The sequence below is a fragment of the Pagrus pagrus genome, assembly GCF_965226575.1.
Source record: "Pagrus pagrus genome assembly, chromosome: 19".
NCBI lineage: Eukaryota > Metazoa > Chordata > Actinopteri > Spariformes > Sparidae > Pagrus > Pagrus pagrus.
The window spans coordinates 27270891-27415069 of NC_140203.1; the positions used below are offsets into that span (position 1 = coordinate 27270891).

The 144179-nt window shown below is 40.7% G+C and overlaps 4 protein-coding genes across 16 annotated transcripts in view; 2 read left to right on the top strand and 2 right to left on the bottom strand.

Annotated features, from left to right (window-relative positions):
* Positions 1 to 51110: 51110 nt before the first annotated feature.
* On the bottom strand, positions 51111 to 90436 carry mbd2 (methyl-CpG binding domain protein 2). 4 transcript variants are annotated; one of them, XM_084383353.1, is made up of 7 exons: positions 90152 to 90431; positions 83968 to 84127; positions 78891 to 79031; positions 76454 to 76544; positions 76200 to 76377; positions 70404 to 70531; positions 51111 to 51825 (listed from the first exon to the last, which is right to left on the bottom strand). In XM_084383353.1, exons 1-6 carry the CDS (start codon positions 90262 to 90264, stop codon positions 70414 to 70416), a joined length of 801 nt encoding a protein of 266 aa, XP_084239479.1. In that variant the 5' UTR covers positions 90265 to 90431; the 3' UTR covers positions 51111 to 51825; positions 70404 to 70413. The 4 variants fall into 4 exon arrangements, with proteins under 4 accessions (XP_084239479.1, XP_084239482.1, XP_084239481.1 ...); XM_084383356.1 differs by lacking the exon at positions 90152 to 90431 and adding an exon at positions 80490 to 80586 and having other exon boundaries at positions 83968 to 84073; XM_084383355.1 differs by lacking the exon at positions 51111 to 51825 and adding an exon at positions 67679 to 68401 and having other exon boundaries at positions 90152 to 90436.
* An 83-nt stretch (positions 90437 to 90519) lies between these two features.
* Positions 90520 to 112006, top strand: cUnh18orf54 (chromosome Un C18orf54 homolog). Of its 6 annotated transcripts, none has more exons than XM_084383345.1 (15): positions 90520 to 90610; positions 98515 to 98650; positions 98998 to 99154; positions 99314 to 99481; positions 99709 to 99856; positions 99955 to 100018; positions 103361 to 103574; positions 103870 to 103958; positions 105593 to 105698; positions 105780 to 105902; positions 109059 to 109152; positions 109237 to 109291; positions 109649 to 109825; positions 110108 to 110163; positions 110289 to 112006. In XM_084383345.1, the coding sequence occupies exons 2-15, from the start codon at positions 98516 to 98518 to the stop codon at positions 110458 to 110460; spliced, it is 1758 nt and encodes a 585-aa protein (XP_084239471.1). In that variant the 5' UTR covers positions 90520 to 90610; position 98515; the 3' UTR covers positions 110461 to 112006. The 6 variants fall into 6 exon arrangements, with proteins under 6 accessions (XP_084239471.1, XP_084239472.1, XP_084239473.1 ...); XM_084383346.1 differs by having other exon boundaries at positions 90541 to 90629; XM_084383347.1 differs by lacking the exon at positions 90520 to 90610 and adding an exon at positions 90713 to 90817.
* A 28-nt stretch (positions 112007 to 112034) lies between these two features.
* LOC311275112 (sperm-associated antigen 16 protein-like) lies at positions 112035 to 117552 on the bottom strand. Of its 2 annotated transcripts, XM_084383351.1 has the most exons (3): positions 116531 to 117552; positions 115930 to 116034; positions 112035 to 112805 (listed from the first exon to the last, which is right to left on the bottom strand). In XM_084383351.1, the coding sequence occupies exons 1-3, from the start codon at positions 117500 to 117502 to the stop codon at positions 112158 to 112160; spliced, it is 1725 nt and encodes a 574-aa protein (XP_084239477.1). In that variant the 5' UTR covers positions 117503 to 117552; the 3' UTR covers positions 112035 to 112157. The 2 variants fall into 2 exon arrangements, with proteins under 2 accessions (XP_084239477.1, XP_084239478.1); XM_084383352.1 differs by lacking the exon at positions 115930 to 116034.
* Positions 117553 to 136513: 18961 nt separating this feature from the next.
* Positions 136514 to 144179, top strand: part of wdr91 (WD repeat domain 91) — a 26810-nt gene continuing 19144 nt past the window's right edge. For 2 of the 4 annotated variants that reach the window (XM_084383308.1, XM_084383311.1), the window contains exons 1-6: positions 136514 to 136604; positions 138569 to 138699; positions 138816 to 138995; positions 139081 to 139287; positions 140494 to 140577; positions 143385 to 143494. In XM_084383308.1, the coding sequence (XP_084239434.1) occupies positions 138577 to 138699; positions 138816 to 138995; positions 139081 to 139287; positions 140494 to 140577; positions 143385 to 143494 (704 nt within the window). In that variant the 5' untranslated portion in view covers positions 136514 to 136604; positions 138569 to 138576. Of the gene's footprint in view, positions 136605 to 136702; positions 136800 to 138568; positions 138700 to 138815; positions 138996 to 139080; positions 139288 to 140476; positions 140578 to 143384; positions 143495 to 144179 lie in introns of all 4 variants that reach the window. The other 2 variants (XM_084383309.1, XM_084383310.1) reach the window with 2 other exon arrangements.

Consider the following 144179-nt stretch of genomic DNA (forward strand, 5'->3'; position numbering starts at 1 on the left):
TTTCCTTATACAGCAGAATGAAAGCATATTCTTTATATCTTACCCTTGCTCCGGTTCGTAGTGCTGTCCGGGCTGAAGAGAAACTCACGCTGCGCCGTCTGGCCCCGTCGGGGTCTTTGTGTTTGCCGTCGGTCTCACAGCTCCACACAGGCTTACTCATCAGGTTCACTTGTCGCTAGCTTGTTAGCAAGTCCATGCAAAAGCACTGCTAGCCGCTTGGTCAGAAGCTAACTTAAACTCCTCTCTGTTGTCTTGTGCTGAGTAGTCCACTCAAACGGACAGAACCCATCACCAATAACGTTTTTATAAGAGTCCTGGTTGAACACTTTCACTCAAAGTGGCGTAGATATTAACTAAAAAGTTTGTGTTTCCACTTTACAGTAGACAACCTGCATCTTTCGTCTTCCTCCACTCAACACTCTCACGCATCTCCACCCCCTGTCCTTTGAACTCAAAGGTGATTGGTCCAGGAATCAGAAAGGTCCCGAAAGTAACAAAGTCATAAAAGGTCCAAGGATAACAAAACCACAAAACATTTGTGCAACTCTCTTTCCTATTCTTACAGGCATTTAACAAATATTATTACACAACCAATAATTAACATTTTAAATGCTGCATTCAGTAAACCTTGAATATTATCCAATATTCATTGTTCTCATTGAGCAATATTATAACTTCACTGCTGGTCATTGAATTTTAACATTTTAACCTTAAATGCTATTTATTAACCTGTGAACTTATTTATTCAATTATATTCTTATTATCTTGAATACATTTCAACAGGGTTACACTTGTATCATACTCTGCTCCAGTCATATCCATCAATAGACTAGAAGTAACTGATAGATACCAAATTGTTTTGTCTATCTTTACATAACATTGGCCATTGCTAATGACATACGCAGTAATTAATCTACAATACTTTCATAAAATAAATCAATTCAAGCTAAAATTTAAGAGTCTATAATTAGGCTATACTGAGCCTGATCTATTTATACCAGAGATTTTCTAACGAAGTTAACACCTTTTAGAAAAATGTCACCTGGGGTAAAACTCCCCCTGCTACCCTGATTTGCATTTGTATAGCTCACAGCATTTTCATTTACATGTTAAAGCCTCCCCTAGAATTAGGGGGAGGGGGGTCATGGGGGGACAACTGCCAAGCAAGGCCCGTGTCAATTTCTGACAATTCACGGCAGTTTTCGGTGTTGCCTGTAAATTGCCGTGTGCAGCCGTAAACCTGAACTTCCACGTCAATGTACAATGCTGCATACTGACGAAAATCCCACTTTTCATGCAGTGTTGCCACCATCTCTATGTCCGAACCCTGGATGTCCACTGGTGTGATATGTGGTGTCTTCCTCTGGAAGTTGATCACCATCTTCTTTGTTTTACTGGTGTTTATATGCAGGTGGTTGCATTCACACCAGTTAACAAAGTCATTGATGACCCTCCTATATTCCTGTTCGTTCCCCTCAGACACACATCCAACAATGGCTGTATCATCGGAGAGCTTTTGGAGGTGACAGTTCACAGTGTTGTGACTGAAGTCCGATGTGTAGAGGGTGAAAAGGAAGGGAGAGAGCACCGTACCCTGAGGGGCTCCCGTACTGCATAGAACCACGTCTGAGACACAGTCCTTGAGCCTCACATACTGTGGTCTGTTGGTGAGAAAGTCTATGGTCCATGCAGCCAGGTGTTGGTCAACTCCCGCCCCTTCCAGTTCCCCCCTAAGAAGTGCCGGCTGTATTATATTGAAAGTACTGGAGAAGTCCAAAAACATGACCCTCACAGTGTGTCCAGTGTCTCCAGGTTTGTAAGTGTTCTGTGCAGTAGGTAGATGACTGCGCCATCCACCCCAATTCCGGGACGGTAAGCAAACTGAAGGGGGACCAGTGTCGTGCTCACCAGGGGACGGATGTGCCTGAGAATAATCCTCTCCATGGTCTTCATCAGGTGAGAAGTTAAGGCGACAGGGCGGAAGTGGCCAGGCTCCTTGGGGTGCACAGACTTTGGAACTGACACCACACAGGAAGTCTTCCACAGGACAGGGACTCTCTCCAGAGTAAGGCTCAGGTTGAAGATGTGCGTGACCACTTCACAGAGCTGGTCTGCCCAGTCCTTTAACACTCTGGAGCTGATGCCATCAGGGCCTGTGGCTTTTCTCGCCTTGATCCTCCTCATTCCCATTCTCACCTGCTCAGTTGTCAAGGAGAGGGGGGAGATGGGGGGAGGGAATGGTGGAAGGCTGGGAGGAGTGGGGGATGGTATGGAGTCATGGGAGAGGGGTGTCGATGAAGAAGACAGGTTAGGGGGGAGAGCGGGGGTTGAACTTGAGAGGTGTGAAGGGGGGTCAGGGTGGGTGGAGGGGGGAGAGGGGCCAGACTCATAACGGCAAAAAAAGTCATTTAGAGTATTAGAAACAACAGTGTGGAGGAGCTCACAGGCTGCAGCAGCATCGGCCGAGGGGGTGATGTAAACAGTTGTTATGATTACATGTGAAAACTCCCTCGGAAGATAGTATGGCCGAATGCTAACAGCTAGCAGCTCAATGTCTCTGGTGCAGCGCTGCTCATTAACACTGATGTGTCCAGGGTTGCACCATCTCTCAATAACAAACACAGCTATGCCCCCTCCTTTCCTCTTACCACACTCCTCTGCTCTTCTGTCCACCCAAATGATCTGGAAGCCCTCCAGGGTTACCAGTGAGTCTGGAGAAAGTCAGTTCAGCCACGTCTCCCGCTTCACTCCAGCTCTGCAGCATCTTTTCCTACTCCGTATCTCCACAGGGATCTCCAGTTCCTCCGCATAAAGAAGTTGCATCTGGCGCAGAGCCAACAGCTGATTGCGAGTGTAAACAATGGAGCTGTGGCTGAATGGCTCTACAGCTAGTAGAGTTTTTAAAAGTCAGATAAATAGCAGTAAGCAGACTGCTAAAGTTATAAACTGACCATCCATGGTTCCTCACTTGCAAGGTGGCTCAGTGAAGCAGAAATAAATACTAAAGAAATAATCTTAAACACACTTAAAACACTAGAAAGAGAAAGTAAAAGACGGAGCTGCTGTAACTGGCTGCCAATCTTGCGGCACCATCTTGAATCGCTAAAAGCTGTTATAGCAATATCTGTAGTAGTATTTGTTGTAGCTGTAATAGTACTATTACATATATTATTATATTATATGTGTGTGTGTGAGTGAGTGAGTGAGTGAGTGTGTGTCTGTCGTGGCTCATGTGGGTGGATTTCCTGATTTTTCAAAATTGAAAATGTCTTATGGGAAATCGCTCCTAAACACCTTGTTGTATAACTGCTATTGCCAAAATGTTAATATGGTAAGAGAAAGGACACTTGAGGCACACCTGGATCAAAAATAGTTTATTTAGAGTGAAAAATTAGGAAATTTCAGTGATGTAGAAAATGGGGACCGTCTGCTTTTGACCAGAAATTTTGGCCCAAAATAACATTGGCCCTCATGGCAGAGTTGGTGGTTTTGTTGTCGGTCGAAAGCCTGTACAGCCAAAGGTGTCAAAATTATATGCCTGTATAGAGCACAAAATGTCCTATTTTTTTAATGTATTTGATGTGGAGAGAAAAGTTATAGAATTCTTCCAGCTCCTCTACACTCTAGCGATGATGTCATCCAGTCTAGCTCGCAATTATAATAATCATACCCATTATAAAATCTGAAACGGACAGATGTACTTTGTACATCAGGCACACTAAATTATCTGCTGCCATACCACCAGACTACTGAGCAGCTTCATTCCCCAGGCTGTGAGACTCCTCAATTCATCATCAACACTCCATTTTCTAGTTTAGTTTTTTAAACCCTTGAGTTTTATCATCAGACACCGATCATTACTGGCCGATATACATTGTATAAAGTTTGATTGATGGTCTGAATAAAAAACGATCAGAAGAGCCAATCGGACACACACGAGAGAGTTACTCTATGCGCTGCTAAAATGCCACAGCCACACACACCACAGGAAAACTTAGACCAAATTCTGTCTCTTTTTACAGTTTAGATATAACTTTTCATTTTGCTTTAAACCTATTTCTTTAAATTGATGTTAAATAAATATTATTTACTTCCTCAACATGTAATGGTGATTTTACTATGCCACTAATAACTAAATGGTAAATCTAGGTGCTGCATCGTAGGCAACTGGACTTGTTTTCGAAACAAGTCCAGTTGCCTACGATACAGCACCGTGCAAATACAGTTTCGTGCAAATCGATGAAATTGTCTGGGAGGAGTTAGCAAAAGTAGGTTTGCGACATTTTGCGAATTTGCAAAAAAATTATGTGCGGAGTTATGAGCCAAAATGCACTTTCCTTGATTATAGCGCCACCTAGTGGTGGAAGTTCACGACGACAATAGATTATCAAATTTTTCACCAAGCCTAATGTGTTTGCCAAATAAAATCACGTTTTCGTCCATGTTCAGGTAGTGAAAAATACGATCATTTTGTCAGAATAAAAAAAAAAAAAAAAAAAGAATAACCGATACAAAAACAATAGGGACCTAGCAGGTTTCCTGCTCGGGCTCTAACAAGGGTGTCATAAAATGAGGTAAAGAAAGGAAAAAATAAATAAATAAAAGGAGTGGGAGTTTTTACAATGGTACACGATAAAATTGAGATTAAGACACTTATATATGAGTCGAACCTCCATGGGAGCACTTAACGTGGGTTACCCAATTATTCCATTTCAACGTGTATAGGTCTACTTTGTTCATAAGTCTGACTGTCAGCTTTTCCAGTGCTGCCAGGTGACCAATCTGACCAAACCAGAGATTGACAGAGGGAACCTCCGAGTTCTTCCATTCACACATGATTAGTTTATGTCCCAGCATGAGCACTGTTTGAATCCACTCTGCATCTGATGAGCTGATATCCTGAATAACGGATTACGACCTTTATCCAATTTTTCCATTTTTCACGTGAGCACAAAATCGGAAATCGAAAAAACAAGTCGTTATCCATTTTTTTCATTTTGGTTTTGGAAAAAAGTACTGAGAATAGGAGTTGTTTTTTCGTTTTTTTATTTTTGGTTTTATTTTGAAAAACGAATGAACGAATGATACACGGATTGTTATGATGCCATGTAAAGCCATTTGAGACAAACTGTTTGTAAAAATGTGCAATAGCTAAGCTCTTAGCAGTAGATCTGCACAAGATATCATAGTCTATGTTTTTTTTTCAATTTCAGTAGATGTGATTGCAACTGATCATCATGCCCTTATTATCTTTATTTCTCAGATTGGATGACCAAAAGGGTATTCGAGTGGGTGGGTCATATAGGAATACTGTAGAGGCAAGGGTGTTTCTTCATTACATTGCACAAATGGAAAGAGAGAAGATACGAGATAGGCTCAAAGCAGCCAGCTACATTGGTATAATGACAGATGGATCGACCGACAGCTCTGTTAAAGAGGAGGAGATGGTGTACGTCAGAACATGTGTGGCAGGCACAGTGGAGACAGCATTCAAAGGCATAACCGCAGTAGAGAAGGCTGATGCAGAGAACATCACCACTGCAATCAAGGGGATAATGGAGTCGGTGTGCTGTGACTGGAAGGACAAGGTGGTTGCCATCTCCACAGATGGTGCAGCAGTGATGGTAGGAGCCAGGAGTGGTGTTGTCTCGCGCCTCGAGGAAAAGACATCCTATATTGTTGGAGTCCACTGTATGGCACACAGACTTGAGCTCAGTTTCAAAGATGCGATCAAGAGCATCAGCCTTTTCCAACAAGTTGAGGAACTGCTGTCAGGGCTGTACACGTTCTATCATGTGAGTCCTCTTAATCGTGCTAACCTGGTCAAGAGTTACAAAGATTTAGGAATGACCCCTCCCATGCCAACAAGGTTTGGAGGCACCAGATGGCTGGCCCACCTCTCCAGAGCAGTTGATCATTTCATACTACCTGTTAGCTTATGTGTTTAAAGCTGATCTCATAGCTATTGTCATTGAAATGTAATTTAAAATGCCATTTTAGCTCAAATTAAATAAAAATATCAAATATTAAGGTTGATATAAAGTTGTTAAATATCAGTGTGAATGGTTTTGTGATTTGCCTTTGCAATCTTGTCTTATTCTAGTTGAGATCTAGTGATGCTGGGGCAATGTCTGTGCAGCAGTGTAAGGCCAAGAAGTTTGCTCAGATGGCAAAAGACTCTGGGATTCTGCGGTTTTGTGGATTCTTATGTGACCTCGTCTCTCATCTGAGTAGCCTGTCACAGTCACTTGTACAACTGACATCACCAGACATCCCAGATTATGACCCTAGTCCTGCAGTTAAAATGTGGCACTCTGACTGCGTCAGAGGACGTAGACCTGATTTCATGGATCGTCATCAGTCTGAGATGGAAATTGTGTCTGATGATGACATTTAACTTGTCAGGGAATGTGTCTCATGTGGTTGTGCCTTCTACATGGGCAGACAGACAGGAAAAAATGTGTTGTTTAGTTTGCATGTTGTTTGGTGATTGTCATTTAAATGGTGCACCCACCAATGGTTTGAGGTAGGCAAGTGCACGTGTGTTGTTTACACATTTATGTATGAGACATTGAATTGAAAAATTAAAGTTATGATTCTTTTAACAGAGCTGAAACCTTAATTTATATAGTTCCCTACTAAAAAAATATCAGTGGGCAATTAACAATTATCTTTATGCTGTTCAGTGTTTCCTACAGGAAATCTGTTAGTTAAGATCGTGATTGTGAACGGTTCAGTGGCCGGTCAAAACATATTAAAATTAAAGTAAAATTTCAGACCCTACCTGCCATTAGGTCAAAAATCTAATGTTATACCCTGGTCAGAGATAAGTATATTGCCAATAGTAGAGGATGCTGCAGAAGAGGTGAGAGAGTTTGAAATAAGAAAGAAGTCTAATCTTGACAGTTTGCCATGAGGGCATGAGTGAAGAGTATAATCTCTAGCGGAGGGATGTAGCAGAAGCCAGACATCAACAAGTCCCGAGTCCTTACAAATGTCCTTTAGGGCTTGCGCTGATTTATTTGCATGAGAGGCAGGAGGGTTCCGGTCCAAGATATGATCTAAAACTAGGTTGAAATCCCACGAGAGAGAGAGAGAGAGAGAAGAAAAACCAAGAAAAATGAAGAAAAATTAAGGAACAAGTAAATGAAAAGGTTAGTGTTTACTGTCGCTACGTGACTGAACTTGTCAATGTGTTATAGTTAGGCCATGAAGCCCCAGGTTTGATATGAAGCTGAACTGGAGGATGTCTCAGGATCTCTCTCTGTCTGTCTCTCTCTCGTTTCTTTTTGTTTGCAGCGTTTCTTTTATTTGCAGCAATGGCGGGTCTCGGCCACCGTATAAATGTGGTTCTAAATTCAGGCGATAGCAGAGGCTCTTAAGATGAAACCCCCCTACCCGACCCCCACATACTGTCTATTTCAGTATGAAAGTCCTAAAGGCGGCCTGGTGACCCTGGATGTTCTGCTGCCTCTGCGATACCAGCCAAATTAACAACCCGCCCTCCTCTCCTCCTTCACCCCTCCACCTCCTCCTCCATCTTTTATCATTCCTTTCTTCCGTCCTCTTTTTTTTACCCTGTTATTTCTTCCACTCATCAGTCTCTCCTCTTCCCTCTCCTCCTGTAATTCTTCTCTCCTTCGTGTTGTTTTCACGCAGACTTGTCTGTCCATCTAGTCGTTCTCTCCTTTTTATCTTCACTTTTGGTCATCAACTTCCTTGCCTTTCTGCTCTCATCCCGCCGCCTTCAGATGATTCATCTTCAGTTATAAACAGGGAGGGTTCTTGCCTTCTTTAAACACCTTGTTGTTTTCCTATGAGCTTTATATTAGAAAAAGTTTGAAAACCTCTAGACATAAGAAAGAATGAAACTTTTAAAGTTGGAGTGAAATCAAAATGTATTTTTACAGACGTAGGTATATATATCTTCTGTGTTGATGTTTTTTCTTGCAGGTTTATTTGGTCAAAATTGTAATTACCAAAAAGAAAATGTTTGATTGTCAAAGACAATTTGATCTGTGCAATGTCTATGTCAAAGGGATTTTAGTTAACACTATCACTGCAATTCACATGCAGCAGGGAGCCATTCACCACGTTAGATGTGAAAATACTGGGAGAGGATTGACAGAAGTGCTGAGGGAAAACAGCCTGTGGAGGCAGCATATTTTCACATCTAAAGCGGTGAGTTACAGTAAGAGTTTATTCAGACCAAACAAGAGCTGGTGAATGATGGAAAGACAATCCAAGGTGGTTTTGGTGAGTTTTAGTTTGTTTCTTTTGGGTTTGGTTGAAGTGTGTGTGGAGTCTGGTGAATGTGGCAAGAATGTCAGCAGCAGTTTCTAGCAAAAAGGTCCATCTTATCTCTTATCTCATTAGAGACACTTGGAATAACAAGCCTAATCCGTCAGTGGAAAAAACAAGCACGTTAAGTTGATGTACATTGACGGTGCACAATAATGGACTAATTTAAAAAAACTGTTGTTCCCATTAGTCACTAAGACACAAAAATAAGGGAAAATAGGGTCCAGGTTGAAAAATACAGAAGTTACCCAAGAAGAGAGACAGCTGATTCTAGCTAGTTGCCCAGCTGCAGACCTGCCAACCTGTACGCAATTTGCGTAGCACGTACGCAATTTGACATCTAAATACGCTGGTACGACTCGCCCCTCTAAACTACGCAAAAAGCTGCAGACATGTGAGTTCTGTGGCAAATGTGCATGTGCGGTACTCATGTCTGACAACACGATGCAGCAGCGTGGTGAAGCAGTTTCAGCCAATCATTGTAGAAAAGCGGAGAATAACGAGTCTACCGAACCTAAAGCGTAACATCCCCGCCCCCCTCCTCCCTGCCTCCTCCTGCCCTCTGCCTCCCTCTCCGTCTTCCGTTCCCCACTCGCTGCAGTTGGCGCTTAAAAAGGTAAACTCTGTGTGTGTGTGTGTGTGTGTGTGTGTGTGTGTGTGTGTCAGCAGACCTGCCAGCTGTTGGTAAATGTGAACCGTTACGCGTAACATTACTTTCACTGTGGAAACATTCGAGCCGAAGTCTAAGTGAAAAAAAAAAAAAAAAAAAAGATTTGCGAGGTGTTTTTTCTTAGCAAATCTATCGATCATGTTCCCCTAATGACCCCAATGCATCGTCAAAGAAAAAAGAAAGAAGAGGCAGCGGTGCATCTGTGTGTGTGTGTGCGTGTGTGTGTGTATTTTAGCCTTTATATGTATCCATTGCAGATAGAGTAGGCCTGTATATAAGGAGGAATGTGATTATTTATACAATTTAAACATGTAGCCAACAAATCTTTTGTAGACGAGGGAGACGAAGACAGGGAGGGACAGGGCAGCAGACCTGCCAAAAAGAAGAGGGTCCATGTCCATAATATAGTTACCTTGGTTTGTTAACAGCATTTTCATGTTTTGAAAGTGTTTCTGTGTTCCATTGAAAGGCTGTCATGATAAGGACATAGCATTTTTTGGTTTTCTGTTGATGAGTGCAAAATGTCTATATTTTATTTTTCTTCATTTTTTATAACCAATTTCCAGCCAGTGAATGGGGAAATTACTGCGTGCAAAGCAATGGAGTTGCAAAAGTCTGCGAAAAAAAGCTGCACAACACAAGTGGTACTCAAAATATTTTGACAAGGTTGGCAGGTCTGCAGCTGTTGTTATGGATTACATGAGCAAAAAGTAACATCTACTTTGAAGCAGTGCTAATAGTAGCAAGATAGGCTAACTAGTTTCTACTTTCAAAGTAACATCTAAAGTGAATCAATGCCAATAGTGGAGGAATATTACAAAGTTTTTGTGTAGTTTTATGGACATTTTCCTCTGGGTCGCCACCTCTGCTCGTTATATGGATTATTCCTGCTGGAGGGAAGCACCGCGGGTCTCCAGCTGCACTTTGAGGAATAAAAAACTACACCGGACTTCTCATCAGCATGTGGGTGAGTCGATAATGACTGAATTTTGTTTTAGAGTGAACTATTCCTTTAAGTAGCCTATTTTCAACTAACCTACTATCTCATACTACTACTACAGTTAACATGGTCAAAATATGTGAAACCAGAATTGTCTACATTTTTCGTCTCATAGATAATATTGAGTATTTTAATTATGTATTGACCACCAAACTTGAAATGTCCCAGGTTTTTATTTTAGAAATCTGGTCACCTTTTTATGGTAGGCAAGCAAGGTTGGCTAACTTGCTTCTATTTTCTACTTTAGGTTCTCAGTCATCCAGGTCATGGTAAATCTAAGTGCTATGTCGTAGGCAACTGGACTTATTTTAGTGTCTTGAAAATGGATGACTGAAAAACTTCATCAACATGTTTCTTGAAGACGTTTGACCTTTCAGCCAATCCCTGGCTGTAACAATCCACATGAATGCTGGTTGGGTTAACAACTCACAAGTGGCCTTAACTACTCTGTAAGGTCACTCCCACACCGGATTTAAAGTCTGCAACTCCCCTGCAGTTAGTTAGAACTGAAAGCACACCCAGTTGCCTAGGATACAGCACTTAGAATCCCTTCCAAGCAGCAAGATGCATCTTCTCCTCTCAAATGTTAAATATTAATCAGAAATAGATATCTTAAATCACTAATGGTTGATATCCATGGACTTGTTAAATAGGGTGAAAACATTCAACATGGTATCAACCCTGTACAGCTTGATTCAAGATGTTTCCTGTCAGTAGGACTGCACCGAAGCGTACTGTATCTCCTAGCTCCTATTTGTCAACCACACAGTCCTAATGTTTGGAAAATACAATTAGACGAAGAGAGAGGGGCAGCAACAGTTTGATAGTTTGTCTATTAGTACAATGCAGTAAAGGTACAGATGTTTCATAGAGGAGATGAGCTTTTATCGCACTGATCTACCTCACTGTCTGTAACTTTTAAGGGAGTTTCCAGTCTGCAGTTTAGCATACACTTCACTGATGAACCACAGAAGTGAAGGGTAACATTAGTCTTCATGATCAAACAAGTTTTTATATCAGGTTAACACTTCTGTCCATATTTACACTCTTTCTTGCTTGCCCACATGTCTCTCTCCCGCTGCTACAAGTCTGCATCACACATCACACAAATAAGCTTAGTTTTTAGGTGTTGCTGCAGCCCCCTCAGTATCCAAAACGTAGTAGGCCTAGTATTTTTCACCTGGTTGTCATGGATTAAACAACTAAGTGAGAACGAATTATCAAAGATGCACTTTTAGTCCATCTTCAGAACATTGTTGTTTCATTTTGACAGACCCACGTAAATAACATCTGCCATCGCATTATGTGCAGTCAGATTCTTTTAGCACAGCTCTTGTTTTTTCCTAAGGTTTAAGCTTAAGGATTCAGGAAAAGGTTGAGAAAAGTGCAAAAGGAGCTCCCGCAGTTGACTGACGGTGATTATGTGATGTGATTGCGAGCAACAAACTTTAACTCACCGTGTCTTCGTGGCCTTCCGCTATTGTGTTGTTGTAGTAACTGTCTCTGGCAACTTACATAGAAAAAAATCACCAAATTTAATGAGGAAAAGTTACCGCGACGGTCAGCCCTCCCGACCAAGTCTTCAGTGAACTTCCCCCTGGAAAACGGCCTCCCTCTCCATATGATTATATGCAGTTGGAGGATACATTTTTAGGTTTACAGGTGGAAACACATTCAAAAAAACAGAGATCTCAATGTTAAAATGTGTACCATCATGCCTCTTTTGGTTAATGGGCTAATGTGGCAAAACCAAGAGGAAAAGGGAAAAGAGGTGTTAGAGGAAAAGCCCAGTTATAAGTTTGCATAAGACTAATAAGCAGTAGGCGATTTGAGGGGGGATGAGGGGGGATGCCGTCCCCCTTGTTAGCAAAATTACCAAAAAGCATCCCTCTTGTTAACCTGCCATCAATCTTCATCCCCTAGTAGCAGAAAGTGTGTTACAAATTACAAGCAGCTGCGATCGACGGCGCACAGTGGAGTCGAGCCGTGCACGGCTGCTTTGTGTTCCGGCTGCCTGGTTGATTTTTGGACGGAAACCGCAACAAGCTGCACAGAGCAGATCACGCCGGCAGGACGGCATAGAGCATCCAGTCAATTTTCAAAATAAAACACCCTGTGCAGACTCCCAATTGTATAAAAACGAAAAATGACCAGATCAACAAAATCGGGCAGGCAAAAGGCTCCACTTCTGAAACGTTCCCGCTGGGTTCTCTTTATACATTCATGGTATGACGCCGTGCGGAGGACGGAACAAAACCTGTAGCAGACACGACGTCATAAAGCAGCTTCCGGTGGATTCCCAGCTCGTCTCTCATGTAGAGAAGCACGAGAAGTTTGCTATTTATGTTCTAAAACTAAAATGTTACTTTTTGTAAGTGTTTTTAGTGTGTCTGTTCAGAACACAGTGGCTTATGTTATGTTGGTAATTGTCATTTTTGTGCTGGTTTATAGTTTAACCATTAGCAAGGTAGCTGTTACATTTCCTGACACCAGCTGTTTTATCCCCCGTTGAAGCGCACTCTGCTGGACAAACTATGTCATTACACCAGTTATAAATTAGCCCAAGCATGTTTTTCTGCATTATAGTTTTTAAATATAAGGTTTTCATATCGGTGCATATCGGACAATACATACACCGATAACGATATATCTGTGATAGGCTAATATCGGCCGATAAAATCAGGCTACCGATAAATCGGTTGGGCTCTACTATTTTGCACAATGTTCATTGTGTGTCATTCAAGGAATTTAGATGGTAAAACATTCCAAGGGGTCATGTGGGTCATGTAACTTAAAATGACCCTGCTTGTAGTGTATTGTGAGAAACATGAGAAAACCCTGCCTGAATAAACTCAGTCCACTGCATACAATTTAAAGGTGTATTTACTCATTACTTTAATACAGTTATGAAAAGACAATTGTAGTAGCGAGAGAAGGAAGATAACTGGATGAAATGGAATTGTAGAATTAGAAATGTCACAGTTATGGTTAAGGCGTCAACAATGTCCTTTGGGAGGTGTACATAGGTGTGTCGGGGCAGGGTGGTGCTCCCATTGAGCCATCCCCCCTGTTAAAAATTAACAAATTACCTACTGCTAATAAGACTATAACACTGGAGGATTTTTGGAGCATTAGGTGGACCAAAGACAAAGGCAATGCCAGCCTGATGTGTGGTGAACCAAACAAAGGAACACAGGAATGTGCTTTCGATACAGTGCTTTTTAGAAATATTATCTGAACTATGAAGAAAGAGTGTGTGAAAGAGATACTGTATTTTGAGTGTTTTTTGGAAGTTCATTTTTGAATAAAATGGCAAGTTCAGATGAAACCAAAATAACTCTTGTTAAAGACATGAATGAAGCAGTGGTGCAACTGCTCTCATGTCAAATCAAATCAAATCAAATCAAATCAAATTTTATTGGTATAGCCCAAATTCACAAATCACAGTTTGCCTCCGCGGGCTTTACAATCTGTACAGAGACGACACCCTCTGTCCTTCGACCCTCGATTCGAGTGAGGAAAAACTTGCCCCAAAAAAAGCCCTTTTAACAGGGAAAAAAATGCGGAAGAAACCTCAGGGAGAGCCACAGAGGAGGGATCCCTCTCCCAGGACGGACAGACGTGCAATAGATGTCGCATGTACAGAGCAGATCAACGAGATCACAATGTATTCAATTATAAGCGATGGTTGACAGGAGTGAAAGTACATAAAGATGTATTACAGCAATAATAATGAAATGCACATGGAAATGTGATTACTAGTGATAACAGTAGTAGTGATTAATGGTAAGGATAGTATGTAGTAATGCATTACAATAATAGTAGTGGAACGTATGTAACAGATGTGACTAATATTAGCGACAGTAGTGGTGGGTGTCAGGCAGGGTCATGGCAGTAGGCGCATCCACGATCCGGCAGGGTCATAGCAGTAGGCGCATCCACGATCAGGCAGGGCCATAGCAGTAGGCGCATCCACGGTCAGGCAGGGCCATAGCAGTGGGCGCATCCACGATCCACGACCCGGGCGCGGCCAGGATCCATGGGAGCCTGTAGGACTAGAAAGCACAAGGACTCCGGGGAAGAAGTAAGTCAGTGACATGCAGAGATGGGGCATGTATACAGGCATAATGTATACAGATGGAGAGGAGAGGAGAGGGGAGGAGAGAGAAGCTCAGTGTGTCATTGTCCCCCGGACTAGGCCTATAGCAGCATAACTAAGAGCTGGTCTAACTATAAGCTCTATCGAAAAGGAAGGTCTTAAGTCTACTCTTAAAGGTAGAGAGGGTGTCCGCCTCCCGGACCAAAACAGGAAGATGGTTCCACAGAAGAGGAGCTTGATAGCTGAAGGCTCTGGCTCCCATTCTACTTTTGGAGACTTTAGGAACTACAAGTAATCCTGCTTTCTGGGAGCGTAATGCTCTAGTTGGGTGATAGGGTAGTATGAGCTCCTGGAGATATGATGGTGCCTGACCATTAACAGCTTTGTAAGTTAGGAGAAGGATTTTAAACTCTATTCTTGATTTTACAGGGAGCCAGTGCAGAGAGGCCAATACAGGAGTAATATGATCTCTTTTCTTAGTTCCTGTCAGTACACGTGCTGCAGCATTCTGGACCAGCTGGAGACTCTTTAGAGACTTGTTAGGGCAGCCTGATAATAGAGAATTACAATAGTCCAGCCTGGAAGTAACAAATGCATGGACTAGCTTTTCTGCGTCTTTTTGAGACAGGATGGGCCTGATTTTTGCAATGTTACGTAGATGAAAAAATGCAGACCTTGAAATTTGTTTTATGTGGGAGTTGAAGGACATATCTTGATCAAAGATAACTCCCAGATTCCTGACGGTGGTGCTGGAGGCCAAGTTAATGCCATCCAAACTCGCTATATCATTAGATAATGCATCTCTAAGGTGTTTAGGACCAAGTACTATAACTTCGGTTTTATCTGAGTTTAACAGCAGAAAATTGCAGGTCATCCAGGTCTTAATGTCCTTGAGACATGCATGGAGTTTAGTAAGCTGATTAGTTTCATTTGGCTTTATTGATAGGTATAACTGTGTATCATCTGCATAACAATGAAAGTTTATGGAGTGTTTCCGAATTATATTTCCTAGAGGGAGCATATATAAGGTGAATAGTATGGGTCCAAGCACGGAGCCTTGAGGAACACCATGACTAACCTTGGTATACAGGGATGACTCATCATTAACATGTACAAACTGAAATCGATCCGATAAATAGGACTTAAACCAGTTTAATGCGGGTCCTTTAATGCCAATTAAGTGTTCCAGTCTCTGTAGTAGAATGTGATGATCAATGGTGTCAAATGCAGCACTAAGATCTAGTAAGACCAGGACAGAGACAAGTCCTTTGTCAGAAGCGATTAGGAGGTCATTTGTAACTTTCACCAGTGCCGTCTCTGTGCTATGATGTGCTCTAAAACCTGATTGAAAATCCTCATATAAACTATTTTTTTGAAGAAAGTCTAAAGAAGTTTAAAGAAAGTTTCCTGTCGAGCAGGAAAAATGTCCCACATAACACAGAGAATGAACATTGTGACTAATTTAATGGCTGATAAAGACTTCTTGGATGAAGTAAAAGGAAACATGATCAAGTTTAATGACTTTCTGGAATCATTCAGAGAATTGTTAAAGTTGATCAGACAAAGCTTTGCATGCTTCCTACACTGAAATGCTGGATGAGGACGCAAAAAAGGAAGCCAATGAAAAATGGTATTAGCCTTAATGTGAGCAGATAGTAACTTTCCTCGCCAACGTAACGTAGTGGTTTTCTGCCAAAGGAAACCCCAGTTCCTGCAGCTTACCTGAAGTCTCCTCTTCTGTTACTCAGGCAGGAGAATTTCCATCGGAATTTCCTCTTGAGGATAGTGAGAACGCAAATACAAATGGTGGTCAGAGTGATGTTGATATTGATGCGCAATCAATTAAGTCCAGTGTATCTACTTCATCTACGCCATCCTTACACATTGGTGCAGAGGCACAGAGGGCAGCTCTAATACCTATCTATCTAATACCATAGCTTAAAAGCAGCAAGAAATTCATGCCATTGAAGAACAGGAACAACAGTGGCGTTTGAATCCACCAGCAGCATTACACCATGGCAGAGTCTGGGAAGGACTCATAAGATCTGTCCATCAGGTCCTGAACTCCACTCTCCATCAGCAAACCATTGATGATGAAGTCCTACAAACAGTCTGCTATGAAGTAGAGTCAATCATCATCCTCTCTCCACTGTGTCCTCTGATCCACACCACCTAGAGCCAATAACTCTAAATCACATCCTGCTAAAAGCACAACCTATCCTACCCCCTGGAACCTTTCAGAAATCGGACCTTTATGGCAAGCTGTGCCGTATCCTGGAGACTGAAGAGTGACGGGTCCTCTTCCTTTAAAGACATCAATAATACCCCTTTTCCACTGGTCAAAAATCCCACATAAACCCACTAAGATCAGGCTTTTGTGTGCAATGGGAATGTTAAGACTCCCATTGCACCCTGCCTTTACACCCAGGTCAATTGACTCTGCAGTAGACACAGGTTTTTATCACCTCGGTGCAGCTTTGATCTAAACGTAAGACCTGGGAGAACACACTAAATTCTGCTGTGCGAAGTGATGGCGCATTGTCAACATCCGGTGGTGGCACGTAAATAAGGAAGGAATTTGTGATGTGGTCTGCTCAAGGACGTTTTTTTACGGGACACAGTGTTGGAGGTGGAGCCCCGTTCATTCCTATGAAAGCTGCTCAGTGGTGTTTTGAAGCTAAAAACTCGACTTCCTGGTTATGAAAATACCTGGATTGTCAACCGAGCTGGCTGATAAAATAATTTAATCGTGCGGCTCTTCTAGACTTTCCAAATGTTATTGGACCAAATGGCTCAAATTATGACAGTGAAACAAGTCATTTCGAGGGGGTTGTGACGCTCATAAGAATTTATCAACCGTTTACAGATGCTTCTTTCACAATGGGTCTATTGTTGTTTCCGACTCATTCGTGACGTGAAACATGACATCAGTGACGCACAATGTAACACTTCAGATAAAAATCACAGACAGGCTTGCCGGTGGGAAGTGGGAATGGGGTCAGTAGGCGTTTTTTACCCGCTTTTAAAAAACCTGTATAGACCTGCTAATTTTGGTGGAAAAGCGGTATAAGAGATGTAATGTTAATACTTACTTTTTTTCTAAGTGCATTAATTATTGTTTATTTTATGGCTCCTTTTTGAAATAAAATGAAGTAATTGATTCTATAAAAAACCAATTAGGTGCCAGTGTGTAGGAGCCACAATTAAGTTTATTTTGATTTACATAATTAATAAATTTTTGACTACAACTTACCTGGTCAAATGTGTGCACTGTCCTCAAAGTTGGTGAGGGCACTGCAATAAGTTGGTGTGTATGGGGCCTGGCGGGGAGTAATACCATCTTTGACTTCAGCCTTATAGCTTTTTGCCAGTTTTCAAGAACTGTAAATGTACTGCATCTTATTCTTCACGTTTTATTTATTTTTCACACATTTATTTTGCCATAAAGTTTGAGCAACGGTCAACATTCAATCAATCAATCAATCAAAGTTTATTTCTATAGCACATTTCATACAAATCAATGTAACACAATGTGCTTTATACATAAGCGACAACATGATTAAAGGACAAGTGCAGAAAGTCTGCAAGTATACAAAGAACCAGTGCATGCAGCCTATACAAATCTTACAATACACAGAACAGACACATGCATGCACACACACACACAAACTTAGTCATAAACTTTAGAAAAAAGTTAGGTTTTTAACCTGCTTTTAAAAGTGTAGGAGCGTCTCTCAGGTCCTCAGGCAGGGTGTTCCATCTGCTTGGGGCATAGATACAGAAGGCAGCCTCCCCTGCTCTAGAGTTAGTACGAGGGATGGTTAAAAGACCGCTGCCAGTGGACCTGAGAGTTCTTGCTGGTTCATATCTAATCAGCATATCTTTTATATACTGAGGTGTGAGGCAATTTAGAGCTTTGTATACAAGTAGCAGAATCTTAAAATCAATTCTAGGGAGCTAATGTAGAGATCTAAGAACAGGTGTAATGTGTTCAAACTTTTTTGTTCCAGTGAAGAACGCTTGCAGCCGCTGTACAGCTGATTTTGGGGGCCAGTGAATAAGCCATTTTTAGATAATAGAAAGCTGATTTTGTGATGTAATTGATATGGCTCTTAAAGTTTAGATCACCGTCTATGATTACACCCAGATGTCTGGCTTCACTTTTGCTCTCCAGGGACAGAGAACTGAGATGAGCTGCAATTCTCTGTCTCTGAGCCTTTGCACCAAAGATGAGTATTTCCGTTTTATCTTTGTTCAGTTGTAAAAAGTTCTGTGACATCCACAGATTGATATCATCAATACACTGAGTTAGGGAGTGAATGGGATGTAGGTCATCCGGAGATAGAGATAAGTACAGTTGTGAGTCATCTGCATAATTATGGTAATTTATGTTGTGTTTCTTTATAACGTGCGAGTGGGAGCATATACAGATTAAATAATAAAGGTCCAAGAATCGAGCCTTAGGGTACTCCACAAATAACACCCACTTTGTCCGAGACAAAGTCTCCAATGGACACGAAGAACTGCCTGTCCTGTAGATAAGTTCTGAACCAGTTTAGAACTGGGCCGGATAGGCCGACCCATTTTTCTAGTCTCTCTAATAAAATATCATGGTCAACAGTGTCAAAGGCAGCACTGAGATCCAGGAGCACAAGAACAGATAGTTTATTAGAATCTGTGTTTATATGCAGATCATTCACAACTTTGATAAGTGCTGTTTCTGTGGTATGGTGAGGTCGAAAACCAGATTGATAAAAGTCTAGAAGGCTGTTTGATAGTTGTTAAGCTGAAAGTAAACTGCTTTTTCAAGTATTTTGCTGAGGAATGGCAAGTTGGAAATGGGCCTATAGTTAGCAATAACTGTTGCATCAAGATTGCTTTTCTTCAGGAGTGGTTTAATGACAGCTGTTTTAAGTGCTGCAGGAAATATACCTGAATGAAGAGAGCAGTTAATAATTTCTAATACCTCATGTGCTAAGCAGTTAAAAACAGTTTTAAAGAATGTGGTAGGGAGACGGTCCAAGCAGCAGGTGGAGGACCTGAGCTGCCCAACAATATCGTCCAGTTTTTTTAGGTCTAACGAGACAAAGTGAGACATGGCAGCAGTCATATTCCTGGAGAACTGGAGGGTAGGTTCATTTCTGGATGTTGATGTTGATGCACTAATGTTCTGTCTAATAGCTATAATTTTGTCATTGAAAAATGTAGCAAATTTGTCACATTTTTCAGGGGACAGCATCTCTGATGGTGTTGTAGATGGTGGATTAATAAGTCGGTCAACAGTGGAGAAGAGCACTTTACTATTGTGGATATTTTCATTAATGATATTAGAGAAGAAGGATTGTCTGGCCTGTTTAATTTCTTTGTTGTAATGATCGAGTCTATCCTTGTAGATTTCATGGTGAACCTGAAGTTGGGTCTTTCTCCACTTTCGTTCTGCCTGGCGACACTCTCTCTTAAGCTGCCTAACAACCGCTCCATTTCTCCAGGGGGCTTTTTGTTTTTCTATGTTTTTAGTTTTAACAGGTGCAATGTTATCAATGATATTTCGTATTTTTGAGTTGAAGTTATTCACAAGATCCTCGGTTGATGAGGCCATGAACAACGATAACTCATTTATAGTTTTCTTGAAGGTTTCAATGGTATTATTGTTAATGATACGTTTTTTGATTGTTCGGGTACCCTTCTGTTGTACAGGAAAAGCAGACACATCAAATATAATATGCAACAGTGATATGAAATAGCAACATCCATGACACAGGGTACGGTTATATTAAGTCCTTTCGATATGACTAAGTCCAGAGTATGGCCCTTATTGTGGGTGGGCCCTGAGACATGCTGAGTGAAATCAAATGCCTCCAATAAGCTATTGAAGTTTTGAGCATCTGGGTCTGTTTTATTATCAACATGGATATTAAAATCACCTGAAATAATTATACAATCATAGTCGGTGGAGACCTTGGACAGTAGCTCAGAGAATTCATCAAGAAAGCCATATTTAGATTTTGGTGGCCGATAGACCGTGATGATTAAAATTGGGGCATTGCAATTTATAGATATAGCAAGGTGTTCAAAAGACGTGAATTCCCCGAGGGGGATTTCCTTGCAGCTATAGAAATCAGACAAGACAGCAGCTATCCAACCGCCTCTTTTATCAGGTCTGGTGGTTTGGAGGAATTTGAAATTAGGAGGTGCTGTCTCAATGAGTGCAACTGTACCATTTCTGTCCAGCCAGGTCTCAGTCAGTAGAGTGAAATCCAGGTTATGAGTACTTATAAGGTCATTAACTATAAATGACTTATTAGTTAGTGACCTGACGTTTAATAAAGCCATTTTTATTGTTCGAGGTGCATGGCTTTGTGGGGGACTGATAGTTGGAGTCCGAACTGGTAATAAATTATTTTATTTTATTAGGAACATTTCTGGATCTGGGTCTATGGTTTATTAATACAGGAATTTGTATAGCAGAATGACAGTCATTACCATTAGTAGAACAGGTTGGACTCACCAAACATCAGTAGTGAAGAGATGATTTTAACGTAAGTTCCATGTTCACAGCGAGGAGACGTGATCCGTGAAAGTTTGGATGTACTCCATTGTGTCTGAAGAGGTATGGGCGGTTTAAGAAGGTGCCAAAGTTGTCCACAAGCGGTATGTTGAGCAAGCAGCAGTATCCCTTGAGCCATGTCAGAAGTTGACGGACATGGCTGAATTTTATGTTTCCAAAGCTTGGACACGGCAGTGGGCCGAGGACGATGAACTTGCAGTCTGACTGTAGAAGACTGTCCATAAGCTACGTTGATCACTCCCTGGATTTATTTATTTATTTCAAGATAGCTGCGATTCTGATATACTGCACCTGCTCTCTCACTGTGGAAAATCAAGAGGAAAGGGAAAGGAGGGGTTAGAGGAAAAGCCCAGTTTTAAGCTTTTGCCACTTCAGTTTTTAAAGAGTTTATTTAGCTTCAGATGAAGTAGATGCTCAGGTACGCTACCTAAACTTGTAATATAGTACTTGGGTTAATGTATGTTTCATTCCACCTCATCAATCAAAATTCTAAAAGTATTTATTTATTAACTTATTAGTTATTAACTGTTTACTGTGTTTGTTAATGAATATTTCAACTAGATGTATTGTTATGTTATGTAATCCAAATGCAATTCTTCTTCTTCTTCTTATTATTATTATTATTATTATTATGAATAGACATTCATGACATTGTTAGTGTACATTTGATATTACATTAACTGATTTTACCTTATGTGATCGCATGTGATAAATAAACAATATAACATTTTTAGTGCTGCCTGTGGCATCTGATGAGGATATTATATTATACCAGCAAGAATGCATCAGGTCAAACTCAAACAACATCCTGTGTGTTTGTGATCTTGCAAGATCATTTGTCCAAGAATGGCTGGCAAGGACATTCTCCTCAAGAACACAAGCTTGTTCTTTGCATTCTTGGGTTTGAAAAAGGCCCATTTGAAGTGTGACCTATAACATTAATGATGGCTCTGTTCTATTCAGTGTCCTGTTAAGCATATACATTACCAGAGGCCTGGAACTGTCTCACCAAAGTGGAATGAAGCAATCATTGATGTTAGAAATTCCAACTGTGCTTTTCCTGCTTTGACAAGTTAAGTCAAAATGTCTGCTCCTTGACCTGTTTAGCCTATCTTAGAATGTAAATTATGAAATTATAGATTATTATTTATATGGACATTCATAACTACCTCAGTACCAATTTGCACCTTATGTAAATACTGCCTCATATCTTTTTATTTTATTTATAACTGTATATTTCTCTATTTTAATCTTATTATTTATTTATTTATTTTAATTTTAACTAGCTGACTGTTCTGTGTTGTGTTGTATATCTGTTAAGTGTTGTTTTGTGTATAACTGCTCCACGTGCCTTGCCTTGAATTGCCCCCCGGGGACAAATACAGTTTTTTTAATTGAATTGAATTGAATTGAATTAAATGAATGGAAGTGGAGAGAAAGTGCTAGCCTAGCTCTATCATAAGGAAACAAAGAACCCATTTACAATGGTCACTGATTGAATCTTGGGTGGATTGGATAGTTATCCTATTAAATGCATCCAAGAAACATTTTAAATGCATTATCATCTGCTCACAACAATCCAACCAATATATAGACAAGATAATGTTATGACTTAATAATTTGATGGGAACTCCTAAATGTACAACTAAACAAGTGCCCCGATGAGTACTTAAGGATACAATTTAGAAAAAAGAAAACATTGTAGACTCAAGACCGAAAGATATAAATATGGTCCACTTACACATGCTTTCCATCAGTTGTGCCTCTTATAGAGCCCAAAGTGTCTGTCTGTATAACATTGATTAATGTCACATGTACCTGTAAACTATTGTTGCAGTGATTTCAACTAGTGTATTTATAATCTTAAATGTAAGAAAGGTAATCAATAAGCAATTCAGAGTTAACAAAGTGCTTCAGAAAAAGAGCAGGACCATTATCTTGTTTTATCATTAAATGTTGAAATAAGATGAAAACTAAAGCCAAGCAATAGAACATAAAACTGAGCAAAAAAAATAAAGAATTACACTCTCAAAACACTAAGCAAATGTTGCGTCAAGATGAAGATAGCTTTTGTTAGCACTGCATTAAAGATCTTTACCAAATCTTGACTGAGGGTTTCGGTCATAACCTCAACATTTAAGCAACCATTACAGTAGTTGCCACATGCAGATAATGTAGCCAATAGTTAAAAACGACAATTATCAGAATCATCCAATATCCATGTTGTTTCGATTAGGTTGTTTTAGAATTAACAGTTTCTGGGAAAATGGCCAACAACTCCTCTAAATTAAACCACAAAAAGTTGTTTGTAACACCCATCAGAACACATAAGTTTTGTCTGATTCAATGCCCCACCAGCAGGACAAAAACCTGTCTGCTTTCCAAAACTGTTACAAATCACAGTTGGAGAATGAAAGTCTTTTCTGTTTTTACACAGCTACAGAATTGTTAAGGTTTTGTTTAAATTTAGAGACAAAAACAACTTAGGGTTAGGAAAAGATCATTGTTCCAGATAAAATTACTTTATGAAGATTAAGGGACCTTTGTCGTTGTGATTAAAATTATATCTGCTTGCTTCAGGATAGAGAATAATGGTGATCATGATTTCAAGAAACTTTGACTTTTGGTTGATAACAGGAAACCAACAGTGGTCTCTGGTATTAAAGTTTGATGTTTGATGAATTCAAAGGGGCGGCTGTAGCTCAGGAGGTAGAGCGGGTCGTCTAATCGGAAGGTCACTGGTTCGAATCGCTCCCCCAGCATGCATGTTGAAGTGTCCTTGAGAAAGATACTGAACCCTAAATTGCTCCTGATTAGCAGTTGGCACCTTGCATGGCAGCCTCTGCCATCAGTGTGTGAATGGGACATGTAAAGCACTTTGAGCGGTCAGTAGACTGGAAAAGCGCTATAGAAATGCAAGTCCATTTACAATCAACCAATCAGCCTGACTTCCTCCTTCATTGGGAATTTGGGATGAATGCATCTTAATTGCATTCCGGTATGCATGTTTTTTGTTAAAAAAATAGCATCAAATAGCATCTGTAGACTGAAAGCTGGCATCAAGGAGGCAAAGAGGAGACATCAGCAGGCTGGAGATGGACCTCAACACCAGCAGCACTAAAGACATGTGGCAGGAGATTCAAAATGTCACAGGCTACAAAAGCAGGTTTGTGAGGCCACACTGCCCGATGAGCTGAACACATTTTCTGCTTGCTTTAATCTCCTCAACACAGACTCAGCTGTGAAGTCTACTCCGCCTCCAGAGGACCAGTCACTGTCAGTAACCATAGAAGATTTGAGGAAAATCCTGCTGAAACTGGATATAAATAAGGCTGCTGGTCCAGATCATATACCAGGCCGTGTACTAAAAACATGCCGATCAGCTAGCTGATGTTATTACTGACATTTTTAACATCTCACTCTAACAGGAGGCTGTTCCCTCCTGCCTCAAGACAGACATCATCCTTCCTGTACCTAAAACGTCTGCTGTGTCTACTTTAAATGACTGCCACCCTGTGACTCTCACCCCCATCCTGATGAAGTGCTTTTAGAAACTGGTTCTCCAGCACAACAAATATAACATCTCTGCCAGCCTGGACCCTCACCAGTATGCTTTCAGAGCCAACGGAGTCACAGAAGAAGCCATATCTACTACCCTTCACTCAGTCTTCACTCACCTGGAGCTGATCTATCTGTCATTTCACCAGATTACGGAGAAGCGTCATTCCCCTGGCCATGAGACTCCTTGTACTTGTCCCTTGTATGATACACTCAAATCCAAACTGTGAAGTTGTTCAAAGGCTTACAGACCTCAGTGTCATGCTATCACCTGCTGCGTGCCTGTCTAGCCTGGAAGACAGATACCTCTTCTTCATGCAATTCATGAGGGTTTTACATTAAAAGGGTTTTTCCTAACCTGAAAAGAATGTAGGATGGAGGGTGTCCTGTACGTAATACAGTATATAACTAATTTGATGGTGCTCAATTGTCCAGAAGTATTAAATTGGGGCCTGTTTTGTGGCTGCCGGCTGCAGCAATCTCACTCAGTACTGAACCAGTTTTTAAAAAAAAAAAGAGGATCATAACATGGAATTAATTAATTTAACCATGCAATCACTATAGTTGTTTGAATGAATGTGTGCAATCAATCAAAGAATCAAACTGAGCAACCCACTGTAGGCTAATCTGCTGGCCCAGAAAGGTATTGTTGCAATCACAAGGTGTAAATCTGGCATGAAAGAAGATATCTACAGGTGTTGTCCTTCAGGTTGTGATCAGAGGCTATAGCCCGTCAGTGTAAATCCTGTATAGGTTACAGGTATTTCCAACAGACAGTAGCCTACGCAAAAAACAGTTGTGTTAGTCTACTCTTGAATTGTGTGTGTGTGTGTGTGTGTGTGTGTGTGTGTGTGTGTGTGTGTGTGTGTGTGTGTGGGGTGAGCCGAGGGAGGGAGGCTTCAAGATTTTGTGCCCATGGGCCTCTGCATTACTACAGTAATCTATGCCTGCACACCAGCTCCATCATTGTTTACACTGTTTTTCAACATCTTCTCAGGCTCTCTCTCTCCAACTCAGACAGATCCATTCTCATCTCTCCGCTCTTTGTGCAGCTTAATTGATCCGACTGCCTTCGCTCGGGCAGTTGATTAATTGCATTCTCTGACTGTGTTTCAGGTTTGAGATGAAACAGAGCGAGAGGAGCACGAATGAGGGCGTTTTGATGAAGAATAGTCTGAAAAACAGTGCAGGGAGAGAATGGAGAAACTTAGTGTAGTAAATGGAGTTCAGGAACTCCATTATGAGTGTGATTACAGCTCTGTATGATAAAATGTCTCAGAATGGAACCAGCAGTGTCAGGTAGCTCGTGTTCTTTTCTAACTTTGTGTAGAGTGTTGATGCCACTCAACACTCAGGAGAACGAGCAGTGTGACAAAAATACATTATTAAAAATAAGCTCATCAAAGTGGGATTGAAATAAAGTAAAGTAAACACCGATATCACTTTGTCAATCAGCGTTTGAAAACACATACAAACACACACACACACACACACACACACACACACACACACACACACACTTTCTTACTTCCAGGTGCAAACTTTTAAGTCTAATCCTTCACACAGTCTAAAAAAAAAAAAAAAAAGGTTGTCTAATGTCGACTTTTAAACTGACTGTTAAAATATTGAAATATTGGAAAGTCTATTCTGCCCTGGCAGCTTCCCTGGCAGCTATGAAGATAGCTAAGTCTGCTATCGACAATACATGGAAGTAGTTCTCCTACATGAACTTTATTATTGCTCTTGGTTGCCGATGGTCAACGGACAGTGAAAACTGAAATACGTTTTTTTCTTTTTGCTATTGTGTGAACATAGAAAGGGTGAGGTCTGGAATTTTTACATAGGCAAAGTAAGGGTAAGCCAAAAGAAAAAGTACAAGTACAGGTCATTGAAAGGTCTAGTTAAAAAAATAAAAATAAAAAATTACAGTACACATATACGTATATATTATAGATCTATATGGTTGTAACAGTCCCATTTTTTCCAATATTTGTCTCCTTTCTCCTTTTGTAATCGAATAGTGAAAGTAATTTTCTCCATAATGCGTATAGAGTTGATTATATTGATAAGAAGGGTGATGGTAGGAGGGTTCCTCTGGAGCCAACATTTTGTAATCGCCTTTTTACTGGCAGTCAGAAAGATCTTCAAAAGGTATGAGTCACTCTTATTGAGATCCTTAGGGATATGTCCAAGGTACATTGAGGTAAAAGAAAAGTCAAATCTCAGATCCAGATCCTGGATCCTGAGCCTGGATAAATTTTCCGATCCAATCCTCGCTCACTCACAAGAGGTTTGTTTTGCCCTGAGCAGTTCAGCTGCCTCTGCTTGCCCCACCGACAAAGAGTCAAAGAAAGAAAGTCTGTCACTGAAAAGACACGAAGCGGAGATGTGACACAAAGAGGGCTCAAACCCGAATAAACATCGGGTCATCGTTTGAACGGTGGCAAAGGTCCGTGAAGATATGGACCCGATGCTGATACAGTGGAGTTTCTGTTGAGCAGGTAATCTTCGTCTTTATTGTGGATGTTGTGACACAGATAACTTTCATGCTGATGCTGGCTTATGACTGTGAGAGCTGCCGTTAGTTTGTTTCTGTGTTATTAGACGGTGTCGAGACAATTTCTGTCTCTGCAGTATTGTCAACACTTGTTTACTTGTTCGACGGAGACATTAGCCTCTATGCTAGCATTGTAAGCTAACAACAAGCTAACATTGCTAACATGTTTACACCAAATTAGCCTATTTATTTGCTCATGGCAGCTAAATGAAGCAGCAAGTATGATGAATGAAGGGATGAATGAAACCCCAATGCGAAGCGGAGGGGTTTCAGATTTATTTCCGGATTTTTATTTTATTTGTCCGGATTTATTTCTCCATAACAACCTCTCGCCCGGTCACTACTCAACTGTTTTGCTAACCCTCCTCCCGGTCTTGTCCGTTTGTTTTCAACGAAGCCTTTGCTAAATCAATATGATGGATTATCATAAACGCGTTACGATGTGTGTATTTGTGTGTCTTATCTGTCATAAACAAGAGATTTTTATCCCCCCCATCATGTTGATCCATGGCCACAAGGGGGCACCGCCACGGGAACCACCCAACCAGGACAGACAGAGGAGCCCACACCAGGGCTCTGGGGATGGCCGCGGTGCAGTGCCACCCCATCCGTCCAGGCCAGGACAGCCCCCAGGGCAGCACCCCCATAGGCAGATCAAACTAATCCCAGCGTCGAGGGCCCCCTGTGAGAAAAACACTGGAGCTAGAAGATAAAAAGAGAGCAGGATAAAATCAACATTAAAGTTAAAAGTAGTTAAGAATATTAAGAAAGAGACTAAAAGAAAAAAGCTAAGATACCATTCTTAAAACTGTATCCTAAAAGTTCCTAAAAAACAGCCCAAGTTCTGAGTAAAACAGCATAAATGACAAGTTAAGAGGAGTTTAGAAGAAGGATAAAAAGAGATCAATTAAAAGCCAAGTTAAAAAGGTGTGTCTTGAGCCTGCTTTTAAAAACATCAACAGTCTCTGCAGCCCTGAGGCTCTCCGGCAGGCCATTCCACAGACGTGGGCCATAGTAATAAAAGGATGCCTCACCGTGGGTTTTTGTCCGAACACTTGGGATGACTAAAAGGTTGGAGCCGGAGGACCTCAGGGTCCGCGAGGGATGGTAATGTAAAAGCAAATCAGAAAGATAAGAAGGCCCAAGACCGTTAAGACACTTAAAAACTAATACAAGAACCTTAAAATCGATCCTGAAACGCACAGGGAGCCAATGCAGCGATTTTAAAACAGGTGTAATGTGCTCCTGCCTTCTGGTCCCTGTCAGCGCATGTGCGGCTGAATTTTGAAGTACCTGGAGTTTGGAAGTGCTTTTCATTGGAAGACCAGAAAGCAGGGCGTTGCAGTAATCTATACGCCATGAGATAAAAGCATGCATCAGCACTTCTGTGTTTGACCGAGAGAGAAACGGGCAGATTCTGGTTATGTTCTTGAGATGATAAAACCCTATCTTTGTAATCAAAAATGACGCCCAGGTTCTTGACACATTGTGAAGGTTTAAAGTCTTGTAGTTTTGGTAAAAGTTTCTCTCTCTTGGCTTCAGGACCAATAATTAAAACTTTTGTTTTGTCCTGGTTGAGCTGCAGGAAATTCTCTGCTATCCATGATTTTATATCTAAAATGCAGTTCAGAAAAATATCAACTGGGCTTGTGTCTTCAGGAGACACGGCGATATAAAGCTGTTTGTCATCAGCATAACTATGAAAATTTACGCCGTGTCTCCTGATGACGTCGCCAAGCAGAAGCATATATAGATTAAGAAGTATTGGGCCTAAAATTGATCCTTGGGGCACCCCACAGTTTGTTTCATAGGTTTTCAAAAATGTTGGTCATTAAGGTATGAGTTGAACCAGTTTAAAACAGTGCCAGAGAGGCCCACCAGGTTTTTAAGTCTGTTTATCAAGGTGTGGTGATCAACTGTATCGAAGGCAGCACTAAGATCCAGTAGCACCAGGACTGAAAGTTTCTGAGAGTCCATGCTACACCTGATGTCATTAACAATTTTCAACAGGGCTGTCTCGGTGCTGTGGTTCGTCCTAAAACCCGACTGATACTTCTCTAAAATATTGTTACTATTTAAAAATTCATTGAGTTGAATAAAAAACAGTTTTTCTAAAATTTTGCTTAAAAAAGGTAAGTTGGATACAGGTCTGTAGTTGTAAAGAGTGTTGGGATCTAAGTTACTCTTCTTCAGAAAGGGCCTCACCGCTGCTGTTTTAAAGGCAGCAGGGCAGACACCAGTCTGGAGAGAGCAATTCACAATGCTTAACAACTCATCCTCAAAAAATCCATAAAATGTTTCAGAAAGTGATGTGGGAATGGGATCTAAAAGGCAGGTTGTTGGGTTAACTTAGGAGAAAACTCTACCAAGCATCCCTGCATCCACCAGGACAAAACGCTCCAGTGTTTCCTCAGGTAAAAAGAATGGTTCAGAAGTGTCACACACTGTCTTCTGTTTTGATAAAAGATTGGATCTGATAAAATCAATCTTACTTCTGAAGTGGTCTGCGAAGTCCTCACATTGAGAGACTGTTGGGATACCAGAGGACTGTTTAAAATCAGGGTTGGTTAAGAGGTCAATAGTGAAAAAAAGAATTTTGGGGTTGTTTTTGTGGTCTGTGATGAGTTTTGAAAAGTGGGATATTCTTGCCTGTTTGACAGTGTTATTGTAGATTTTGAGTTGTTCACGGAGTATTTCCAGATGGATTGTCAGCTTAGTGCTTCTCCATTTCCTTTCTGCACTCCTGCATTTTCTTTTCAGTTGTTTTATCTTGTCGTTTCTCCACGGGGGTGTGAGTTTATGTTTGATTGTTTTAATTACTAGTGGAGCTACTGAGTCAAGGCTTGACTTCAGTTTACTGTTAAAAATATCCACAATAAAATCACAGGGTGCAGGTACAGTGATGGCGGGGGAGTTGTGTACAATCTCAATAAAATTTGCAGCCACTTCAGAAGCAAGATAGCGTTTCTTCACGGTTCTCACTGGGGCCTCCTCATGGCTAAAACTGGTGATATTAAAAAAGATGCAGTAGTGGTCCGATACAGCCAAGTCAACAGAGGACACATTGGTGGATAGGCCATGTGTTATGACAAGGTCCAAGGTGTGTCCTCTGTTGTGAGTGGGCTGTGAAACATGTTTAAAATCCAAGCAGTAAAGAAGGTTTAAAAAATCATTTGAGATGGAGTCCGACTTGTCATCAATATGTAAGTTAAAATCACCAGTTAAAATGATTCTGTTGTATGTAGGGTGCACAAGTGATAGTAGGTCAGAGAATTCGCTGATAAAACCAGTGGAATGCTTGGGTGGCCTATAAATCGTGAGACATAAAATAGGAGGGCTGCTAAAAACACAGGCGTGGTATTCAAAGGTGGTGTAGCAAAATTTCCTTGGATGTTATTGATTCTGAAATAATTGAGGCAGTACCACCACCCTTTTTGCCCATCCTAGTAGAAAATAAAAAATTAAAATTAGGAGGAGAGGCCTCAGTGAGAAAAACCGGTGTGTCAGTGCCCAGCCAAGTTTCTGTTAAAAATAGACAGTCATCTTGTTGTCTACTATAAGGTCATTAATAATAAAAGTCTTGTTTAAAAGAGAGCGCACATTCAGAAGTGCCATGTTAATGGTCTGTGCTGGCTTGGGGTCCTTGGATGATGGTGTGATGGATGTCTGTGGTTTGATATGAACCAGATTTTTACTGTTCGTACCACCAGTCCGGTTCTGATGGAGTCTATTGGAGATGATGGGGGGAATGGGGAAAGAGTTACATGGCGGATGGCAAACAGAAGATGCGGCGGTGTGGAGGTCTGTGGTGGGAAGTGATGGTGGATGAGAAGAAGTGTGCTGCTGGTGCCTGTAGGGGGGGCTGTTGTGGGAGGGAGTACAGGGGGAGGGAACCGTAGAAGAAGGATGACAGGGACAGGAAGGTGATGAGGGGGTTTGGCAGGTAAGCAGTCACGCACGTGTAGTTGTTTGGACGGCGTGCTGAATATTAGCCGCAAGCATCTGGTTACCTAAGGAGCTCGGGTGGACTCCATCCCTGTTAAAAAGGGTCGGGCGTTTCCAAAACAAATTAAAATTGTCAATAAAACCAAAGTTGTGGATCCTGCATGCGGACTGAAGCCAGGTGCTGAGGGCAAGGACTCTGCTGAAGCGCTCGGATCCATGGATACGCGCCGGGAGGGGCCCGCTAATGAAGACGGCCCTGTTACATGTTTTTAAAAGACTAAAAAGGCTGTTGAAGTCCTTTTCAGTCATTTCGGACTGGTGACGGGCCGTGTCATTTGATCCTACGTGGATCAACACCCGGGTGATGAAGGATGGGAGTGAGCTTAGCAGTCCGGGGAGTTTGTCCAGAATGACTGGGACAGTAGCACCAGGGAGGCAGTGGGTGATGGCGTTTATGAAGCGCATATCTCGGGTGTACGAGTCTCCTATAATTGCAGTGGAGGGTGGAAAAAGTGGTCGCGGTCTACCGTGGCTTGCGAGGGCTGTGGGAGTCCACACACACACACACACACACACACCCTCCATGGTGTGCGTCAGGGGAGACGAGCCCCGCGGATGCGTAGGAGCGGCCGAGCCGGGGGAGAGGGAAGGGGACCCTGAATGCTCCAGGCGGTGTTGACCGCCGGAGTCAGGAGCGCCCTAATCCTCGAGAGGAGGATCATGAGCCCGGCCACCGAGGAGACCCCCGGAGCGCCTCAGCACTGCTTCCATCAGAAGCCTCCGACGCGAGACAGAAGTCGTGGTCCGGGACGACAGCTGTTGATCCGGGGCTCCGGTGGAACAACTCCGCGCACCACCGGGAAGCAGTGGAGACGTCAGTCCGGCTGAGTGGAGAGCCGCAGCCGCCTCGCCGTCAGGTGGTATAGAGGGAGCTGTGGAGCCCATGGGAGACAGGTCAACGGAGCAGGGAGGTGCAGGGACCGCACCGATCGGTGGCACGGAGGGAGCCGCAGCAGCCACTGGAGCCTGGTCCGAGCTCCAGCATTGACCATCACCCGGGTCCTCACTAAGGGTGGAGCCGAACCCGAATACGGTATTCGGAAAGGCACAAATAACGTGTTTTTTTACAAATACTTATTTCAAACAAATACTTTAAAAAATATTTGTATTCGGGAACAAGAAAAACATCATATCAAAAAGCTACGTTTTCTCATGAGACAGGCAGTACATGCCCGGATGAGTGAGTGAGTGACGTTCAGGAGTCGGGGGCGGGGGCATCAAAACACCGCTGTTCCGACCCCCCCCCCGCCCCCGCAGCTGTCCATGGTGCTGCTGAACCAGGTGACGTTGTTTACACTCTGCGTTGTGGCTTGTCTGTGAAACGCGCGCTGCTCAGGGACTGGGCAGATCTGTCCCACTTGCTTTGTCCCTCACTCCGTTGGGAGATCTTCCACAGCGTAAAAGAAATACACTCCGTTTCTCTCCCCCGCTCCGCTCGAGCCCACTTCACAAGCGCGAGGCTGCTGCAGCCGGCGACCCTGCTGACAGCAGACCGGGGGAGAAAAAAAATTCTTTGCTCGGTGCTTTGGTTGGCTTTTAGGCAATGAAGAAAGGAGTTGGTTAAGTTTAGTAAAAAGACCAGGTAGAGGCCAGAAGCATAATGACCCTTAGCTATAGGCTACTATGTCATATTATTCACAAATCAAGTTTAGTTCTTGGAGCTCTGTGCATTAGAAAGAACAGTTCTTTTAAGTATTATTTGTTTTTATTCTGTCTGTTCAACGTCCTCCAACAAGGACGGGTGGTGGTGGGGTTCATAATGTTCACAATGATATTTTATTAGTTGTTGGTTTAACCATGGATGGAGGTATTTTCCTTTCAATGACATTCCTTGTTACATGTTCATTGCTGGATTTATGGAAAAACATCAACCAATATTGCATATCCATAATTATTATAATGGATAATTAAAGAATACTTACACTATAACGAAAATTAGAAGTGTAACTCAAAAAAATATATATTTTTACACCTATTTTGAATTTTACTCGAATACAAATACTATTCCCCCCTCAACAAATACAAATACAGATACAAATATCGGCTGCTCTGCACACCCCTAGTCCTCACCAAGCTGTGACAGAGCCTCGAAGCGATTGGAGAGCCGGAGGGGAGGCGAGCCGGCCCTGAGTAAGGTCCTCTTACGGCCGTGAGCAACCACCTCAGCCCATGATCGCTGGAGGTGGAGAGTGGAGCAGGAGGACGGCTGTCCTCCAACAGGTTAGCAATCCTCTTATGTGCTTTCTCGAGTTGAGTCATTTCCAGGGGGCACGGAGGTAGCCATAGCACGTAGCTTTAGCTGTGCAGCTTAGCTCGCTTAGCTAAGATAGATATCTCGATCGATAGATATCAGATATCTCGATCGATAGATAGATATCCCGATAGATAGATATACCCTTTGTCTGTTAAGTCCATTTTGTGTAGTTGGTCAGGCTAATCTATTTAGACAGTGAGCTAGACAGTCCACTTTAAGGTGCATAGTTGTTATTGAGTGGTTTTCCTACAATATTCTTACCAGAGTACTAGTGAATAGTTGGACTAACTGTATCAAATACAGAAAGGCAAGATATATAGACAGGGCATGTTAATGTTAATAATAAATATAAAACTTAGCTGACTTACCTTTCAATAATAAATATTGTAAACAGCATAAAGTAACGTTGAAAATGGAGCTAAAACCGACCTGTTTTGACCTCCTCTCATCTCGTAGTAAAGGGTTGCACAATTAAGCACAAACGACTGTCAAAAAGACAGCGGTTCTGCTTCACCACACCAAAGTAATTAGTTTACAATAAAGTCACATTGGACAGATTATAAAATGGCAAAACAAATTATCAGGGCTAAAGGTAATACAAAATGGAGGACCCAAGCGCAGACACACAGGAATACACACAGGAGGCAGGATAAGGGGAACGTAAAGTGAGCTTTATTTAAATAAAGCTAAAAGTAACACAAAGGAAAACACAAGGAAACTAGACAAACCAAAAAGGATCACAAGGACCAAAAACAAAGTAGCAACTAAAAGCTTAAACAAAGTTCAACAGGAAAGCAAAGTTCAAATCAAATGAAAGAACAAGGAACCAAAATCCAAACATACCAAATGGGGGAAGACAGGAGGAGACACTGGACACAGAACACGGAGTACAGGAGACGACAGGCAACATCACAGAGGAACGAACTGACAAACACATGAGGGAGAACAAAGACTATATACACAGACACTAACGAGGGGATCAGGAACAGGTGAAGTGATGAGGGAAGAGGAACAGGTGAGGAAATTAGTGGAAAAGTACTGGGAGGGAAAAACACACAGGAGGAACTGAAAAGCAGGATACGACACAAGCGTAAAACAGAAACAAACAGACGTAGAACCATGACACAAATAGTCTTAATGACAGAAAAGATGATAGACAGAAAAATTACCGGGGATCTCACTTACTAAACTCGAATCCACACAAAATGTTTGCGTACATACAAATGATGAAATGAACTATGTAAATATTCTGATTTATAACACCTGGCATGTGCCCAACAGTGTGCAGTTTCCTTATAAATTCCAAATCAATTTGGAAATGTGTGCACAGAAAACAAGGTGTTTGTTGATGAGGCAGAGATTGAAAAGCACATGCTTTTAATTTTTTCACATAGTCTTCCAGCAGTGTGCAGATGCTGAAAGTCTGTGCGTCAATCATGCACCATTATGCAGCAGCATTTATATGTGTACAGCGATCAGACTGACTGCTTCACACCGGCAAAAATGACCACAACAATCAGTGGTAACCCCCACTCTAGGATATCATTTCAAAATGGAAGTTTGATGTGTGAACACAATTTATTTATAGAAGTTTTGTTATGGTGAACTCTGTCTGCATTATGATTAGGTCTCACAGTAAGAATTTGAAGTGTAACGATTATTTCCAGGCTTTGATGATTTATACAATCCATATGTGCTGGTGGTGGAGATGTGCCGGGCAAGCTCAACGGAGAAGGCAGTGTGTGTGCGTGTGTGGCAGCCACTGTGTCTCCAGTGCACTCGGGGCACCTGACATCAGTCATGTTACCGCAGTGATCTTACACACAAAAACTATATGGAAACTAAAATCGTACTTAGTGGTATATCCACAGTATTAGAAGATATTAATAAAGTAAAATCCGTTTTTAATGCTATTTGATGTTATCTTGAATTTGTAAGAACTGATGATGATAATTTCATCAGGTAATTAATGTGGTTTGGGTGAAAAGCAGGCATGGCGTTGTGGGTGGGCCTTGTTAAGTTGCACGTTATCTACTGCGCATGTGTGAAGAGCGCTGTTCTGTTTTGTCCCTGGTGGTGTATACAGAAGGCAGGTTTTGTTTTGTATCACGGGACAATGGAGGCTGCCATTGTGATGTATAGGGAACAAAACATTAAGTAAAAGTGTTTACTTAAGCAACAGTCACTGTGGTTTTTGACTCAACATTGGTAGCAGAGTATGACTGCTGCTGGGAATTACAAAGTTCTGCCACCGTTTAACGAGAAGACTTCTAACGAAAGTTGGAAAAATCAGATCGAAATTTGGAGACTTGTCACCGACCTGGATAAAAAAAAGAAAGCTTTGGCAGTTACCTTATTGCTAGGGGGAAGAGCCAATGACAAAATTGGACTACCGTGTTTTTGAAGGAAGAGAAGGATCGGCAATACGAGGCATACACAGAGTTTGACTGCATCACTAGGGAAAGGTGTTTCTGTGGTGGACTAGATTATCGAAATTTGAACGTCGGTACAACAGGATACGTAAATTCAAAATGGAACTTCCAGATGCAGTGTTGGCCTTCAAGCTACTAGATAGTGCAGGACTTAATGCTGAAGACGAACAGCGCTTACAACTTGCCACAGCGTCTCTTTTGTTGACATGACATCAGTCTTGAATAATTTTTGGAGATAACATTACTTGACCACAACAGGGCGATAGTGCGCTGCAAATTAGTGGTGATACAAGTGATGCTGTCGACTACACAAGATAAACAGACAAGCGTGAATGTAGCTCAAACTTGCAACAATCTCAGACAGTGGTTCAGGGTACAAATCCCCTCGACAATTATGGGAGGAGAACAAGATGTGCAGTGAAGCACATATCACTGGGCAAAGGATTGTCCCATCAAAAAGGACCATGTAAAACTAACAACAGATGACGGACTAAAAAATGATGTTGAAGAATGCAACACAACACTTTGTTTTGGAATCAATCTTGTCTGACATGGAAATCTTCATGGTGGAAGCTTTAGGATCAGCTGCGATTCACACAGTCTGTACAAGTACTGTGTGTAATAACAATAATTACATAAGTGAACTGCCACAGAGTGAGTTACTGAAAAGTGAATGACAAAAAAAGTGCAACACCCTTCAGATTTGGTGATGGTAAAGCTGTTCACTCCACAAGTGATTATTCCAGCCAAGAAAGCACAGACTAGATGCAAAATAGAAACAGAAGTTCTCCCAGCAGATGTACCAGTGATTATAAGCAAGACTTAAGTGAAAAGAGCAAGTGCAGTTTTGGACATTGCACACGACAATGCAACAATGTTTAAGCAACCTGTGAAATCAGGACATTATTGTGTGAACTTGAGAGATGATAGTGACCCAGATAAAAGCAGACAGAAAACATGACAACAAAGGAAGAAAAGACAGTCCTGTTGAAGCTACACAGACAATTTGGACATGCCTCCATTGGAATACAGCAAAAACTACTGGCCTCCTTAGGTAACACTGATGATTAAAACAACACAGTTCTCAAGAATATTGTAAAAAAAACTGTGAAACATGCATCAGGTACAACAAACCAAAACGCAAGCCGGTGGTGGGTTTGCCCATGGCTTCAACTTACAATGAAACTGTAGCTATAGACATGCATGAGCTTGAGCTGGGAGTGTGGTATCTGCATGCTATTGATCACTGTACACGCTTCAGTGCAGAGAGGTTTTTTCACCACGAAGAAACCCAGGGACATAGTAAAGCACTTCATCCACTGCTGGATAAGTATTCATGGTCCTTTGTGCATTTTATTCAGTGACAATGGAAGTGAATTTAACAACAAAGAAATGAGGGACATGGCTGAAAAACTTTGAACACTGAAGTTAAAACCACTGCAGCATACAGCCCATGGAGTAACAGCAGTGGCTCAACCCCCCCCCCCCCTCCCCCCGATTAACCCATGAGACCCCCTGAAAGCCTCAAAAGCAACATTTGAAGGGGGTCTCAAATTTTGACACAAAAGTAAAAAATAAAATATTTTATTGTCACTAATGGTCACTAAAATGTGTTTAAGCTCACCATGTCCAGTATTCAGAATCCAAAACATTTATTCACAGATATGTTGTATTTGTTGCCAAGCAGAGCAGCCGGTCCTGCACACGTATGCAAATTAGCCATGTGCGCCAAACAGAAGAAAGACGGTTGAGAAGTCATACTAAACATGGCTAGCAAACGAAAGCTAAACCAGAGTGTATCAGTCACACACTTTGGGCTAACATCCAAAAAGTCGGCACTCAGAGATGAAGAGGCACCGAAAGACGATGCTGGTGCAGCTAGCACAGTGGGCCCACTCACTACCAGAACAGAGGGTCCTCTCCCACCCAGTGACTCCCCAGAAGAACAACGTGAAGTTGAGGCCGAGTGCTGCGAAGACGCAGCAGGTGCTGAGGTAATGTTTAGTGATGTGCGGATCGATACTGAAATATCGATACCTCTGATACCAGAACTTTATGCTCTAAAATCGATTCTCAAATCAAAATATCGATACTTTTGATACTTCAGTCATTTGAGGTAATGTATATCATTAACAGGAACACAGTGGAAAGTAACTAAACTATTGAGATCTTGTCTAAATGATACGCGGTTGGTGGGAACTACTTTTTCTTCCGCCTGGGTACGTAAGTGCGTAATGCGTTTGCGCAGCCGCAGTCTCAGTCTGTACAAAATGGCAGACCGTAAACATAGCCATGTGTGGAGCTATTTTAGCTCCACAAACAGCACAGACACGGTTTGTGACGTTTGTGGAAAAACGGTCAAGAGTTGTGGCAACACAACAAACCTTGTGAAACACCTCAGGTTAAACCACAACACAGAATACGAGGCATTTATGATGAGGCGGACAGAAGAGGAGAGCACAGTGTCAGTTGCTGCTGCTGCTAGGGCAAGACAGACTTCTCTGGCGGAGTCCTTCGGTGCTGCAGGCAGGCACTATCCAGGTACAGAGGAAGAAAATGTGGAGCTTTAAGCGGCGCTAAGCACTGTTGCTGAAATAACATTTTATCAATAAAATATATCTATTATCATTTACAATCACTCTAATTTGCTTTAATTCATCTCATTCTCTTGTCCGCTATGTCCCTATTGGGGTCGCGGGGTGTTGCCGCTTTTATCCCCCCCTTTCGGGGGGTTGCGGGGCTACTGGGGCCAAATCCAGCTCTCACAGGGCGAAGGCCAGGGTACACCCCTGGACGAGACGCCAGTTCATCCAGGGCCCTCTGATGGCAGAGGCTGCCTCGCAAGGTGCCAACTGCGCATCAGGAGCAATTTAGGGGTTCAGCATCTTGCTCAAGGATGCTTCGGCATGTAGCTCAGTTCCGCCCAGGGGAGCCGGGGTTCGAACCAGTGACCTTCTGGTGGCTGGTCACCTGCTCTACCCACTGATCTACAGCCGCCCCCAATTTGCTTTAACTGTTAAATGAATATTTTAAAGTGTAGGTATTTAACCCATTTAGACTGAAGAGCATTTGCGCATTTCTACCTTTGAAGCCGGGGGCGCTGTTGCGCATTTCAACATCCGGGGTCTGTAGGTTGATCTACTACCTCTGACCTGGAAGATGTCATCTCTGAGCTGAGCGCGCACGTGCGACAGCCGGCTTGTTTACCTGTAGCTGCTACTGCTAGTTTGACCCCGGATGTTGATAACAGACAAGCCCGGACTCAGAGGGGAATAGCACTAGCGTATCATGACAAAATATTGGTGAAATGAACTAGTTTCGTGGCAGATAATGCGTTATATAGAGGCTGTGTTTCGGTATCCCGTCACTCGCATTATATGGATATACCGGCGCTACACTGGATCTAATTTCGTCCGAACGACTTCAAATGACACCAAAGTTATCTGGGTGAGTAAATGATAATATATTTTGCTAGAAATAAGGTCCAGGTTGTAAAAAACGGTAGTTATTCCTTTAAGGAAATCAATACAAGAGTCTATGCAAAGCATTAAAATGTCTGAGGTAAAAAATTCTCTATATGTGTTTATTGAACTGTGTGATGAAATAAGATGTTTGCATGATTATTTAATGATTTTGTTGCCACAGGAGGAAAAAGAAAGGCATGAAACATGGTTCAAGGCTAAAATGATGTTCAATGATGAATTTACTGATGAAGTTGAAATGTGGGTGAAATCAAATGAAAATCAGGTGTCTGAAACTGAAAATAAGGTGTCTGAAACTGAGAATAATGGTGATGAAGGTGTTGAAAATGACGATATAAATCCAAACGACAGTGTTTCTAATGTGGGTAAAAATTCAAACAAAAGTAAAAATTCAAACAAAAGTGTCACAAGCCACAGGTCAAGCACTACTTCCTCTGTAAAAATAAAGGCAACAGCAGCAAAAGCTGCAGTCATGGCTCGAATGGCAGCCATAAAGGAACGACATGCACTGGAGGAACAAGAGCAAAAAATAAAAAGGAAAAAGGAACAGCTCAAATTGGAGACAGAACTTGCTGCATCTGATGCTATGTTGGCAGTTTTGCAAGCTATGGATGGACAAAGGCTCTCTCAAGCACCAACAGATGGGATGAACTCTTATTTTGAAAAGGGAAAAAGGAAACTGGCACAACACACACTCAACACTCAAACCCTCCATGGATATGCCAACAAAACACAATAAAATATTGTCATCTGTGGAAACATCACAAGGTCTGCTGCATGATCAAACAACTGCTTGGGTGACACAAAACAGGAGACAACACTTGAATTGTGGACAAAATGATCAGACTCCACTTGTTGATATTGTGAGTATTATGTGCAAACAAAATGAAATCACAGCCTCTTTGGTGAACCAACAACGCCTGCTTTCTCTGCCACCACGTGAAATACCTGTCAAAGGGAGATCCATTTCAATACAAAGCCTTCATAAAATCATTTGAACAAGGTGTGGAGGACAAAGCAAGTAAGGCTGACTGCTTGTTCTACTTGGAACAGTTCACCAGAGGGCAACCAAAGGAACTAGTAGAAAGTTGTCAACACATGGATCCTGAACGTGGCTTCATTGTGGCTAAAGCTCTGCTTCAGGAAGATTTTGGTAATGAGTACAAGATTGCTAATGCATATATTGAAAAGGCTTGAACCTGGCCAGCAATAAAGTCAGAGGATGTTAAATCTTTGCAAGCCTATGGTTTGTTTCTACGTAGGTGCTGTAATGCGATGGAGGAGCTTCCTCATATGCAGGAAATGGGACATGCCAAGCAATATGAAAACAGTGGTTTATAAATTGCCATATAAATATCGTGAAAGGTGGAGAGCTGTTGCCCATGATATAATAGAAAAATACAATCAAAGGGCGCATTTTGTTTGATTTTTAGAGAAGCAAGTGAGGATCCTTTCGGATCCAATTTTTGGAAACATTGAACCACCTGTACCATAGAATGTTACGGCTTCAAAACCCTGTAACAAATTCAAAATGCAAACAAAGTCATTCAGAGGGAAAGGAAGTAGTTTTGCCACTACAGTAATGCCTGTTAACTCATCTGAAGATAATGCTCACACAAGCAATGCAAAGAGACAGGACATTTTGTATTGTTCTTGCTGTTCACATGCTCACCTCTTGGAGAAATGCCAACAGTTCCAACATAAAAAGTACAGAGAAAAGATCCGGTTCCTAAAGGAAAAAGGAATATGCTTTGGTTGTCTAAAGGTCGGACACATAAGCCGTGACTGTAAGAAACGCTTGGTCTGTGAGGTTTGTGATCAACAACATCCCACTGCACTTCATATCCCAAAGACCAATGCTGATTTGCAACGCACATGGGAGCCACCTGAAGAAAATCCACCAACTTCTTCCCAGGTATGTGGACGCACAGGGGCCGGTAATGACCGTTGCATTCTCTCCATTGTCCCAGTGCAGGTCAAATCTACAAAAGGAAATGAAATCATTCAGACATATGCATTCTTGGATCCTGGGAGCACAGCCACATTTTGCTCTGAACACCTTATGCAGCGATTGAACATCACAGGAAAAAGAACACATTTTCTTTTGAAAACGATGGGACAGGAAAAGGTTGTTCCCACTTTTGCTGTGTCTGGAATGGAGGTTGCAGATCTTGCAGGAAAAAGTTTTTACCCTTTGCCTGAAGTTCTCACACAGAGGGAGATGCCAGTCACTCCAGACAACATTGTCACTACTGCTGATTTGGAAAGGTGGCCTTATTTGTCCAAGGTTCACATCTCTTCCATAAAGGCCAATGTGGACCTACTGATAGGAACCAATGCTCCCAGGTTACTGGAACCATGGGAAGTGGTGAACAGTTGTGGATACGGTCCATACGGTCCCAACAGTGTTGGGCTGTGTTATCAATGGGCCTTTAAATGGAAACTGCAGTAATGATGAAATGAAGCTTTCCTCTGTTGTGGTGAATCGAATTTCAGTGTCTAATTTGGAAATCATGCTGAACAATCAGTATATGCATGATTTTAATGAACGGCCTTCAGAGGACAAAGAGATGTCTAGAGAAGACATAAAGTTTATGGAGATTATGGAATCCTCTGCAACTCTACAGGAAGAGAGATACTGCCTTAAGTTGCCCTTCAAGAGACCAGATGCTCACCTACCAAACAGCTTTAAGGTAGCAAAGCAAAGTATACTTGGACTCAGGAAAAGGTTTGTGAGTAACCCAGAATATCACAGGGAATATTCAAGTTGTCTAAATGATGTCATTGAAAAGGGCTATGCAGAAAAGGTCACAAGGCAGACCAGGAAAAGTGTGGTACTGTACATACCCCACCACGGTGTCTATCATCCCAAAAAAGGTTATCTTCGAGTGGTGTTTGATGGTGGAGCCACATATCAAGGCACGTCATTGAACAGTGAACTATTGCAAGGGCCAAATCTTACCAGTTCACTGCCTGGAGTCCTCACTCATTTCAGGCAATGTTTAATCAGTTGCGCTAGCTATGCGCTAAGGAAAACTGCTGATGATAATAGCTCTGATTTTTCTGCAGAAACTGTTCAAGCTGTTAAACAAAACTTTTATGTGGATGACTGTTTGCTGAGTTTGAGCTCCGAGGAGGCAGCAAAGCAACGAGTCAAAGAGCTCAGTTCTCTCTGTAAGAGAGGTGAATTTGTCTTGGAGAAGTGGGTGAGTAACAGTCGTTCAGTGCTGCAGAGCATTGCTGAAGATCAGAGGGCAAAGGATCTAAAAGAGCTTGATTTGGACAGAGACAAACTTCCCATTGAGAGAGCTTTGGGTCTGCTCTGGTGTGTCGAGTCAGACTCATTTAAGTTCAAGATGGAAGTCAAACAGCAGTCTCTAACCCGACGGGGGACGTTGTCTACAACCAGCTCTGTATATGATCCTCTGGGATTTCTGTCGCCAGTAACTCTGTCTGCTAAGATGCTACAACAGGAGCTCTGCAGAAGAAATTGTGGATGGGATGATGCAATACCACCAGACATCTTGCAGCAATGGGAAGTGTGGTTACAGGAGGTCAAGCTATTGTCATCATTCAAAGCTGAACGCTGTTTAAAGCCAGAAAACTTTGGTGACCCCATATGTAGCCAACTGCATCACTTAACAGGTGCCAGCAAAGATGGCTATGGCACTGTAAGTTACATCAGGCTGAAGAACTCCAGAGGTGAGGATCATGTTACATTCCTTTTGGGCAAAGCCAGAGTCACACCTTTAAAGGCTGTAACAATCCCAAGATTAGAATTGACTGCTGCCGTCCTAGCTGCCAGAGTGGATGCCATGCTTAAGGCCGAGCTTCAAATCCAGCTGCATGAGTCTGTGTTTTGGACGGACAGTACGTCAGTATTGAAATACATCAATAATGAAGATAGGCGGTTCCACACGTTTGTGGCAAATAGGATCTCAGCCATACGAGAAATCTCAAGCCCTGCTCAATGGAGGCACATTGGCACCAAAGACAATCCGGCCGATGCTGCATCGCGGGGGATGAAGGTGTCGGATTTTCTAAAGATTCAAAGCTGGCTGGAGGGACCCAGTTTTCTCTGGAAGTCTGAGGCAGATTGGCCAGTAAGTAATCATGATATCAGGATGGATTCTGATGATCCAGAGGTCAGGAAGGATGCCTATGTGAATGCCACTGTTTATGATGCACTGAATGCCACTGACCATCTCATTAGTTACTTTTCATGTTGGAGAAGACTTAAAGTGGCAGTGACTTGGTTCCTGAGGTTGAAAGGTCATCTGTTGGAGCTCAGTCGTCAACGAAAGGCCTCTGAACCACAGACTGGTCAAGTGGGAGGAAAAAAGGCTACTGTTAAACAGCAGAGCAGTGTCCTGACACCAAAGGATTTGGAGGAGGCTGAACTAGCTGTTATTTGCTACTGTCAGCAGCAAAGGTTTGCAACTGAAATTTCCTCACTGTTGTCTGAGAAGCGTACAGTAAGCAGACAAAGTTCCATTTACAAGCTGGATCCCATTTTGGAAAATGGACTCTTAAGAGTGGGAGGGAGATTAAGCAAAGGAGCGATGCCGTCAGAGGAAAAACATCCCCTCATCCTTTCTAAGGAGCAGCATATCTCCAAGCTTCTTCTCAGGAACATGCACCAACTGCTGGGACACAGTGGGCGAAACCATACACTATCTACACTCAGGAGGAAATACTGGATAACTAATAGGGCTTTGACATTTGCCCAAAAAATCATATTCGAACTTCGTTTGTTTATTAATATTAATATTCGAATATATTCGAATATTTATTGATAATATTTTGATCATTAAATGCCTCCAGTAAGACCTATATTAGTATCAAAAGAAAGTCGTTTTTCTGTTGTTCTATGTTCTGTCCACCAGAGGGCAGTGTATCAATCAATAGACAGAAAAGTGTTGACAGGTGGGCTCTCAAGTTGCTGGTCGTGGAGTGGTCGATAAGTTTAGTCTTACATATTTTACAAATAACTTTGTTCTTTCTCATTATTTTTCCTTGTTTCAGGAAACCAAAGAAGCGCCACACATTACTCCTTACATTTTCCGGCGTGTATAGTTCTCCTTCCGCACTCGCAGCCTTTTGCTCCGCCATTGTTTTTCTGTGAAAGAGTGTAAACAGGCGTCAGGCGCTAACGACGTGATAACGTACAGAAGCCCCAGGTGATCAATGCTCATGAGCTCGCGTTTCACAAAACAGGCTGAAAAAAGCCTCGAATCTGGATTGAAAACTACGTTTTCAGGCAAACACATTTACCAAAAATAATGCTTATTATAGGTTCGAATATTTAGAAGCTGCCCGATATTCGTTCGAATATCTTTTTTTTTTTAATATTCGAATTATATTCGAATACCGAAGTTCGATGTCAAAGCCCTAATAACTAATGCCAATGCGGCTGTGAGTAAGATCATATCCCAGTGCAGTTATTGCAGATGCCTTATCTCATTTGATTTATTTGGTTCTTTGTGTTTACTTGTAAGTTACTTTCTATTTGAAATGTTAGCAAATATGTATTTTTAGCCTAAAAAGTACATCATGAGCCTGTCCCACAGAGCTATTATAAATTAATAATTGAATCAATTAACACAACCTTTTAATAGATTCAAATATGTGTTCTTGGGCACTTAGGCAATTGCAAAATGTAGACCTGTAGACCCAATCATTTTTCCCATGCTACTATAGTCAGATAATTGAAAAAAATTTAAGGGGACAACCGCCCACCCACATTTTAAGTGCATCCTGCGCCCATGGATTAATGTGAAGGTATTTCTCCAAAGTCATATTGCACTGGCAGGTGAAATGTGATATATTTCAACGCATTTATTTTTTTTCGTATAAAATCAATATGTAACTATGTAGTCTGTGTACTGCTCACAAAACCCTTCCAGGACATCATAATGGGAGTGCTTTTGTACATTAATGTAAAACAAAACATTACGCTTACCGCTGTAAAGCTGCTGGTTCGTGTCCTGTCCATGTTAGTCAATTTTATTTCCATTTAAAAACAACTTTTATCATCTGCAAATAAGAGCATTTCGTCATCCAAGAACTTGATTAAAAGAATCCACATGCAGTTTTCTCAGTTCAAATCAAGTACTGAAAATCCTAGTGAAATATGGTCCAAATCTGAATGTTTAATTAACATCTTCAAATAGTCAGTGAGATTCTGTAACTTTTCAAGTTTTAAACCAGTTGTGAACGTGGTGATGATAGGGGTTTTTTAAATGTCTTTTCAAAGGAAAAATGCTCACTGGGTAATAACATGCAGAATAGGAAAAAATGCCTCAGCTGGCAGATACAAATTCATCATTCATATATTTTATGACCTGTTGCACTGAACTGTCACTGGGATAATGGCCCATTCACTGTCAATTACAATCAGGGTAGTTTTAATTTTATCATCTTTCAGTGTACAGCTTAAGTCATATAAAAGAAGTCTTATTTTTATTCTGGACAGCTGGCTGCAACTAAAAACAAAAGAAACTGTCCCATTTGTTTGTGTAAAAAATATTTGAACACAATTTGAATGCATATCGTTAACTCTCATTTCAAAGAAGGGAATACTAGTTAGGCTACCTGAGTCATGGTGCGTCTTTCACAACTCTGTCCCACTGCAGCCCTGCCCCATTCAGGAGGGATTCACCACTAAGTCCTGCCAGTTTGTCATCAAGGGGATTTTGCTGGCTGTGTAGTTTTAGCATCCACTTTTCTGCCCGACAATTTCTTTCTTCTTTTTTTTTTTTTTCAAATACTTTTGGGCCAGGAGAATTCATGGCGTTCGTCACATGTTGCGACTCAACTAAGTTTTTGCATTGGTCACGTCCACACTGTCCACCAAAACATTTTCTGTGTTTCATCCACACGTCACCTTTTGACGTGAATCCACGTGCACACGGGCTCATTTTATAAATGATCATTGTACTGGCTATGAGGTCATCTCGCTGGTCAACAGAAGTCTAGATAATAACCTTTATTAACACCATATTAATACTAATATTTTGAGCAATAATTATAATCTTACAGTGGACTCAGACTTCTGGACTCCACTGTATATACACTATGGCTGTGTCTCAATTCAGGGGCTGCATCCTTCAAAGGGCGCATTTGAAGGCCAATTACGTCACAACGCTGCGCGAAGGCTGTCCAAATTCGAGGGCTCCTTCAAATGCAGCCTTCTTTTCCCTCTTTTTGGAGGACGCACCGCTACTATCCTTCGTGGCCTCCCATATCCCAAGATCCTTTGCGTGCCCTAAACAGAAGAAAGAAAGAAGGAAAATGGCGACATCAAGTGGTGTAGATCGTCACTTTCGCGGGCCTGGGCGACAGAAATCGTGACGTAAGGGTAAGGGGCGGGAACATCTGGTGACGCAACCAGGAAATGCTCCGAAGGCTAGACCGTCCCATTTAACAACAGTGGACACGGCTTTCGAAGGTACCTCCAAAGGACTCGCCTTCAGAGGCTGCAAAGGCCGCGTCCTTCGAAGGATGCAGCCCCTGAATTGAGACACAGCTTGTATATAGAGTTTGGGGAAGGCCCTTATCTTACAGGCCCTTACAGTGCAGCAGTTCCCTTGACCACCCAGGTCTCCTCCTTGGGTATTGAAGTTCTTGGTATTTTTGCAAGACCCTTATTGATGCCCAGATCTTAAGAGCTCCCTTAAAGAGCCTTTAACCAGATACGACTATATGACTATAATTTCCTTGAGTTTCTTTGACTGTAGTGTTCTAGCGTCTGAATGGGAGCAAATCCTTGCTGCCAGGTTCCAAAATCTGTTGGAAAGCCTAAAACGAGTAGAGGCTGTTATAGCAGCAGATTAATCCCCAATGGTGTTGGAACGCAATGTTCATGGCTATAATGTTTAAGTGTAAATCTATAAGCCTTATCATGACCAACTAAAGCACCATTACCAGCCACAGCTTCATGTGTCCTGTTTGGCCTCAGCTGGTGTTTTCTGATGCAGAGCACGATCAGAGCTGCTATTACAGGATGAAAACAGAGATCCCTGGGCGAGAGAGAGAGAGAGAGAGAGGTGGGGGAGGGGGAACTTAAATGTGTAGCTGAAGTGATCAGAAACTGGCATCATACAGCCATTAGCAGATGCAAATGAGGGCAGAGCTGGCAGACTGGTTTGTCTCACTCAGTCTTTAACACACACACACACACACACACACACACCACACACCACACACAGACGCATACAGTCACAAATACAGCGTCCAACATCTGGACTGAGAACTGTTAGTGCCAACTATCTGACAGAACAAACAGCATACTGAGGATTTAGATATTCTCAGAGTCTTACCAGCAGTGGAGCTGAAAACAAAGTTTGTTCTGACAGTGGCGCAAAAGGAAAGATCATGGGCTAATTAAAATCCAAACGGTTCATCCTCTGGGGAGCATTCAGCCAAATGTGACTTTTCAATGTGTCATTTCAAAACCAAGTGCTTTGTCAGAAGAGGAAAAGAGAGAGGGAGAGACAGACAAGACAGAGAAGACAACTTATTACAACAATGACTAGAATACAATTCAGAAACAGAAGAATATTTTTGTAGGATATGTTTAATGTAGAGTTTCAACAATCCAAAAGTTAAAACTGTGCTGTGCTGGGTTCATCTGTGGTTTCACCATGTCAGTGTCTCCATCTCTCTCAGAAAATGCCACACACACTTGTTTCCTGAGCTGGGTCCAGTGCTTGAGAGTATCCCTGTCCCCAAGTGGCAGAGACACTAACACTGGGATGCACCCACCTCAAGAATCATCCTGCTGGTGGAACCAAGCACCACCTTTTTGTGCTTTGGTAAAATTCTTTATCCACCTGAACGTTCTGCGTTAGTGCCTGTCTCTTTAAGGCCAACCTCTCAATAAGCCCACTCTGCTCTGATTGGTCAGGTCTCACAGGCCTGTGCAGGCACCATTTCTAACTAATCAGTTGTACACTACTTTTCAGAATGCATTGTGGGATAGTGTAAGATGTGGGACCAGAGTAGCTTAAGTAGGCTCAGGCAATGTTGTTTCAGCATCAGAAGGTGGTACCATATTACACGTGTAAATCCAAACTATTTACAAAAAACTAAATAAATGTTTAAATTAGCAAAACTTGACATAACTCAACTTATGATAATTCCAACTCGAACTCAAATCATGTGTAAATGGTAATGATGGCAGTGCGACACTGAAGCTTCGATACGTGCTTCAAACCCTGAACTACAATTCCATTGAACCACTGCTTCAAAGTTTGCTTTGGTGTGAAAAAAATCACATGACATATGACGTCCGAAGCAGCAACTGCTTCATTGCCTGAATGAATCACCTCACTGGTTTGCGGTCCAATCAGGTGATTCACTGGCACTGCCTCGTCTCGATTCTTACAGGTGACAGGTTGAGACAGTTTTGAATTTGAGTGCCTCAACACTCACACTAAACAATGCACAATTTTGTGGGTTGTCGTAGTAGGTGCGTTGTTGCTGTTGAGTTGTTGGTATTGCGTTTGTATTGGACCATCATGGAGCCAGCCAGGAAGAGAGGTCGTTCTGACATGTGGGAACACTTCATTCTGATCGCTCCTGATAAGGTAGGTGTGCTGGCTGTTTAATATGTAAAGTAGGAAAAGTAAAGTTACATAATACAACAGTAACTGTCAGTACAGTACTATAGCTATGGTCTATCTCAAGTCTATATTAAGTAGCATTACAGTAAAATTATGTATATGATAAGTGTAGCCATTAGGCTAAAGCTTTATACACGCAAATTGCTTTTTTATTTACAAATGGCTTTCTCTACAGGTCCGGTGCTTGCTGTGTTCAACTGAACTAAAATATCATGGGAATACTTCCATGATTAGGCACTTCACTGCCAAGCATGGAGCTGCTGTTAACCAGGTGAACACAAATCAAGGTAGTCTATATGTATTATATTATTATTAACTAGACACATTAACGCAATATGATATGACTGTATTCCATGACTCATAGGCCTGCTTCATTTAAATGCAATTTCACATAAATCCTTATTTTCTTTTATTCATTTTCTTTTTATTTCTTTATGTCTTTATTTATTCGTCTTAGTGGACCAGAAGCGAGAGCTAGATGAGGCTCTTGTGAATATAGTGGTGAAAGACTCGCAGCCTTTTTCCATCGTGGATGATGTGGCTTCAAGAAGTTTGTGGCATTGCTTGATCCCACATACACTCTTCCATCCAGATGGGCTCTAAAGAACATGGTGGTCCAGAGATACAAGGAGGAGAAGACAAAGGCCAAGGCTGTCGTGCAGAAGGTAGAGGCTTGGTGTCAGTGATGCAAAAGAAGTTTGACACTACGGCACTGTCCCTTTCAACACTGCTGGATCCTAGATTCAAAACCATTGGATTCTATAATCAAGTACAGGCACAGGCATCAGTAAAACGACCGACAGCACAATGCTCACAATTGATAGCATACACACCACCTGACACACCTATAGAAGCCCTCCACATCAGCTCAACCAGCACCAGTAAATGTTGAAAAGCCATCATCTACAGGTAATGTTGTAAATAGTTAATTGATAAAATGCAGGACAAAATAGGTACAAGTAAAAAAGGGATACAAATTGAAACCTTTCAGTACTGATGATTACCATCATGTTTGTCTTTCAGATATTAACTTTTGGGAAACTCTGGACAGAGATGCTTCTGAAGCAAGGAGGGCAAGGAATGCCACAGGGGATGCTACAGTGGAGGTGCAGCGGTACATGACTGATCCACCGCTGGAAAGATCAGAAGACCCACTGGCTAACCATCAAAATGTGTACCCTCATCTGTTTAAACTAGCAGAACAATTTTTATGCACGCCAGAATCATCTGTTCCTTGTGAGCGAGTATTTTCCAAATGTGGAGAAGTTGTGAGCAAAAAAAGAAACCGGCTCAATCCAAAAACTGTTGAAAAAATAATGTACCTCAATAAAAATCTTTGAGTGTTCCCCATCACACATAATCGCCCCCTGCCATAGTTACACAAGCACACCCAACCTATTCCATATTTTCCCAGCACTCTCTCCTCAATAACACACTACACACATTCATCAATCTTTATTTGTAAATAGAACATGATATTCAGTCTTAGTGTGCATCAAAGAATTTTCAAAGCAAAGATACTTTTAATCCACTGCAGCCTTGCACTTCGCCAGAAGAGGTCACTAACTGAAGCTTCGAGTAATCAACCCATTTTCGAAAACAATTGGCTCAAGTGATTCAGTACATCACAAAAGCTTAATTTGCCCATCAATACTACACTTGACATCCTTCCTCCTGAACAGCTCCAGAGAGCTTATATAGACTCTGGGCAGCCAGAGTCCATACAGGCTGTCCCAATTAAATTAACTGGGCACGCTCCCACAATCATGCAAGTCTCCCTCGCTTCCGTAGTGCAAACGCTGTGAGGGAGACTCGCGTGAACACGGGAGCGTGCCTCAGGCAAATATAGTATAGTGACTGTTTAGGCTAGAAAAATGTACTAAATGACGTCGTTTCGAGTAAACTCTGGATGTCGCCACTTCAGGACACTTGGATTGCAGCGGACAAGCAGTATGGAGGAATATTACAAAGTTTTTGTGTAGTTTTATGGACCTTTTCGTCTCGGACACCATTTACACCCGTTATATGGATTTTTGCTGCTGGAGGGTACCCCCCGCGGGTCTCCAGCTGCACTTTGAGGAATAAGAAACTACACCGGACTTCTCATCAGCATGAGGGTGAGTCGATAATGACTGAATTTCGTTCTAGAGTGAACTATTCCTTTAAATAAACTTTACAACAATGGTGGAAATATGGTTAAACAAAACAAAAGCATGGTAAACTGATCGGTTTACAACGGATGTATCTGGGACAAATGGTGGAAGAACTCACCCACTTTATCACAAATAGTTTGAGTCAGCTATATAGTGTAATACATCTATATAGACAGCACTAGAAAATAGCAAATTTATTCCACTATAGTGGGTAGCTGGTGATTTTCGACACAGCCACAGACATGAAACTGATATCAGTCTTATCTCATTCTCAGAAAGACCGCAAATGAGTGTGTTTAGTTTATTAGTGTTGTATTATTTAAAGGTTGAACTGTCAGCTGTGTGTAGAATGTTGATTGACAACAGTCAGAAACCGTCATCTAAGAAAAAAGCACCAACAAACAATTGTGAATATAATCATTTATTGACTCCAGTCCAAGAAATGTAAACGCGGGGTCTCAAGGTATAAAATCTTTCTTAAATAAGCAATTGTTCTATTTCATATTCATATTCATATTATCATTTCATTAAAACCCTTAAAGACTTTTTTAAAAGCGATGACAATCCATCACCACAAACAACCAAAATCATCAAAGGGCTCAAGAGTTAGTAAGAGTTATCAAAAGCTGTCCAGCAGTTTGCAACCTGACTTTGGCTTCGATGAGGGCGTTGCTCTTCAGTTTTATTTTTCATGTTATCCCCTTTAAGTTAAAAAGAAGTGAGACAAGATAAGCGCTTGTTGTAAAGTTTGTACAGATGAAATATCTGAGAAAGGTTTAAAGGCTTTGGTTGTTGCTTTAAGCTGGTAGATAGTTGACGTATTGCTGCTGTTGCTCCCAATGGTCTGTTCCTGTTGCATTTTTTGTCGCTGTTTGTTGTCATACTGTTGTCATTATTGCTGTGGTCACTCATGATGATGCTGCCATTGCTTTGGAAAATAAGTTTAGTTTCCAAATGCTGATAGTTGTGTCCAGTATGTCATCCTGAAAATGGTTTCCTCAACAGGAAGGTTGAAGCAATCACCCACTGAGTCTTCAGTCTCCTGGTGGTCTGTTTTTGGTTTGTTGTCTGGATTAAGATGAAGATGATTATAAACCTGAGGCTGGTGAACACAGGGACTCTGGGGAGAGAGACAAAGATATATTATTGGTGTTGATAGGTTTAGCTGATAGATTTATAGTTTGTTGCAACAGTAAACACAGGACACATTTTTAACATGATATTCACTCCATTGTTCTATCACTCAACTAACTGCCTGAGCAGGTTTCTGTTGTAGTTTGATTAAAAAAAGAGAATACATTTGTTAGCGGTTATCAAATAACAGTGACTTAAGTTAATTGTCATGTTTCATCTTTATTTGAATGGCTAACTCTTGTACTTCCATCATCAGCTTAGGAAAAATGTGTTTAATTCCTTTTTACCACTTGCTACAGGGCAAGAGTTGCTCGATTTACAAGCCCGACATGGTCTTTTACTTTCCCATGGGCAATTGGACAACCCACTTACTAGCTTTTTATGTCATATTCCATGGACCTTTCTCTGATGTCATTAAGATGGATTTGCGGACATGTAAGTTCAGTAACTATGATTTCATCCAAAACACTTTTAGAAGTTCTTATCTGAGCTGGCTTAAAAATAAACTTCATCAGCCATCCAACATGAAATTCTGGTATTTCTTAGACCACTGAAGCATCTGGCCTGGTTTCCATCCTGAGAAGTGGTTCAGAAACTGCTTCTCTGAGACACTGCAAGACAGCCTTCTTTTGAGAGGACTTTTGCTGATCAGTTTCTTGCATTCTGCTGCGCCTATAGTCATAGAATCCGGGGTTACAATACTTAACCAACATTATCTAGTTCTTGGGGAACATCAATCGTGATGCATTGATCTTCTGATGGTTTGGTCACTTTTGCTCTGTCTGATCGTGCTTTGGATGCAAATTGATCCAGTTTCTGTCAAGAGTTTTAAGGTTCCATGCACTGCCTAGGTGTTAGGTGTATTTTTCATTCATTATATCCAGATGGTGAGGGCTTTATGTATAGTCTCTTGGTATAAGTTTTTTTTCTCTGCTATTTAGCGTCACATATTTACTATGGTGTGTATTAATAAGCCCTGAGGTCCATGCTGATGTTTTCTATTAGCAGATAAAGTGTGAATATAATTGTGACCCTGCAGACACCACTTCCTTGATAAATAGCAGCTACTTTGCTCAGACGAGGGCTTGAAAATTGTTTCCATTTTTTATTTTCTGCTTTATCGACTGTGACATGTTGTGGTTTCTTTCTTGTGACAAATGTACTTATTGTAAGTTGCTTTGGACAAAAGCATCTGCTAAATGTCTAAATGACCACTAAACAAAGATCTGCCTCCTACTCGCTCTAATAAACCCAAACTGGTCTTAATAAAACCCACTTCATAAAACACTTTACAGAACAAACTGTCTTCTTTCAGCTCCGACAGAACAATAAAAATCAGCCTCTGGACAAAAAAAAAACTGTCCAATTAATGCGAAAAAGCCTCATGCTGATCATTAGCTTCTCCATTAACCCCTCAACACCTCCTCCTTCCTGCGGCATTAACGAGGGGGGCATGGCTACAATTATAAATGCTCATTCATGGAGGCCTTTCACCTGCACAGAAAACATCTTAATTATACATAAAATAGCAGAGTGAAGCGTTCACACAGCAGGAGAGCAGGACTGATATCAAACATTAGCATGTTCTCCTCCTTCTGCCCCTCCCTGTTCTCCCTTCAGCTGTACACAACTTTCTGACTCCCATAAATCCCATTATGGTGAAAATGTCACAATCAACAGAACAAACAGGCAAGGTTTCCTGCAGCATGCTGAGAAATCCTGTTTTTTTTTTTGTGGTCCACTGAGATGTTACAAACGTGTCTTTCCATTTTCATTGTGCCATTGTTAATCCCTTATTTTCATTTTTGAACAGTTAATTGTGCCATTCCTAATCCATTCTTGTTTCTGAATTCCTCCTTGCAATTTCAGTCCTCAATGTGCCATTTCATTTTCGTTTGCATTTAAATCCTACATCATGGCATTTTAAATCTTCAGTTTATTTACATTTTGAATCCCTCATTCTTTTTCATAAATCTTTAAGTCCTTTTTTTGAGTTTTTGAGTAATTTTGAGTTTCTGTTCTTTTTTTTTTAATCCTACAATGTGCCATTTTAACACCAATTTACAGTTAGAATCCCTCCTATCTATTTTGAATATTGGGTCATTTTAATCCCTCTTTTTTCAATTTCTATTCTTCAATGTGCCATTTTCAACCCCACTTGCACTTCTGTTTAGATACTTCATCACACCATTTTGATTCTTCCTTTTCCCTCATTTTAAATCTGTTTAACTTTATTTACACTTTGAATCCCTCATTCTTTTCATTAAACTGGATGTCCTCATTTTGTAATTTTGATTTTCTCTTTTCATTTGGATCCCTCTTTTTAAACTTTTTAATGCTTCTGTCATTTTGAATCCTTTATTGTGTATTTACAGTGAGAATCCCTTCTATGAATTTTAAAAATTGCATTGGGCCATTTTGAATCCCTTCTTTCTAATTAAGTTCTTTATCTGCAATTTGGCAATCCTCCATTGTAAGACTTAGAATGCCTTCTCCCCATTTGGATTTTGCACCAACCTTTCCATTTTCATATTCAGCCACTAGTTGTACAATAGTGAACTTCTCAGTCTGCCATTTAAACCCCATCCCATTTCCATTTAATGCCTATATTGCAGCATCTTGATCTTTTCCACCATTTTAAACCTGTTTAGATTATTTGCATTTTACTCATTCTTTTCACTTGAATGTAAGTCCTCATTTTGTCATTTTGATTTTCTGTTCTTTCCATTTTTTTGGCCCTTATATGGCTTTATTGATAGCACAGCTCAAGATACAACAGGAAGCAGGGTGAGAGAGAGGGGGAGTGACACACAGCAAAGAACCCCAGGCCAGGACTTGAACCCAGGGCCGCTGCAGCAAGGACAAAGCCTCTGTACATGGGATGCCTGCTCTACCAACTGAGCTAAACGGCACCCCTGTTATATCCAATTTTAATGCCTCTTTTTCATTTTGAATCCTTTCGTGTCATTTTGAATATATTGTGCCATTTAACTTCTCTGTTTAAAATAAGAATCCCTTCCTTTAAATTTCAATACTTTATTGAATAATTTCAAATCCCTTTTACCTTGATCCCTGTCTGATTAAACTGTTTGAATCCCTCCCTCTTGCACTAGTAGAATGCAGGTGTTGCTAAATCCACCAAACAGACTTTATGATAAACTCTTTGTTTCACTTTTTCACAGTTTAATTGTTCCACTGTTTTAGCGTATTAATGTGTCTGTATCTGAATGTCTTCTTCCTTCAGTCTTTAAGTATGTCAGTGTTTCAGTCTGATAATCCTCGGCTCAGTCTTAATAACTCCCTAATAATTAGAAAATCCTGATAATCTGCTGCTTAATCAGGGCAATTCAGCTGACTGACATCTCTCTCTCTCTCTCTCTCTCTCTCTCTCTCTCAGCAGTTATCAGCCTTGTGAATGACTTTGAAGCAGATAATTCTCTGTGTCTCAACATCCACTAATTACCAGCAGCTGAAAAATGCTGCAGGAGTCGGAATCAGCTCCTCTGGAAATTGCACGATACACAGCTAATAAACCTCACACACACACACAAAAGCTGGCATGTTTGTGTGTCTGTACCATCAATGGTCACAGTCTTTTCTCAGTCAGCAGTGTGGATCTTTAGTCTCGATCAGATAAGAATAACATCAGTCTGCATATTTAAAAGAAGTGCACAACATTTACTAAAATCCTTTTCTTCCTTGTCTTACTCAGAGTCAGATCACAACATTGGTATCAGTTTCATCTCTGGACACAGCCTAAATTTAAGACCTAAATAGAAGAGTGCTGGAGAAAAATGGAGGTTATAGGACTGAACACTTGACATTTCTCATTCGTTTTCAGCCACAGAATGTAATGGGGAGCACCATCCAGCAAACCCAGTACTGATAAGTGATGTCTTCACAAAGGGGTATTTCTGACCAAGCTTTTCTTGCTGGTGTTCGTGTTCGTGTTGTTTTGACAAATACATCATTAATTCATACATGAATAAGTTCAAACAAAACCCTTCACTTACTAGGGGTGTCACCATTCTCCAATTCCTAGATTCGATTTGATTTTTCGATTTTATGGTCACGATTTGATTTGATTTGATTCTCTATTTTTTTTTTTTTTTATGTTTTTTATTTTAGCACAGATGGCGTTGCCATTTTTAGACTAGTTTCGACTAGGATCATTGATTTTATGCCATGATAACTCATTTCCTTTTTAATTTCTTATTTCAAAAGATGGTCTACATGGTGTCATGAGTGATGTAATCTCCATTATTCATTTACACTAAGGCCTTATTGTCAAAATGTAATAATTTATTAACATTATAAATTTAACAATAACCAGTCAATTGGAAACTAACTGTAAACAAAAGAAGAGAAGTCACAGAGGGTAGCTGCCATCTAGTGACTCTTTTTTGTAACTGCAGTGTGCACTCTTCACAGCAGATGTCATTCAAGTTCACAAAAAAACATCCAATATGTGGTGACACACACGCACACACACACACACACACACACACACACACACACACTATATATATATATATATATATATATATACATATATATACTGTGTGTGTATATATATATATATATATATATATATATCAGTGAGAGGTTAGAATCACAGCGTTACATACCGTGTATGTGTATATATGTGTATATATATATATATATGTGTATATATATATATATATATATATATATATAGTTACATACAAAAAAGTTTAAAAAAGTGGCACTGCAGCAGATTTTATCTACTCACATACTATATATAATAGCATTAGTGTATATGTTGGCCAGCAGCTGATCGGAAATATCTGCGTGCAAATGTCTGTTATGTTTAGAAGCAGTGTCTTAATTACATACTAGTAGTCCGCCAAAAAGAGGCCATAAAAAGCCTATTTTTTAGACTGTAGAGTCCCACTCACTACATATCTAAACAGTTTCTTTAATCAAATTGAATGGATCCTCATTAAACATGTATGTTTACGTCAGGTGTTTGTGTAAAAATACTAATATCACGGATACATTGAGAACAGTCCTTTGTTCCATAAATATTGACATTGGTACCTGTATGAGTGGACGTCCTACTGTTGAAACTTTCAGTAAAACTGTTACTTCAGTAAAGGCTCTCAACACTTTTACTACTACAAATCAAAACTGATGGAAAGAGATTTTAACAAAACATTGATGTTGTTGGACCGGTTTCCTTCCCTTGTTTTACTTCTGCAGTGCAAAAGCAATGTGTTACTACCACCTTCTGTACCATGTCTCCAAGAAAGAGCAGAAGAAGGGAAAGTGAATAGAAGAAACCAAGTCATCAGTAAGCAGCAACAAGAGTGACGGCAGCAGGAAACAAACTGAGCAATCTGAGGTTTCTGCAAAGATTTGAGACACACACACACACACACACACACACAGACAGACAGACAGACGGACAGACGGACACACACACACACACACACACACACACACACACACACACACACACACACACACACACACACACACACACACACACACAGAGACTGGTTGGTCGCTGCCCCCTCTCTCTGGTCCAGCTTTAAAAACCTATTAGTAATCACTCCTTGACTCTCAGCGGCTCTTTTCGCCCAAACGACTTTCATCCAGTCAATCTGCATAAATCTGCATTAATGGCCTATTTTCCCTCCACAGAAAACAAATGTGCTTTAAAAAGCGTCTCCTTATCTGTCAGCTTTTAGAGGAAACATCAGAGGGCAGAGACACACATACAATCAATCTGACAACAAACACATACAAATGCACAATTGCAGCCTCTCTTAACAACAGATATATCATGGCAGATATACCACTACAGCAACACTTACAAAGGAAATATGAGTGTTAGAATAGCTTCATCATCAGCATTTGTTTAGTGAGTCCAAGATTTTCAACAGTAGTGGGGCTGTTTTTGCTGGATTTACACAATGAGCCTGCAGTATAACCTGTGTGCATCCTTACACTGTTGACCATTTCCCAATTCATGCAAATGAATCTAGTGTCTAATGAATGTAATTTTTTCAACGTTCCATGGGCCCATTGGTTTCTAAGTCAATTTGCAAAGACCTGAGATGTGCTCAACATAGCTAATGCATCATAGTGAAAATGATTTTGCTGACTTCAATGCAGAAGGCAGTTTGAACAACACAGCAGCAAAGACACAATGAACTCAAGGTGTACGCTTTTATGAGATGAACAGGGCTGGAACACCTGCATACTAAATGATAAAGGGTACATCCCATTTCCTTTATTTGTTGTTTCGTGGTTTCTTGATCCTTGCTTGAACCGGAAGTTGTTCCTGTTTAACATCTTGCAGACCGTCTCAAAGCTCTTATTTGTGCTCCGAGGAGCAATTTCTGCGGAGCGATTAACAAGGACACAGGAGAGCAGCGTTCACGGAAGTCTTTTTACCGACTGACATAGTGGACATCAGTTATTGATTGGACGCTGCAGTGGATCAGACTGATCTGATACATTACAATATCACTGGAGTTTGAATGGAATGACAACGGATAACTGATTAAACTGAAGTGTATCACCATCAAGTTCAATATTTTGTTTTCTGATTCAACATCGAGTTCAAATGTGTCTTAATCCTAATTGTAAGTGGACAAAAGGACCACAAACAACTTTCTACATTTATTAAAAACATTTTTCTCTTCAAGGTCTGTTTCAGACACCTGAGGCTGATCATTCCTGAGCGTCGGGTTTGACATGTAACATCATTTAAAGTTTCCGTTAAACATTTGGTTTAAAAATATTTTCCAGTGTTCAAAGGCACTATAATCACATTTTGGGTCATCAAATGATTATTTCACATCCAGAATATCCATACATACAATGAATGAATAATACAGAAGCAAATAATTAATAAATAATACCAGGCTGAAATGGGTTCTGTGCCTCTGAGCAGGACACAGTACACAGTATATATATATACTGTATACTGTTTGTTAAACAGGTAACAGGGAGAGGCATAGTTTGAACTTTAGGGTTGTGGGTTTACAAAACAATCCCGAAGAAATTAAGAGAAGCTTTGTTTGCACAAAAATTAATAATCAGGACATGAGCAGGTGCAAGAATGAAATAGGAAATGAACTTACCAAACCTGACAGCAAAGCAGATGCAGATCACAGATATTAGAGTTTCTGCAGAGATCAGCCTTTGAAAAAAACTGTTTACCATCCCCTTTAAAGATATCTAAACTTAAAAGCACAGGACTGGTTATTGTCTAGAGCACAGACAGCAGGTGAAATAATGAAGAGTCATGAAGATAATTACAAAAGAAATAATATCTTTATTTTAACCCATCCGTAAATCCAAGTTAATCACAGTCTAATTTCCAAGTACAGGCCTACACTATATTCTCTATAACTTTAATCATGTATGTCATTACTGATAACACTATAAACCGCAAACAAAGACACACTTTTGCTTTTAGTGCGGTAGTGTGGTAATCACACATCCATGGACACTGCAGAAAATCCGTAGATTGGGCGGTACAGGTCTTAAAATAAACTTTGTGATTAACATCACATGGGTTGCTGGTGGGTGAAATAATACATCTCATGAGTGAGGAAACATTACGTTACCTGCACTACCAGCAGCAGAAATGATAGCCTATGAGTGCGTCTCTCCATTAAAAAAGCTGTGCGCAGTTGTGCATGAGGCACATCAGTTTAACTTTATTGATTAGTTAAATCTCTCGCCAATTATCTGGTCTGCGTTATTATATAAAAAAAAAACATATATAGATAATGTTTAAATTCCTACATGCATTTTTGGCAAGTGGCTGTGTGCACTACTGTCATCAAAAGTCTCTTCAGTTGTCAACAGAAACGGATGGTTTCGAACGGTTTCAGAGGAAAGGACATCTCATTTCTCTTAAAACATATTTCCTCATTCCTCCAATTGTTTTCCTCGCACCTCTCCACGAATCCACGGTGGAAGGGACTAAGACACAAGGAAAAGTTGCAAGTGAGGGAAACATGGATGCAATTAAGGTGAAATGAGATGTACCCATTCATGAGCAAGTACACCATTATCTGTATCTGTATCTGATTTGATTTGAAAAGATGTTATTTACACTCTACAGCCAAAATCTTCACTGTAGCTGCTAAGCTAAAAGCATTAGCACACCCCATCTAAAGTAGGTGCACGAGCTACACTGTGTGTCAAGGGTGTAAATAATGTCTTTTCAAATCCATTTAGGACCTTAGGGCTTCTGAAGACTACCCTAACCCTTCTGTTTTTTTGTTTTTGTTTTTTTTACATTATTAAAACAAGTCCCCACACTGTCAGAAATAAGTAGGAGTCCATTTTTGTCCCCAAAGGTACAATCTACACTAATGCACCATATTGGATCTCAAGATATACTATATGTACCTTTCTGGGGCCAAAAAGGTACTCAAGCAGTAAAAGGTACATATATGTTCTGTTTTTCTATATGTGAAGGTAAAATATTAGGGAACAGTGTATGTTTCATGTATAACCAGCCATGATTGGGTGTTGAACTTCTCAAAACCACTTGTCTGGCAGCTCAGAGCTCGCCTGTACTTCGGCCTGCAGGTGCCAAGCATCTCCATGGTGCTTCAACTGAGGGGACTCCCTAAAAACTTGGTATTTCGCCCAGATTGGCCTGGTTTTGCAGGATGTAGCAGCACACACTTCAGTGAGCTCCGTGACCATCTTGGCACACATGCTCTTAGTGCACATGACTTTCCAACAATTTGTGTATTTAACTTCATCTATGTACATTGAAGGTGATATTCTGCCTTGTAAGACTATTTGGCTGGTTTTATGAGAAGTTTTCTTCTGGAAACCGTGGGTGAAAAATCTACGGCCCAGACTCTCTGGCCCCACAGGATGAGATATCGTATGTACCCTGTATAAAGGTTAGGAGACCAGGCCCGATAATGTATGGATGAGGGTACAGTGATCTCTGATCTATGAGTTTATATCTCTCATGGTCTTTGCAAACTTAGCAGGTCAAAGCAGCTGTAGATATGCGTACAAAAGGGATCTCTGACAAACCAAGGCTGTTGTTTATGTAAACTCTTAGGATGGCATTCGACCGATCCGCAGCAGCAGACTGACTGTCTCCCACGTTCCTGAGCTGAGAGGATATAACTTGAAACTAGAGAAGGTTCGAGAGGAATTTGACTTGACAATACACTGTGCATACAGTTGTTATGTCGTTCCTCTATGGCCATGTTAAATAAACTACTTCAACATAAGTCATCGGTGTCTCTGAGTTTCCTTCATCTCTCCTGAATGGTCAACCGAGCCGAAATTCAACAACAGAAACCTTTTGGAAAGGTTCATTAGTATCAAAATGCTCAAGTAATGAAATATCAGAAAAAAGAGCTTGTTGAATGGTTGGTGCAAACGAACTTTGTGTGGGGGCCCAGAGTTCATGTCCAGTGTGGGAGTGCAGTTTTGTTGTATAGCTTCTTACCATTAGATGTGAATTAATTGTTTTCAGGTATTTTAAAGAATAATTCCAATTTTCATTTGGAGTTTGGCTACATTTAGGTAATAAAACTACTAGGCACAAAACACTGTTTGCGGCATGACGTAAGGTGAAATACAAAGTTTTTAGGGAGTCCCTTCAAATGAGGAGGACATCAATTTTTTTTTTTTTACTGAAGCAGACCTGGTGGTGACCAAAGTCGGAGCCCAGAGATTCAGAAGTAAGTTTAAATTTGGTTTGTGGTTTACAGTTACTCTACAGTGAATTCAGCAGCCCCTAAACTTAAGTGTTAGCATGTGCTAGCTAATGTTAGCGAGCAATAGCTAATGCACGGTTGTAAATATTTCAAAGGCAAACAGTTAACTAAGGTCAGCTGTATTAAAGTTAGGCTACAGTGAATTCAGCAGCCACAAAATCATTAGCGTCTGCTAGGCTACGTTTGCTCGGGCTAGCTAACGTTAGCGAGCGTTCGCTGGCACATAATGGTAAATATGCACACACACACACATACACTCACTAGCTAGCTAAAATGGCAAAAATAACTACTGTGAAAAGCTACATGAGGGTGCTTGTTAACATCTTTCCCTGCAAACTAATAAAACATTAAATCAAGTTGCTGTTTGCTTTGCATTGAAAGCTCAATGGGTGATAGTGGTTGTAATGTTAATTTAACATTAGGCTTCATGTAGGTTATATGCGGGGTGTGGGTTGCTTAAATTGTTGATCTAGATATGGTGGAGCAAAAACTGAATGTTTATGTTCCATGGCAAAGCAACCCTTGGGCAGTGTTGGGCAAGTTACTTTCAAAATGCAATACATTACATATTACTAGTTACCCTCATTTTAAAGTAATATATCATGTTACAATATTACATAACCCTATTACTTATTACACTACTTTTTAGTTACTTTCAACAAAATGCCCAAATAAATTGCCTAGATCATTTTAATTGAACGAATGGCCTTGGACACAGGGATGAGCAGGCAGACACAACAGACCTATACCTTCTACCTGTAGCATATAATGTCATGACAAGACAAACATCTCTTTTTCTATGCCTTTTTATTTTAGTCCACAGAACAAGGAATGCATGGACATATGTGATTCAAGAATGTAAATGTGTAAGTGTGCTCGGAGGAGACATTTCGTTGTCTCTGTACTTGTACTGTGCACAATGACAATAAAGTTGAATCTAATCTAATCTAATCTAATTAGGCTTCATCATTAGGCCTACAAACTACAGCTCATTTCAATCACACAGAGACTGAACAAAGAACTTATAGGCTCGGCTATATTAAACACACACAGAGCCTATATGTTGGTTATGTGGGTGGGGATGGATGCTTCACTTCGGTCGGTAACGCGGATTGTAACGCGTTACATGACATAACTGTAGTAATACATTACTGAAATATTATTAGTTATATTACTGTGTTAAATGAAATAAATGAATTGTTAAATAAGCTGAGTTAGCTGGGCTGCTACAAACTTTCATATGCTTTTAATGAACTAGCTACCAATTAGTTCAGTATCAATCTGCATCAACACTAATACTGAATAAAGCTCTATTTTTCATGTGTAAAAGTATCCATCCAGCAAAGGGATATGATTGTCAGTGATTAAATGACGGCTTCAACTTTATGGTACCAAAGGTGCATTATGTGGCTCGAGGGAAATCTCCACTTACCAAACTCTACCTGGAGGCAAGAGAAGAGGTTCTCGCTGACGATCTACCAGGTACTGATTAGATTATATTGCTTATACCATAGGCATGTTTCCTAGTCCTTAAAGTCTTAAAATAAATTTTAGAAAAACTTTTATTCTTAAAACTCATTAAATACTTGAATTGAATGAATTTGAAAACTCATTAAATACTTGAATTGTGTTCATTTCAGCAAAATCATCATAGCAATTTAATTCTTAGCGGAAATATTCAAGGTTTGTACCAGATTAGGTACCAACATTTCTGCCCAGTGAACCCAATGAGGGCCTCCAGGTTCCTGCAAATGCCATGGCAAACAGCCTAAACATTAATAACCTAAAAGGCAAGTGCCTGACCAACTATTTGTCTCTGACACAATTTGGCTTGTTTTTGTTTTGAAAATTGTAATTAACAATCCATCATGAACAGCATTTGTAGGACCAGTCAGTGCTAATATCAACAACTTACAAACATCTTGAGGTACGTTCAAGATATTTCTGTTTTTAACAAAGACCTCATGTATTCATGTATGAACCATTATCCTGTGGGGTGGCCTTATCTCTGTGGTAAATTCTTGTAATCGCAGAATCCTGGAGGGTCTGATAAAGGCAATCTAGGCAGACCCACCCAAGACTCCACAATTCTGAAATTGTGGAATTTGCCACGGAAAGGGAAATGGGAAAATACAATCCACTATTAAAAAAGCAGATTTTGTCAAGTTACAACTGGATGTCACAGGGGTACATAAGGAAACAGGTCCCACTGACTGAAAGTTTGAAAGATTGCTTCCCTCAAGATCAGTCCAAATTAGCAAACATCTCCGTGGCTAATTAATGTTTAATCGGAAGGGAATTGCATATTATTCAAACCAAACCCAAGTCCACTGAAATGGATACTTTCGACACTTTGAAATATTTAATGTCACCTAAGCTATGTGGTATGTAAGGTGGTAATGATTATACCCACCACATCATTCTTGATGTGCTGAATACTGGCTGGGTGGTCCCTAACTAACTGGTGAGCTGTCAACCAATGTGAAAAGACTCATTCAGATATCTCATAAGCACAATATCTGTGCACAAAAAAAATTCACATATTTACTGTGAGATCTGAACATCCAAACCAAAAGTATTATTTCCTCATTATGAGCATGCATAATACAAAGATTCAAAAGTAATGAAAAACAATTTGAGCAATATAACGTGTAAAGAAAGGTTATTAAATAAAAGTCAAGGAATGTTGATAATAAATGTGCTTGGTATTAAAGTGTATACGTGTAATGTTTTACACAATATGGTGAGGTTTTCATCTTAATTTGAGGTATATATTTTTTCCTTTTGAATGGTGTAATCCTGACACCCTGTACGCGACTATTCACTGGACTGATCAAGACTGGAAAATGGCCTTCACCAGGAAAGCTACAGACATCATGAAAGTCGTCGGCGTCAAGGTGTGTCGCAGCTGTTAAATGGAAAAAGACATCATCGAGCCATCTGCACATACTGTCTTCAATTTTGCATATCCTTAACACCTAAAGCACACTCTGATGTTCCTTTCAAAGGTACTTTGCCAAAATAGATAGGGATGGTGCCAGTCACTGGGCAAATTAATGTCCTATATTGACTCCACCATGCCTCATCCATACCAGTGCTCCAAATCCTCCAGGAGAGCTTTCCCTTTGACGAGACGGATTCAGCACAAAGAAAATAAACATGCCCATGAAGCCAGTTTTACTATTACATGTGGACTTCGACTGCCAAGCATAGACAATGTCTGACAATTACTTTGATGGAAATAATAACAAGGATTCTGAAGGTCCTCAGGGTTTCCTCCACAATTTTTTTAAACCGTGGGGGAGGTCTGCCCGGGTGGAAGAGGGGGGGTGACGACGACAACATGAATTTTGAAATGTGAAAATATGACTATTTCAGACTGAATGTTTTTCTAAATACATTATTTACTATAGGGTTTCCGGTACATGAATTGAAAATAATAATTGAAAATAGGATCTTGCAGAAAATTACCTGGGCATTACCTAAGCTAACGTTATGTCGTGCTGTTCAAAACGTGTATCTGAAACATAACAGGTTTCCTCTATCAATAGAAAATTAAGTTTTACAGTTAAAATTTAATCTACAACAAAATAATATCTCTCTCTACTGTTTGACCAAAGACTCGACAAGCTTTATTAGGCCTAAAGTAATCTCTCTTTAACAAGTGTCAATGGTACAAAACTAAATAAAAATAAGAATCTGATAATAATAATGATAGAAATAATGCGTATCCTGTATTAACCAATCATTAACACATTTATCCCGACTCAGGATTTTTTCTGTAGCCTAATCTAGGCCTAGGCGATAAACCGAAAATTTACCGATACTGAAATTTACGACGATAACCAACGTCATTTTGCCCATGTCGGTATATTCGGTGTTTTAAAAAAAAAAGAAAAAAAAAGTTGTTTTTGTCTTGTTTGGCTGTGTGTGTAGGTAGGCTACCGGTATGTTCATGTGTAACTGTTGCCAAAATGCAACCTTGGCTTATTTTGTGAATTAACACGAGTCAAACCTTTGTGTAAAAGCATAATTACGACGAAAAAGCCACTTTTACGTAGAGACCCTGGTGCTACGAGCAAAGTTTCATGTTGTGTCGAGTCCTCTTAGTGTTTTAAAAATAGCGATTTTGATGCTACAGAAAAGTTGCCCCATGCACCTCCATTGTAATTGAGTTTGACCTGGAAACGAAACTCGGTGAATCTTAAAAGTGGCTTTTTCAGTTCTGGAGGAAACATTGTTACATGCCTCAGATCCTGCCTGAAACCTGAAATGGTAAACATGCTAGTGTTTCTTAGCAAGAACCTGGAGTAAACACTAGTGTGTAGAGTAGAGTGATCACATGCAACCATGAGTCAGATTCACATCTACAACACTAGTCTGAGTAAACAGACTTTTACTTATCGTTCATTTATCGTCATCGAGGTGAGTTGCTCAATATATCGTGATATTGATTTGAGGCCATATTGCCCAGCCCTAGCCTAATCCATCTATAACATTAGGGTCGTTTTCACGGGTTTGAACAAAACTGTATCAAATATAACCTAGCCTAGGTACAGGGCCGTAGCCAGGATTTTTTAAATACCGAGGTCAACATTCGGCAAACTCCAAGTGCATCTCACTGGTTCCTTCTCCTGCTCTTTCTCTCTCCTCTCCTCTCCTCCTGTCTCTGTCCCTTCAACCTCTTCACCTCTCTCTCCTGTCTCATTCTCTGTCGAATTTTTAAAATGAAAAGTCTAAGTGTACTACTGAGTCATGATTACTATAATTTGACCTAATATTTTAATGCCATGTTTAGTCACATTATTACGCATCCATCCAAACATCCAAATAATATTACTGATGGATAATTCATACTGTGACTGAACATGGCCTTAAAATATTCTGATTCATTGCATGTCCTTTCATTTTTCAGCCTAGGCTACATTTACAGTAGGTTACAGTTTAGCATCTCTATTGGCTATCTGTTGCATCTGTAGGCTCGTTCACTATTTTTCGCACTCTCTTAGCTTATTACAATTCTCACCTTTCTTCCTCTTTGCCTGATCATCCTCTGCCTTTCTTGCTGCAACAAATGATAACTTGGATTGATGCAGCTGTAGCCAAGTCAAATTTTCTTATTATGTTTTGTTTATTTATTTTCCCTAAAATCTTTCTTTTGTGTTGTGAACTCCCCCAAAATTTTGTCCTCCTGTATAAGAAGAAATAGAAAGGTTCCTATGGTGATTTTCAATTGTATGCCCTTTGTTCCCCTGGGGTGTTGTTTTGGCGTTGCACCACCTAGCGTCATAGAGCTGTGTGTGCTCGGAGCTGGTGAGTCACTTTATGAGGCACTCTCTCCATTGTCTTATTTATTATATCTTTTTCCTGTTCAAAACCACAATATGTTGATATATGCTGTAATGTAACATGCTAATAAACTTTTGGTCAAGCCTCCATTGATTAACAACTTGTAAATTGAATCTCAAACTGAGTTTTTCATGCAGAGTTAGTTAACTTAGCCTTATGCTAGCTGAACCGTTTTTTTCCCCTCTGTTTCTTTCTTTTTCCTGCTGATGTCATGAGGTTGTGCTCTGCATGCTATGGCTGTGTAATAACTATTATTTCATATGTTATGTGACGTTTTATTGTGGTTATGTGACTTTTAATTTACATTTTTCCTTGTAGAGTGGTGGAGAGTTGCAGTGTGGCTCGGTGTGTGTGACGCCTGTGTTTATTTTCTTTATTCTGAAGGTATGCTAGTTGTATAATTCAGTTCACTTTTCATATTTTTGCACTATAAAAAATGAGCTAATGTGGGTGAATTAATTTAATTCTTTTAGACTGTGGAAGATATGTGGGAAATATTTAATGCATTTTCATTGCACTTTGAATCCTGGTTTTACAAATGTTGGGTTTTGTTTTACATGGTGCACTGTATCTCCACATTAATTTTAATACAGTATGAGCTATGCTGTACATTTTGTGTAATATACAAGGATATAGAGCTGTGTGTGCTCGGGGCTGAGTGGTGGAGAGTTGCAGTGTGGCTCGGTGTGTGTGACGCCTGTGTTTTTTTTCTTTATTCTGAAGATTAAAACTCCCATAGATGCTCAACCCCAGTGTGCGTCTCACTTCCTAACTACATAACACAACGCAGAAAACCAGCTGCTACACAGCGTCTTACCACTACATTGCATCTTTGCTCCGATTCATTTAATTGCTGTTCTAAAAATAGACCTGCAGTCACGTCGCGACCGTGTTTACTTTCAGTTTTAATGAAACGAAACTTAAGGAAAAAAATACGGAGGACATGACCTGGGTGTCCTCAATGGTGGCTACGGGCCAGCTTAGGTACCTTTCTTTCACCCTTCTCTCTCCCTCCACGTCGGACTGTCGTCTCTACTCTCTTCGTCTTTCGCACGCCGCAGCCAGACAGGCAGGTGGTGACTCCGGTGTTGGTTTTTCAAAATAAGGGTATTTGCAGCGTAGCGTCACATTTCATGAAAAACACCATGTTTTGTGCCAAAATTCACATTTCATACAATAATTTACATTAACATAAACATAAAACAACATAAAAACAAGGTAAAAAAAAAAAAAACAAAAAAAAACCAAAACATTATTCTAAAGGTGTGGCGGCATTTATTTTGCCATTTTTCCATTGCCTACTACAACAGGCTGCCAGCTTAAAATAATCCATCAGATGAGACTCTTCTACTGTCTCTGAGCCTCCTTTGTGGAAAAAACCCTACAGAATCTGCAGCAAAACCTTTTCACAATGAAAGTCATCTCTGGTCTGTTGTGCTGACCTGTTGCCACAGTGACCCTGACCTGGATAAGCTGCTGGGAAACAGGGGAATGATGGATGAATATGTTAACTTCTGAAAGTAAATGTTTTTTAATTTGGTTTTCTTTACAGGCTCAGCAGAGTGAAATATAACCAATAACCAAACAAACTGTAATATAACACACACACACACACACACACACACACACACACACACACCGAATTAACTATTAACACACGCTCTAACAACAAACCCACAGCCCATCAATCACACACACAAACACACACACACAGTCTGCTGCATGGCTGACTTTCAATCAGACGCTGAGAATCCCATCAGCATTCACAACAGGTCTCAATACACACACACACACACACACACACACACACACACACACACACACTCTGACTGTTTCTGATGCAGTAGATTGGTTCTGGTTCTGCTCCTGCATCATTTAAGACATTCAAAGCTGTGATCTGAGACTTTCCTCTTGTTTAAACTGCACATATATTGAGTCATTCATATCAGGTCAGTCGTACTTTAGTAGTTCACAGGCCTGACGTCAGTAGTTTGCTACTATACTAGTTCAGTTGTTCTGCACTTCAGTAGTGTGCTCTTTTACTGCTTCAGTAGTTCTGTACTTTAATACTTCTGCACTTTAGTAGTTTACTAGTTCATCAAGTCAGTAGTTCTGTACTAGGGATGGGAGGATATAAAACAATTATTGCAGATTGCGATTAAAAACACTGAGTATAAGTTGATTGTGGTGAATTTCTATTGAATTGAAATATTCATGGATATCCTCCCATGAGTGACTTGTCTAGATGTCTAGCTTGATAACATACAGTCCTATACTGATTTCCTGATTAATATTGAATTGCCACAAGGGGTAACCCACATCTTTCCAGTCATTCCAAAATCCCAAACCTGTCAGCATGGCTGAAGGTTCAGCTTAAATCAGATCAAATTAAATCAGATGTGTAGAATTGCTATGGATTCCAAACTAAAGAATGACAGGGAGATGAGGGGCCTACTGGATTTTTATCCTTATGCTGGGTTCATGCATTATTTTTTATTTCTTGACAAAATGTAAGATAAATTTAATCCAGTATGTGTTAGCGTCATGTTAAGAGTTTTAAGCATATTTTGATGATTTGAAGGATAATATTGTGAACTGCAACTATTTTGGCCAGGGTAATCGGAACAAGACATTTTCTTGCCCATACTGTACTTTAGTAGTTCATCTTGTCGTAATTGGTCGACACACACCTCAATAACTACAGCTGATGGCCAAGTAGCTTGTACACTCTGTATCTGTCTGTACCTGTGAGAGGAAATAAGTCTCCATAGCACCAGGTAGTGGTAGTCTGTATTTGTCATTCAAAAAGGGAAACTAAAGACTCAGGACTGTGGATATACAAACAGCGTTCTCACACCACTCTAACTAATATAGCCACTTCTAATCAAGAATATGTCTGATACAAAGCTGCAAACGGCACTGGTGAGGAGGCAGAGGAGAAAACTAAGGAGAAACCGGGGCCCTTAAGGTAACAATATCAGTTCCTGAAATTACCTCCTGTCAGAAGACATGAGCTGTAAAGTAACTATGTCCATATAATGCAGCACTGAAGGGCTACACACATAAAAAACAAATGTCCCTCCAAATATCCAGGGACTGAATGTGTCTGTGCATGAAGCTGCTATGTGTAGAGGCTGAGTTTATGTATGGGGTATGTTGTCAGTTGTGTTGTTGGTTATTTTGATGATTATGTCACAATAAAAGAAACAAAACTACAATACTTGTGTATTGTAGTTTTGTAAACGGGCTCATGTGAGCTGTCATCTCTCCAGTCCTACCTGTAGCTCATACGAACATTTGAGAAGGGGTTGTTATGTTTACTCATTATTTCTTACACTCAGAAAATGTGATTATTTAGATGTGATGTGATGTGAAATGTTATTAAACTCGACATAGTGGAAAGTGCAAATCTTGTGGAACACCTGGTCAGTTAAAGAATAAACCACATATTGATAACACAGTTTATCTGCCTCACTTGTCCGTCTTCAGGCCGTCTTCCCCTCCAGCAGCTCTCGAGTGTTTTCGGCGGCCCGCGCCAAACCATCAGCCATCAGAGCCTCCTCCAGACTCCTCCTGGCCTGGTATACTTTCAACTCCTGTTCCCTGCACACAAACACAGAGGTGGGAGAGGATGTATTAGTCCAAAGTCTACAGTTTACTATTTGCCCAAATATTTTAGATATAATGTCATAAATCAATATATTATAGACAGAAACATCATGCGCAAGTAAACTGTTTTTCTATGAAAATTTAAGTCTGCACCTGAAACATTAGATCGTCCTGAATGTAACAAGATTGATCAGAAAACATAAATCCCACAAGCATCACAGACATCAATAAATGTAAATGTCGATGTAATGTAAACGTTACCATTTATCATTCAGGTCATAAGAGGGGGGGGGGGGGTGTAATTCAAATTGCATAAAGGGTTCATCCTCTTGAAAGGAAGGAATTGGAAACAAGAAATTCTGCGGTGATCCACCCTTTAGTTTTTCAGATACATGTAGTTCCAATAAAGGGAAATCCTACTGTTATATCATACAATGATACTTTAGATAAGGGTGTGCTGAGTTCGACTCTTTCCTGTATCAACATGACAATGCCCCATGCACAAAGCCAGCACAATAAAGAAATTATTTTTCCAATGTGGTGTAGAAGAACACCTTTGGGAGTGGCACACCGACCTTGAGCCAGATGTTATCTCCCTCAAGTGTTGGACCTCACTAATGCTCTTGTGGCTTAATGGGAGTTAATCCCTGAAGCCAGGTTTGAACATTTGGTGGAACCAGGTGAGTGGAAACTATTGACTTTGAGTGAGACTTTAAACAAACTGTCACAGTGTAATTCTGGCTTAAATTTTTTGACACTAACTAACATAATCTGTAACAGGAAGGACAGACACAATATCCCCTTCACAGCTCTTATAACAAAAAGTAATTTGAGTACTGTAACACGATACTTTGTAACCGTTACCCCCAATCCTGTTTGTGACACTAAAGAAGTGAGGGTAAGTAGCACAAGTAGAGAAGGGTCACGTAAAATTTAAAACGTTAGCCAACATTACCCAACACAGACCCCCATTTTGTAAGATTTTGTCCCAGGTTCCCCCCGAAAGAACTTTTCTTTCAGATGATTTATTACAGACAGTGTAAGAAACACATGACCAAAATAGTTATACATTATGTCAGAGTGTTACTTATGGATGGAATCTTAGTGCAAACCCTCTCAAGGACCCCCAGGGGGTCCCAGACCCCACTTTGTGAACTTGTGGAATAGAGTAAATGTGGGCTTTTGAATCATTTGCAAGAGAAATCTCTAGTTTCTACTTTCAAAAGTTATACATTTTAGGAATGACATATTCAGCTATCACATAAACCTAGTTGGGTGTCCACATAATTTTGACCATGGATGCATTTTGCTCTGAATGAAACTGTTGGTACTGACATCACTGACCTGTCATCAACCAACAATAAACAGAATAAAGAAATGAGCTGATCTCATTGACTCAAAACAGCATTTCTGCACATTGACTGGCAGAGGAATACAAGGAGAGAAGATGTGGGGGGGTGGGAGATGACAGAGAGGAGAGGAGAGGAATGAGAGCGATTAAGGATGACAAGCACATTCAACTGGAGAGAGAGAGGAGGGAGGAAACAGAGAATTGGAAATTAATGGAGGGGAGAGATAAGAAAAGAAGGTAGAGGAGGAGATGAGGGAGGGAGGTAGGGAGGAGATATAAGAGTTGAGGAAACAGAGAGGAGGACGAGGAGGAGGGGGAAATGAATCAGAGAGAAAGGAAGGAGAAAGACAAGAATGCACCCAGGAAGAATGGAGCAATGAGAGAGGTAAGGGGAAGAGAGGTGGATGTAGGGGAGATGACTGGAGATATTAAAGGAAGGAGAGATGGGTGGAAGAAAGGAAAGGAGGAAAGAAAAAAACAGGGTGTAAGGAAAAATACATTACTGAGGAAAAGAAAGGACAGGGTCAAGGAGGACAGGAAGATATGTTAAAGGAGGGAGATGGAAGGAAGGAAATAATAAGAAAGAAGGGGAAAGGAAGGATGGAGGGAAGGAAGGAATAACAGAATATGGATGGATAGGGGGAGTGAAAAAGAGGTAAAAGGTAAGGAGGGAGAGAAGAAATCATGGAAGAGAAGAAAAGAGAAGGATAGAGGGATAAGAAAAAGAGAGAGAGTAAAAAAGCAGAGAAGCAAGTAGAAGGGGAAGGACAGGAAAGGAAAGGAGGAGGAGGATGTAGTGATGTATTCCAGCCATTTTCTGTTGTAATGGCTTCGGCCAGCTGTTCTCTGCTCAGTTCTCTACTGGACACAAACACACACACACACACACACACACGCACACACGCACACACACACACACACACACACACACAGTCAGTGTGTGTCCCCACAGTGCCCCCTGCTGTTCAGTTGCAGTACCTGTCTATGTGAAACAAATATGGAGTCAAATGTTGTTGGGAGAGTTCTATCTGGTCCTTTGTCTCTAAAAACAACAGTGTCAGGCTATTGGTCCTGTGTTTTTGTTCTCCTCCTTGTCTTTACAATTGATATGTACATACAGTATAGCAAGGCTAAGTCCCTCCCCTTCTGGCTTCCCTCATTAGATTTTTTTTTTTTCAGAAAGAAAAATGATGAGAGACACATTATTTTATTGATCCCATTTGAACTGTGCCAGGAACTACACATATGATGTTTGTCAAGTCTCAGTTTGTTGTAAAGATGGTAAAGGATTATTTAGTTTTGTGTGAGGCAACATCGTCATGTACAATATACATCACTAAACACTAACATGACCAATACCTCGTCAAAGAAAAAGTATGAAAAAACATGGAAAAATCACAACTACGACAGATAGGAGCGGCTGTGGCTCACGCAGTAGAGGCCGTCCAGCAATCGGAAGGTCAGAAGTTCGATTCCTGGCCCCTGCAGTCTACCTGTCAAAGTATCCTTGGGCAAAACACCTCACCCCAAATTGCTCCTGGTGACTCTTCCATTGGTGTGTGAGTGCACATGAATAGGTGGTTATTGCTCCTGATGAGCAGGTGGCGTCTTGAATTGTAGTGTATGAATGCTGACTTGTATTTAAAGCGCTTTGAGTGGTCGCTAAGACTAGAAAAGTGCTATATAGGTACAGTCAATTTAATTATCTTAGCATGTCCTGCTGTCCCAGGTTCCTGACCAACTTCATCTTGATGTTATTGTGGAATCTGTTTTTTCCTTTCATCCTATTCGGTCACACTTAATAAAATCAACGGCTCAATCTAAAAGGTGATTGGATGGTGGATATAAATGTAATCTGTAGCTGTAGACATACATGATGCTACACAAGTCTGTTACAGCAGGTGAGCAAACATCATTGCTTATAAACGACTGAGCTCCATTCATACCCAATCTATATTACCAATTAACTTGTGGAATGGAACAACTACAACTTTCCTAGTCTAAAGTTGTATGAAATCTTTTATAACAAGTTCCTGCCATCAAATTTACAATAAGCATATATTTACAAAAATCAATTAAGTTGATGAGGTAAAACATCTTTGTACATCTCTGTCTTTGTACTGTTTCCAACTCAGTATACAGGTATGTCAAAAAGCATTCGCACATCATCACATTTTGATTCATTTATGTTTTACGCAGCATCCTAACTTTTTTTGGATCAGTATTGTATGCTGATTTTAAACTAAAACGAACGTAATTTTAAGGCGGATACACATACAGTTAACTTTGGGTCTCACCAATTGCCTTACAACTGGTTGACTGACCATTTCTACTCGCAGATGCTAAAATGCGGGCTTGTTGTTTTACGTTTACTGTTGCTGTCTTATTGAGATTTTAAAATAATTTGAGCCAAAAGACTCATGTTTTCAAGCAATGTACAGTATATTTTGTCACAGTTGTGTGAGTATTCAACTAGGTACTGTACCATCCAGTGTTAGGAAGACTCTGTCAACCCATACTTGGACTATTTCACATTAAAGAGACTAGGGAGACAATGCGATTTTGCTGAACTGAGGCCACAAGTGGTAACATATTGTAACAGTAGCACAAAGAGAGAAGAGTCTTAAAGTCAGAAAATCCCCTGAGTATATTGAATTGAATGTAAGTGCAGGTCATTGCTTAGAAATTAAATTTTTCATTTGTCAGAACATTGTGTCACACTTTAACAGGTTAAAAAAATTAGGAATTATGAGCTCCAAAGACATGGGATGAAACATGATTATGAAAGCAACTGTACCAGCAGAGATTTGACCTAATCATACAAATGTCCAAGGCTGACAATAAGAGTGTCAAGTAGGAAACAGGTACTGTCACTGTCACTGCTGAATAATATTTAAATAAATTAATAGATTTCTTGTAATTATTAGCAGCAGTGCTTAAAAAAAGATTACTAACTACATTTAGATTTTGGGCATTTAGCAGACACTTTTGTCCAATGCGACCTACAGTAATTCATACATTCATACACTGATGGTGGTGGCTGCCATGCAAGGTGCTGACCAGCACATCAGGAGCAGTTTGGGGTTCCGTATCTTGCCCAAGGACACTTCGACATGCAGACCAGGGGAACCTAACCAGTGACCTTCCAATAACAAGACGCTAGCTCTACCCCTGAGCCACAGCCCTCCTTAATAATTATTAATTATTATGAACTAATTATTACCTGTAATTTTGACCAAAGGAGCAGCACTCTAGCCAAATTAGTTAGCACTGAGTGTCATCACTGTCATCAAATGAGCACATTTAAAATATGCAGAATATGCCATTAGTAGTTCCAGTTTGCAATGTATCCATGGATGTACGACAGCTATCACTGAATTACTTTTATACTGAAGAAGACCTAAGAACCTGATGATTCTCAAGCAACTTCTGGAGTTATAAGGAGGGGATAAGTGGATTTGGGGAACTTTATTCATGAGTACAGTAAGTGTATCGTGTGTGTTACTCTACCTATCACTCACTCAGTTGAAGTGCCTTTACATTCTGTATTATTTGTCTCATGCACATACATGCACCTTATTCCAGCTGTCAAATTTTTAGTCTGCATACTCTGTTTTGGTTTTTCTTTCTTAATTATTATTGTTATTATTATTATTATTATTATTATTATTATTATTATTATTATTATTATCATCATTATATACATTTTATTTACTATTGACTTTTCACCATTTCTGTAGTGAAGTCTCCAAGCATGAGATTTTCACACAAGACTACTTGTTCAACCGGCGTGACAATAAACATCTTGAATCTTGAAATACAAATTTTGACTCAAATTGCAACAATCAGACACTAGTTTTAAAGTAATTGATTCTATGAGCTGTGAGTGGACAATAATTGACTTCCTGTTGTTTTCAAAACACCAACATACAGCTGTCACGTTTGTAACCTCACGCAGTATTTTGTTTTGCCTCACGTATCTCCCTTCACATCTTCCTGCCACTCTAAAGGCTGAGCTGAAGGCTGGTAATTTCGGCTGTTATATGCTACAGCTCCTCCTGATTATTAGAGCAGTAAATAAACAGCGACAACACAAACACCAAACTATCCCAAAATGCTAATATTAGCATGGTCTTCAGTCCTGATGTTAGAGATAGATTCCTTATATTTTTATGGTAAAATGTTGATTGCAGTCACAGAGTACACACCAGTGCCTACTGAACTTAGTGTTGAAATAGTTACTGTACAAATAATGCAACTGAAATGGTGACTATGGAACAAACCACAGAGTGTGAAGACTGTGTCACTCACCGGATGTGTTCGTCAGTGACGGTGAAGGCCTTGCAGAGCGGCTGGGAAGTGTTCAGCCAGATGGTCGGGTTCTTCTCAGCAGCTACAGATGTCTGTCCTGTTATTGGAGCAGAGCTCATGTGCAGAGCGCTGGCGATGGCCAAGAGCAGAGTCTCATCACTGGAATCTGGACCGACACCTGCAGAGAGAGAGGTCAGAGGTCAGACATCAGGACTGGAGTATTGTGCGTAATCAGGTTCTTGATGGAGACTCACTCTGCAGTCCCTTGGGCAGGTCAATGGTACGCAGAACTTCTTCTGTAACGTCTGATGACCGCAGACCTTTCAACCTTCTCTCCCAAAACAGCTGCAGGGACACAGAAGACAGAGTGTTGAGTATCTGCTTTTGACTGTAGGATCTTAGTTTCGGTTTAGTTTTACTCCTTGTTTTCTGATCTTTTATCCTTGCCTGAGCTGGAGTCTGCTGCTGTGTTATGATGCTGCTAATGCCGAGCAAATACCTTGCTGTTTTACATTAAGAGCTTTCCAACAGCACCCAGTAGAAGCACTGTAGCAAGTGCAGCTTTATTCACCAAGGTTCGCAACCAGGTGATGAACTCATTTGTTGTAAATATTAATTGACATCTAAATCTGGACATTTTATGCCCTTTATTTTTTCAGTGGATCAGTGCTGTAGAGACGAACAGTGGAATTAAGTACAACCACAACACCTTCACTGCTGAAGTCACAGACAGATCCTAACAATAAAGAACTCATATAAAATCTGTGGGAACGTACAACATATTTGCTTCTTGAAATGACCAAGTAAATACAGCCAAAGCAGGCTGTACAGGTTATGCTAAAGCCACTCTAAAGCTGATTTTACTTCTGTGTTGACGACTTACGCTGTGTGTACTGCAGCTACGTATAGAAATGCCCTCAAACATCTGTTTGCATATTGATACTTGTGCCTAATTCTAAACTCATTAGATCTGTCCATGAAAATAACGGCAAAGTGTAATTTCACTGACTGTGTTGCATCAGCAAGGCTCTTCAGCAGTACCAAGCTGTTATTATGCATACCATTACACATGGCTGTGGCTGTTTAAGATTTCTAAGATATCACTGTGTTGGTGTTTTCCCTACGACATAAATAATGTTGCTACGGAACAATTATTGCAACTGACCAAAAAAAGACATGTCCACTTAGAGAGCAGGTCGTGATGGATGATGATGACCCATGTACCGTGTGGAATGTAGTTTTATTCTTGACTCTTTTTTTTTAGACCTGGTTGAATGATTAATTATTACGTTTTTTTCACTTTCAAGTTAAGGCAAAAAGAATGCTTGGTTAGGTTGAGGAAGGATGGCTTGGTTTAAAATGGACCCTTTCACAACGTTAATCATGTGTTAGAAAGGCTAACTTCTCCCAAATGCGTCTTCTTCCGGTCTTTTTCCTGAATTGCTTAAAAAGTGAAAAGTTGTGACATCACAAAAACATGATTGGTCAGTTGCAGTGATGGTCCTGGAGCAATGTAAATTATGATGTTGTAAGAGAAACACCAACACGATGATATCAGATTGTGCAGCGCAATAACTCAGTTATCATATCAAACTTCAAAAGGCTCATTGATTATGAATTTATAGAGCTCATATTGAATAAGTCTTCATAAGTCTTCATGATAAAGTTTATTGAGACAGGTAACTTATTATATATAACAATCCACATCAAATTCATTCAACTTCAATCATTTAAAGTTGATTGATGTGCCTTTGATTGACATTTTTCTGATCACTGCAAAAATAAAAACAAATTCAAGCTAATTTAGAATGTTTTACTACAAGCTGAAAGCTGTTGTAAGCATTGCTGTTGTTTTAGCAAACTTCCTGTCCATTTTGCAGTTAGCAATCCCCTCACCCCTATCTACATCACCACATGAATCAGGAGCGGTAACCGCCAGACATAGCAGCAAACAGGATGCTGCTCTCTGCCGTAAGTATCAGTGGATGGAAAATCTGTATATTATAAAAGAATGTCAACTTAAAGATCCACTTATTAGCTGTGTGGATCTTTAAGTTAGCCTACATTTGATGTCATTTGAATGATTTATGTGTTTTTTCTCATTTGATCAAACCTGATACTTAAAAAAAAACACCTTAACTTTAAAAAAGGTAATATTCTACTATAACACTACACAACACTTTATTATGGCAATTAAGTATATTAAAATGAGAAAAAAAACAATAACCATGTATGATTCTCTTAATTTTTTCCCCTTTGATCGTTGTTTCTTCCTTCTGTACAACACACAAACCCTCTTCCTTTCTCACTCCTCATTTTTCCTTCCAATCATTCTACCCTCATCCCTCCTACTCTGCCTTTTTCTCCTCTGCCTGTCACCACACCATCTTTCATCCCCTCTGCAGCACACCGACACATTGTGTATGTGTGTGTGTGTGTGTGTGTGTGTGTGTGTGTGTGTGTGTGTGTATGTGTGTGTTATTCTGCTTTTTCCATGACGCCTCAGCACCATCTAGTGGCCACAGTCGCCATGACAGCCTGGGTTCTTCCATCTCTCTTAATTAATAGCCTGGCCTTGTCATTTCCATGATGAAACCACTGTGTGTGTGTGTGTGTGTGTGTGTGTGTGTGTGTGTGTGTGTGTGTGTGTGTGTGTGTGTGTGCGCGCGTGCATGTGCATCAGCCTCTCACCTGTTTGGGCTGCTCGGTCCCTCTCTGCGGGTCTGTCTTCACCTTGTTGCTGGGGTGACTTGTAACCTTAGTAACGGGCTGTTTAAAGATGGATGCTGTCTGTCGGATTGGCAGAACTGTGTTCAGGTCCGGTTTACCTCCCTGGATGAGAGGCAGATACAGAGTCAGAGTTTTGGTGAACGGTGAACTGAACATAACTGTTTGTGTACATGCATTACACATAAGTACAACTAGGCATTATAAAATGGAAGAGGGTAATGTTTCATATTGAGTAATTAAAGCAACAAAGCTCAGGTTTATTGTAAATCTTTGTAGATCCAACAGCAGTGATGCCAAGCACAGCCTCTGATTGGTCAACAGACGCAGCCCAAGGCATCATATGACTGCTAGTGGACAGCTAACAATCATGCTAACAATAAAAATAACCGCTTTCAACACGGATCGGTATCAGATTTATCATGTTGTTACAAAGTCTCCAAAAAGACACTGCAGCTCAAGGCTGGATTACAAAGCTGCTGAAAGGGATACAATCTCCCCCGGGGCCTCATTAGCATGACAGTTTGGGTAAAATAACTACGTCTGTAACATGCAGCTTTCTAGAGATATTTAGTATGTCATACACAACATATTTTGATGTTGTATATGACATCGTCGAGGATGTGGTTGGGTGTTAATGCAGTTTTGACATAGTGAATGTAATATTTTCTCTGAAGTCCTTTTAGTAAGTCCTTTTACTGCTAAAAGTGACAGATTACAGTACCATGTTACTCTTTTACCTTCAACACTATTGGTCTGGAGATGGATAGGTAGCAGGTCCAATTAAAAAAAAAATTTGCGTGGAGCAGCTCATTTAAAAGAAAAAAAAACTGAAGAAATGAATGGGAACTAGTTGATTTTTGGGAGCACAAACTTTTTTCTAAATTCTGAACTACGAGCATGAACTAGTTCATTTAATCTGAGCGAACTGAAATTTGAACCAGCTCTTGTGAAGTGTGATCGTGCACAACACTGCCTGCTCTGGTGGAGCTGGTGTGGTGATTAGTGTGGTGAGGGAAACAGCTGGCCTGACTGTCCACCTCTTAAGCTCACTAACTAACCCCTTGTATCTTGTTTGTCTAATACAAGCAAAAACAGAAACAGTTTGTTGGGCAGTTATGTGTTGGAACTATAACACTCACTTGTACTTTTAAACTTTGGACAGAGCCAGGCTACCTATTTCCCCCTGCGTTCAGTCTTTATGCTAAACTAGGCTGATCACACCCTTACTTGCTCTGTATGTAAGGCACAGACATTTAATAGGCATCTTTGACACAAGTCGGTTCGAGTGTGTGTTACGACCCTATGAACATTTCATTGCAGTGGGGAAAACGCTTTTGCAGAACCTGGAAGTTCTGCTGTGTATGGACCGGTACCTTCTCCCTGAGGGCAAAGGGGTGTGTTTGGTTAATTGAGTGATGACTGTGTGAGTGTAGGTAGTCCTGGGAGCTGATTTGTCCAGCCTCCAAACCGGCAGCTTAAAGGCCGGCTCCTTTCGGTTCCTGTGGGCTCTCCACTCCAGCCAGACTGCCAGCATTTCAGTTTTGTGTTCTTAAAACAAACCTTTAAGATGGCTGTACATCTTTTGTTGCTGGTGGTTCTTGGGAGCTGGTAAGAGGGGAGTCTCATTTTCATGTTGCGCCAGGGTTCCCCCTTGGCCCTGATCGTAACAGTGTGACAGTAGGAAAAGCACATATGTGAATAATAAAGGATCGATGTCTGTCTGTTTCAGCTTCAGGGTCCTGGGTGTTCATTCATTCAATTATGAGTAACACCTGTGCTTTTCATACTATGACAAGTCAAAATGTTATGTATCTTCTCATCTCACTCTCAGAAAGAAAACAATGTCAAAAAAAGGACAAAAAATGAATGATTCCATTAAACCAGGACTGAAACCAGTTCTGATTTAAACGTGACAGCGTACATGAAGCTTACTACACTGACTTCAGCAGGATTGTGATGTCACTGTTTTACAGTACCACTTTCAGCTGCAAGGTAGAAATTATATAATGGTGTAGTTTTCTTGACAACTGCAGTGTGGAGTATCAATGATGGTAACACTGGAAATACAAAAACTGCACTGTTATTAAGGTAAGATGGTCCATTTATTCATCATTTTATATGTACAGTGAGGTCCAAAAGTCTGAGGCCACATTAAAAAACCTCTAATATTATCACATAAACTGGAAATAATCAGGGAGTTTATAAGTCAAATTGTTATTCTTAGCAAAGAGGGGCTTTTCTCAGCTTTCTTTCTTAGGAGGCAGTGCATGGACCTCTGCTCCCTGAGAGATAGAAAAGCAGCTTCATCACAGATACAGATTTTACTAAACAAAGAATGGCACTGTCAAATCAAGCTTTGATAACATGAGTCATCAGGTTTTACACAAACTTGTGGAGTCCACGCCAGCTCGAGGGCATGCTGTCATTCAAGCTAAAGGGGTTTAGGATGCATTATATTGCTTATGATTTCAACCCAAAATTAACTTGAGCTTTTTGAGTTTTTTTTGCCAAATGCAAATCCAAAGAAGAATCCAACTTTTCATTTGTTACAAGAATATGTTTTTCTTTCACAAGTTTCATACCTTTGCTTCAGCTTTAAGTTTGCATTGGTGATGAATAAACATCGACAGAACACTCTGTGGCCTAAAATATAAGTCCATATATAATCTTTCAGCAGGAGAGTGTGGAGCTCTCCTATTAATATCAACAGAGATAGGCATAATTTCACATGTGACAAAACTTCATGTTACTCCTAATGTGGTCACTCTGAAACTTTTTGGCTTGTGAGGATTTATTTCCCATAATGAGATGTGAGTTATTTACAAGCTCTGATCACCTCCCTGTTACCCAGAGGATGAACTCTTTAGGCTCAGTGACGCATGACCTTTTTCTTAGCACCAGCCTCAGAACAAACTGTACATTTTTAGAACCAATAATGGTTTAGACTAGGAATAGCTAAATCATCAGCATTTCCTTTATTCTGTCCATTTTCATATTGCGGCTGTAATGAACACTGCATCAGGGTACACTAGCTGGACTTTCCACTTGTTTTCAATGTTACTTTTGGTCTATAACTACGTCTGTTCCTCCATTCACTCTTTATTTTCTTACATTCTTCCTTAATTGTTCCTGATTTTTGTCACTGTGTGTATTGTGTTCATTAAAGTAAAAACAACATGGAGAAGTTTCTTTTTTCTACACGCTGCTGTGTGGGAGGAGTCAATGCTGCTGTTATCTTTGGTAAAAAGACTGCAGCACAGACGCAAAACAACACACACAGACAGGGGTATATGCGCAGTGACATGCCAGCAAACACACCTGACCTCACATGCACATGCACATGCACACACACACAACAATATGATTTGTGTGGGAAAAGCACTGCAGTAAAACTGGTCCGTCTGTTAGCGTAGCTTAAACCACGGCCATGGAAAATCCTGGCTTCTGATAAGGCATCTGTTAAAGGTATAATATGTATGATTTCTGCGCTTAAATATCTAAAAATGACGACCTTTGTCACATATCTTGTTGAGTTGTGTACTTACTTCCAGGAGAGAGTCAGAGAGTGAGGAAGGAAGTCAGTGAATGAGACTAAACACAAACTAGAAACATTACGTCATCCATGAACATTTGACCACATCAGAGTCACATCAGACCAATTTTCATCACCAATGGTGATTGTTTAATGGTGCGTTCACCTTGCTTTACTCATGCAGGTTTGACTGTTGTATCATTTGTTTATTTCTGTTATTACGTTTTTATTCCCAAATCAGCCAGATTATTGTACATTAGCCATAAACTAGCGAACAAGCGAATTAAGGGTGTGTATGTCTTTGTTTTTAATTCAGCCTCTCACTAAACTCAGAACTAACCAGACTCACCTGACCTGCAGTCAGGTTGATAAACAAGAGTGAAGATAAATCTACTTTTTAATCAAAAAAGCTAAAAAGTAATCTCTGAGCTCTCCTCATGTCAGTAAATGGCTCCAGATCAAAGGAGAATTCCATGTGTCTCCAGGTGTTTTTCCTCCAGAAAGTCTGGCTCTTCACCCAACTCTCTCCTTCAGAGCTGGACGGCTCAGAGCAACTGAACAGCAGTTATATGGATTTTTGCTGCAGGAAGGTACCCCCGCGGGTCTCCAGCTGCACTTTCAGGAATAAGAAACTACACCGGACTTCAGCATGAGGGTGAGTCGATAATGACAGAATTTCGTTCTAGAGTGAACTATTCCTTTAAATTCCTGGTAACCAGAGCACAGCTGATGCCTAAAAGCAACTGATGCTTTCAGGCTTCATTAGAATTAGTTAGTACTGGAGGAGGATTCATCCTCACTGAGTTGGGTTTGGTCTTATATCAGTGAGAGGAGAGTGTGTGTGTCAGCTGATCGAGGTTGGATGATCATTCAAATTTAATCGGATGATTTCCAGAGCGTGTTAATGAGTCCCATCTGCTCATAGGGATGTTTGTTCAAGAAGTTGTATGGACAATTTTCAAAACAAATACACTATTTATCAGCGCTGTAGTCAAGACGACTGAATTCATTTCTAAGACAAGACTAAGACAGGTCTGAGTCCAAACACCCACAAAACAAGTCACGGTCAAACGTTGACGACACTGAGACACATTGGGTTCAAAACACCAATGGAACAAATCAGAGACAAAACTGCAGAAACAACTCAAGTCAAAACAACCACAAAACTGACACATTTGTGGGTCAAAATGTTCACAAAACCAAGACAAGTCTGAGTCAAAGCATCAGAAAGAATGAAACATTTCAAGTCAAACTGCCAGGAGGTCAAGATGAGTCGGAGGCCCCTTAAGAATGAGATAACACACATGAGACAAGTCCAAGAAAAAAAAAGAAAAGTGGGCAGGGTTTCATGTACACATCACTCTCTTCCTCTGAATATTTGTCCTGACCTGCTGATCTGTGAACCTTTTGCAGGAAGAGTTTTGTTAATCTGATAATCTTATAACCTATAACACAACCACAACAAAGCTACAGCCCTCCCCCACAGATGTGATCCATCAGTGTTACCTTGGCCAAGCTGAGCGGGTCATGTCGGAGTCTCTGTTTGTTCTTCTGCATTTTCCCGGGCATCATCTTCCCCGTTCGGAAGTCGAAACATCCCAAATCCACTGTGTTTCCAAGGTAACGGGACAACTGAGGCTTACTCCTGAACTTCTTCCCTGAAGGACTGAAGGAAAGAAGCATAGGAGTCAGACAGATAAAGGTAGTGCAATTAAAGATATAAATATCTTAATTTTGGATGTCCAAAACACATCAGAAATTTAAGTTCTCTTAATGGACATTGAGATTAGTCAGATCTACAGTGGAAATATTTAGACTTTGAGACAGAAGTAGATGGGGCGTTTTAGGCCTTTAGGATACACACAATACTTTTATGATAAACACTAAAACAAACAGACCTTTATTAAGAACTCCACAGGGTATCTTTAAAATATGACCCTGATACGGACCCTTAGGATCAGCCCAGGAAACCTCTAAATTTGAACAGAAGACATGATGCCCTTTGCAACACACATTTTATGTTGACCAATTGGTTTGGCTGGAGGTGAAGTAATGGTTAGTTCAACATTTTTGGAAAAACGCTAAGGTAAGGTATGCCTAAGGTATGCCCACCCCTTCGTACCTAAATTAAATATAGGGCTACAGCCAGAAGCCAGTTAGCTTAGGTTAGCACAAAAACTAGAAGCAGAGAGAAACAGCTAGCCTGGATCCAATCCAATGGCAACTAAATTCCTCTACCAGAACATCTCACTAATTAAATTGTTTATTTCTCATTCATTGAATATGTACAAAAATGATTGCAATCAAATTGCAAACAATTATGTACCAGCAATTTTCTGGCTCTCTACACTTGCTAGACAACAATCAGAGACGCAAGTTCAAACCACATCTATACTCTGTATTGAGAACAACCCAGTCAGTCAGTCATGGTATCACATCTGAAACCAGCAGCAACTGTTCAACACTTCCTCATTCACTGCTCCATACTAACACATGCACACGTTTGTAATTCAATACTTGTGAAGAACTACATTAACATAAAGTGATACAGTACATCTTCTTGCCCCTAACCTAACCCAAAGCTTAATTCTAACCATAACCAAAAAAACTAAGCTTCAGCCTTAAATAGCCCTTTGAAGGGGTGAGGAACAGACAAATGTCCTCACTTTATGAATATGTCTTCTATTTCAAATAAAGTGTTTCCACAAAAATTCAGCTGTGTCTGACATGTAGCTCAGCTGCAAAAATGCACGTGAATCAGAACTAAAAATGAAATGTCTGTAATTAAGTTCCTGATAAACAACATGAGTTTGTAAAGATGGCCACAGCTGGGTGTTGCTGCTCTTCCAGTAAGTCAACCTGCTGACTGATGTCCTTACTGGAACTGATGAGTCACATTACACAGCAGACTGAAAGTAAACCCAAGTGCCAGCTCTGAACTGCTGATCTCCTTCATGTTACAGGTTCAGGATGTGACGGGGCTCAGATGTTTCTGACTCTGGGCTGTTAATCTGATTGAGCCGTGCCTCCTCTGCTGATCAACAGGAAGTGAACGCGGCCCTTGAAACCAGTTGACAACTCTGCAGTGTCACAGCCTCACCACAGACCTGCACTAGGAGTGACATCATTTCTTCTATGATCTAATGCAGCACTAGTTAGTGAAGAGTCAGGAAAATGTATGTATTCTAAGTTTCATTAAACAAATGTATTGTGGAGGAAAAGTGCAAAAAAAGTGATGAAGAACTGATGCTGCAACTTACTCATTACTGATTTTGTTATTACTATCATAAAGGAGTATTCCAGTGATTACGTTCTACACTTCCACAGAGTTTTGGGGACTTGTGAGAGATTGAAAAAAAAGGTCCCAATTATAGCACTACAGGCAGAGATCCTACATTTTAGTCTATAGCATGAGTACATTGTTTTCTTTTTAATGTAATAACAAGTGACAAGTATGATTGCTTGTAGTGCACAAAACAATCTTACAATATTCATGTATTTATATATTTTGTTTTAAAAAAACACAATTTTGATATGGGGTGGACAAAATATTGAAACACCAATATATTACAGTTCAACTGCACCACAAACTACATCCTCCAAAATGCAATACAGTTGAATCAACACCTCTTTCAAAACGTCTTAACACAAAACTGAACCATTCTAAGCATTATAAAGGAAGGATTTAATGCAGGACAGTTGGACTAGACTGCGATTGTTTAAGCTAGGTGTACCTAAAAACCTGGCAACTCGGTAAACATAATGAAGTACGTATGTATATTCAAGAAAGAATAAAAAGAAACACACAATTAATAAAACATTTCAGCTATACGTGATCATTTGCATGCATTTACAGGAACCATCAAATGTATTTATATTTATATGATGTACTGATCTTAAATTTGTGTGGCTGCACAGTAAAAAGGCACAATAGTTGCTCATCTGTTGTGTGACAAAGTAGCTGCTCAGCGAGTGTTTCCTGTAGGAGAAAACAGCACTTAGTCGTGGATGTTGACAACTGAAATCTAAAATTAATGAAAGGACAAATTTGTGGATTTGATTGGCCATCCATGTTATCATTCAGTCCATTAGTTAAACAACGGACATTTCCATTAAATCTACAGTACAGCAGGGCACCTCTCTTCAAGGCTATACCCGAGTACCTGAGTGTCATGGTTCAATGGTTTAATGGCTGATGAAACAGTTGTATCTGTGGGTAAAATATGAGTGACATGCAATTTTGTATGGAATACAGCAGTGACATATGTCAGCATAAAGTGTCATGCTGGAGAACAGTAGTATGTGCCAATCAAATAGCAGCGACACATGGGGGACATACATACTAAGTCCCAACACACTAAGACCTGAGTAGTATCTGGAAAGTTGTCCTCGGAAACAGTTTGAAAAAGGGCAGGAACTTTCAAAAAAACTTGGCGGATGATCGGATGAATCATCTTTCTCCATCACCGTCTATCACAGGCTAACTTCAACCAATCAGATCAACAGTAAGAGAGTGTTACCACCAGAAGAACCAGTTGGTAAATTAAACTCGTACTGAAGTGAGTCAAGAAAATAGAGAAAACATGTTTTTGATCATTTTGTGCTGTTCTTTGCTCTTCTTCAGTGAAATAATATACAGTTATGAAATAAGTGATACTTTAGCAGCAGCTACGCTATCCTGTAGAGGAGCCGCCATTGTTGTTTTCATTTGAACAGTAGCTTCTCATACTGGTTGTCACACCTAAAGCTAGCCAGTAGTTCCTGCATCTAACAAGGAAAATCTGGATACAGCTTCGGAAGCAGAGCTCAGTTCATTCCTATGCAAGCTGCTCAGTGGAGCATGAAGCCAAACAAAAAAATGACTTCCTGAATGTAAAATTACCAAAATCTTCCGCATTGTGGAGCCCATAGAGTGTGTGCACTAGAGACTCCCACCAGCTGAGAGGTTCACCTCTGGTTTAGCCCTCCACTGTCTTGATTAGAAATAAAGCTATTTTAATGGTGTAGCTCTTCTATACTTTCCAAATGTTATCGGACTCATTGGCTCAAATTCTGATAGTGAAATGACTAATTTTGCGGGGGTGTCAAAATATAAGCTCAGGGTAAAAAGTATTTTTGGGTCGGTGTGTATCAAGTGACACTGTAACTCCATGGTTTGGCTACTATGTAAAATGGAATTCAAGGCCTGGCACTGTTCCTGGGGGGGCTAATAGGTTGGGGCCTGGCAAGATGGATTTGTGAGATTATGTCATCTCCCAAATAAAGGTGATTCACATGGTAAGAATGGCATGTCATCAATATATGCTGGTGCATAGGTATCTAAGAATGCACAGTCTAGAGGTGCCATATGCCAATAGATCTGCAGCAGCATACCAAGAGACAACTTTGAAAAACCATTCAGAAGACCTGGTATGACTTTCAAACAGGAGTCGTTCAAAATCCAGTGACATACCAAGAGGTACCGTTAAGGTGGGCCTGTGGGTTTTAAGTTGTGTAAGAAGAACCAAAGCAAAAAGTGATATGTAGATCAGCCTTAATAGTGTTTTTACTCTTTATTCTAGTATCTCTTAAAACATTATTTAGAGTATTTGACTGCATCAAAAGCAAGGTACTGGTTTTGTTTACTGTTGCTTGGCAGCATGTGATAGTTTCAAGAAATAAGGTGGCGGTGAGCTGCAACTTTATTTCTTAATTAAATGCTGCAATAAACTCCCCAATAATATTATAACACAACTGTTGCAACAATGTCAAACCTTGAATTGTGGTACTGCAATGGTCTACTCACTAAACATTTGCACTTTCGTCCAGGGCCAAGGGTTAGAGGGCCCTCCCATGACCCAGGGCCTGGGGCAACTGACCTAGTGTCCTCCCCCTGTCACTAGCCCCATTCACACTGCCGTTTGCATGCGGGGATCCTGCGCCAATTCTCCGCATCCGCCTCTGTGTGAAAGTCTCTGAAGGGGTGAAATTTCCCTGCGCCTCTGATGCGCCTTCGGAGGTAGTATCAGAGGTAGTATCAGAGGTAGTATCAGAGGCAGTATCAGAGGCGCAGCTTTGGCGAACTGAACCAGTGTGAACAGATAAGCCGGTGACGCGGAGCGAGGGCGTGTCGATCTGATGGTGTTCACTGTCTGATAACTAAACAGGTCCATCACTCAATAAAATAAAGAGAAATGTCCCACAAAGCAACGTTACAGGACCAAACAACAGTAACGTAGTAACTGGTCCAACAACTGGCAACGTATATGAGGAAAAAAATACAGCAGTTATATGTGGATAAGTGTCTGTCAGCCTGTCGGTCCGACCGACTCTTCGTCACATTTCTGCCCGAAAAACAGCATCTGTCCCCGGCAAAAAACTTTAACTCACCAACTGTTTGTCGCGGTGAGCCCTCAGCCTCCCTCCCCGCGAGTGACAGAGTCATACAGCGTCCTGTTTACTGATGGTGATTATGTTATTATGTAATTTAGAGAAAAACGTAACTTTGTCACTTTCCAGGATGTTTGGTGGGTCAGGATCTAAATCACAACACATTATAACAGCATCCATATGATTATAAACAGTCAGCAGGTACACGTTTAGATTAACAGGAGGACACCGGGGGAAACACATTGAAAAAAAACACACGTCATCATCATGACACGTACCATCACGCCTCTTTTGGAGCCGCGGCGCCGGCTTTCTGTGTGAATTACACTCTGGTTCGTCTTTACGCCGGAGCTGCTTGGCGCTGTGTGAACAACCAACGCCGGAGAATTGGCGAACCGCTGCAGCAATAATGCGGCGACTCTGTGTGAAAAGGGCTAATAATGGCCCTGCACCAATCTATTGCCAGAAAATCTGTCATGTGTACAGTAGCATCGTGTTCTGGGGCCATGACTGGAGTGGTTGGTTTTGTTTTAGAGACGCTGGAGGGCGGAGGATCTCAGACAGCCGCATCTGAATTAAATTAACGGCAATATTCCCGGCTTCAAAGGGTGGTACTGAAGGGACTACTGACCACCAATTAAAGAGCATGAAGGCAGTGCATGTGCCAAACTGATCCCTGCACTCATTTCATTAATAAGTGATGTGAAGTCTCTCTATTGGAGTATTTTTCCAATTTATTTCAATAGTGTGAGTGTAATATTTCAATAATATTAAGATTTATTCTAAATTTGCTGGTAACTCATATTTGTTATGACTGTGTTGGATGTGCCAGCTTTAGATTTAGATGGCTCAGGCACATATGGGCACACTTGGCTGTGCGGCTGACACAATCAGCCACTTTTTGGCCAATAAAGAAATGTAGAGCTCTTCACTCATGACCTCACTACTTACTATCCCAGCTACGGCCCTGAAGTAATGGCAGCGTAAGTAAACAGCTTGTTGACAAGTAGAGAGACTGTGTGTAAACTCCGACAGGAAGATGAATGTAAACGTATGGAATATTATAGGGTTGTTAGTAAACATGATAACGTGGACTTTACAGTGACACCGTGTTGATCTCCACAGGGACACTGTCAGCACCAACACAGGGACATGACATTCTGTACGCTACATTAGAACTCCTGACAGTAACTGACACTCGTGTTCAGACCTGATCATGACAGTCACAGTTAGGAGCTGTTCCCACAGATTGACTGATCGATCACCGGTTTTCTGTGGGACCGGACTGATCGGTGACTGATCGATGAGTGTGACGGAGTACCTGTAGTAGTAGACGTCGCTCTTTCCAGCGCTCAGTCCGGACTTCCTGATCACTTCTTCTTTCTTCCAGCCGGGCGGCAGAGCGGGACAGTCCGTCCTCTTCCTCTCCATCATCACACACTTATCGATCCCGCTATCAGGCTGCGATCGAGTCGATCGATCACTCAGTAAACACCGATGAGGACCGTCCTTACAACAGTGTGGTAGTAAACCCAGCGGAGCAGCAGCCCAGGCGGACTGACGTCACGGACGTTACGTTAACGGCGGTTCTTCCTCCCTCCCTCCCTCCGCCCCGGCTGTTTATGCTGGATATTTCGGGTTAAATAAGAATAAAAAAGTGTCCCGGTTCAGACTGTGAGGTGGGATGACCCGGGTTGAACTACCTATAAGTGTGGATTAAGTTCAGTTTACCTCTGTAGGGGACTAACGGCTCATCTGATCCAACTGAACTGGACCAACGGTAAACTGTGACGTCTGCGGTACATCTCTCTCTCTCTCTCTCTCTCTCTCTCTCTCTCTCTGTCACACACACACACACACACACACACACACACACACACACACACACACGCGCGCGAGAGAGAGAGAGAGAGACAGACAGACAGACAGAGGGAGAGAGAGAGAGCGCGAGAGAGAGATCGTCTACTATGGAGGATTAACCACTCAGGTAGTCTAAAAGAAACCTACCCTTATACGGAATCAAGAGTAGGCCTGTTGGACGCTGCATTATGAAAGCAGGCTATACCAAATATCTTCCAAAAAGGGACTTAAATGAATACCTCACATTTTAGACCAGTCTGATTTAAATCTGGCCAAAATGGGCAAGCACAATATTTAAAACGTAACAAGTAAAAATAAAAAGATAAATTGAATAAAGTAGAAATAGCATATAAATTAACCGAGTACTTCATTTTGCAAAAACAAGATAATTTATTCTTGTTTTCAAATCTATTTCACACTTAGAACTTGCATGTCTTAACTGACTTACTGGAATTTGCCAGTAATGTAGGCTATTTAGTCACAAAAAAATTAGATAAAAAATATTGGAACAATAACATGTCATATTAATTTGCATGAAAATAAGTACATAGGCTAATGTATTTATGGAACATAGTAGCCTAATAAATACAATAATCTTGACTTTTCAGTTCTGCAAACAAGGTAGTTTGGTACCAAATTATGTATGCTACATGTAACGTTTGTTCACATGTATGGTTGCTTTTCATGGTGAGACTGCTCTGATGGGAGGAACCCCTGTGATAGTTGTTTGCATTTCTGGTGCCTGGACTCTGAGGCAGAGTGATCACTCTGCTTTTTTTCCCTCATCTTGCTATGCCAACACTGACGTCACAGCTCTGGGTTAAAGGGGCCTGCGCAGCCAAGAGCACTGATAGCAGACCCTGAACTTTATAATAGACTTATACACAATATTTAAATCTGCTCCCCAATATATTGACATAAATATAAATAAAACTAGAATGGCACTCTCTAGAGTGCATACCTCTGCCCAAAACCCAAAGTCCTCTTTAACTCAGAAGCCTAATCCAATATCAAAATATACCCAACTAAATGTGCTCAATTTGGATTTTTTATTTGGATCCAATCAAATTGTACTCACCAGTAGATACCAGCTGCCTAAATACACTTGATTTTTATAATCAAGATCACTGAGAAATTAATGAAAATAAAAACACCCTCACAATGATAAAGTGAGAATAAGAAGAAAGGTATGGATCTGCACTAAAAGTTAATGGGGTGTATTCTGGGTCAAAACCCATCCTCCATCCACATTATGTGGAAATCTGTTCAATAGTTTTTGTGTAATCCTCTAGACACACCAACCAACCAAAAGACTGGTGTAAACATATCCTCTTTGGCTAAGGTAAAAATGACCACGCTACAACAGGCAACCACGCACTGCCATCTGAAATAATCATCAGCAAATATAATTAAAACCATAACTAAACTTAACAAAGTACTGTTATTACAAGTTCTAGTATTACAGTGTAGCTACTGCAGTTTTGTGTTTGGTTTGTCCAAGTGGTGTTGCTGTACCCCATGTAAATACAATGTAACATGATGCACTGTGGCCCAAAAAGACTTTTTCCCAAAGGCTTTCATTGTGAAAGAAGCAGCAGTAAAACAATGGATAATTTTTTCCTTTTTTTCTTTTTAGCGCCAAAAGCCCCATGAAATGACTAGTTTGACTATCCGAAGTTAAGCTATTTGGTCCAATAAAATTTGGAGAGTCTAGAAGAGCCACAAGTTTAAATTATTTTATCCCCATTCAAGTTAGCTGGGCGCTTAACCGGAAGCTACCCGGCTTGGTCAGCGGAAGTCTATTGCGCCTGCTCTATGGGCCCCACAACACAGAAGATACAGTTAATTTTATAGCCAGAAGTTGAGCCATTTTGGCTTTAAAGCACCTGAGCAGCTTTCATAGGAATGAATGGGGCTCTGCCTCCAACACTGTGTCCAGATTTTAATATAATGTCCTTGGTACAAGCAATGTCCACACATGTAATAAACAGGGGTAGACCCCCCTGGTAGATTTGGTCCCTTCCAATGTTGGCCCCTATGGCTATTGTTCTTATAAGGCCTTAAGTTGCAGAATAGGCCAGAGTATTGTGGGGAACATTGGGTTGGGATATCAACCAGTGACATTCTGATACAGTTGTATTATTATTATTTTATATGGTTATACTTAAAAACAATGAAAGGATGGCAGGGAGGGAGGCAGACAACGGCAGCAGAATGTAGGATAGTGAGGAGGGAGAGTGAATGGGAAGAGGTGGTGAGCAGGACTAGATCCATGATTTTAAGAAAGCCTATGTGGTGTATAGGCCTTAGTGTCAAAAAATAATTATGTCATGAGGTGTCTTGCAAAAGAGGAGTGGAGAGCTGATGTTGCGTCACTGAAATGTATGTATTCATATGTATCTGAGCTAGAAGTATTACAGGCTCGGGCAGCAAGAAATTCCCCAGTGTGTTCAATTGGATGCAGAAGAAATGCCACTGTTTTCATACAAAACATCTGCTTGACTGAAGCAGCTGTAAATCTGAAGAGGCATGGAGATGGTCAAAAAGAGTCCTTCAGGCATGTTCTGAGAGGGAAAAGACACAAATAACAAGGTTTGGTTGCACAGGGGATGAGACAAAAGATATGGGAGTGCATGAACACTTGTGATTCCCAGGTTGAAATTAGAAGATAATTATCAGATATTAATGTATATAGCCTACTGTTGAACTGTATAAATGCTGATGGGTTAGTATGGGCTGAACAGGTGACATCAACCAAAATAGTAATGGCTCTATATACACACTCACAAGCACAGACAGGTACAGTCAGTAATCATCAGGATCTGCTTTATAAACTCTTGTTCACCAATTCAAGAACAGCTAGTCAAGGGCAAAATATCACATTCATGTGGGTCCGAGCACATTCAGGTATCCTTGGAAACAAAAAAAGAGACCAAGTGGCAAAAGAAACAATTATAAAAAGCAATTGTTGAAACTGATGTTAGACTTCAAAATCAGAAGGGAGAAGCATAGTGTGGAGGAAAATAAATCAATAGTAGCAACAATACTGGGATAATGCAACAAAAGGGCGACCTCTTAACTAAATTCAAAATAACATAGGAGTGGTACAAAGCCAGGGAATTAACAGGAAAGAACGAAGGTGACTGAGAATTGGATACAGCTACTTTAACAGTACACGTTTCGTTAAGGGAAAACATCGTACAGTTTATTGAGATGCATAAGCTATAAGCCATTTTGGCTTCATGCACCACTGAGCAGCTTTCGTAGTAATGAACAGGGCTCCATCTCCATGGCTATCTGAAAGAAGATCTGAAGTAGATCCCAGTGTATTGTGAGGAAGCTGATGAAACTTTGGACACATGTTTTTCTCTTGCCCTGTGTCCAAAGGCTTCTGGTCCGATTTACATACCTGTCACTCAAGATTGATGCTATCCCGATTTTTGACTTCTCACATATCCTCTTTATATGGATACTTTAGATGCACCTGCGTCTGACTTGGTTAATATGATTGTTCTCATGGGTAAATATCATATCCACTGTAGTAAGTGGAGATATTATATAGTAGCTATAGATAGTAACCATTGCTTATAATTGAATACATTGTGATCTCGCTGATCTGCTCTGTACATGCGACATCTATTGCACGTCTGTCCGTCCTGGGAGAGGGATCCCTCCTCTGTGGCTCTTCCTGAGGTTTCTTCCGCATTTTTTTTTCCCTGTTAAAAGGGCTTTTTTTTGGGGCAAGTTTTTCCTCACTCGAATCGAGGGTCGAAGGACAGAGGGTGTCGTCTCTGTACAGATTGTAAAGCCCTCTGAGGCAAACTGTGATTTGTGAATTTGGGCTATACAAATAAAATTTGATTTGATTTGATTTGATATGTTACAGCTGATTGGTTAAGATGTCGACTCATGATGTTTTGTAGAACCTTTTTACTTTTGCTGAATTAGAGACATTTTTTATCTTACTTGTCTGACTTTGAAGGTTTAGGCTATTCTGTTAGCAGAATACATGCTGTGTGGCCGGTGTGGAGACTAAATAGCCCACATTCATATTATAAACAGCACACAATAAATCATTACAATTGGCCTGTAAAATATTTAACAACTCAAAAACTTGCGGTAAGTGGTATGTGAGGGTTAAGATGTGAAGTCTTGAATATAAATATGAAAACTATTGTATTTTTTTCTTTGTGTTTGACGTTTAATGTATTCCATTTATTAATGTAGTCTGAAAATGACAGGCCTGCAAAAGATGATTTATAATCAGCAGCAAACTGTTATGAAGCTGATTCACGTGAGACTTTATGTGAAATGGAAGTTGATCCATGAACAGACATCACAGATGGCCTGTGTAGAGTTTGAATAGGCTGTGCTGTCATAATTAACAACAACTGAAGACTGTGTACAAACCATGGATGTATTATTAGTGGATACAGGACCGGAAAATGGCCGCCGTTGATTTCAACGGAGTTGCTCGCCTGGCGCATACGCCGAAAAAGTTTCTGACTTCCGGGTTTACTTCCGCGTTATGGGGCCCATAGAGCATGCGCAGTTGAGTCACCCCCCATGATGCTCTGGGGCCTCCCATCATGCCCTGGGGCAATGAGAACGAGCAAATTGCGTTCTGGACAAGCGCTGCGCGCTCATGAGTGCTTGTGGATGAGTTTGACTGGTAACGACAAATCTACACAATCAAATGATGGATTTATAGCGCACATCAACCGATGATGTTCTCAAAGTCATGGTTATAGACTATACATGGTAAATTTGTGTTGTTTCATTTTTTTTAAGTAAGGATAAAACGTTGTTCTCCGCTGTTTTCCTAACCCTCCTCCCGGTCGTATGCATTTGTTTTCAGCGAAGTCAATCGGTGGATCGATGGATTATCATATACATGTTATGTTGTGTGTATTTGTGTAGTCCGATCTGTCATAAACAACAGATTACATGTTACGGGGCGCGTAACGTGTCGTGGACTCACGGTGCCACAGAGATGGGAGCTTTTTTTTTTTCACCGAGACGAGAGAGCTGAGCCTGTGGCCAGAGCGACTGTCTGTTTAGTGTTTCATACTGAACACAGTGACTCAACTAAATGCACACACCTATGGCACTATATTCTACACATGTGAGACACAGTAATGATGGCACATGTTCCACCAAATACTAACAAAGTGATACAGCATGTCCAGTCTCCTCTATTCAGGATCCTGACTCTCCCTTTCAGGTGGAGCTGCTGTGATGTGTAAACAATGTTGTGTGCGAATCCAATAAAGTGCAAATATCTACCGAAGTGCAAGTGCCATTATTCATGTGCATTAAGTTGATTGTTCATATATGTATAAAAAAAATAATTGTAAAATATTTCCAAGGCTCAAACAAATCTGTCCCAAGTAAAAATTGTTTAATTTGTGATTACAGTCTGCAAACCTGAGAAAAATAGTTTGTAAGAGCCAAGTGAGAGTATAACATGTGACTGCATGTTGACTGTTGTTTTTTACTTTCTTTAAATAGAGAATGCTTTGACATTACGTAACTAAAATGTGCATTTCTTAATTCATTTTATCTTTTTTTTCTATTTTATTCAGCTTTATTATTTATTGCGTTGTCGTTTATACTTGCATCATCATCAGTATGCTCTGCTGCAGACTGCATGACTCCAGGCCATCAGACTGAGACGGTTCAAACCGTAATAAAAGGTCGTTATGACAGGATGAAAAGGATATTAAACAGTCATCATCACCGACACTATCACATGCATGGTAAATAACTTTTTGACTTTTCCACAGCAGTGGACGGCAGTAAGTGAAAATGTGGTCATTAAGCGGGTGATTTAACGCCAAAATACCTTTAAAATTGCATTTAAAAATACATGGCATTAAAATATGAAACTTGTATCACAACTCTGTCTCGAAAAAAACTCACCCTGGAGTCGTTTAATTCACTTTTCCCACCACGTTTAGCCCCGTTCAGAGCTGTCATTAAGCCAACAGGCATCCTCGCTCCCGAGACACAGCACGACCGCGCTTGGGAGTTCACGCACACAGCTGTGACGTCACCATTGAAAATGAGACTTTGGGGGGGCTTTTCTGGCCTTTAGAAAACTTTTTGACGGTTTAAAAGTCCATGACTTAAAAAAATGGAATACAAAGATTAGCAATTAACAGTGGTGACAGCTGGAGGTGTCCTGAGAACAGTTTTACAGGCTTCTCTTTTACTATTACGGCTTATGGGAAAAATGCTTTCTGGGCCCCATGGGATTTTTTGTTGCAATACCGCGAGTGGCCACTGGAAAAAATCGGCGTGCCTGCTGAGAGGCGTCGTCATATCCAGGTTATATTATAGATCCATGGTACAAACTGATAAATGTGTCTTTATACGTCAGTTGGACTCAGTTCTAACAGGATGTGTGTGTCTGTGACTTCCTGTACAGACTGCATGTTGCCGGAAAATTGTCCGCCCCCTGCTGCTGCCGCCTGGTGTCGTCCTAACCAGCCGAGGCGTAGTTCATCTCGACCGAGCCTTTAATAAAAGTCATTTTATCCTATTTCAGACTTGATGAACTCACTTGCATGCATGGACAGCAGGTTCGTAAAGCCGACCCTGCAAAACCCCCTTACGATTCAAAAAGTCCGTAAAGTGTAATATCTTATTATACGAGCCGTTTATGCCTCCGCTGAAAACCATGAATAGATTTTATTACCAGACTTTTCACGATGTTTGGTCGTGACGTCTCTGGCGGAAGCCATCTGGGCTGAACTGATTCCAGACCAGTTAGCTTTACCCGGGAGCCTTGAATTTTTTTGTTTTAAACAGCAGTCGGTGTATGCAGAAGGCTGGCCACGAAATGTATTGAAAAGGAGGCATTCTGGAGTCAATGTGTAAGTGTGTTGTTCTCGTTTGTTACAGACTGACAGGTTAGGGTTGGACCATTTGGAGTCGAGTTCCTCTTTTTAGCCTGGTTGTGCTGCTAAGTTGAATGTTAACGTCAGTAACGTTGCTGAGTTAACAAACTTTTGAAATGTTATATGTTGAGTCAGAAAGGTTGTGAACGGTCCTGTTACGTTAAACGTTTTATATACACACCTATAAACATTGTACAACTTATACAGAACCGTGTCGTAAAAAGCCTACCGACGTAAGCCTTTATGGTATTGTTTAATTGTGTTTTGGTTGTTGTTTAGTTAGCTAGCTGTTGGCTAGGCTAAATTAGCAAACTGACGTCAAGCAGTTTTTCTAACGTAAAAACAACTTGAGCTCGTCCTTAAAAGACAGAATCAGAATCAGAATGGTCTTTATTGTCATTATACACTGTATAACGAGATTGGAGAAAGGGAAAGTAAACGGGCAATGGCATTTAACACACTGACGTATTCTTGAAGGGTTGTCAAGTCATGGTGAGGTGGGTTTAAATTTGTGTGTCTCAATATCAACCCTAACATCCAAAACATGGATGGAGAAATCTGACAGCTTGTCACTCATATGCTCGTCCATCAGACTGTCTGACCTGATGAAGAATGTCAGTTGAAGGATCACAAACTTTGATACCTATTAACCGTAAATTGTAACCCCATAGACCTACAAATAGGATTACTACAAAACTCAGTATTTGCTTGGGTTTTTAGTTATGTTTACCTTATGTTTAAGCTATTTATAACTGCTGCTTGTGGAAAAAAGGATATACACAGCCATACTTGAATTTAGATTTGAAACACATGCTCTGCCACAGTGAATATTTTACACTACTCTCCAGCATCACACCAGCTTATTCTTTGTAATTTAATAATTTATAACTTCAGACTGTGCTTGTTGTTGTTGTTTTATCAGCATGGACTCCAGCGGCTTGGTTGGCAAATCTATGTCTCCAGAGTCAACAGCGACCTCCCTGCTGTCAAGCTCAGGTCACCTGAGGAGCAGCCTACTGGCTCCTGAACACAACACCACCTTCAGATACAGAAACAAGGTTCACTCGACTTTTACTGTTTCTACTGAGAGATCTGTTTTTACTGCAGTGATGGGACACTATGAAGGAAACCTGCATGTCTGTATCTGCTGTCCTGTTGTGACAACTAAGTCTATTTTGGCAGCCATTCATCCCACATGAGAAACAATCATATCACTTTTTTGTAGACTAATATGAAAAGTACCACAGAATTTTAAATTTAAGTTCTGCATTGGGTTTTGAATGAATGAGAATGAGCATTGTAAGACAAATGGTGGTGTTAAAAACTTCTGTTAATTTATGAATGATTTCAGTGCTTAAGTGAAAAATAAATCGCCCACATTTATTGATTGATTGATTGATTGCAGAATTATGATTCAGCCTCAGCAGCGTTGGACGCCTACATCGCGGACTTTGAAAGCAGTCGTCAGAACAGCATGTTGCTGACAGAAAGCCTCGTTCTGCCACGGAGTCCGCCCTTCACGCTGAGTAGACCCAGAGTGAGCATGCTCAGAAACAAAGATGGTAGGTCGCCACACACATGTCCAAATGATTTTCTCTCATATCTGATCTGGTAGGATCCTGTTAAATCACTGCAGGGTCTGTGTTATTATACCTCAGTGGCTCTAAATGAGCAAGTTTTTATGTAGTTTCCTGATGTTTTTGTTTTTTTTCTACCGATAGTTCTTAGGGAGCGTTTGACCGACAGGGAGCTTGACTTCCTGAACCTACCCGTGAGCTCCCTTCATCACAGTTGCAATCGTGACAGACTATCCATGACGACAGACGAGCTGCTGTCCATCCCTTATGATGGCTCAATGCCTGTCACCCACACCTCTGCCTTTATTCAAGGTCTTTAAATACATCACTCCCACCACCACCTTCATACCAGATTTTCAAACGCATCACATTGGTATGAGCATTTTTGCTGTATTTCAGACATTGTCCAGTTAGATGATGAATGGGTTGATAGAATAAACAATTTATGGATGAATTAATAATAACATTATTGAGTAGTTGCAGTCTTTGTGTCAGTCTGCGTGTCTAAGTTCCTCTGACTCATCTTGTCTATAATCCAGGGCTCTTGTCCCAGTCCGGAGCTACCCAGCCCTGTCTCTCTTCCTCCAGACCATCACACAATACCTGGGACAAACTCGGCAGCAGCCATGCTGCCCCCCGACTGAACCATCACCACCCTCATCCAGCCGGGACCCCCAGCAGCTCCAGGTTCATGCTGTGTGCACTTTACAATGCTTTCAGAAAGATCTCTGTCCTGTCCTGTAGAAGGTCATTACTCATTACTTTCTCCTTGTCTCCGGGTGCAGAGGAAGACCAGGGGCAGCCATGTTGAAACCAGAAGATGACATCTCCTCAGTCAGCTTCTACAGGGTGACTTTCATTCATGTTTTATTTATTTCTTCAGTGCCTTAGACACTCTCTTTTGGATCCGATTCTGAGTAGGATTATGCGGTCTACAAAGGCACAGTGCAGTTACTACATACAGTCTGCAGTCAAAATAGAGTTATAACATACACTACTCCAAATTAGTTAGGGATATTTCAGTATTTCACTTGTTTTTTTATTCTGTGACATATCTGAATTTGTATTTCGTGTTAAAATAATGCACAATTTTATTCGACTTTAATTTGATATTGCATATCCATGCACATGCATATATGCACCCATATCCCAATATCGCTTACTAATTTTGAGTAGTGTGTATCTGAATTTCTGACATCTGATCTTCTATATCAAAAGTTTTTTTTTCTTTCTACATCATTAAATAAGAGAGCAGCTCAATCATTTCATGATGGAGAAGGAAACAAAAAGGCTAAACTCCGCTAAAGCTGAGCATATCTTAGGAGCTGCCATCCAATTTTTTTTACTCAAGAGAATTTCAATTCCTTAAAGGTACAGTGTGTATGATTCAGGGGGATCTATTGACAGAAATGGTACATAATGTTCATAGTTATGTATTCATTAATGAAAATCACCTGCAACTAAGAATCATACTTTGTTACCTAAGAAAGATGCTTCTATTGGTTAGTTTTGTTTATTATTCTTTCGGAAATTGTTTTTATGTTCGTTGCAACTGTTAAACAAATACAAACCACAACATTACAACAATTACAATCAGAGACAAACATTTAACAACAAAGTGCTTCACATCATCATCAACAATAAAGAACATAAATATACCAAAACCCAAGTCTCACACGTCAGTTCACAAAGATTTGTTTAACAGAGCAATGCTAGAAGGTATAAAGCACCTTGGGCATAGGAAGTCTGCAAAGTGGTATCCTGTACCAACTCATTTTCACCATTTAGAGGGTTGTTATACATAACTAAGGATTGCCTGTCCTTTTTCTGCCACATGGGTCTCACAAAGAACTGACATGCAGTGTTGTTGTTGACCCGCGACCTTGCTAGACATATTAACAATCTTACTGAGTTTTATATCTGAAGAGGGAGATTGCAGCTAAAAATTCCTTTGCAGCCCAAAAAGCATTTTCCTTACTGTTGACGTAAAACCAATCCAGATTGGCTCAGCCAAATATGCCACCGAGCTATGGTCAGCTGCACCAACGAATTACCAAGAACCCTGCGACCATGCACCCAGCATCACCATCAACATAACCATAACCATAACCATAACCATAATCACAACCTTTACCTTTTCTGGCAGGAGGTCATCAGGGTTCTTGGATTCCAGGTCACTTATCAGACTGTCCAAATACACCAGCAGAGTGTTCGCCAGTCTAGAGTCCATGACTGCAGACTGATAGGCCTTCACCACCAACCCATCAGTGGTGTGGCACTTCTCATTTGGATGACGGGTAACTCTGCTGCTTGTGGGTGGTGCCCAAGCCAGCAGGGCAAAGGTCGAGCACACCTTTGTCATGCCATCCAGGCTGTGCTCTACAGCATCATGCAGGATGCTGAGTGGGGAGTGTAGTAGCCTCCCTAGGTTGAGCCTAAGACATTTGCAGATGTTTGACAAAATCTGAGCAGTGGAGCCTGCCTCTGGCTCCTAGGATCCCGGTCCAGTGCAGGTGCTCTTGTTGGAGAGGGTGGCGGTGCTGCCACACAAGAGAGCTGGGCCTCAACAGAAAACCAGAAGCAGGGCAGTCCTTACCCACCTGAGAGTCAGCGCCAATCTCATCTTCCTCATCATAAACATCCACCTGCCCAGAGGAGCCACAGCCAGAGCTGCCAGTCTTATCCAGATTGCCTGAGGCAGCAAAGGATATAGCATCAGGGTGCAGTGGCACATAGGGAGGAGCCTGGCGTGGCACATCCAACAGGCGGTGCTAAGTTGCAGCCATGTGTTTGATGGTTAAAAATTACAAATTAAGGCCCTTACTGATGCTGACTGCAGCCCAATAACCATAAGACGGTATCTGCGAGAGAAGGGCTTAAAGAACAAAAAACGTCTTCAAAGACCATGTCTCCTCCCATGCCACAAACTTCCAAGGTGGAAGGAAGTTTTATTCTTGTCAGAGAATCTTCCACCTTTCAATGTCCCATGTTTTTAACCTGGACGGTCCTGATGGCTTCCAACGTTACTGGCATGACAAGGAGCTCCCACTAGAGATGTTTTCTACGGGCTGTCAAACAGTGGCTATGTCGAGATGTTGCAGCGGGCATCCCTCTTGACTCAGGGTCCTCATCTGTGCAGTGATCGCTGGGTCTTTCAACAGGACAACGCTGCAGTTCACAACGCCTGCCTGACAAAGGACTTCTTTCAGGAGAATAACATTGCTCTTTTGGACCATCCTGCGTGTTCCCCTGATCTAAATCACATTGACAATGTTTGGGGATAGATGGTAAGGGAAGTTTACAAAAGCGGACATCAGTTCCAGACCGTGGATGCCCTTCGTGAAGCCATCTTCACCACACGGAGCGAAGTTCCCACCAGCTTCCTGGAAACACTCTCATCAAGCATGCCTAAACGAATTTTTGAAGTGATCAACAAGAACGGTGGGGCTACTCACTACTGAGTCCTGTTTTAACACTTTTAGTTCTGTTTTTGAGGTTTTTTGGGCTTATGGTCTTAAACTTTTGATCAGCTGATGAACAGCCTGTTTGAGTTAAAATGCAGTTTTCAATAAATTGCCTACTCTCTATTTTTTTGTCTCTTGCTCCTGTTTCTTCTTTTTGCATTTTGAAGCTCTACTTACAACCTGGTTACGATCCACCACCGCGAAATGCGAATGCTTGTAATTTTCCCCCAGTAATACGATTTTGTTCAGCAGTGTATTAACAATTGAATACGTTTGAATAAGTGTATAAGATTTCAACTTCGATATTTATAGTACTCTAACAGATAGAAATTTGGCCAAACACAGAAACACTTGATTCCTATAAGCTAAAGGACTGTAAATAATGATAAAACTAAAGTTAATTTTCAATAAACTAGTTAAAATGGATCAGAAAGCTGAAAGCAGACCCTTTGTTGGTAGATACTGCCGTTTCTCTGAGCATCCTGTGAATATTATCTAAAGACAGAGTGAAGTATCTGCACATTTTCGGTGTTGTATTTGTTCTGTGGCAACAATTTTTATGGGTAAAATAGTTAGTACCAAAAAGGCCTTAATTGAAAACACCTCATTACAGTTTGCCATCCAGCCTGAAAACTGCAAACCCTGTCTAATCTTCACTGCTTCGTTAATGTTGCACTCTTCCTTTTTAGGACAGTATAGTTAACCTCATTCTTTCCTTCTCCATCAGTCTGCACACAGGGCAGCAAGGTCAGAATGGGCAGAGCCATCTTCCTCCCTCAACCTCCCTCACTGGCTCACTAGCAACAAGACTGGCATGGACTGTTCTGGAATCACCAGCATGCCAGACCTGATGTATCCAGCCTGGATCCAACGCTTTGACCTCAGGGAGCTGCCACAATCCACAGAGTCAGAGCTGTGGGAAGACCACGGCACCAACACTAGTAAGGTCCACGGTTCTGGCCTTTCATAATACATATTGCATGTCCCACCTTGTAACAGACTCCACAAAGCACTGCAGTATTACTGTGTCATGTCTTTGGTAAAGGTATTTGAAAATGCAATCCACTGAAAGCAAGATATTATTATGAATAATCGTGAAGAATGCCTGTGATATATTTTGTTTTCTAAATAAACCATAATAATAACTGTACAGTGATAATATTTATAAATGGAGTCTTATGTGGAATATTTTCAACATCATGTTTTTTTTGGTGAGGTCATATGTTGCTCTTGCAGGTGTTCGTCCACCTGAAGTTCCCAGACCTGGAGCTCCATCCTGGGTTGCAGAGCTGGAGGATGATGATCCTAATCAGACACCTTCACAAGTGAGAGAAGGGAATCAAGCTCATTTGAAACTTTCAGTTTAATCCGTTAACAAAACTGACAAAAATAGTCTCCACTTAAGGTCCACTTACTAGCTGTTATGGAGCCTCCCACTGCATGTCACAGTCTTGATCAATGGATCTGGCTCCTGTGTCATCATGTGATGTACAGTTGTAGTCACAAGTTAAATACATTTGTAAAGAGCATGTAAAGCAGTGGCATCATGGCAGTCTTGAGTTTTAAATGATTTACAACAAATTACAACTCCGATTTTTTTAATGATGGAATGAGTGGAACACAAACTACTTTGTCTAATAAAACATCCATGAAGTTGGTTCAATGATTAATTTATTATAGGTCTTCTGAAAATATGACCAAATCTGAAAAAATATATATATAGTAACTAATATTTAACCACTCCTCTTGACAGTATTGGTGAAGTTCAAAACATTTTTGGGCTTTCCAGCACGGACTTGTTTCTTCAGCACAGTCCACATGTTCTCAACGGGGTTCAAGTCAGGACTTTGGGAAGGCCACTACAAAACCTCAATTCTAGCCTGATTCTGCCATTCCTTTACCACTTCTGATGTGTGTTTATCATTGTCCTGTTAGAACACCCAACTCAACCAAGAGCCAATCTTCTGCTGATGATTTTAGGTTTTCCTGAAGAATTTGGAGATAATCCTCCTTCTTCATTATTCCATTTACTTTCTTTAGAGCAGTAGATCCACTGGCAGTAAATCAGCCCCACGGCATAATACCAGCACCATGCTGGACAGTAGGTGTGGTGTTGTTGGGGTTAAAGGCCTTACCTTCTCTCCTCCAAACATATTGCTGCTCATTGTGGCCAAACAACTCAGTTTTTGTTTCATCTGACCACAGACTTTTCCTACAGGAGGTTTTTCTTTGTCCATGTGATCAGCAGCAAACTTGAGTTGAGCTTTAAGGTGCTGCATCTGGAGCAAGAGCTTCTTTCTTGCAAAGCAGCTTCTCAGCCCATGTTGATGTAAAACATACTTGACTGTGGACACTGACACCTGTCTTCCAGCAGCTTCTAATTCATTGCAGACTTTCTTTTTGGTGATTTTTGGTTGACTCTTGACCATCCTGACCAGTTTTCTCTCAGCAGCAGGTGATAGTTTGTGTTTTCTTCCTGATGGTGGCAGTGACACAACTGTGCCATGCACTTTGTACTTACATACTGTTCTTTGTACAGTTGATCTTGGGACCTGTAACTGCTTTGAAATGGCTCCAAGTGACTTTCCTGACTTGTTCAAATCAATAATGCGCTCTTTCAGGTCAATGCTGAGCTCCTTAGACTTTCCCATTGTAGTGTTTGTGGCTGAGTCTAATGGGTGTATCAAACAAGCCATATTAAAATGGGCCCAGAAAAGTCACCAGCTGTTATCAATCAGAATCACTCAGAAGAAGTTAAACCAGTTAACCAAAATTGATCGTTGAAGTTGCTGCATGTATATTTTGTGACCAGCAGGTTTGGTCGCATTTTCCCATCATAGAAAAATTTGGGTTCTAGAAATCATTGGAACTCTCTGAAAAAGCTAGGAAGTGGACTTTTGAGTAGATGTTAGTGATAATTTGACTGTGTGTTTTTTCATGTAGTTGTGTGTGTTATTAGGTTGACAGCCAGCTGACTCTCAGAGATCTGAGGCTTCAGTTTGCTGAACAGATTTCTCTACTGGCTGCCGAGAAAAAAAGCTCTGACATGGAAACTATCTTCAGAGGTAAAAATGCGAACTGATGATGTAACACTTGATGTTTGTTGTGGACTCATGTTTTTGCTGTTTGTGCTTTCCTCCTGTCAGACAACAGGATTGAGTCTCTGATCCAGAAGGCAGATCAGGTGTTGAACTCTCTGTCTCAGAGTTCTGGAAGAGCATACAGTCCTGCAGATGCAGATGAGTCCAGGGCTCAACCCAAGACTCAAGGTTTCTCATTTCTTTTCCCTTATACACTTGCTATGTTAGCTGACTGATATCGCAGACAGAGTAATAGTGACATAGGTAGTCGCTGACATGACATGAAACCAAAATTAGGTAGGAGGAACCAGGAGTGTTGTTCCCCGGAAGAAAATTGTAATGATTTGAATACACAAACGAAGCCTATTGGAATGTTTTAAGTTTAAAATACAACAAGAAAACATCTTGTTTAAATAAACAAATATGTTTCAGAGGAGAGAGAACACACATCATGCTTTTCTTTCAGTTTGTATTTAGAATATGCTGCTGTGGAAATTCTCTGTTAGAGAGTAGAAGTCCTCCATTTAAAATGTTATTTTAGTAAAATGACAGAAGTATTAGCACCAAAATATACTTAACAAAAGTAATCATACTTATTATGGCGAATGGCCCATATTGGAATAATATATACTAGTCTATATGAATGGATTATACTGGTAATTATTGATGCATTCATGTATACATTACTTTATGATATTGCAGTTTGTAAAAGTGGAGCTGATATCAATTAATGTATATTTTATGTTACTTTAAACACTACTGGGTAGCTTGTGAATTTCCTCCTGGGGACCTATACAACCTTAGTGCTCAACATTAGCCCTTTTCAAGGCAGGAATATTGCGGCGTCGCCTGTATGAAAGTTACAAAAGTGGAATGGGGGGACAGATTGCTCCACCTCTGATCCCCCAGCAGAGGTAGTAACAGAGCTGCAACATAGGTGAATCGACATCTGTGGGTAAGGTAACCTGGCAGGACAGGACAGGGTTGTGACGGTCTGATGGTGTTCACAGTCAGACAACTAATCTGATTCTAAATGAGATATCGCTCAAATTAAAGACGTCCAAAATAAAAGAGGGATGTCCCATCCTTCCACCCACTAAAGCAACATTATAAGACCAAACAACATTATGTTGTTATAATACAGAAATGTCGACCTTCTGAAAAGTATGTTCATTTATGCACTCAATACTTAGTCGGGGCTCCTTTTGCAAAAATGACTGCATCAATGCACGTGGCATGGAGGTGATCAGCCTGTGGCACTGCTGAGGTGTTATGGAAACCCAGGTTGCTTTGATAGGAGGGTTTGGTGTTGGGTTTGGTGTTTCTCATCTTCCTCTTGACAAGAGGAAGGTCAGGTCAGCCGAGTTTGCTGGCCAGTCAAGCACAGTAATACAGAAGGCTGCTGCAAAAGGAGCCCCGACCAAGTACTGAGCGTGAAATGAACATACTTCTCAGAAGGTCGACATTTCTGTTTTTGAAGTCCTTTTTTTGATTGGTCTAATGTAATATTTTTGATTTTCACGGGCTGTAAGCCATAATCATCAAAATTTAAACAAAAAAAGGCTTGAAATATTTCACTTTATGAATCTAGAATATATGAAAGTTTCACTTTTTGAATTAAATTACAGAAAAAAAAGAACTTTTTGAAATTTTTTTAGATGCACCTGTGTATTAGGGCTTTGACATTTGCCCAAAAAATCATATTCGAACTTCGTTTGTTTATTAATATTAATATTCGAATATATTCGAATATTTATCGATAATATTTTGATCATTAAATGCCTCCAGTAAGACCTATATTAGTATCAAAAGAAAGTCGTTTTTCTGTTGTTCTATGTTCTGTCCACCAGAGGGCAGTGTATCAATCAATAGACAGAAAAGTGTTGACAGGTGGGCTCTCAAGTTGCTGGTCGTGGAGTGGTCGATAAGTTTAGTCTTACATATTTTACAAATAACTTTGTCCTTTCTCATTATTTTTCCTTGTTTCAGGAAACCAAAGAAGCGCCACACATTACTCCTTAAATTTTCCGGCGTGTATAGTTCTCCTTCCGCACTCGCAGCCTTTTGCTCCGCCATTGTTTTTCTGTGAAAGAGTGTAAACAGGCGTCAGGCGCTAACGACGTGATAACGTACAGAAGCCCCTGGTGATCAATGCTCATGAGCTCGCGTTTCACAAAACAGGCTGAAAAAAGCCTCGAATCTGGATTGAAAACTACTTTTCAGGCAAACACATTTACCAAAAATAATGCTTATTATAGGTTCGAATATTTAGAAGCTGCCCAATATTCGTTCGAATATCTTTTTTTTTTTAATATTCGAATTATATTCGAATACCGAAGTTCGATGTCAAAGCCCTACTGTGTATATAATAACATGTTATTTTGCAGTTGCTTTCCATGTTTATTTTCCAATATTGATCAAACTTCTCTCTTTGCTTAAATTGAGCATTTGCTGGCATTCATTGATATTTACTTGCATGTTTATGTCAATGTCTTAACACAAAGATGACATCAGTATGTGAGTAACATACGTATTAATGTATACATTCTGTAAATCAGACTTATCTGGGGGGCGGGGCACAATTAAAATTAATAAAAGTTTAAGTTATTATGATTCCAATCAGATGATTAAAAAGATTCAGACTTATTCCGACATGATGAACCCATGAAACACGGTTGTTGTCTTAGGCGGCGTCTTCCACTGTGTCACTGATCAAACCAAACTGCCAATCAAAAGTTCATGGTCAGCATTCAGAGTGACCAATAAAAGGAGAAAAGAAATCAGTCACTGTCCTGCCTCCAACTGTCAAAAGTCAACCACTCGAGCAAGGAGAGACGCTTCAGGCCAGCAGGAGAGAATTAGAACCCCACACTCCTGACAACCGGGTGCTCACGGATATGCACCCTCACAAGTATGGTTTCCGCTCACGGATAATATTCTGTGCGCTTGAGGAGCAGAAATCATTGTTGCGAGGATGGCTTTCTGCTTGGGCAAGTTCTGGCAGTATATAGTCGCCATAGGAATGTCATGTCAAATGCAAACATGAATGAAATAATGTAAACACAGTAACTGTGGTGTAGCATTGGTACTATCTGCAGGTTAAATCATACAAAGTATCTGATGTTGAACTACATTGGAAGCATTTACAGCAGGTCTACACTCTGCTGCACAAGTATAAGTCCTCATTTACTATAACATAACTGGAACTGAGTCATAATTTTAGCACACCTGCCCCAATCAGAGAGACAGTAATAGTGAAACCATCACTGCATCACAAAAGAGTATAACATATTTTCTCCACATGGTGCTACCTTGCTCTCATTGAATAACTTGTTGTTGTTGTAGACCTTCCTCCTGATTGTGTAGGTGAAGCTGTCAGTCCACAGAACACAGAGGAGCTCCTGCTATTTCCTTCCTCACACTGTCATCCAGTCACTCTGTAAGACTTTACACTCCATTTATCGTTATTTGTGAAGCAGATCTAAACCAAAAAGCATGATATGTGATGGTATGTTGACTGCAGGGAGTCATCAGCAGCAGGGGGCGCTACAGAGGCTCTGACTGACAGAGGAGCTCAGGTAGGTGTTAGTTTGTCCCTTTTCACGGCTCACCTTTGACTTATCCACCGCAGTACCTTCATTGTAAACTTTCATTCAACTTCAGGGCTGACGATATACGCAAAAGAAAGTCCCAGTCTCTCTGCTCTGGACTGTCAAACCAGCCCATTGTTTATTCTCATTTACTAACACGTCCTAAGCAGTGCCCGAATTTGATACGTGTTCGGTTACAACTTGTTGAGTTCTTGCAGTGGAAACGGCCTATATGTCACCACCACTTGACATTTTTCTCTACCTCAGATATGAGTTTTAGATTAAAACAAAAGAACGGATATATCCAGGATCGCAGAGCCCCCTTATGTTTACTATATCTCCTAGGCTTGGCGCTGCGGTCTCCATGGAAACAGTATCTTTATGCACCCTGGTCCAGTGGAGGCACTGAAACAGATGTTGTTCAGACTGCAGGCGGTGGAGGCAGAGCTTCAGCGACAACAACAGACATCATTAGCTCCAACAATCACTGACAGGCTACAGACGGGGACTCCCGTGAAGCAGGTATGAACAGACACACTGCAGGTCATTACCCAGAACAGTGTGTTCAATAAGAGAATCTGTTTCTGGACAAAATATAACTTGTGTTTGAGATTGAACAAACACTAAATCAGGTTTATTTCATCCATTCATCATTCATAAAGAGTTTCTGGAAAGACCTCAGAACTCTGCTGTCAATATTAAAATGAGTTGTTGGGAACAAACCTTACTCTGTATTGTTACATGTTTTGTATGTAGGCAATGTTAACAAGTCTCAGGTTACATGGAGTTGTTTTTGTGTTGCAGAGGCCTGAAGCTGAAGCGGAGCTGGAAAGTTTTCCTAGTGGACCGTCACTACAGAGGTAACTGCACTAGACACATTTCAATGTTGTGAAATTTAGATGTTTGTAACAGAACTGTTTGCATTAATTCACACAAATGGTTTAGTGCGAGTTAAGTTAGTTTTGATGAATATTTCCATTCTCAGAGCTCTGCATCACCTGAGCCGTCTGAAGTTACTGGTGGATGAACCCGGCAAGAAACACAGAGAGGAAGAGGAGGAGAAATACGAAGATGAAGGACGCTACTCCTCTTCATCTGCTTATGGACTCAGCACTCAGGACTCAGCAGGAACCCTCCAGAAGCTAAATACATGTTAATCAGAGCAAGGAACTTGGTGTCAGTGTGACAGTCTGTCACAGGCTGGTCACATTGCCTGCTCGAGCAGCGCCTGTGCTTGGCTTTACATCTTGCTTTTCATTTTGGCATCCATGTTAACAGGTTAGAGCAGCCACACTGGCGGCATGACTAGCACGGCGTGACTAGTGCAGCATCATCATACCAGTGTTTCACTGCAGTTTCAATGTCTTTAAGTCTTTCAAGTGTTGGTGTTCTCCCTCTTGCGCTTTGTCTACATCGGCTGCTTGTGTTGTGCATGGCAGCTGAGCTGCTGTGGCTCACTCGTGTTTGTGTGTCCACACAGGCAGTGTTGCTACGTCTCCTGCCTGCCTGATCTGTTTACATGGAGTTTGACTTTGATAATTATCAGTAAATATAATGACGTGATTTTCCTTTAGTCCCGTTGAAAGAGTGAGAAAGCCAAAGGGGGTAAGAGAAGGAGAGAGAGAAAGAAAAATGTATTAAAATTTGGCACAAATATCCACTATGACTGAAGGATGAACTGATTAGATTTTGGTGGCCAAAAGTCAGTGGTCCAGGTCATTGTGATCTTATGGCGCCTTGTTCTTGTGAGCACAATATCTCAGTAACGTGTTGAGGGTATAATTCAAATTTGGTGCAAATGTCCACGATAATTCAACGTTGCACTGATTAGAATTTGGTGGCCAGAGGTCAAGGTCCACAGTTTTCAAATGATACCCAGCCCCACATAGTGTTGGCTTGCTAATGTGAAATAGCTAGCATGTTCCCATGTGATGAGATGTCCTAAAATATGTCCAACTTGGAGCGTAACGATACAGAAGTGCCTGAAAAATAAACATGGACTTAGCCGAAGTCTGTTGTTCAAGGACAATAATTCTAAATTTAATGGATACAGTGCTGAATGTGCAGTGTTTTAACCCTCATTGTTTAACAGTATTACTTGTTTATTATGTGAACATTCACAGGTTGTAAAACACATGAATCTTTCCCATCTCCGTCTCATATAATGTGAATAACATTTTATTTCTTCTGAAGTCAGGATCCAACAGTTTTCTGTGGTCATTAGAAAATTAGATTGAAAACCTGTAATGTCAACATTACTGCTGCAATCCTTAATACTTTTGGGATGTGGATCAATATTTGTCCTTCACACCAATAATCAAAAACTCTCAAGTAGGGCCTACTGAAAGCTTCAAGAATAGGATTCATATATTCATATTTTTTCTTTCATTTTAAAGTTCCTCATTTTAAATTGTTATGAAAATTATAGACTGTCGAGGTAAATCTGTTGTGCAGTTTTGGATAACCTATAATTAGCATACCTGTGTAGTTTTACTGTGAATTTGCCAGAATACATGAAGAACGCACAAACACCAAGAAGGGCGTCTTGCCCCTAAACATCCATGTGGCAAGTATAAACAGTTTGATGGGAGTGCTGTCCTTATTTTTCTTTTGTTTATTCACTATAAGAGGGATTCAACACCATGTACTGAAGCTATGTGTGAGTTGAGCGCATTTTCTTATTTGCAATTATAGGCCGTTCCAATAAAGCTGCTCGTTTTGGGTAAGAGAATATTTTTTTTAAAAATGTTTATTTCTCAAGTAAGCCATCAGAAAGTATCATTTATACATTTTCATAAGAACATTTTGTTGACCGCACAGTCACCTAGTCGTCAATTGTCAGATTCACGTTTTGTCATGACCAGACGTTTATCACTCCATCAGTCCCTGCTGACATCACAGTCTCCCCCGTGTGGTCAAAGGTCACACTTTGCACGACATCACTATGTCCAGACAGGCATCTGACCACGCAGGAGTCCACCTCAACCACTCTGACCAGACCATCACTACAGGCAACAGCTAGCATCTTCCCTGATGGGCTAAATGACATCTGGTTGGCGGCCAGTGGCCCGGCATCCACTGTGGCCATAGCCAACGCAGGCTTCCTGATGTCCCACAGGTTTATGATGCCCCAAGAGTCACATGAGGCCATGGTGTTGCCTGCCAGGCTGAAGGCAGTGTGGTTGCAAGGGTGCTTATGTCCATGGAAGGTAGCAGTGCAGACACCGAGCCTCGCATCCCACATGGCGAGGGCTTTATCCTCTGAGCAGGTGAGGAGGAGGTTGGTGAAGGGCAGGAAACAAATGCTGTTGACTGAGGCGGTGTGACGACGCAGTGTGAGGTGGCAGCACTGGCTGTTCAGGTCCCACAGCTTGGCTGTTGTGTCAGCAGAGCAGGAGGCCAGAAAGTGGCCAGAGGAGTGGAAGGAGCAGTCCCAGGTGGGCTGGCTGTGACCGCACAGAGTCAACACGCAGCAGCCGTGAGAGAAATCCCAGAGACACACCTGCAGAAAGAACGACGAAGAGTCAATCACAGGATGATAACAGAAGAGCAGAAACCCTCACAAACACACTTTATGTTGGGTTTACCTGAAAGGTCTAATATTATGCACATTTTTAGGTTCATACTATTATTTTGGGTGTCTACTATAAAATGTTTACGTGCGTTAATGCTCATAAAGCTCTTTTTTCTTTCGCTTTTCTGTCTGCTTGTCCGGTTTAGTGCCTGTCCTCTTTAAGCATGGGTCCATTATTTTTTTGTGGTTTTTATATCATTCTGTAGCTTCACAGTTGTATTTGTCTTTATATCTGAACATTTTAATTTTCATCTAGAGAATGCTATTTTATCAAGTCCTTCTGAAAACTTTTCCATGTGACATGACAGGTTTCTGGATGATGACGTTGCTATATATAAGCCCCACAGTCTATGGGATTTTTGGATTATCACCAAAAATAAACTCTGTGACAAACACAAGTTTATGATCTTTACACGTTACATCAGTAAAATAATCTTTGCAGATGAACACCACTTTTGTCATTTTTGGAGTATAAATTAAATAGCTAGAAGTAAACAGCTAGTGTTAGGCTATAAACAGACTACATTGTGGTTGCATGACTTAAACATCACCACTACTAAGCATCTCACTACACAATTACTATACGCATTTCTCAGAAATTGATCAATCTACACAATGTAAAGTTATAGTTGGAATAGTTTGCAACTAAAGTCGGCCTGTAAAGTGAGTAGATGAATCTCAGGTTTGGCATGATGACATTTACTGTCCCTGACAACCTCTGTGGTCTAAATAAGCCACTTCTTTGCAACTGCTGTTTATAAGACACATAAGCGCTTCATAATTCAATTGTGGGACCTTTAATGATATATTTTGTGTCATAGAACAAAATGTGTAAATATCTTAAGCATGACAACCACAGACCTTGTTTCAGGCAGTTAACTGACTACCACTTCTTGGACTGCGTAGTACACATTGAAGAAGACAGAAGCCTCAACATTGAGGTGTACAGAAAGCCTATACACAGATCAATATTTGCTGTTTGACTCTCATCACCCTCTGGAGCACAAGCTGGGGGTCAAGTCAGAGGGGAAGGAGAAGAAACAGAAGCACATCAGGGGAGCACTTAAAACCTGTGGTTATCCAAACTGGACCTTTGTCAAAACCTCTAAAAGATCCAGAGCAGACAGAGAGGAGGAGACGAGAAAACGTAACAACATTGTCATTCCCTATTTCCCGGGAACATCTGAGAAACTCAGGAGGATCTTTAATAAACATCATATCGCGGTTCACTTTAAACCTACCAACACACTGAGGCAGAAACTTGTCCATCCTAAGGACAAATCACCCAGGCATAAACAGAGTAATGTAGTTTATGCTGTTCAATGCAGCCAGGACTGCACAGATTTGTACATTGGCTGAGCCTAGGTGATAAAAACCAGAGTCTACTGCACAGTCAACTGACCCAGGTGTAAATACAGAGTCTTCACATTCCCATTGCACACAAAAGCCTGATCTTAGTGGGTTTGAGTGGGATTTTTGACTAGTGGAAAAGGGGTATTTGTCACACCTGAAAAAAAGCATCTGTCTCCGGCAGTGAGAGCCAGGCAGCTCCAACGGTTGACTAGCAATGATTATGTGACGTGATTTCTCGCAAAAAAACATTGCCTTCGACACCTTTCATTATTGTGTTGTTGTAGTTACTGTCTTTGGCAACTTCTTTAGACAAAAATCACCAAATTTAATGAGAAAAAGTCACCACGGCGGTCAGCCCTCCTTACAGGCTGCATTCCACATGAACTGATTGTTTCTTCATCCTGGCTCCAGGCCTAACTGTGCACGAGGGCCACCGCCACAATCAAAGACAGTCTACGGATTCCCTCAGAGATATTAATGATTATTTAGACAGGATTCATAAAAGTTAACCATGAATTTAAGTTATTTTATCACTGAAATATCAGTAAATGTAAGTAATTATCACTCTTTGATGATGCAAATACATTTTTGAAAAAAGGAGCATTAAGAATTCATAATTGGGAAAATGAATTAATGACGGTGAATAGTTGCTGGCTAACACCCAGTGGATGTAAAAGGTCTCCCAGGGGGTGATAGGGGTCACACTAGGTAATAGCTTGTTTGTCAAATCACATAGGTGTAAATCCCAGGCTGGTAAGGAGGGGCACGACCCCCCATCCTTGAAAAATATGATTTGCCTCCCCAGTATATCACTGTAAACACAACTAGCAGTGTTTGCAGTATTAATGTAGTTGTTCTTATTTGGCAGGGTGTTGCAGTGTTTGAGTTGCACCACTACATTTGATGTCCTCTTCAAGTCGCTCTTGAGAAAATTTCATGTAATTGTCCCCTCCAAAGGTGATATTTAATTTTCGCCCCTGTGAAGTTTTCAGACAAGTTTAAAAGACTGGCTCATCACACCTCATATGTATTTTATGTACTTACTGCCAAAAGACACATAGAAACCCACAGACAGCGCACTGCAAACGTGTGTGACCCCTCCACTGCTACAACTTCCTCCTAGGGGAGACACTGGGTACTCATCACTACACCACTCGATAACGATCCTGTCCTCCATTACTGAGAGGTGCAGGTCTGTGTCTGTTTGAACATGGTGGGGGTGTTGCTGAACTGCATGTACAGAGTTAGGTGCATGGTCAGTGGCCAACCACAGTAGACATGATGAAGTGTATGCTTCGGCCAAATTCACACTAAATCCAGCAATGAAGCAGCTTCCCACAGGATTGTTTTTGTGATTTAAGAATGTAACTGCTGTGACACGATCAGAAAATACAGTTTGTTTGTTTTTTTTGTTCGTATTACTACTGCTCGCTTGACCAGTGTCTCTTGCAATCTCCTTCTTTGAGCTGGGGAAAAGTTCTGACTTTGAATAGTGTTTTAACAAGTGGCAAGTCACAAATTCTGAACAGTTTGCCTCTGACTTAAGGTTTAATGATAATTTAAAAAAAGGCATAACCTCCATGAACCCGGAAGAAAATGAGGATGGACCTCCATGGGTTGAGTGTTTTGACACTAAGCACCTGCTTTAGAATAAAAAAGACACATAAATCTCACTTTCTATAGTATGGGATGAACTTACCATGGTGTCTCCACTGGTTGTTGCCAGTTTTGATCCATCAGGGTGAAAACTGCAGCCAGACAGCCAATCAGAGTGACCCACACCTGTCAGAACCATCTGACTAACCTGGCAACACACATTACATGACATCAACCAATCCGAGTGTGTTTTTCATTTACCTCATCTTTAACAAAAATGATATTATTTTATTGACTTGCCTGTTTATTTCTCACTTACTAACATTGAGTTGTGTCTGGCCTCAATCATTAAATGTTCTTTTGTCGTATCATATATGTGGTCCTGCTTCATCTCAGTCTTATTTCATCTCAATTTGCCTGTGATGTGTCAGCTATCCAATTTATTTTTTCTCTATTTTTTCTCTTCTCTTGTATCACCACTAAAAACATCTCATCTTTTTTTAAATTGAATTCTTTTGTCTCATAGATATCATTTCACTGGTCATTTTATTGCACATCATGTCATCTTATAACAAAAACTACTGCATCTTTTCATTCATTGGTTTGTCTTGTCTCATCTCAACCACTTTGACAGAATTTCATCACATATTTAATATCATCTCATGTCTCTCATGGATTCACATACAAGAACACCTTCCTCTTACCTTTTCTTCATTGGATGGCAGTGCCCATAGCCTCCAGCTGCAGTCGTCACTGGCGGAGGCGAGGAACTGTTTTCGTGGATGAAGGTCGATGCAACTGATAGGTAGCTTGTGGGCCCTGATGGAGCAGGACAAACTTAAAGAACTGGGGTTTTTCCATTTTTCAAAATTCACCTGAGCCAGTTGAAAGTTCATCTGTCTGCTGCAGACGGAGAACTCTGTGTCCGTTGGGTGTCTGGTTGTGGTTCTTTTTGCTGATGATTTATCTGTGCTGTCGCTCCTTTTGATGTTTCTCTCTTTCTTGAGTTGGGGTTTTTCCTGATTCAGTCTAGCTTCTGTGGGGTTTTTAACTTTGTCCTTTTTCAGACTGATGAGCATTTTCTGCCTCAGAGCTGCTTGATATTCGTCTTTCAGCTGCTTCAGCGCTGGCTCATAGGACTGCAGGTGTATCTTCAGTCGTTTGAAATCCTCGATCAGCCTGTTTTTCTCCTCAGCAACTTGTCTGTACTGTAGCCGGTGGAAATCCCTCTCCCTCTGCATCCTCAACAGCCTGTTCCCTGTCACCAGCACCTCAGGTCTGATCAGCTCTGTCTCTCTGTGGACAGTTTGGAGCTCATTCTGGAGGAGCTGCCTGTGTGTGAGAGCGTCAGGGATGAAGAAGACACCTGTTGCTGCCATTGTCAGACTTTCTGACAGGAGTTTCTGAGCTGAACTGTACCACTCTGCCTCAAAGCTGTTCAGAGTGTGGCTCAGGCTAGTTCTCCGGAGGAAGTTCCTCAGGAAGTTGTCTACTGCCTCTGGGATTATGAGGAGGATTTGTTGTTTGGATGGTCCAGGTTTTCTTCTGGTTGCAGTAGAGGAGGCAGCCTCCCTCATTGCCTCCTCAAAGTCTTCCTCCTCAATACTCCTCCCCTCCTCCTCTGAGAAAGACTCCTTGTTTCCCCCCTCTGCTCTTTCTTTTCTTCTTGCTGCCATTTTCTCTTCTCTGCCTCTGAGCTTACTGTTTACTTGTGACCATGGTAACTGAGCCCCAAGCTGAGAGTACCTGCACTTTGTTTACCCTGGTACCATAGCAACTCTATGACGCTGCTTTGTTTTAGACTTTCTGATCTGACATCTGTTTTGTAAATAAATACTATAATATTTATCATATATGAATGTAATATTTCTTTTTTTTTAAATTATTAAGGATATCTAATCGTTTTAAATATTTTATTGTTTACTGTGAGATCTCATGTTTTAATTATCGACAATTGAACATTACTGCACTCAGCTTTGGAGGACTCCTGGAGATTATTTCCTTTTTATTGGTGACTTTTTGAAACTCTGAAAAACCTTTTTGGACAAACAAAGAATAAGAAATCGAGACACGACAGCATTTGTCATCTTTTTAAATCTGCGTTATGTATGTAATGTACATAGCATAACTAACAACTCTTTTTTGTTATTTGGTTTGTTCACTTTTCAATATTATCATCATCATTTTTGAATAGTGGTATTGAACAAGAACTACACCAACAACATCCAGCTTACATACCCACAATGTCAAAAAGTCAGATTCAGAAGATTAGGTCAACAAGGACAAATGGATTATTTAATGAATGCTTAGGTAACCCTTTCACCACTGGCTGGTAAAATATGGATTCACTATATGTAACACTGAATAAAGCATTAATCCCCTTAAAACTCAAACAGGTTATCATATGGTGGAAGAGAGGTCTCAGTGTAAATAAACGTGTCCAGACTAACTATGAATCTCACTCTCTTGGATTATTAGTGAGAGGCTGACGGGAATACTCCTGGGTTTTAAACCTTAATAAAATATTTGAATTTCCACTAATTCCAATAATTACCTTATTACCTTAAACACCAAGCAATAACACACAAACACAGTATGTCAGCTTTTTGGGTTTGTATTACCAAATATTAAAATGCACAGAAATGCTCTTTTATGAAAATTTAAAAATGATAAAAGGAAAAAGGATGATTTTAGTCTTTAGTTTGTTCAACCTGGGTGCACTCTTTGTTTTACATTGTTATTTTAGCAAGTTTGCATTTAGGATTGCTTTAAAGTGGGAGCACCACAGCGCTGAGCAGCAGGACCACAGCGATGAGCAGCAGCATAATAATAACAATAATAATAACAACAACAATCATCATCATCAAAGAATAAGTTTATCAAGCAATATACAGCCTATTTTATGTAGTAATGAGTATAAAGTTACAAAGCTATTTCTATTTCCTTCTGATATGAAATATGGTTTATACCGGAGTGTTTGTGATGTGTGAGCGGGTGTATATACACATATGTGTATGGATGTTTGGTCTGTACAATTTTTATTCTTTTATTGTTCTTACTCACCTGCCCAGGGACTACGGATGGAAAGTAGCTAGTAAGCTAAATCTGGCACAAAGCATCTTCTCTCATCTTGAGACTAATGTTATTTTGTACATTGTCCCTGATACAAATAAACTTATTAAAAAAATAATAATAATAAGCTCTCTTATGCCTTATGCTCCCTGGAGCATGTTTGAGATGCTCCCCAGTGGCTGCGTCAGTGTTGTGCTCTGTGGCACTGGAGCTCCACATCTTCACAGCTTCTGCAGGAGGAGAAAATGTTTATACAGAACAAAAGTGAAGCTAAAAGCTAAAAAAAAAAAAAAACACTGGTTATTTGCATGTGTGACAGGTCAATTGATATTTATAAAAATGTTTATGTTTACTATTTTGGGTATTTCCTACTATGTGTTGTTTATCATTTCTTTTTTGGAATTCTATCATATTCATTCCACAGGTTAATTTACTATTGAATATTTATTTGTATGCAGGTAATGTCTAGATTACATGATGTACAGCCCTAAAATGTTTTCCCAGGATCCAGTTTTCAAGTTAGTATGTGATGCAGTATGAAAGTTTGTCAATGTGCTTACATGGCTTCCTCCACCAGGTTGTGTTTCAAGGCAAGGCAAGGCAAGGCAAGTTTATTTGTATAGCACAACTCAGACACAAGGCAAGTGCTTTACAGGGGCATAAAAATTACATTTAAAAAAATTGCATTTAAAATACATTAAAAACAAGTAGGAAGACATCAAGAAACAAAACATTAAAACTTGTTAAGAAATAGGAAAGTAGGCTAAAATAGAATAGGTTAAAAAGAGACAAGAGTAGAAAATAAAAGTCACAGTGCAGTTCAAAGCCTTAAAATTGCTTCAGTGAAAAGCAGTGGCAAACAGAAAGGTCTTCAGCCTTGATTTAAAAGAGGTGAGAGTCTGAGCAGACCTGCAGTTTTCTGGGAGTTTGTTCCAGATATGTGGCGCATAATAACTGAATGCTGCTTCTCCATGTTAAGTTTTGAATCTAGGGACTGAAAGCAGACCTGTAAGTGGCTGCCAAATCGAGAAAAAAAAAATCGAATTTCTTTTTATTTTTTTTAAATATTAAATAAATTGTTAAATAAATAGTTAAAATATTAATCAATTATTAATAAATTTATTTTAAATAAATAAAAGTGACATAAATGAATGAATGAATGAATAATTCAAGACAAGATGATTCTGGTTTCTTGATCAATATACCTGCCTACAACTGCTGTGTCTGCCAGCATTTGAGTCATGCGCATAAACTAGACACCTTGCGTGCATAGACAATTCGCACGCATTACTGCATCAAGTTCAATCGTCTTATTAGAGTCAGTTGGAAGAGATGGTAATGTTAAGCCAATGTTAATGTTAATGTTAAGCCAAGTCAAACAAGTCATTAAACTGATTTACTCGTTTACAACAAATGCAATCTCTGCTGTTGTATTTTGTTATTTTTCAATTCAAGTTATGTAAACCAAAGTTAGTGCTTCACTTTGAATATGGAAGTTTAAAATAAATTTGTGATTTTAATACCCTCTAAGGTTAAAAGGTGACTGGTTTGGTGTAAAAAACAACTATATTAATACAGGGGTCTACCGAGCCCAGGGGGCCAGAGGTCTAGAGGGGCCAGGAGCCCCAAAACATTTCTGCCATGTGAGCAAGGATGGATTACTGAATGAGCCTACCGGGCCCAAGAGGTCAAGGGGCCCTGAAGCCCGAGTCGTTGCGTGAAGTCACTACCTCAATAAGTCAAAAAGCAAAAGGCTATGAATCTGAACGAATTTAGGTACTGCCCTTCTCCAGCTGCCCATCCCAAAAATGCACCAGAATACAGGAAATCACATCTACCAAATTCAGAATTTTCTGGGGGAGGACCCCCAGACCCCTCTTCCCCCATTTGCACCCACTTTCGTACAAATAAGGTAGGGGGGGTCCTTATGCATCTGTGCCCAGGGGGACAGTAGTTCATAATCCGTCACTGTATTTATACAATTTGTAATGTAACATTATAGTGTCACATTTGTGTCAATAATTGCACAGGTGACTCCCCATAGCCCCATTCACACCACCATTTGCATGCAGGGATCCTGCGCCAATTCTCTGCTTCTGCCTTTGTGTGAAAGTCTCAGATGTGGCAAGGGATGAAATTTCGCTGCGCCTCTGATGCGCAGTATCAGAGGTAGTATCAGAGGTAGTATCAGAGGTAGAGTCAGAGGTAGTATCAGAGGTAGAACCAGAGGTAGTATCAGAGGTAGAATCAGAGGCGCAGCTTTGGTGAACTGAACCAGTGTGGATGGATAAGCCGGCAGCGCGGAGCGAGGGCGGGTCGGTCTGATGGTGTTCACTGTCTGATAACTAAACAGATCCTTCACAACAAAATAAAGAGAAATGTCCCACTTATGTGAGGAAAAAAATACAACAGTTATACATGGAGAAGTGTCTGTCATCCTGACTGTCCTCTTGTCTGTCATCTTGTTTGTCCAACCGACTCTTCGCCACATTTCTGCCAGAAAAACAGCGTCTGTCCCAGGCAAAAAACTTTAACTCACCTCAAATGTTTGTTTCCTCCACTATTGTGTTGTTGTAGTTACTGTCTCATGGTGACGGTCAGCCCTCCCGACCAAGACTTCAGTGAACTTTCCCCCAGAAAACAGCCTCCCTCCCCGCGAGTGAAAGAGTCACACAGCGTCCTGTTTACTGATGGTGATTATGTTATTATGTAATTTAGGGAAAAACATAACTTTGTCACTTTCCAGGATGTTTGGTGGGTCAGGATCTCAATCACAACACATTATAACAGCATCCATATGATTATAAACAGTCAGCAGGTACATGTTAAGATTAACAGGTGGACACCGGGGGAAACACGTTGAAAAAAACACACGCCATCATCATGACGCGTACCGTTACGCCTCTTTTAGAGCTGCAGCGCTGGATTTCTATGTGAATTCCATACTGGTTCGTCTTTACACCAGAGCTACTAGGCTCTGTGTGAACAACCAACGGTGGAGAATTGGCGAACCGCTGCTGTGGCGATAATGCGGTGACTGTGTGAAAAGGGCAACTGATTGGATGTGTCAGTTTTCTTCAGTTAAACAAAGATAGGACTGAAATAATTGTTTTTGGAGCCAAGGAAGAAAGTCAAATGCTTAAAACTACAAACCAAGCCAGAAACCTTGGTGTAATCATGGACCCTGAATTTCAGCCATCCCATTAAGACAATTACAAAGTCAGCCTACAATCACCTTCAGAATATATCTAGGATAAAAGGACTTATGTCTTTAGATATTTTGCTGTTTTCCATTATCTGAGCTAGAGGAAGCATTTAAATGTTGAATAGCAGAGGCACCAGAATGGAGCCCTGGGGTACTCCGCTTGTCATTTTCATCTGCGCAGATGTGTAATTACCTATAGACACAAAGTATTCTCTATCATTTAGATAGGATTCAAACCATTTTAGTGCTGTACCAGAGAGTCCCACCCAGTTTTACAGTCGGTCCAGTAGTATAGCGGTCGACCGTCTCAAACGCAGCACTGAGATCCAGTAATACTAAGACTGAAATTTTGCCATTGTCTGTATTTAAATGAATGTCATTGAGGACCTTGACTAGAGTAGTGATCTCTGTGATGTGCTTGAAATCCTGATTGGAAGACATCAAAACAGCCATTTATTATTAAGTAAATGTTCAGCTGTTGAAAAACAGCTTTTTCAATGATTTTACTTAAAGTGTAACTAAACCCCTAGGTTTTGGCTGAGGTGCATCTGGGCTTGAAATTCAAGAAATGCCTTGATTGTGGGCGGGGCTGTAGGAGCAGTTAAGACACGTCCAGTCACTCTGTGCAGCCTCCAACAGAACACAGAGGGGCGGGGCTAACAGTGGTGGCTCGTGATGTAAGAGCCTCCAAAACGTCATCGGCCTCCATCTCAGCCAATAGCAAAATTCGATTGTAGCCAGGTTTCAACCCATAGAGGGCAGTCACTCTTACATTTTTACAACAAAATACACCAAATTGATATACTTTGACTAAAATGTCAAGAGTTAGACCAGAATACATCAGCAACACTACTTCATACCCAAATACATTTGTTTTCAGCAGAAAAAAAGTGGTTTGGGGGTTTAGTTACACTTTAAAATTGGGAGGTTTGATATGGGCCTATAATTATTAATTACTGATGTGTCTAGATTGTTCTTCTTCAGGAGTGGTTTAATAACTGCAGTTTTCATGGCTTGGGGGAAGACACCTGAGAGAAGAGACATGTTGACAATCTGTAGCAGATCTGGAGTCATGCAGTCTGAAACTTTTTTGAAGAACCCTGCTAGTAAAATATCAAGGCAACAGGAGGAAGATTTAAAATGTTGTATTATGTCTTGCAGGTTTTTGTCATTGATTGGATCAAATTGTGTCATAGTATTAGAGTTGGTTTTAGGTGGACACATGGACATAGATTAGCTTTGAAGCAGAAATAGTGGAGGAAGAAGATCAACAAGTCTCCATCGTTGTTGTTTATTGCAGTAGTTAGTACATAGCTAGTAGTTTAAGCAGCAGAGAAAACATGCTGGTGGACTGTAAGTGAACATATCTGTCAGGGGCACAAAAAGTGACCTTTGAACTCCTCAAAGAAAAATAAATAATCATCTTTATTATGAGGGAACATACCTTGAATGACATGATAAAGAGCAGGTCCCTTAAAACCCTTCTTGTCTAGCTGTCCTCCTCCCCTCGTATTGAAATTTGCCATTAAGGCACTGGACAGCACTCTGTGGAATAATGTGTACAGATTAATTGATCTCAGAAAACATGTCTGTTTCCTTTTTTTTTTTTTTTACAAATTACAATATGGCACTTTTGATTGAACAGAAAAAGGTTCCATGAAGATACTTGATGTAGTGGTTTTAATGGATAAACAAGACATCTACAGTCTGGTGTTAATATTCAGACTTGGAGCTTTCCTGTTCACCTATTCATACTACTCATGTTATGTGTAGTCTGCACTACCCCATGCTGTATAGCTAATCCTTTTGTGTGAACCATTCAGGACTGTCAATCTAAACTTGTATTACACAATTCCAAATATTGTCTAAAATTTCATAAAAGCATGGTGAACATTGTCAGAACCCTGGATAAAATCCACCTCATATCTTCTGACCATTTTAGTCTCGGTCATGGATTATAAACTGAATATTTTACTATAATAAAAATACTCTTGGGTTACAACAACCATAATGTATGTCTTAATGTTCATCAGAACAGCAAAAAGCTTTAAAGAAATATCCAATTGAAATAAGGCCAAAACTATGGAATAAGCAATGAACATGACAAATGATGTAAGATAATAAATTCATGTATATACATTGTACATGCATTTTTGCCAAAGAAAACCATGACCAAGAAAATAACATACCTTCATTCCTGTGTTCTCATCCTGATGCAGCTGAATGAGAGTAGAGAAAAACATTGTACACTGAAATCAGATGGATGAAGACTTTATGAAGGCATGGGTTTTCATATCTCATTTTAACGCAACAGGCCACCTAGAGCACAAATTTCCTTTTCATTTGTCTTCACTTATAAACCACATAATATCGTTTTGGCAAGAACAGTGTGACAACAGAACTCGTTTCAAGTCCAAAAACATATGAGTCTTAATGTAGAAAAAGAAAAATTTAGTGTTTAGAAGTACACTGCTTGACAGAGCAACACAGCTGTTGTTACAGCTTGAGGTGTAAAGCCTTAATAAGCTCTTTTTAGATGAAGGATAACATTGTGGGATGCACGTAGTGATGGTTTCTGTCATTCACACAGAGGTGACCGTGATGACAGGACATTTTCGGAAATAGACAATGTGTATGTGGTATTTGTCTACCGAGAGGGAGCAGAGAGAGCTGTGACCTTAAACAGAGGAAGACGTATTTTATTGTTGTTTCACTGGCTGCCTCACTGATTAGTTTAACTTATTTTGCCATTCAAAGCCTTAATTAATGACCACAATCAGTGTGGTCCGCCGTTCCTTACAGTTTATACACCGATACATCCTTACAACATTTAGTCATTTACCCTTATTTGCCAGAAAATTATTTTTCCTGTTTGATATTCAACAGTGTACAAGTGCTGATTGACAGGTCTTTAAGTTGGGACTCATTTAATACCTACTAGCTCACATGGTGTATGTAAAGCGTTTTGCTGAAATTTAATTTATTCATTCATGCTGATGGCATGGATGAAGACTGAAAATATAGGGAGAGCAGTGGTCTGATTATTATTGGGGTGTACAAGACTGTGTCCCCATTAAATTATTAATAATTTTTCTTAAGACTGATCTGAGAGAACATTCTCTTCAACAACTTGAATAAGTGTCTTTCACAGTGTTTTATCATCTTTGTGCATGAAAGGTCAGCGATATTGTACAGCAAGTGATCTGTAAATGTTACCTTCCAGACTCAGCAAAATTGCCAGCGAGAGTTATGTAAAAATGACTCAGGCTCTTCGTCAGACATCAGACATGCCACTGACATCTTAAATTGTTGTCAGATTAACTGAACTGGGCTATGGGAGGCTTTTTAGGCTCTATATTTATCATTTTAATACAATAACATTTTCATTAAACAATCATGTGGGGGTATTCCTTTAAATGCATTATCTTTTATATCAAATACCTATTTTGACACATACAGTTTGGGAAGAAGAGATGCAGAACCAGGACGTGGAGAATATTCTGTAAAGTCAGAACATGAATGTGAAGAGTTTAATCAGACAGGGTCACAGTAGGTATTAAACAGTTTAAAATGTTCAGTAAAGCCAGTTTCAAAGGCAGAACAGAACAAAGGCATGCAGATACTTTTCTACATTATTATTGTTCTTAGGTCAATGATTACATCAGTAGACTATGCACAATACAATAAAAAAAAACTTGCCACTTTGAGTTTGGGCCACTGGTCTTTGGAAAGAATATATAGCTGATAGCTGGTTGTTCTGTATTCCTATGTGTCACACGTATGTAAAAGAAGAACCCCCTGACATTCACCCACCTCCCCCAGCCGACACTCAGCCCCACTGCTCCAATCTGTCCCTCTCCACTATCCAGGTGAGAAACGAGCTAAGGAAGATGAAGGCAAAGAAGGCTACGGGTCCAGATGGGATCAGCTCCAGGCTCCTCAAGTCCTTTGCAGACCAGCTGTACAGGATTGTGGAGTACCTCTTCAACATGAGCCTGAAGCTGGGAAAAGTGCCACTGCTGTGGAAAACCTCCTGCGTGGTACCAGTACCAAAGACCCCTCACCCAAAGGACTTCACCATCTACAGACCAGTTGCTCTCATTTCACACCTGATGAAGACCCTGGAGCGGCTGGTCCTTGTTCATCTCCGCCCTCTGGTGGGTCCTTTTATGGACCCACTCCAGTTTGCCCACCAGCCTGGCATCGGAGTGGACGACGCCATCATTTTCATCCTGGTCAGATCACTGTCTCACCTGGAAAAGCCTGGATGCACTGTGAGGATCATGTTCTAAGGTTTCTCCAGTGCTTTTGACACCATACAGCCTGCACTTTTGGGGGACAAGCTGGAGCTCACGGGGGTGGACCAACACCTCACGTCCTGGATCCTCGACTACCTCACCAACCGGCCACAGTATGTGAGGACTTGGGACTGTGTGTCGGACACGGTTGTCTGCAGTACGGGGGCCCAACAGAGAGCAGTCCTGGCCCCTTTCCTGTTCACCCTGTACACTGCAGACTTCTCCCACCAATCATTCCACCGCCATCTACAAAAGTTCTCTGACGACTCAGCTCTCATCGGTCTCATCAGGGACGGGGACGACAGAGCCTACAGAGAACTTATTAAGGAATTCGTAGACTGGTGCCAGTGGAACCACCTCCAGCTCAACGCCTGGAAGACCAAAGAGCCTGTGGTGGATTTCCGCAGACACACACAACCCTGCACACAGGTGAACATCCAGGGAACGGACATTGAGATTGTGCCATCTTACAAGTACCTGGGACTTCACCTGAACAATAAACTGGACTGGACTGATCACACTGCAGCAACATACACCGCGTTCCAAATTATTATGCAAATTGGATTTAAAGGTCCCATATTATACTGTTTTTCATCAATTTCACACAGCTGTCAGAGGTCCAACAACACTGTATTCGAAATGTATTGCCCCAAACCCATCCGTGGTCCTGAATTTCAGCTGTCTAAAAGTAGCTCAAGTGAGCTCTACTGAGAGCAGGCTGTTTCTGTGCCTGCACCTTTAATGCTAATGAGCTCCGTCTGTCAGCGCGTGCCTTGCCTGCTACACACCCCTCCCAGGGAGAGGATGCTGCTTACGCTAGCGGTAGCATGCACTAATGTTTACGGTGGATGTATCGCTATGGCTCGCCAAGATGCTGTCGTTCAACCACACCAGTTTGACCCAGAATCGGACCCAGAAGGAGAGGCTCAGAAAAATACAGACTCTGCGGCTGCAGCAGGACTCCCCAACACAACCACCCGGCTCCCATCCCCCACTGACCTGCAACAGGTAACATCTAAAAACAGCTAGCGAAAGCTGTGTTTGTCTCCAACACAGTCTCCAAACTCTTGGACACTGTCCGCATAGTCTCTGTCTCCAGTCTGCACGTTTCCAGACTTTTTACTGTGACATCCCTCGTAATATTATTATTACTGATCCTTTTGTGTCTCTGATGCCAGCAGGTGCAGATAGGATGGTCCTGCGGAAGGTTACTTGAACTATGACAACAGTAATAACTTCTGTCACGTTGACCCAGGAAGGCCCATTTGTTTTGCCACCTGATTGCTTGTTATTTTATTTATAATTAAATACATTTTAATAGACGGCCATTCCAGTTTGACATACAGTAGATGGATTCTTTTACTTCTCTTTCATTAGAAGAGTAATCAAAAGAAGAGAATCCATCTATATGAAACTGGATGACCGTCTTTGAACAGAGGAGGTGGCCTAAGACATTACTTATCACCCACCTACAATGCAGTACTGAGTTCCCTCCCGAGACAGCTTAACAACCATTCACACCTGGGCTCACCTAGCCTTAGGAACCCACATGAAGGCTGGTTTGACCAACGACCCACAAGTGGCCCTAACGACTCTGAAACTCAGAGCTCACACGTGTCCTTAACGACTCTGTAAGGACACTCCCACACTCTGTAAGGACACACCCACACTATGTAAGGACACTCATACAGAGTTTAAAACCCTGCCGCTCTTCCAGTTAGTTAGAAATGAAGAAGCCTCTTGGATGAGAGGTGAACCGTCTTCAACAAACTGAAACAAGTCCAGTTGCCTACGATACAGCACTTAGAGTTATCATGACTTGGATGACTGAGAACCTTCATCAACATAACAAACCATGAAATATATTTTTAAAGTCACATATTTAACTGTAGATTTAAAAAAAAAAACATTTTAACTTCTTATTTAATTCTAATTTACCCTGTTAACACAAACTTAACCATGACAACTGAATATTATTCAGGCATCTTATCAACAACTGGAAATAACCACACCTTTTAAAGAGAGAAAATAAGAAATATAACTGATATAACTTATTACACTTATAACCCACACCAACTAATTACTCACATAAAGATCATATTATAAACATTTTTATGTAGACAAATATTTTTTTCCCAAATAATACATCTACAGAGCTTGTAGAAAGGTGCAGTGTTAAAGTATGTCTTTTCCATGAAAAGACATACAGAGGTTGTGTTTTCCATGAAAAGACATACCAGTGAGAATGTTTTTTAGAAATACTTTTGCATTCCCTCACTGTTAGTGAGGGCTAGAACAAAGGACTGCAACTTATTCTGTCTGACTGGTTCTGATTCCACCTTCGCTCCAGTTGTATCTGATAAAACACGGACGCAGGCAACTTCTCACATTTGAAAACTTTAATGAGCTTGAGCAGCACTACGAGAACATGTGCAGGTGGGAGGATGTATGTGAGTGGTTCTGCAAAGACAAACAAATAGCATTGTTCAATTTTCATGGAGCAGTGTATATACATATATATACACACTCAGAAGTCTAAAAAAAAAATGTACCAAGACCCTTAGGGGGCTCCTTAGGTATACGGTACATGACTTAAAAAAGCAGGTAAACACAAACCATTGTTACCTTGTCAGGCAAAGACAGGATTTGCTTTTGTTTTACTATAGGTTTAGCAGCAAGTAACTGCTTAAAGATATATTTGTTAATCTTCCCAAAATCCATTGTTAGATTAATGGTGCCAAAACAAATGATCCACAGTCTCCAAACGTTGCAGGATGTTAATTTTGTATCAGCAAAGTTTATATTTTCCAAATAGTGTTTGGTTGGGTAATGTGTGCAGGAGATCTCTTTGTTTTGTCTGTAACAAAATATTTTTCCAGAGAGAGAAAAAAACGTCCTCTCTTATTCTTCACAAGCTGTTACAGTATCTGATCGAAGTGTAAATATAATGAAATACGGAAACAAGATGGCACATGGAAAAATACATGACACGATTTTTAGTGGTTTTGAAACTGAAATTAACATTTAATTGTGTGGATACTCCTTTTGTAGTCATGCAGTCTATTTTGAAAGAGTATAAAAAAATAAAACATGGATCTTTTTAAGTAAAAAACAAAACAAAACAAAAACACAACATTTGTGAATAAAACATTTCCACATCAAAATCACAACATTTAGCAGTTCATGTCATTTTGTTGTCTTCATGTTCAGAATAGTCTGATTGGGGACTGCAGGAGTTAAAAAACGCGAGGCCCGGATGTGAGCGAGTTGGCGCGCAAGGTTTGGTTTCGTAGCAGGGCTATAGTAGAGGTAGCTAGTAAGCAGTGTAGTTCGGGAGATAGGAGATTTCTGAATTTGGAGTACAGTGAGCAAGGAAAGACCCAAAAGGAAAAAGAGAGGATATAATTCTCCAGATAGTGATATGGATAACCCGCAGGCCAAAGCAATGAGACCAGACAAAAAAAGTAACAACGGGTTTAAAGTTCTAATCAAAGTAAAGGGAGGTGTTGGGTTTTCTGCTGCTAGTCCCCTTAAATTGACAAATGAATTAAAAAAAGATGGGATGATTTCTATCATGTGCAAGTCTGCAAAGCAACAAGACAAGGTGCTTAAGATAAAAAATGTGATGGTAAGGGAGTGGAGATGTTCAAGCCACGGTTAAGTTCAGAGGTTAAAGGAGTTGTATATAATACATCATTGGAAGTGTCTGAGCAAGAGTTGTTATCTTGTCTAAAGGGGGCCAATGTTATAGCTGGAAAGCGCATGGGAAGGGGTGAGAATGGAAGAGGAACCACACCTGCCCTTCTTACCTTTAAAGATGATGTGGTTCCTAAGAGAATCATGTTGGGATACATGAGTTACCCAGTGAGAGAGTATGAAAGACCTCTTCTGAGATGCTTTAAGTGCCAGAGATATGGTCATGTGGCGGCTGTGTGTAGAGGAAAGCAAAGATGCAGACGATGTAGCAAGGATCATGATGGAAAAGAGTGTAATGAACCTGTGAAATGTTGTAACTGTGGGGGTGATCATCCAGCTTCCTACAGGGGATGTCAAAACTATGTCAAAGCAGAAAATGTTGATAGAATAAAGAAGGAAAACAAAATATCTTATGCAGAGACAGCCAGAAGGGTGGAGGATAACAATGTGGTCAGTCAAAGTCAAAGCGCGGCTGTTGCAAGAGAGCTAGTAAATGGACACAGCTCTAAATGATGATTCAGTTTTGATAAGCAAGAAGGGGCTACTGGCATTCATGGTTGAAACAACGTGGAGGGTTAAAATGGTGGCAAGCAAAAAATCAGATGTGGCACGAGAAATTGCTTCTGCTGCAGAAAGACTTCTAGGTTTCAAGGGAATATGGGGTTATGTTCTGAGGTTACCTACTCTCAGAACAGTGCAGATCAAAGTTCAAATGGAAGTCAACATCTAGGCTTAGATGATAATGACAAAGAAGAAATGGGAAGTACATATGGGGACTATGATGGTGATTAGTGTCCTCTGCATTTTGTTTTACATAATGCAATGGAATGCTAGAAGTCTAATTGCAAATGGGCAAGAATTTAAACACACGTTAGATGGGCTTGAAGATAAACCAGAAATCATTTGCATTGAGGAAACTTGGTTGAAACCGAGACTTGATTTTAAAATACCGGGATATAAATGTGAAAAGGAAAGACAGAAAGAATACAGCGGGAGGTGTGTGTGCAACTTTAATTAGAAATGGAATTCAGTATAGAAGAATAGAAATGAATACAGTGTTAGCATGTCATCACAGAAGTATGGACTGACGGGGAAAATCACCATTGTAAATTTGTATAACCCTTGCATTAATTTAGAGGATAATCATTTTCAGGAAATTGTGGATCAGATAAGTGTACCAGTGGTGTGGATTGGGGATTTTAATGCTCACAATGAGCTGTGGGGAAGCAAGAAGAGAAATAGAAATGGGAAAATTGTAGAAGATTGTATTGACAAAAACCAGCTACTTGTGTTAAATGATGGTCGTCCTACATTGTTAAGAACAAGTCGGGCAGTCTCTTCCTCCATAGGTTTTACAATTGCATCAGCAGAGTTGGCATCAGTTAGTAGGTGGGAGACAATGGATCTGTATACAGTGGGAAGTGATCATGTTCCAATCATTTGTAAAATTGGCAGATGTTTAATTGAAGAACGAGTCAATCTGTCCTTGAGGCTCAATTATAAAAGGGCTATAATAAGGACTATAATTGGATCAAGTTTGAGGACGATGTGAATAAAGGGTTTATCAATAATAGATGGTGAGAAAGGGGTAGATGAGTGGAATAGTTCTTTAATCAAGGCAATGAGGTCAGCTGCAGTCAAGAATATTCCTAAAGGTGCGTTCACACCGGACCTTTTATTTTTGTCGCTGTCGCTCGTGTCGCTCCAAAAAAGTCGCTCTGTTGCTCAGCTGCAGTCGCTCGTCGGCACAATTCAACAGATCGCTCTGATAACGTCATTCAAGCGATTCCAGTGAATTTCACGTCGGTCAGAGGTGCTCATTTCTTCCCGTTTTCAACGGTATACGCGGCTGACAACGGCCCAGTTTGACGAGCTGTGGCGAGAATCGGAGGCAGGAATTGCCCGGTTGGACACCAACTACAGGCGCTCCATCCCAGCTGAGGAGCGCCTGGCCATTTGTCTCCGGTGTGTGTGTGTGTGGGGGGGGGGGGGGGGGTCCTGGCTAGATTTACGCCCTGGGCGAACCATCCCATTACGTTTCCATGGTTTCAGTAGTTGTCATAATTACATAGCCTATAGATTACGGCAGCCAGTCAGCGCTGAGCGACAACCGACTGACGGCCAGAGACTTGGGGTCTCTCATCTCGAGCGACAGAACGTTTTTTCGCTCCGTCGCTCGGACGCTGTTGCTCGGAGCCCCAGCGATATTTCGCCTGAGCGATTAACCGCTCAGTCGCTCGTTTGCATTGACTTATATGTAAACTTGTCGCCAGGGACAAAAATAAAAGGTCCGGTGCGTTCACACCTTAAAAAAGGTCCCTAAGTGGATCAATGGTCCATGGTGGACCGAAGAAACTTTGCAGTCCGAGCTAGAAACAGGGCCTATAAAAGGTTAAGAAAACACCTATTAGAGAGCTAAGCTATTGAGTATAAGAGACTTAGAGCTAAGGCCAGACGTGTCATCAAGGACGCAAAGAAACAAAGTTGGAGAAATTTTTGTTGTAAAATAGGACCAGATACACACATAAAAAAGAGGAGTTTGGTACATAGAATGACAGGGGTTTTCACCAGACAGCAATCCCTGTCCTTCACTGTGATGGAGCTGAAGCTGTAAATAACAAAGAAAAAGCAAATATGTTAAACAATTCGATAAAGTACATAGATCTAACAATGTAAGTGACGATGTGAAGTATTAGGAAAGCAACTGGATAAACTGCAAATTAATAGTGATAATATCAATTTGTTTTTCTCACTAGGAGAGTTACAAAAAGCTACCAATCAGGGAAAAGATACCGCTCCAGGTAGGGACGGATTGGGGTATAAATTATTTAAACATTCTGGAGAACCTATGGGGGGGTGAGTGGATCCTTCCTAAAGAATGGAAACACACAGTAATTATTCCAATTGTGAAACCTGGAAAGCAATCAGATTACCCTAGTTCCTATAGACCAATTGTCTTGACCTGTCTCATGCAAAATGATTATTATCATTATTTATTTCTTCAAAAGTTATGTTCAAATCTAGTTATTTATTGGCACATGTAAAAGGAATGTTGCGAGCAACGATGATTAAAACATCCCCTCTAAAGATCTGGTTACAGCCGGCCTGGCTCCCTCGGGCTTACGGCGAGTGAGAGATGGGATAAACAAAACAGTGATTTATAACGTTACACACACGCACCTGGCAGTTACTATAACACGGCACCTCTTATAGAGCAACCATAACCACAGCACACACTCAAATGCAACTCCTGCCGGTGTACACAGCAAAACCTCTAAGCCCCTCGGTCTAAGGCAGGCTGAGCACACTTGGAGATGGAAGCCGACTGTTTGACATGGTGGGAGAGTGGTGAAAACAAACAAAAATAAATGACAGCTCAGCTGAACAGCTCCGCTCTGTGCATCTTAACACGAGGCCATACAAAGGAGCGCAATCCCGCTCCGCGGTGGCTGCTCAACTGAACACATCAACCAAACACAAATGGGAAAGCGCTGTGCAGTTTAACATACAGGAACGGCTCCTAACAGCTTGAAACACACAACCTAGTGTCGTCTGCCTCTACATATATTCACAATTGGCCAATTCTCAATGTGGTCTCAAAAAACTCTAAAAAACTTACAGTCGGCAGTGCCCTCACACAATCCTCCTCACCAGCCTGCAGCAGATTAGCTGGTGAGGACTCCAGACAGACAGCTGCCTATCTGCCTGATTAGGGCATCCTTAAATCTGCTTGTCCTAATTTATAACCCCGCCTTCCTCTGGCAGCGACACATATGACATGCTTTGGAGGGAAGGGTTATTAATTGCACTTTATGACGCTGGAATCAGAGGGAGAATGTTTAACTGGATTAAGAATTTTTTATGTAACCGGACAATTCAAGTGAGGATTGCAGATGAGCTTGAGGTGGAGAATGGAACCCCTCAAGGAAGCGTGATAAGTCCAGTTCTTTATAATATTCTAGTTAATGGCATGTTTAGTAGAGTGGGGAAAGGATTTGGATTTTCATTATTTGCAGATGATGGGGCTATCTAGAAGTGAAGGAGGAACCTCCCCCATCTGTTTAATCAAATTCAAGGTGCTTTAGAGAAAGTGACTGAGTGGGCTAATGATTGGGGTTTTAAAATTTCTACGGATAAAACTAAATATATGGTGTTTGGAAATAAGAAAAGTATGCCGTCACAGCAAATACAATTGTACAATAACAATCTTGAAAAAGTCAAGTATTTTAAATTTTTAGGAATGCGGTTGGACGAAAGGATGACAGGGAAAAAACATATTGAAATGGTTTCGTTAAAGTGTGGGAAAATAATTAATGTCCTTAGGTGTGTGGCTGGATCTGACTGGGGGGCTGATAGAGAATCAATGATGAAGATTTACAGAGCAATGATAAGATCAGCTATCGATTATGGATGTATGGTTAATGGATCAGCAGCTTCTTAAGTGATCAGTAAACTTGACAGAGTCCAAGCAAAAGCATTAAGAGTGTGCTGTGGAGCATTCAGTACAACTCCAACATCAGCGTTATTAATAGAAATGGGGGAGATGCCGTTAGAAATCAGGAGACATAAACTTGGTTTGAGATATTTAATGAAGCTCAAAGGACAAAATAAAATGTTACCAACAAAAAACCTTCTGAGTGAACACTGGGAGTTTATGGGAATATCAAAAAAGACTAAAACTAATTTTGCAGAAAAATTCAAATCTGTGGCGCAGGAAATTGGCATTGTGGGTATTAGTGTATGTCCTCCAGTATGTCGTCCAGTTGTTTCACCATGGTTGATTCCAGATTCCATTGTTGACCTAAAGTTGTTGAATAAAAGCAAATCTGGGTGAAAAAGGGAATGAGGAGACGGATGAGATGGTGAAGTAGGCGGTGAAGGAGGAAAGAGTACAAATTAATTTTACAATATGGGGCACCAGAGTACACAGAAAGAATAAACAGGTCTCTAAAAGAGAAGTGGCAAAAATCTTGGGAGAAGGAAAGGAAGGGTAGGGCGTACTTTTCAGTGCAGGAAAGTGTAAGTAAAGACAAGTGCACTTTTAGGTGTAGTAGAAAAGACTCTGTAGTAATTTCAAGATTGAGGCTTGGACACTGTGGGCTGAGGAGTGGGCTGGCTCTGATTGGTAAGCATCCTGATGGCAAATGTGAGTGTGGAGATAGTGAGACAGTAAAACATGTACTACTCCAGTGCAAAATATACTCCAGTCAAAGAAGGACTCTCTTCAGGAAACTTGGAGCAGATGGGAAACTGTTTTTAATATGAGCACGCTTCTAAATCTGGATTCTTGGGTTAAAACAAAGAAATTGGTGGAATATCTTCATAAAACAGGATTGTACAAAAGGATTTGATGTAGGTCTTAATAACAGATGGGTCAAAAGATCCGCAAAATGGTCAATGTGGAATTGGGATATATATTCCTAAATTTAACAAAAAATATGGCTATAGACTGAGCAATTTTCTATCAATATATTCTATAGAGCTAGCTGGAATAGTAACTGCTCTGAGGTGGATTGAAGAAATCAAGCAACTTCGATCTGTCATATGTACTGATTCCTTGGCAGTGTTAGTTAGTTTTGAAACAGGAAAATCAGTAAGAGAAGATTTGGAATTAGAGGCAAGACATATTTTATTGAATCTAAAGAACCTTGGAATTTGAGTTCAGTTTTGTTGGGTTCCAGCACATGTTGGGATTAAAGGTAATGAAGTGGCTGACAAAATAGCTAAAGAAATGCTGAAAAAAGAACACATAGGAATTAATATTTCAATGGGGAAGGGAGAAGCCAAATCTAAAATTAAATCAGAAGTTCTACTGAAATGGCAAAATGAATGGAAGATAGAGTACAATGCAAGGCATTATCATTTAATTCAGGAAAATGTATGTAGGAAAAGGATAATATTAGATCTCAACAGAAGGGAAGAGGTGGTTTATAGTAGACTAAGACTGGGTCATACAGGTCTTAATGGTACACTACGGTTAATTGGGAAGAGCAATGGTTTATGTACAGAATGTCAAGCTATAGAAGATGTAGATCATAGTTTATTTAATTGCAAAAAATATGCAGAACACAGGCAGCTATGGAAAGAAAGAGAGGCTGAAAATGGGATAGAGAATATCCTTAAGGAAGAAGGAATGCAGAGAGATAGGATCAAATCCTTATTTATTTTTCTGAATGATACAGGTTTAATTAAAAGGATCTAGGATTTTTTTGGGGGGGAGGGTTTTGTTTGTTTGTTTGTTTTCTTAATTTTAACTTTCCCTATTAAACTATAGATAGCCATGAAAGTATGCCACGTCCCTTTGCACACTCCTGTACAGTAGGTGGCGGTATGCACCAAAGCGATGTAATCCGCCAATAAAACAAAAAAGAAAGAAAGAAAAGATGTTGACCGCCAGAGGGCGCTCCGGGTTCACACCATGGTTCACACTGGCTGTCGACGTCACACGAAGTCTTCACATGACTGTCAGTGGACGAACACAACAGGAAGAGAGTGTTTGTCTTTGTTGTGAGTATTTGACATTTTATTACATTCAAAACTTGATAGAGGAGCAACTTTGTGCTCCAGGTGTTAAATAACGTTGATTCTGTTCTCACGGGTTGAAGGTTTTGGTTCACGGCGGTACGTGATGTTGTTTTGCAAGAAGGAACCAAACTTCAGTCAAATTTCGGTCAATTGAAGATAATCTTGATTAAAACCGAGGTACGTAAACATTAAGCCACAAATTAACAAAATCTTTGCATAAACGTGATCCGTATGTTAACTCGGCAAATATCTAACCCTTAAAAAGTTGTTTAAAGTCGCCACAATTAAAAAAAATATGACCAAGTCGTTCGTCATGCGACACTTAAAATGCAAAACGGCTCCCTACAGACCGTTATATTCAGACAAACAGTATTTTATTTTATTTTTTACGCTTTTAGCAAAGTTAGGGCAGATTACACAGTTAAAACTTGATAAGTTGAAGCTGTATAGAAGGTTTGGCTGATGCTAATGTGTCTCACTGCACAGTTTGTACGTTAGCTTAGAGTCCCGACGTGTGTGCTAACTAGACTGTAGGGAGCATTTGAGCAGTGTGATAGTGGACCATTACATCTGTTAATGAAGCTTTTCAAGGTCGTTAGTGTAAATAAGACTGTCATTGTGATAAAAGCACAAAACAATGTAATAATGTTTCGGTGATAATTATGTATTATTTGTTTGCTATTATGCTATTTTCAATGTTATATTGATAAATGAACATCTATATTCCGATGGAATCATCATCCTTTTTTATCTTACTAATGACAATGTTTTTCTATTTGTTGTTTGGAATAACTTTCACAATAGTTTTGCCAATGAGATTAAAGAGTTAACCAGTAATGCAGATGAACCAAGTGGGCTACACAAATAGTCAGTTCTTCATAAATCTTTACTCTTTCCTACCACAGCAGCCCCTGGCTGTTTGTTACATTGCGCAAATATAATTCAATAAATTCCATGCAGTGAGGTTCACAGGCATGTTGGGGCAGATTATTAGATGAGTCCTTAGTATCAGTAGATGCCCTGACTTGTATCTGAACTGGTGTTGGAATAGAAAAGGTTTAATTTTTTCTATTGTCAGAACACATGTTTTACTTTCTTGAGGGATTCTGTTAAGGTTAATACATCTTCTCCCAAAATGTAAATCTTTTCACATAACCACAAAATGTGGGATTATCCTTCACACAAGGTCATTTTTATTTACTACAGAATCCTAAAAACACAAATTGTTGGAAAACAAGTGAAGAAATCTACCAATAAAAAAAAGAAAAGTGTGTCAGTGATCGGTTACTGCATTAAAATATAGAGAAATTAAGCTTGAATTTATAAACTACTCCTTTACATAAATAACATTTTCACTGGAAAAATGTTGAACGTGTACTTCTTGTGCTGACTCTGTCACAGAGAATAAGAAGTAAATAGCAAAACAAGATTACTTGATGAGAGGGACACACTGGTATGTTGCTCTTCATGTGAGATGTGTTGTGAAAAAATTCAAACTAATTTCCTCTGTTTCCTGATGAGATTCAATTGGACTTAATAGTACGAGTATCTTGGCTCAGGGGCCAACTGTTGCATTTAAGAAATATATACAAATTTCTTTTAAAAAGAAAAGCATTCAAGTACAGCCCCTCACAGACATCTTAATGATCAGAACAGGTTAATTCTAGGATTACAGAAGACACAGACCAAACAAATCTTTTTATTTCACATGCAGATGCAGCGGCCAGTAGCTTCATCAAACCTTGCTACATTTTAGTTTTGGTAAAGCAACCAGGTATTGCCTATGACAGAAATACATTTATCAGTGTTGGAGAAGAAAGCGCAGGTTTTGAAATCACTTTTATTTCGCTATGCAACTCTGTTATATAATGACAAATAAATCACCCTGAACAGGAAACTTGTACTGTATAACTGTAATATACACTGTATTATATTGTGCCTCGCAGAGGTCACCATGGGGTCCGCAGTGGAGAGGACAGACGAACACGTGAGAGAATACCTGATCTACCGCGGCTTCACTAACACTTTGAAACATCTGGACAGTGACATCAAAGCTGACAAGGAGAAAGGCTTCAGGGTACAAAGTGGGAGATATGGATGGATATGATTTGAATGACTGACTTTTTAACAATTATTTATCATAACAGATTAATTTTGGGTCTGTGTTTAATTGAAAACATCTTCTTTCTGCAGGTGGATAAGATCATTGATCAGCTGCAGCAGTTTGTCCAGAACTTTGACCTGTTCGGTTTGAAGGAGTACTGGCTTTACCTGGATAGACGTCTGTTCTGCAGACTGGAGGATGTCTATAGATCCACGGTCAACAAACTGAGAACCAGTCTGTACAGATACTACATCATCAACACCATCCAGGTAACATAAACAGAAATCACACACACTAGCCTGTATGTTTCTGAAACAGAGCAGCAGTTAAAAGTCTCCTCTTTCATCCATATAGAGAGGAAACCTGGAGAAGACTCAGGAGTTTTTCCAGAAGCAGGCATTGGAGCTGCAGGGCCAGGCTGAGTGGCGTGATTGGTTCATCCTGCCATTTATCCCTGCCCCTGAGCAGAACCCCACCTTCTCTCCATACTTCTCCCGTCAGTGGGCTGACACCTTCTTGGTTTCATTGCACAACTTCCTGTCTGTCCTCTTCCAGTGTATGCATATCCTTCAGCTCAATCCACAGCTGTGATGTTACAAGTTTATAGGTCCATCCCAGGTTGTGATGAATGTCTGAAACTGTAGATGGGGTCATACTGATCCACTGTGTAGGGCTGCTCGATTATGGAAAAAATCATAATCGCTATTATTTTGGTCAATATTGAAATCACGATTATTTAAACGATTATTTTTGAGTTTGGAAACATGATGCATTTATTCAGCATTTCTCTCAAAAAAATACACGAAATGTTCAAATCGAAAATAATGTACAAATATTTATCCAACTGTTCTGCAATTTCTATAAAACATTTAATGAATAAAATAAATATACTTAGACAATCAAATAAGACATAGGATAGGGTGCATATCTTTAGCTAAAAAGTATCCAATTGCAGCTGTTATTTTCTTGTGCCTATCCGAATTTGACGGATAAGGAGTCGCATTATACATATAGTACATACAGTGTGTCTGAGATCGATGTCTGACGCGCAGTATTGACGAACCGAACCAGTGTGAACGGATAAGCAGGCGGCGCGGAGGGGGGGTGTGTCGGTCTGATGGTGTTCACTGTGTGATAACTGAACAGGTCCATCACTCAACAAAATAGAGAAATGTCCCACAAAGCAACGTTACAGGACCAAACAACAGTAACGTAGTAACTGGCCGTGTCTTTGGCAACTTATATGAGGAAAAAATACCGCAGTTATTCGTGAAGTGTCTGTCCGACCGACTCTTCGTCATATTTCTGCCAGAAAAACAGCGTCTGTCCCCGGCAAAAAACTTAAACTCACCAAGTGTTTGTTGCGGTGATTCAGCCCTCCCAATCGAGACTTAGTGAACTTTCCCCCAGAAAACAGCCTCCCTCCCCGTGAGTGACAGAGTCAGAAGGCGTCCTGTTTACTGATGGCAATTATGTAATTATGTAATTTAGAGAAAAACGTAACTTGAGTGAGTGCCAGTCAGCAGGGCCGCGTTGAACGCTCTGGGGGAGGGGCTGAATTGCGCGTCTCTTTCAGAAAATCTCTAGGCTTACTGTACAACAAAAAATGGCAAATAAATCGTTTCAATTCGATTATATTAGTTCGGAGATCGTTTGACCCAAAAATCGAAATCGCGATTAAAATTTGAATGATTGCACAGCCCTACCACTGTGTCTGTGTCATTTAAACTCTGGGTTTGCTGATTTCTAGTCCTTAACAGGGTTTTACCCCAGCCAGTTCTGCTGAGTTTTGATGCTGAAGTTCAGAAGGCAACCAGCCTGACAGAAGAGAATGAACAGCTCCGCCAGCTGGTAAGATGAAAACCATTTACTTGCTAAAACATTTACAAGAAGGTTTTGGTTTTTTTTTGTAATAGAAAAAGTCCAATAATAAGTGCAAACTTTAAGTCTCAAGCAATGGCTTTTAAGTGCTTAATCCCAGCACTCCCCAGTGAGCTTTCAAAGATGTCTGCCTGAGAAAAATATATACGGACACAAAATCAAAAGCCACATACTCCAGCAACAGCCCTGTGCTTTGGCTTGACAGCAGTTAGCAGGACTCTGGCCTGTTAAATACAAAAAAACAAAAGAAGCGATGCTGCAACAAGTACTGCAGCTGAGGCCAGCAGGACCACAGGAAATTGTCAAGCTCCTGATCTTCAAGAAATCGATGTTTCAAAGAGTGGCAGGAGTTCACCTCGGCAGCGGATCTCATCACGACGCAATGCATCGCCAGTATGGTGGCGGGTCACAGCAAGAAGGTCCATGGTTTGAATCCCGCTGGGGCAGGGCATTTCTGTGCGAAATTTGCATGCTAACGTGGGTGTCCGGGTACTCTGGTTTCCCCCACCATCAAAACATGCACACAAGGTTGATTCTCAAGTCAGTGCCCTTGACCAAGGCAACGGCTAAGATCTGGAGTTGGTCCCCGGGTGCGAATGTTTACCACTGCTTCCTCGAGATGGGTACCAGCTTCACTATGTTCACTATGTACTATACTACATTGCATGGTATGTGATCAAATAAAGATTCTTAAACCATTGTGTTTCCATAGTACAGCACAACTGGTGGGCACTTCTCTCTTGCGCCTCATCACGTTTTTATAGACTGGACTCGTATAAAAGTCAATATTCTCAACTTTCAACTTTTCAGTGCAAGTTGCGGTACTGCAGCTCTCATACATGTCACACTCACACATACACAAGCTCACCACGTACTGCTTCAGGGCATTAAAAGGTGGACAGAATAGACTAAATGGTCTGCACCATTTTTGAGAGGGCAGGTAGGACCATCATGGCTGATCATAGCATTTGTATGTTTTTTGTTTTATTACTGTTTAAATGTAGACAATGTATGGCTATTCAAAACATATCTTCAATAGTTGTTGGCTGGAATTTTGTAATATTAAGCACCAAAGTAGCTTGAATTTTTTTTTAGAAAAGTCCAATAGACACTCTGCGATGAAGATCAGCTTAAACAATCACACGAAGGAGAAAAAAATCAACACAAAGAAGCAGCTCCATCCAGATGTCTGAGCTCCTCCCCCTATGTCTAAAGCTGTGCCCAGCCGACCTACAGAGGAAACTCATTACCGCTGTTTGTATCCATGATCTCATTCTTTTGATCACTACGAAGCTCATGACCATAGGTGAGGGTCAGAACCTAGTAGATCAACTTTTAAATGAAAGAATTGCACTCCAGCTCAGCCCCTTCTTCACCACAATTAGCCAATACAAGACCTGCATTACTGCTGACGACATGACCATCTGCCTGTCAATCTCACGTTTCATTTTACCCTCACTTGTGAGCAAGACACCAAGATAATAGAACTCCTTTACTCTGGCAGAAACTCATTCCCAACTTGATGGATGCAATTCACCTTTTTCCGGGAGAGACACATGGCCTCAGACTTGGAGTTGCTGACTCACGACCTGACTGCTTCATTCTTGACTGATAACCACCTCATTGTCTGCTAGAAATCACAGTCTAATGGAGCTGACAGAACAACTTCTATACAAAGAGCAGAGAAGCAACTCTGAGTTCACCAAACTGCCAGATACGTTAGGTCTAGGTGCTGTATGGTAGGCAACTGGACTTGTTTCAGTTCCTTGAAGACGTTTCACCTCTCATCCAAGAGGTTTCCTTAGTTCTAACTAACTGGAGGGGGGCTGCAGGCTTTTAAACTCTGTGTGGGAGTGTCCTTACAGAGTTGTTGAGAGCGTGTGAGCTCTGAGTTTCAGAGTCGTTAGGGCCACTTGTGGGTCGTTGACCCAACCGACCTTCATGTGGGTTGCTAAGGCTAGGTGAGCCCAGGTGTGAATGGTTGTTAAGCTGTCTGGGGAGAGAACTCAGTATTACATTGTAGGTGGGTGATAAGTAATGTCTTAGGCCACCTCCTCTGTTCAAAGACGGTCGTTCCACTTTGACATAGATGGATTCCTTTACTCCTCTTTGAAACTATCTGTCTTCTCTGGACAAGATGTTTACTTTGTTGTCCTCAAAGGAATGATTTTCCTCCTTCAGATGTAAGTGGACAGCAGAGTCTTGACCTGAGGAGTTGGCCCTCCTGTGTTGTGCCATTCGTTTATGGAGAGGTTGTTTTGTCTCCCCAATGTACAAATCTGTGCAGTCCTGGCTGCATTGAACAGCATAAACTACATTACTCTGTTTATGCCTGGGTGTTTTGTCCTTAGGATGGACACGTTTCTGCCTCAGTGTATTGGTAGGTTTAAAGTGATCCACAATATGATGTTTATTAAAGATCCTCCTGAGTTACAGTAGGGTAAAAAGTCCCACATTAAAGTAAAGACACCCCTTTCTCAGGTTTGGAAACGTCTCATTATTTAGCAGAAAAAGTCCCATTTTAGTCTCCTCCTGATTTAAAAGCTTGATAATTTAGTGAGAAGTTCCACCATTACCCATTAAAAGTCTCATTATTTGTTACATGTGTCATGAAATTAAAACAGAATCCAGCATCCTCACCAGGTTTAGATTAAAAGGCCTATTATGACATTTAAGTAGTCAAGTTTTAAATATTTAATTTGAACAGTTCTGTGGTTGTGGTTGTGGTTTTTCTTGTTGTTAAATCTGACCCATCTGTCTCGTTTTATGTTCTCCAGCTGTTTGCCCTGCAGACAGAGAGTCGGGACCAGAGAGACAGAGATGAGATGGTCCACCACAAGCTGCCGGTGTATGTCCAGAACATGGACCGACTTGGAGACACTGAGCTGTGAGACACTAACATCACTATCTTTACTGATGACTGACTACAACTAAGATGGCTGCCATTCTTTTGTTAATGTTCATTGTGTTGACTTGTGATTTAAAAGACAGTCGACTGCATAATGCTTTTAACCAAAGTTAAAACGAGTCGATACTTTTCTAAAATGGCTAATGTCACTGATGCCGGGGAGTTTAAATTGAAATGGAGGTATTATTTTCCGATGTACAGTGGAGGAAATAATTATTTGATCCCTCACTGATTTTGTAAGTTCGCCCACTGACAAAGAAATGAATGGTCTATAATTTTAATGGTAGGTTTATTTTAACAGTGAGAGCCAGCATATCAAAAAGAAAATCCAGAAAATCACATTAAATAATATATAACTTATTTTGCAATTCATTGAGTGAAATCAAAATCAAAAACATTAGTTAGTACTTGGTAGAGAAACCCTTGTTGGCAAGTACAGAGGTCAGACGTTTCTTGTAGTTGATTACCAGGTTTGCACACATCTGAGGAGGAATTTTGGACCACTCCTCTTCGCAGATCCTCTCCAAATCCTAAAGGATCTGATGCTGTCGCTTGGCAACTCGAAGCTTCAGCTCCCACCATAGATTTTCTATAGGATTAAGGTCCAGAGACTGGCTAGGCCACTCCATGACCTTAATGTGCTTCTTTTTGAGCTACTCCTTTG

What these genes read in the sequence shown, in the direction of transcription:
- mbd2 (XM_084383353.1), bottom strand. Translation starts at nt 90,264, where the DNA reads ATGATGGAGAGGAAGAGGACGGACTGTCCCGCTCTGCCGCCCGGCTGG. An exon ending in AGCGACGTCTACTACTACAG is followed by an intron (nt 84,128 to 90,151) that starts GTACTCCGTCAC and finishes TCTTTCCTTCAG; the next exon opens with TCCTTCAGGGAAGAAGTTCA. An exon ending in GGACCGAGCAGCCCAAACAG is followed by an intron (nt 76,545 to 78,890) that starts GTGAGAGGCTGA and finishes GTGTCCCTGCAG; the next exon opens with CTGTTTTGGGAGAGAAGGTT.
- cUnh18orf54 (XM_084383343.1), top strand. Translation starts at nt 97,246, where the DNA reads ATGAACTCACTTGCATGCATGGACAGCAG. An exon ending in CCTCAGTCAGCTTCTACAGG is followed by an intron (nt 100,019 to 103,360) that starts GTGACTTTCATT and finishes CTTCTCCATCAG; the next exon opens with TCTGCACACAGGGCAGCAAG. An exon ending in CACTGTCATCCAGTCACTCT is followed by an intron (nt 109,153 to 109,236) that starts GTAAGACTTTAC and finishes TGTTGACTGCAG; the next exon opens with GGAGTCATCAGCAGCAGGGG.
- LOC311275112 (XM_084383351.1), bottom strand. Translation starts at nt 117,502, where the DNA reads ATGGCAGCAAGAAGAAAAGAAAGAGCAGAGGGGGGAAACAAGGAGTCT. An exon ending in TGCCATCCAATGAAGAAAAG is followed by an intron (nt 116,035 to 116,530) that starts GTAAGAGGAAGG and finishes GTGTGTTGCCAG; the next exon opens with GTTAGTCAGATGGTTCTGAC. An exon ending in CAACCAGTGGAGACACCATG is followed by an intron (nt 112,806 to 115,929) that starts GTAAGTTCATCC and finishes TTCTTTCTGCAG; the next exon opens with GTGTGTCTCTGGGATTTCTC.